General features: G+C 43.7%; 2 protein-coding genes across 9 annotated transcripts in view; both read right to left on the minus strand.

The window, feature by feature from the left end:
• Positions 1 to 10,682: 10,682 nt before the first annotated feature.
• BIN1 (bridging integrator 1) lies at positions 10,683 to 112,747 on the minus strand. 8 transcript variants are annotated; one of them, XM_037397301.1, is made up of 18 exons: positions 112,514 to 112,742; positions 69,446 to 69,526; positions 62,313 to 62,367; positions 61,779 to 61,873; positions 59,829 to 59,924; positions 55,077 to 55,184; positions 52,293 to 52,385; positions 47,069 to 47,154; positions 45,108 to 45,183; positions 43,022 to 43,104; positions 35,374 to 35,524; positions 31,177 to 31,305; positions 28,216 to 28,323; positions 26,375 to 26,398; positions 22,163 to 22,255; positions 21,285 to 21,395; positions 19,782 to 19,883; positions 10,683 to 16,313 (listed from the first exon to the last, which is right to left on the minus strand). In XM_037397301.1, the coding sequence occupies exons 1-18, from the start codon at positions 112,595 to 112,597 to the stop codon at positions 16,206 to 16,208; spliced, it is 1,683 nt and encodes a 560-aa protein (XP_037253198.1). In that variant the 5' UTR covers positions 112,598 to 112,742; the 3' UTR covers positions 10,683 to 16,205. The 8 variants fall into 8 exon arrangements, with proteins under 8 accessions (XP_037253198.1, XP_037253199.1, XP_037253201.1 ...); XM_037397302.1 differs by lacking the exon at positions 26,375 to 26,398 and having other exon boundaries at positions 112,514 to 112,747; XM_037397304.1 differs by lacking the exon at positions 31,177 to 31,305 and having other exon boundaries at positions 112,514 to 112,741.
• A 15,744-nt stretch (positions 112,748 to 128,491) lies between these two features.
• The window catches only part of LOC119153024 (cytochrome P450 27C1), a 23,090-nt gene continuing 7,402 nt past the window's right edge, over positions 128,492 to 144,179 (minus strand). Inside the window, exons 4-9 of the mRNA XM_037398919.1 lie at positions 141,859 to 142,068; positions 139,943 to 140,106; positions 135,558 to 135,724; positions 134,694 to 134,772; positions 133,504 to 133,707; positions 128,492 to 130,795 (exon numbers count right to left, since the gene is read on the minus strand). Coding sequence (XP_037254816.1) covers positions 130,679 to 130,795; positions 133,504 to 133,707; positions 134,694 to 134,772; positions 135,558 to 135,724; positions 139,943 to 140,106; positions 141,859 to 142,068 — 941 coding nt within the window. The 3' untranslated portion in view covers positions 128,492 to 130,678. The remainder of the gene's footprint in view (positions 130,796 to 133,503; positions 133,708 to 134,693; positions 134,773 to 135,557; positions 135,725 to 139,942; positions 140,107 to 141,858; positions 142,069 to 144,179) is intronic.

The raw sequence follows: 144,179 nt of genomic DNA on the forward strand, positions 1-144,179 counted from the left end.
TTCAGCACGGTTATAACCAGTCCTGTGGCTTTCGCTCACCGCAGGGTGTTGTGAATGGACTACTTTGGTCCAGCAGCCTGGGCGCTTTTACACAACCAAAATTTGTATTGTCACAGAGTCCATGAAGGGGAAACGGTGCCAAGCTGCAAAGCAACTCTTTTGTACCCCCTTAAAATCATATAAATCTACCAATCTCATTGCCGGGAGTGACTGCAAACAGGCTGAGGGAGTTTTGTGGAAAGCCAGGGCTATTAAGTGCTACCAACTGGACTTCAAAACACAGGGCTCTGCCAGTTCTTTTAAACTCCATGCTAATGACTAACACACACTCCCCAGCTCCTCATCTCCCTCCTTTTCATTGGAAAAGGTAGCCTTGTCTATTTTTGGCTGAAAAACCTGCCCAGCTGTCATTATCTTCTGCCCTTCTCTAGCTGACGGCTGGCTGGACCACACTCCTGGGTATAATCCAGCCTCAGACAAGAAAACTTTTGTACTCTGAGGAGCAGGCAACACAACTCACTTCCCCATAGTAAGAAAGCAGAAGAGAAATTACAAAGCTGGCAGCTGTAGGGCTTTATCCTAATTACAGAGCTCTTTTCCCCAGCTGAGATAAGGCCTGTTAGCTTCCCTCCATCCCATCCCACGGACCAGTGACACCTGCAAGACAATTTCCAGCCACAGCATGAGGCTGGATGTAGGGAGCATGCCTCTTGCTGGGGCTCCACAGCCTCCCTCCCACTCTGATTTTTTTCCCCCAAAATGCAGAACTAAGATCTGCATGAGGTGTTTCTGCTGAAGGCAGGCAACTGCAACATGATGGCAGCAGCAGGATCATAGCAAAAGCCCCAAACGCTGTAGCAGCAAGTCCTACAAGAGCTGTAAAGGAACCATTTGCAAGCAAGGACTCACCCCTGTCAAAGCCCAACTCCTGAGCCAGCTGCAGCCCTGGTTGTAGCAAGAGAGCAGGAGCCGAATGTCATAAAGAAGAATTAAGTCTGAAAGAAATCAGAGGAGGATGGCATCACTTGTTCTCCATGTCTGACAGCTAAAGATAGCCTGTTACCCTGTGACCTCATATCTGAAGAAGCAAAATCATACAGTGCTGTCTCTGGTAACACTGAAAGACTTTTTATCCCTTCTGCAATGGCATTTACAAGAGACACACGTTTCTTCCAGCCCGTCCCTAAAGGAAGATGAACTCCTAGGAGACACACATCAGCCTAGCTTGATACTGGGCTTTTTGTAACAGGTTTCTTGCTGAGAAAACAAGAAAAGTATTACTGTGAGAGATGAGAAGCCCATCTCATCCCACAGGGAGCCCCTGGCTACTGCCTAATACCAGCCAGCAGAGAGAATAACCATCACCCTCGGCCCACAACAGGCACCCACAGCAGAAGGTGCCAGCATAGGGAACACCACATCCACTTCAATGCAAAACCCCTGAATGCACTGGTGAGAGATGCCACATGCAGCCGCTTCCTACAGAGGGCTGTTGTGCAGACAGGTTGCCTCTGAGGGCAGGTTTTGCACATGAAAACGGCTCCTCGTGCTGCTGCCTGCCCAGTCAGGCTGAGCCCAGGCATGGGGCTGGGCTTCCCCCTGCACACCAGGGCAATGGGGCAGATGTAAAATCTTCTGTAACAGAAAACCATAATTTATCCAAACATCTAGAGATCAACGTGTTAGGAACTCTTAATGGAAACTGGATCCAGTGGCCATCAAAACCTGTTCATGAACTAAATAGGACTTGGGGTGATAGACCTCTAAACCAGCCTCAACAATATGTTCTCAAGAGCCTGGGCCTCCACGACCTCCTGCGATCATGCAGCAAGTCTGGGGCAGGGCAAGGCCCAAAGCCAGCTCTCCTAAAGCCTGCTCCAGCTGAACTTTCTTTCCTGACCCATCTACCCTTCTTTAGAGATGATGTATAATATTTCAAAGGCATCTGATCTGAACCTCTTTTCAATGGCAAGGACATCAAATTATACATTCATCTTGTTTACTCTACCTTGGCACTGGGTGTTATTGTAGCTGCCAGCTCACCACAACACAAGCTATGTTACCAACTTTTCTTCTTAAAAATGGGACTTTCCAGAAGCATCTGGGCAGCTCTGACACCAAAACACCCATGATTACAGTAAGATTTAGGCACAGAGGCATTGTCAATCCCCACAGGCACTTATCTGAATCTTCCAGCACCTAAACATCTTTGAAAATCCAGCCCAAACATTGCACTGTAGCCTCCCACTAGGATGTCTGAATCATTTCATAATCGGTATGAAAACCCAGCAGCCTCTGTGCAATTATCCAGCTGACAGCTGCTTCCGCTACAGCAGTGCTAGCATTTGTATGAATGAGTATCAAAGTGGGACAGCTTTTGTACATCAGCACAGGAATATCTGGCCAGAAGAAGACTAAGCAACCTATCAAAGCTGATGCATGTTACAACACAGATAACAGAAGATGGTTTCCAGGTACAACACAATGTATTCATTCACCCTCTTCCTTTCCATTTTCTTCGCTTTTTTTTTTTTTTTCCTTTTTTCCATTCAAGCAACAGCCTAGTAACTATCTTGCACCTGAAGGCAGGCAAAGCAGAGGTGCTTTAGGGCTGCCATTGCTGTGAGACACCCCATGGCTGTCAGCAGCAGCGGCATGTTGCAGAGGCTTGCCCTGGCTATCTGTCCTGCAGAGAAGAGCTGCTGAAAAATTCCTTTCTTTGCTCCTGTTGTGCCAATGTACCCCTTCACCTTTAGCCATAAAGAGCATAACTTTGTTTTCTGCAGCTCAAGATCTTTCTGCTCAGCAAGTGGGATGGTTGGCACCAGCCCTGACCCTAAAATTTTCCAAGCCCTCAGTTTTAAAAATTAGGCTGAGTCCACTCCTTCCTCTAAAGCTAGCAATAACTTGTTGAAGCATCCACGTCCCTGGTCATACAGACTAAGATGTGAAAACCGCTTGGATGTAAAATCAACCATACTATGCACAGGCCTGGGGAAGGCAGAGGCAGGAATGACTTTAGTGCTGTATCTGTGTGGTATATCACACACACACACAAAGCATTTCAGTTGCTACAGGCTCCATACAGAATGATGCAGTCACGATAGCTAATACTTTAGGAAGTTGTGTCTTCTTCAGGCTATACTCAACCCCTTCAATGGCAACACCATTTATATATCCATGCATTAATAAAGAGGGGGTATTAGAAGAACCATTCCTCTCCTTGTGCAAGTGCTTTGATGGAACCTAAATGAGGCCTTCCAGGTGTTAAAGAGCACCAGAACAGTAGAAAGTTCAAGTGGGAATGAAGAAAAGTCATTACAGATTTATCCAGCTGTGTAAAACCCCCAAAGCTTAGAATTAAAAGCTTTTAAAAAGCCTCAGCTGCACTCACTGAGTCATCAAAATTTAAAGGCAGAATTATTCCAAAGGAGATGTTAACCAGACCTTTAGCTCAATGATGGAGAAGGAAGTGGGGCAGGAGAGGATTTTAAAAAATAAAGAAGAAAAAAATCCCTTCAAAGCCACTAATAGACTTGGGCTGGTCAAGCTACTGATAGCAGTACTTTTAAGCAGCTGTAAATCCCACACTTAATCTGCACTGTGGAGTATGAGGCAAATGCACAACTGGAAATTGTACTGGAATGTGCTGTGAAAATGTGCTAGGTCCCTCACATGGTCCCCTGCCAGGCAGCTCGCTCCTTGAGGGCTTGCACCACTGCGTCTGAGCTAGTGGTCCTGTGAGGTCTTTAATCCAGAGACCAAAGGCAGCAGTGGACGTTCAAGGCTGGGAAGGTCTGCCTGGGATTTGTGCTTCCTATGCTGTACCCAGGGCTGTATCCAGGAGTCACAGCAACCAACAGGACTGGTGCTGGTTGTGACTGAACATTGGCCTTCATCAATTTTTCCCTGCCCTTTCATGCTCTTTAGCCTAAGAAATATAAAGACTATTGCATTTCAGGGCTGAGTACATCCTTCCTGAGATACAGAAACAGAGCTCAGAGAGAAACAGGGGTAACGACAGCCCCAATTTTAACACCTGAAAAGTCTCCGTAGGAAACTGTCTTTGAGGTATCCTGATTCATATGGAAAAGCTTGGGGTTTAGCCCTTACTTTTTCTGGCTATTTTAATATGAACACATCTAATTGAGCAGGCAATGGCACTTTCTTTCCCTTTAGGTTTCCTGAAGCACACCAATCCCTACAGGATTCCCTCCTGCTGATGGGGGTGAAAACCATGCGAGCCTGGGGCTCTTCTCCTGAGTGCTCCTTTCATAAGCCAAAAAAGCTGGCCAGCACTTCTCCAGCTGCATCACCTTATGTCAAAAAATGTTGCTTTAACAGAATCATAAAGTTTTGTAGAACTTCACTAACTTTGCTGAGAATATTTGTCGTAAAGACGTTATGGTCTAGTGTTCTGGGTTTGATAGTACAGTTTTCACTTCCACAACGTCATCATGTAATTAAAATCAGGAAACAGATGTTTATAATAAAATGGAAAAGTTGAAAGAGCAAAATAAGAAAACAGGAATTCTGTCTTTGGCAGAATGATATTTTGCATCAGCTCATTGAAACTGAATTTTAACTTTTCATGTCAATTTGCTTTTAAGGCAAATTTGGAAGTCTCAGGCTAGCCCACAAGTAGCAAATCAAACTTTTGTGTCAGCTCCAATCCACATTCATCATCCAGAATTTACATGATCAAGACAATAATGGCAGAGGAAGACCCCATTTTTGGGTTTTGCCCAAACTTCCAGCATTAACAGGCAATTCCTGTGGATTGAGAAAGCTGCAATTCCTGCAAAGGGGCTTGGAAAATGCAGAGCTCTCTAAGTCCACTTCTGTGGCCTCTTCATGTAGTTCAAGTTCTTTGGATTGCAACTAACCCTGTCGCAGATCCCATGAAAAGCCCACGTAAGGTAATACTGCCTATAAAGGGCTTGAGCATCAAAATGAATCATGACCAAGTAACAGGCCACAGGATCAGCACCTGAAAGGAGGAAGCCAGCAACACAGTCTAGTTTCAGGCAGAGAAGACCTTCCTGGCTGTCTCACACACACATCAGGAAACCATTTCTTTATACATTATTATTATTTATGATAAATGGAGTGTGCTGTAAACCCAAGGCTGGAAGAAGCTGTGCAGCTGGAATAAGATGCTCCTCAGATGGCTGCTCTGGGGAGACTGAAATGTTTTTGCAGAGCTAATTGCCTCATAAATTGGTTTTATTCTCCTGGCTGAGGCTAATGTCTTCTTTTAAAGTTAATAAAAAGAACTCAATTTGCTGATTGTTCTGGACTGGTACTAGCAAAAAGAGCTGCTCAGGGACTCTGGAGGGGCCCAGACAATTCCTCAAAGCCATTGCAGCTTGGATGCTAAGTGGTGACAAGCAAGGTGTTCCCTGCCTGCTGTTTAATCTGCTTTCCAGTGATGCTGTCAGATCGGGTGCCTTGGGTATCCCCATAAATGTCTGAGGGGAAGAGATTACAATTGACAGCCTCCTGTAGCAGGCCCCAGGGCTCAGGGATTGAGAGAACAGAGCACACGTTTATGCCAAAAGAGCATGTTATCAGCAGGCATGATATGAGCTTCAGTGTCACAACAGCGCTCAAAACCCAGCCTAGCCTCACACAGCTTGGTGCACAGTATCACAGCCTCCTCGTATTCAACCATTTCGTGGGTCAGTGCCATCAGCTAACTAACACAGCAGTTAAAAGTGCATCCCTCTGGAGATCAAAGCCTGAGCAATTCTGCAAGGTTTGTCAAATGAGGCCCACAGAGTTACATATAAAACCAATGCTCATTGACAGCCCCATGCACTGGCAAGTATCATGTCCTGTCTCACCAGCCCCAGGCTGTCGCCCACAGCCAGAGCCTGCGAGCAAGTGGAAGAGCACCAGCATGTACTTTTTTGCCCTGGTCAGGCAAGATACGACCTATTCCCAGATGCTGACGCTTACCCCAACATTCAGAGTGAAGTGTGAGACCCTCACAACACAAACTCCCTGGCTTTCCAGCCAGGAAGAAAATAAACTCCTTACCCACCACATACCTGAATGAAACCTCCTCCAGTGAGATGACATGCTCCACATTTAAAACCCCATGAACCTCTTTTTGACTTGTTTTCAGTGTTTCTTCTTTTCTGGTGAAAAAAAACTTGCCTTCACTGCAGGGAAAAAGGTGCCAAAACCCTCTGTCACATCGGTGCTATACGCAGTAGCACAAACTGGCTCAGTGTGAGGTCGTCATCTGAGGGGACACCAGGTCAGTCACTAACACTGCCATGGATTCACAAAGGTTTCACCCAAATGCCAGTGTGGATAGTAATGAAAAGCGACTAACTGTTAAGCAAGATTAACTTAAGGTTAAAGTGGTTAAGACAGTGCATTAACAGCAGGTTAGACTGGTTCAGGGACAGGACAGGTGAGTTTTCAACAGGCATCTATCAGACTCCCAGCACTGCGAACTCTCAGCGCCTTTACCCAGGGCTGCCACACACAGAATCATTTGTATGATGCTAAATTTGCCAGTGACCTGTTAGCAGAATGTCCATGGGGCCAGGCAGACTTGGAGGCAAAGGCAAAAGCAGCAAACCCACCATGTCCTTCTGCTGGAGCGATGACTGGATGCTCCACGCAGTCATTGCAGCACGCTTACACCAGCTGCAGCCACCACGCATAGGGGACCTTTTCAGTAATCTCAGATAATCAGGAAGGTGTCAAAACTACAGCTTCTTACACGGACACAAATTTCTCTAGAGTTAAACCAGGGACTGACTCAGGGAAGAAAACCTTAGCAGATATCCAAGGAGATCACTTAAAACTTGGGCCTCTCAGCCCCTCTGGGCATTGAAAGGACCAAGTCCTCTCCTAGTGCTGAGCACAGGGAATTCAGCTCTGATGCTAAGCTTAATTAAATAGAAATATGAAGTAAGAAAGAAAGGCTAATTAGATAGAAATGCAAAGTTACAGGATGTGAATGCTGATTAACCTAATAATAGACAATAATGCTGTTGAGGGGAGTTAAATGGTTTGTTTAATGGATGGAATGATCTATAGTATATAATATATAAAGTACTTAACAGTAAACATTTAATTACCAACTTGAGTTGCATTTTTCTTCACTGTGTGGAAGAAAAGTGTTTCATAAAAGGCTTACTGGATAGGAGTAATTTACACTCCTGCAAAAACACGTGTATTGTATGGGAAAGAGCAACAATGCTTCACAAACAGTGAGCAATGCTAGGGGCTGCCAGATAGGGGAGGGAAAACCAAGATAAAATACCTGTCCTCCTGATCTGGTACACCACTACCTCCATAAGGCAGGGTGCACAGCCTTCCCTGACGTGCCTGCCTCTGGGAAAGAGGGATTGGGGGGCAGAATATGAGCACGAGACTTCACAAGACAGCTCCAGGAGCAACCTGCTGAGGATTTAGGAGAGTGGGCACTTGTCCCAGAAGACTAAAGCCAGCCTCTGGGTCTGGCAAAAGGTCTTAGAGGGCTGAAAACATCTCTGGTTAATGTGATCTTTCACATGATCAGCAAGAGCAAAGCCATGGCCCAGCCACTAAAGCACCCTGCTTGCTCCCAGCACAGATGCTCTCAATATGAGCTTTCCTCAGAGAGGCCACAAGTCTGGCATACATAAGGTGTTCATCAGACATTCAGGATGTTTTGTGCTGAGGTAAGGCACTCACAGATTTCACGAGTGCCTCCATGTGGCTGGATCTCTGCACACCTAACCACAGCATTGCCTTCAACAGCAGATACAGCACATTCTGCAAAATCAATAGTCAGGCCTCTCCTGGAAGCCTTTAATAGAGATGTACGGTGGCAATCCTGGACATTAGAAAGGGGATGTCGTTCAGGAGGCTTTCACTGGTCTCTGAAATTGGAGATAGAAGTTCCAGTCTGGAGCACAGGGGTTTCCAAACACGCTTGACTTCTGCCACAATAGCCAACACTGCAGCAGTCACAGAAGGTCCCTGAAGGGGATCATGTTCCCCTTCAGGGCACAGGACAACAGGCTTGCACTGCTCCTCTTACTGCCACAGCAGCAGCCCCAGTCCCATCACGTTAACTCCACAGCCTGGGCTGTGTCATGCTGACCAAACAACATGAATGTGCGCAATTTAATTTTAATACCTTGCACTCCCGTTAAAGCTCTTCCTTCTCCTACCTTAATGCAAAGCAGCTAGGACAGAGGCGATGCTCTGCACTTGGTGGAGCTCAGCCCCTGCCTGGCAGAGCCGCCTGTGCAACGGGTCATTTCATCCCACTTAGATTTCAAAAAATCAGCCTTGCTTGCACGTCCTCGTTACTGCACAGCTCTGTCACTCCCTGTGCCTGCTGCAGCGTAGATGGTACCTGAATTTCTACACGTTAATTCATTAGAAAGTGCTGACACACGCACAGTATGTGTGAAGAAGTCACTCAACCTCAGTAAGAGGGAGCACTCCAAATGCAGGAAAGCTGTGGGATAATGCCACTGCTAGGGAAAGAAAAGGTGGCATTAGATTGGGTCCCTGCCAGAGAGTTGGGTACCTGGCTCCAACAACTAGTAAGTCCCCTTACAGATCTACTCCCCCAGCATCTGAAAAAATAATCTCACCAAATACCTATTAGCAGTGCATCATAACAGCTTGCAAATTCTGCCCATCGTTCCTGGTAGAGAGGGCTGCACCTAGCCCAGTGAGAAGTGAGGTCTACTCCATTACCTGCACCACAGGGCCAAGAAGAGCAGGCTGGCCATTAACTGCCTGTGATGAGCTAATTAATCACGGGCACTTGCTGAATTCCTGTTCCCACACTGTTATTAATGGCTCTGTGGATTGAGCTGTGCAGCAGACGGGCAGCAGAGGCTCCTCCACCTGCTGAAGCAGCAATCCTGCTCTGCAAAGGGCACCAGCTTCACCCAGCCAGCACACAGGAGAAATTGCTTAGAGCTGCCCCAGACTTCCACCTTCTCCTCCTCGGGATTGCAGAGTGACCCCCAGCTCCCCAGCTCCACTCTGGAATTCAAACTCCCTGCCATGGTATCTTCCCAGGCAGCATGGGCTGCCACTGAAGGACAGCCCAGACACCAACTTCTGCCTTCATGTGGAGATGCCACAGAGCAACTGACACCAGTCCATGCCAGTCCCCTGCAGCATGTAATATGTAAGACCCTGGCTTCTACCTTGCCCACTGCCAGGCACCCCAGCCTCACCTAGTACTACATGTGCCGCCTCCACCTGTAGAGGCTTCCTTCTCCAGCTGTGTTCCCAGAGCGAAGCCCAACTCTCCCTGCAGCATGCTAAGGGCTCTCGAGGACAGACCCAGGGGCCCATGAGCCTGCTCCTGCTCCAAATACATCGCCAGGGCTCACGTGGCCACAGCCTGCACTCGGCCAGCAAGCCCAAGTGCTGCTTGTTTGGAGCAGGAAGACATCACTGAGAATGAATTATGCAGCTGAGCAGAGGTGGCTGATAATGAATTATGTACACTGCTCGCCCTCGGCTGCCTTCTCCCCTCCCATTTTCTTTATGTTTCTGGGTGATGGAAATAAAACAGCTTGAGGAAGGGCAAACAGAAGGCATGCACAGAGCCTCCATGCCTCAGGGTTTTGCTCCTGCCCTGCAAGCTCCCTGCCCTGGCAGAGCTGCCCCAGCTCAGCCTTGCAGGAGCCATCATGCCAAGCTGAGGCAGAGCCCAAGTCACCAACTGCAGCGATAGTTTCAGGGGCAAGCCTGCCTCTTTCCCTCCCTCTGCTGCAAGATTTGATTCAGGTCCATCCCAGTACCACAGAGGTGAGGCTAAAAGGCACTAAACCCTCCAGGCCATTTGGAAATAAAGGAACCATACAAGCACAGTCTGGCCAGCTCCCCACGCTGACTCTGAGGCTTGCACACCTGCATGCTAAAGCAGAGGACTCTGGCAGTCCATTCATCAGAGCGCTAACTGGCACCAACTTGCATCCGATCGTGTTCCAACCTTTGGCCAGTGCTTGCTATTTACACACCACGTCCCATGTGCAGCTGCACCAAGCCTGTCTGGAATAAGGCATCCAAGGGGGTGGCCCCAAAAGTCAACAAAGTACCATGAATCCCACTAATCCTGTCCCTCATGGGTCCTAAAGCACTGGTTGAAGGGCAGAAACATCCCCTTTCTACAGGTGAAGAAAATTCCCCATTAAAGACCAGACCCAAAAGCCAGCCTGAAAACCAAGAGCTCATGCAGGTGTGCCGACAGGCCAAAGGGAGCTGGGAGATGTTTGGCCAGATGGGGTAGGGTGCCCACGTGGTGTCATGCTGCCATCACCAAAAAAAAAAATTGCCTTAGAGGATGAAGACCACATCACTTTGGGGTCAGTAGCTATTACAAAGCAAAGGTCTCAAATCATTCCACATGTTGCATTCCTTTGGTGTCAGGTCCTTACAACAGAACAGAGATGGCTGCTAGAAGAGTTTATTCTGCAGTTGTACTCATTCAGGAAAGGAGCAGCATCGCCCTCTCCATCCCATGTGTTTGAAAGAACTTCTAGAACTAATAGCACCTAGCTTCCTTGAAGGTACTCACCTCTTTGATGAGAAAAACGTCCTGAATTGTTTCAACTTCTTTATACAAAGGTGGGGGGCAAAAATCGGGGGGATGGGGGGGACAGGGAGGGGGGAAGGGGGAGAGAGAGAGACTGACACAGGAGTTAGGATGACACAAATTATATTTCTGAACATTGCCAAGAAACAAAACGGGACAAATCCATCTAGTACTTGTCACTGGAACTGGGTGTCACAGCTCTGAATACAATGGGGATTGTTTAGCTTTGTTTAAACAAAACAAAAATTAAAATAATTAAAAAACCCAAACATTTCTCAGGTCATTGTGGTAAAACTCAGAGACTGAATTAACAGAAGGAAAAGAGATTGCCAATACATTGCCAAAGTCGTTGCCATTTGATTCAGTTACAGAGAAGCAATAAGCCCAGGACTGCATCTGGCAAGTTCAAGCAGGGACCATCTACATGAAATGCAGACTAGGGACAGGATTAGCAGAATACACTGTAAAAACAGGTGAAGGAATTACAGCCATAAGACACATCAAAGTACAAGTTCATATAGACCAGTCTTCGCAGCTGTAGCTTCTCCATTTAGTTTCATAAACAAAATTCCTGAAACAGTCTTCTAATTCTCAGCCCCCATGCACCAGCTACAGACCCCAAGCTTTGCAAGGGCTGGTGGCACAGTCCAGCTCTGGGCACCACACAGGACCCCTTTCTGACAGGAGTTTGCTACTCCGAAGTGTCTAAGCCAAAGCATGCAAGCAGAGAGGTGTCTGGACCAGCGCCAGGTGTGACAAGGAAGAGCTCCCCTTTGGCAGCCCAGAGAAGAAAAGCTGTTGCTTGTTCTTCTGGTTATCAGCATTGTCAAGCTGCACTGCGTAGCATTTGCTGATGGACATATTTGTGCATCTTCTAGCTTTGCACTTTAGGCACACAGGGAAGTGCTCTATGCTACTGTCATCCTCAAAGAGCATGGGAGAGGCTGCAAACACGAGGACCTGGAGAGCGAGGTCAGATGCTGAAAGACACAGAGGCTACTGAGATCAGAGGCTACTGTGTTAGAAGCACACAGGCCTTGTCTGTGAAAGATCAGTAGCTCCACCTAGAAAGGGCTGAGAGAGACATCCCTGCATTCTCCAGCAAAAGACACATTCGCTGTTTTGCAGTATGGACTGCACAGCATCCAAAACATGTAATAGTGGCAGAGAGCCACTCTCTGTCTGGCGCAGAGGAGGAAAGGGGAAACTCTGAGCTCAGCATCCTTTGCAGGAGACACACACCTGTTACCATATTGACCATTCACATCTAGACCACTCACATTTTGTTCTCAGCCCTAAATAAAGAGGTTCTGGACCTCCCTGTAACTGAGGCAGCCAGCGCATCAACCCCAAATGAAAAAGAAAACATATAATCCCTCCATCCTCCCCCAGCACCTCCTTAGCCTTGGGCCTTTTCCCTTCAAGAGGTCGTTGCAAAATTTAACTGAGCTGACATCCCAATTCCAGGCAGAATATAGAGTCCTCGCATCTGCTCTGGGTCATGAGAGACCCCCTTGACTTGGGGGTGTGTGTGTGCCTGGGCCATGGGCTTTAGATAGTGGGACAGAAAAGGGTTCTGCAACTGTGAACAAGGTTCGTGGCAAACGGATCACAAAGCAGGACTAGCTCTGAGCAGCTGGGACGAAGCCTGCACAACCTTCACAGCCCGGAAACACAAAGGTGGTAAACACAGACAGTTGAGGAATTCCCATGGAACGCAGCACAGAGTATGCAGGACTCTCGCCTGGAACAACGCATTCATCTTTACCCTGGGACCTTTTCCTAATTCTATCTAATATTCCTGACATTGCTAAGACAGAAAAAAGGAGAAAAAGTAATACCTTATTTCTTTCTCATCAATTGGGCAAATGTTAATTCCCACTGAACACTGGGATTAGGCTCAAACTGGAGTAGCATCATAAATCTATAATAATAAATCTGTGACCAAACTAAGACTGATAGAGCAAGAATGTCTTTCTAAGCCAGGCTACAAAACCAGTCAATAGCACGGGATGAGAAATGCTTTTATTGTTCACCCAGTAAAACAAGTGGAAGTTATTAGATGAGGAAACAGCAGCTTTGCTGGACCAGATACCAGGTAATCCCTGCAATGTGTCCAGTGTACCTATCAGTGGGGCAGAACTGGGCAATAGGCTTCTTTGGGTTCTCTTCAGTGGATGATGTATTCACCAACAAAAATGCAGTTTAGGGTTAACTGAAACCAGTCATCAGATTAAGAAAAAAAAAGGCAAAGGCAAAAAGACTATTAACATTAAAAGATTTTCTTTCAGCATTTTCAAAACAGAAGGCTTCACATTTTTGCTTCAAAGCAACTTGTTATAGCCCAAGTCATAAAGTTTTTCAAAAAGTGAAACACAACCATACAAGTGTAGTTCAGTTTAGTTTGAAAGGATATTTTTGTTTGTTTATGTTTTGATTTTTCCTTTTCTTATTTCACTGAGTAAATGAAGGGGGGGGGAAAAATTGTCTCAGGTCACCCTTATGACTTTTTTCCCAGGATTTTCCAGTTCCGCCCGCAAACTGAAAAACCACTGTGGGCACAGCCTACTTGGGAGTTTACTGTCCCTCTTTCTATTTGAATCAGTCCTAAGCCAAAGAAAATGGAAAGTTCATTCCACCAGGTAATACCAACCAGAATCAAGGTATTTAGCAGATGTAAAAATACTGAAAATGGGAGGAGTTGTGGCTGTTTACAATGCGCTGAACATGACCCAAGAGATAAGAGAACTCCTGGCTCCAAAAAACATTGCTATCTGCAAGCTTCCTGCTATGCCATCCTACTCTCCTATAAGGCAATTTATAAACTGTGGGTCTGATCCTGCGTGTTCAGGATCTGACCGAGATGTGCTGACACTACTTATTTGCAAGCAATGCAAGATCTGGGTAACCCACTCTACCTCCTCTAAGCAAGGGGGTTTGGGGGCTGGGATTTTTGGGTTGGGGGTAAGCAAATGGAGAAAGACACAACATCCTCCCCACTAGCAATATTTGAGCATCACTCATGTGACCTGAAAACAACATCCCTTATTTGCAGCGTGTTACCACTTCTGCAGGGACAATACAGTACTGGATAGTTGCTTTGCAAGCTCAATAAAATGAAAAGGCCTTATGAGGATCTTTGTTGGGACAGTCATCTGGTTCAAACACAGCAGAAGACAACAACAACAACAGCAAAAAAACCCACAATAAATTAGGTATCAGCACAGCTTTCTAAATGGTCTAGAACAATTACTTGCAAGACAAAAATCACAGCTCTGGTACTTAGAATCTTGCGGTTTTTTTAAAAAAAAAAACAATAATCCACAGGTTTTGCATAAAAATAAACATTTTAAGCTGACAGCATTATGTTAATTGGATCAACCCGCTTTTCTATATATATATTTCTATGTATATTTAAATGTATATTTTTTTCTATGAATATTCTTTAAAGGAGTAATGGGAGTCACAAATGCATAAAAATAGATATTTTGGAAAAAGAGTAATAACAAAGACAACCCCAGTGAAAAAAGGAAAACAAAAAAGATCAAACAGGGCAGTATTCTAAAGCAACAGCTCACCATACTATAATTTGTGGAGTCCAGTCCTTCTGTGTTGTGAGCAGTTACTCCTAAATACTATGGGGGTTTGTAACAGTGATGTAAAACAAATTCCCGCATGTTTATTGGGGGGGGGGGGTGGGGGGTGGGAAGAGAGAGAGAATTAAGAAGAAAAGAAGGAGAAGGGATTTGGGGTATATAGGACAGATTTTGATGCCTGTTACATTGCTGTAATTAACTAGCACAGATCATCTCCCAAGCTGAAAGCAGAAGGAACTCCAGCAATTCATTGCATTTATAAAAATATACTTTCTAATCAAAATGTGATCTGCCCCTCTGAACTAAAATTTAAAAAAAAAATAAAAAATCCATTTTTGTCCTACCATGTTTTTTTCTGTTGTCCTACAAATAACCCAAAAAGATTGGGAAAAGTGGGGTTTTCAGTAGTGCATGTCAGCATTCTTTGACAAAAGCCAGCTCCTAACAGGTAGGAACATTATTTCAGAGTGATCCTGTCCTTTTACAGCAGGAGGTAACCTCGCTGTTAAAATCCCTTCAAGGCAAAAGGATCATAAAGGTGGGAGGGGGGGAAGCCATAAAAAAAAAAAGGTAACAGCCCGATCTGCTTGCCAGCTGCATCAGTATTCAAGTAAGTTTAAAGTACCTTTGTGGGACTTTAGAGTCTTGGAGGGTCAGACCGGCTTATTTTAACAAGTGTAATATGCACTTTGAAACAGCCTTGTCATCTGCTTGTTTAAACTAAAAAACAAAACTCAAAAACAAACAAGAGCAAAGGAAAGGTATAGGAAAGGTCTTGGCATCAGTATTAGACTGCAGAATATCTTCTTGACACTGACACTCTGATGTTCTTGCCTTCCTTTCTAATGCATTAAAAGACCATGAAGTCATGCAGCCACTTTAAATGAGTATAGTTTTCATAGAGATTAACTCGATCGCCAGCACAGCACTGGAGAAAGCTGATCTAACAATATTTCAATTACAGAACTCTTCAAAAGAAAATAAGAACTACAATTCCACAAATAACAATGCCAATTAAAAACAAAGAAAGTATTTTTTTTTCTCAGTGTCTTTTCTTAGATATTCTTTCAGAAAAAAAATCTTTCTTCCTTTATCTCTTTCTTTAAAAGCAAATTTTCTAACCACCCAGATTTTAGAGCTATCTTCCATCTACATGAATCTAAGCTTTTCTGAAACCGCCTATGGGGTTGGGGGGGGCGAGGATTCCCTCACCTGAATTTCAGAGCAACCTAAATGGCATCTGCTTATTTTGTCTTGTTTCTCCTCTTGAATTTGTCTGTCCCCCTTAGCATTTCACAGGTCAATACTACTGCGAGAATTTAAGTGTCTACATTTGAAAGAACTTTGGACTGAGCACAGCTTCACACATTCCATCTTCTCTATGCCCTTTCCATGTAGTTTCTTCTATCTTTACGTGTACAAAATCACAGTTTGTGTAACATCGTTTTAAAGGAAGAAAATAAAATACACACACGCACACACACATAAGTATTGGTGAACACTATACACTAAATATTTTTTTCAACAGCATAACAGAAAGTTTGGCCTACTGTAGGTTGAACATGTAGGGAAGGCTGATCTTTTATGGTTGCCATGCAAGCCACCTTCAAGACAAAACAGATGAACCCACCCAAGAGCAAATGCAGCTTCTACTCTCAAGCCATTAGACAATTACTGCCTTTCCAGGGATCAGACTGGCATCTCACCAATGCAGTGAATGCAGTATTTAGAGAACCACACCGAGTTACTTCTGCATCAGTCCTCCAAATCCAAACGCTATTAAAACCAAAGGGGAAAAAGGGTATTTGACTTGCCTTATTATTATTAATACTTATATATTTTGATAACACTTTGAATTTCAATTTACTTCTGAAATCTTGCCCTTTGAGAAGAACACATCCTTCAAGTTGACTTTTTTTCAGGCTTCTGTGCCTTTAAAATTCTCTCTTCTTTTCATTTTGCTGTTCTTTTTCAATTATCTACCAGAAAACTTGCTTTCTTGCAGCAGAAATGCAGCTGGTGGGCTTGGGCTTTCACTGCACCCGCTCCGTGAAATTCTCAGGGAAAACCCCTCGGCATTGGTCAAGTTCCTTATGCTGGATCCAGTCAGACTCCTTCACACCCATCAGCCATCCTTCATCCTGGAGGAAAAGAAAAAGATCAGGTGCTGAGAGATAAATGTCAGCAGGGACTTTTCTTACAGACTGCAGGCCAAGGAGGTGTCAAGGCATTACCAAAGCCATGCTCGTATTTGGCTTGGGAGACAATCCAGGAAAAGGGTGGGGGAGAAGGAAAAAATGTTCCGTTTTAAACTGGGAGAAGGCCACACACCCCCAGAATCAGTACCAAAACTCCTACCCGACCCAGAGTGTCTAGAGGCACTGAAATTGTAAATAAGTAGCAAGCGTAATAGAAGTATGTCATAATTTATACCTGCCGAAGCAGGAGACATTCTGCCAAACTTTCTAGAGCTATAGGATGGGAGCAACCACCAATCTCACCTTTCACAACCTAAACACGAGGGGTCTAACATTCTCCATAGTTATAAAAAAAGATGGGCACCTCCACAGTGCCATTCACCCCATTTATCTTGGGCACGGGTCTTTGAAAAGGATGAATCATCCCCTGGAGGTGCTCATCCCCTGCTTCAGTCAGGGCACCCGGATGATTTTAGAGAGGTGGTGTAGGCAAAACGAGTCTTGTTTGCTATGCTGAAATTCTGGTCTAAGAGGATAGGAAGCCAAGGACCTCAACGCATCTTCCCAAAACCCAGCAGTCTGTTGGGCCTAATGTAAGGCGATCTTGGCAAAGCTCCCAAACTTGTGCCACACACTATGTAAGACTCAAGGTCTCTCACAAGAGCCATCCCTAGCCACCAAACCTATACATCTATAAACAGGGGTGAATTTTCACTGAGGCAAACGGAGTTCTGCTTAGTAGAACCTGCTCAGGAGGAGAACAGACTTCCCACCGCTCTGCCTGCAGAGTGTCTAGCATCAACGTTTCTGCTCCATCTGAAGCACATGAGGCAGATGAGATATTCAAGGTGGGAAGGCTGCACTGTTTGCAGCTCTGGTGTGCAACCACCCCATTCTCTGCGCGCCGCGGAGATGCCACCATGGAAGCACTCCTTCAGCACGCAAATATACCCACTTCATGTGAGTCATTTGCAGTGGGGCAGCCTATGGGTTAAGACTGCAGCATGAGGCAAGAGAGCTGCACAGAGGACTGCCGTTTCCAAACTCAACAGCCTGCTCTGCATCCACTCCTCTGGGCAAAGCATGCACCAGGCTCATTTAGACATATGTTATCACACTCAGCTACATAACTTGCCAGGGCAGAAGTGCTCAGGCAACCAGATGCTCTAAGCTGTGGGGAAATGAGGCATGCATATGTGTGGTTCACACAGTTGTTCTGACACTTCTGGTTTCCTGGAACTGGCAGGAGTTACCTAGGTTATTTACCCAAAGCCAAGCAACGGCTCCCTTTGTATTTACAGAATATGTTCTTTAAAAACATGCCCGCACAATGCAGGAGTGATGCAGCGGGCACATATTGCTTTCCACTGCCATTTTGCAGCTTCTGCTCTCTTGTCCTGTTTTCTGCACATTTCATGTGGCAACAGCACAGACCAGCCATTGTATTCCAGTTCCCTGCTCCTTGCAGGCTGTACTGGGTGCCTGTAGACTCAGTTAGCCCTTGCTGCTGCCTTAGATTTGAGCATTCAGGGGATGTCATGGGAACGGCATGAGGCAGGAGCCCATCTGCAGCAGCCAGCTGCAGGGGCTGCAGAAAGACTGACATGCCATAAATCAGGAAGACAAACGACTAGGTAGAAGATGCTGGGCCCAAGTGTCTGGAAGGCAGCTTCCAGCCCACAGCACAGCAAGCACAAAAGCTCATCCATTTGCACATAGCATCTCTGCCATACAGCATGCATCCTGCTGCATCCTGCTATGAAGTGTCTCCTCAGCTGTAGGGATTAGACACAAGGACCCAGATTGACCCCTGCTGATCTTGAACCACATCGCTCCAAGTGCCAGCTTAGAAACATTGCTGCCCTCAACCCTTTCTTCTGTCAAGAAAAATCAATCCAGGCCTGGCTGACAGACCCACAAACAAGCTGCAAGATAAGGACATGGGTCACAGTCTATTACCCTAAACTTCCTCCACTCACGTGCACAGTTCATGCACATGTTAACAGCCAACATCTTGTGGCTGGGTATGGTCAAGGTTAGGAAAATGAGCTGTAGCACAGGATACACTGTAGGAGGGTTAGAGGGCTTCAGTGCAGCTACAGCATCATGTTAGCAACACTCAGAGCTCACCCTCTGCAGCTTGGAGAGTCTCGAGTTCATGGCTGTTGCACCCACATCCAGCTAGAGTGCAAACATAGGGCATTGAGAAACTCTGCTTTCCACATGCTGTCTCCTACCACAGAAACTAGGGAAGCTGCCACTCATTTCCCATCCAGAATGCTTTCTGAGAAAGAAATGTTCACAAATACTCGTGCAGGGCAGTCCCACTCAGTGATGAGTCTTGTCTCTACAAGGAATCACTGCCTTTTCCCCATACAACCCTTCCCCCTAGAGCGCCTAGCTCTGCAGGAACTGCCGGCACGTTATAGCTCCTATTTCACAAGCAGCAGCAAGATCTGCCTCCATAATTCACAAAGCCAACAGCTGAGCCACAAAGAAGATCCGCATCTTCTGTGGCCAGTGAGCTACATCAGCTTCCCTTTACCCCTTGTGGAATCCCGATAGCGTCTGGGCTTGGCCAAACCCAAAGAGCTGATGACTACCTAATCACTTTGAAGAATTCTCTTCCTTTTCCAAACAGAATCCTGGAGACGTGAGCATGAATTTTATAAAATCACCACCTCCCTCAGCCAAAGTAGTAAAACTACTGCAGACTATCAGTTGGAAGCCCTCAAACACAGCAAGTGAGAAGGATTTACTCAAGGCTTCTAGAAACAGCTCAGATTAAAGAAAAACATTGCCAATTAAATTCAGTTGGAGATGGGCAGTAAGACTGTTCTCTGAGGATAAGAAATCTGCTCCAGTCTTTGAGTCTGCTGCCATCTCCTGACCAAACCTGTCTTTTGGAAATTGCCATTGCTACGCTGAAGTGCAAGACATCATCCATGGCGAGCTGCTTTCTCCGAGCTCCAGCACTTCCCAAAAGGGGAGAAAATATTGTCAGAAGCTGTGGGTCACTCCTGCCAATGCCACAGTCCACACTGAAGTGGTCATAAGGAACGTGCATCAAGTTTAGGAGCAGTGAGGAGGTGAAGTATGGGCTCTGTCAGGCTCTCTGATCAAGGAAGTCATTGCACTAGCTCAAATGCCCCGATAGGAACAGGAAGCCACAGCTATTTCACGTGCTTTATACAGGATAATGTCTCCACTTTCCAATAACAAGCAGAGTCCTCCACTCTCTTGCAGGAAGCCAATCTCAAGCTTAAGGACAACCGGCTATCCCGGTCAGCTCCCAGCCACAAACTGATGGCTCTGCATCCAGCCAGCCAACTGTTAGCAGAGGAAGAAGCAGCTCTGGAAATCCCGTTGGCTCCTCCCGGCCCAGGCTCACACCCTGTCTTCCCCACTCACCTGCTCCTCAGGGTTCTCAAACGGAATCACCAGCACCACATCCCCGGCCTTCAGCTGCAGTTCGTCGCTGTCAGTGGCCGTGTAGTCATGCATGGCCTGGACCTACGGGGAGAGAACAGGAGAGCTTGGGTGAGGGCAGCCTTCTCTCACACAGCTCCATAACGGGTGGCAAGGCTTTCCTCTTCACTGATTCACTGGATGATTCAGGTAGGAAGGCACCTTTGGAGGCCATCTGATCCAACCTGCTGCTCAAGGCAGGGCAAGCTTGGGTCACAAATGCCCTCTCTACGGGAATAACCACTTCCCTTAACCTAATGGCTACATGCTTGCTCATACAGCCTGGCATGCAGCTCACCTTCGCCACAGGGCATCTCATTCAACTTGTTATGCATCAGCACCTCCCTGTCCTTCCTTAGGAGAGCTGAATTCCCATGGTACGGGTCTAAAAACCTCACAGGGTAGAAAGCCTGTATTCACCCAAATGGTGCTCTCTATTCTTTTTGCAGCTGGACTGCAAGAGCATTAGAGACTATAGCTTCCTATCTCTGTCACAGAAAGCAAGGAGAGGAAACGCAGGAAAGAGTAGTATCAGTTTAGATCTTTGAGTGATTGTATCCTGCCATGTTCTCTCTCTGGTATTCAGTCTAACTCCTATCATCATATGTGTTACAGCTTTTTTACTTCAAACCACAGCTCTTCGCTTTGAGCACTACAGCCTAAAATTGCTGCCTGCAACCAATCTAAATCTGATGAACCTCCTATTGTTCTTCAGGGGGTTGTCATTCTTCTGCTTTTGGTAGAACTCCCTGAAAAAAAAAAACCAAAATGATGCCTGGACATGACTAAAGCAGAAGAAAAGCATTCCTATTACAGGAGACTGTAATTTCTCACTCTCAGGGTATTATGGATCTGTGCTGTCTTGCTACAGTATTCCATTATGCAGGTTAAATTTGTGGCCTATCGTCACCTAGAATCACTCCTTCCTCCAGCACCTTCAAAACAAGCTGTGAGTGACCTTTGGCATATTCAGAATACCCACCAGACTTCCCTGTCTAATCCTATACTTTTTCATGTTTGGGGGAAATTAGAAAGCCAGGATAAACAGGAACTCCTCTGTCCCTACAGGTGTTTTCAACTCTTCATTTGCCACTTGCATCAAAGTTTAACCTTTCCAGTTTGAAGCACAACTTCTTATCTACTATCCCGCATCTGTGACTGACACTACCACACCACCAGAGATAGAAATAACTGCAGCAGAGAGAAGGAAGAGTTTTGCTATACACCACAGCCAGACATTTAAACACTGATGTGCTTGTATAGCCCTTTGAAGCATCTAGAACCGCATGAAGCTGGGATGGTGGAAAGGTAGGTGTATCTCTTCTTCAGCTTCTTTTCTCCTTTTCAATGCAGCAAAGCCCATCGCCATGCTGAGCAAAAGTAGTTAATTCATTACAAGAAAAAAAATCACCAGGAACTCAGTGCCCCACCACCACACACACTCACCTTGAACAGAAATCCTGGGGGCATGTCAGCTCTTTCAGATGAAGCACCTCCTTCCACAGTGCCATTGATGGTAGCAGGGAAAGTTTCCACAACGACAGCAGGCAGAGAGCTCTGGTAGGGAGCAGCAGCCAAGGAAGAAAAAAAAGCCAATGAGAAAAGAGAATCCAAAATTACAGCCCAAGTTCACCCTGGAGGATCCACATCTCTACCCCATCCATGGCTTCAGCAGGTTTTTCAAACACACCAGTGACAGAAACACCCCAAAGGACGGCAAAGGCAGGAGAGGTGACCACTGTCTTCCTTTGCTAAAGGCTGTGGAAGGGCAGAGGGAATTTAGAGTTTTTCTGGGACCATAATGCCTGGCATTTCTCATTCGCTGCAGTCACAATGCAGTTTGTGTAGAGCCCTCATGGAACCAACAACTCAAATGCAACAGCCTATAGGAACAAAGCAGCCACGAGATGGGATCTACTCCAGTCCCCTAAAAAGGTGGCAGTACCAGGAGAAAAAGAGGAACCCTGGATATTCAGGGGACAGAGGCAAAACCCAGAGGAAAGGTAGGTAAAGCAGAAGGTGAGCAAGGAGGAATCCAGCAGACAACACAAGCTTAGGACGGCACGGGCTGTGGGCTGGCTTCACAACATGGGTGAAGGGACAGGTTTTTTTGTGGATCTTCCATCAGAGCTTCTCCTTAAGCTCTACACAGATAAAATGTGTATGCACAGCTGCAACTGGCCTCTAAGAGCACTATAACTGCTGGGGTGGCACGATGTGTTTTTCCAAGCAGTCACCTCTTTCCCCAGCTCAGCCTCCCACATCTGTTGTATGACAAAGAGATGCGAGGAAAAAAAGGGAATGCTGTCCCTCGAGGTGCTTACCGATCCTGAATCGGCTTCGGTTTTAGATGCTTCAGCTCCAGCTGCTGCTTCTGATCCAGCTGCTTCAGCTCCTGCATGGGCTGCTTCTGCAGGCTGCAATACAAAAGTGATTCAGGTGGGAAGTTATGCTCAGTACAGCTACACAGGAAAGTGCATCTTAGTCTGTCCAAGCGCTCTATGCTGTTGGCTGCTGCCATCTGCCGACAGCCAGGTGAGAAATCTCAGGGTCTTGCTGGGTTTCATCTCCCTCTTTCTCTGCAACCCCGCGAAATCACAGTAAAGCCTGCATTCCGCATTCTCTCGCTCCAGCCACGCAACAGGTAACACTCCAGAGGAAATCGATGAAACACCAAAAATCCTGTGCACCTCTTTTTTCATCTAAAGAACAGACCTCCTTTACACATGCACAGTATCTATCACTACATATAGATTGCCCACTTGTACAGGAATACAAGTCGGCTTGCACATCAAGGGACAAGGATCTCTCAACAAGTTACTTCCAAGGATCAACGATCAAAGAATATTTAAGCCTTTGCATACTGCCAGAAACAGAAGAGCATGGTAATAAGGTGTCCAGATACAGAACTTAGTCTGGACTCAGCATCTACATGACATCAGCACTAAATCAAACCGAACTAAAAACTGTGCTAACTTTCACCCAATTTGATTCTCAATAGGCGCAGAGTCATATGAATTTTAATTCTGTTGTGAATATTTGCTACGAATATTCTGCATGGTGCATGCACACGTTTGTGTTGGTGAAGAGTTTCTAATGCACAAAAACTGCCACCACCAGGGAGAAATATTTAGCATCATCTACAAATCACTGCCTGGAAGAGACTGTTTTGGGAAGCCTTGGGACAGGAATTTCTGTGCAAAACAAAAGACCAACCAAACACCTCTGATACACTTTCTGCAGTTCAAGCTTTTATTCTCCCTTGCCTGAAATCAGGCTAAATTTGTTTGAACACAAAATCAAAAACATTCATTTGCCCCTCCCAGAAACTGCAACAACACGGGAAATAAGTTGGATCTGGCAGCAACAATGCTGCAGATGAGTCCCTTGGGAGACTGGCCAGGCAGCACCTGGGAATACTGACAAGAATCTCACAGGTCTAATTTGCAGCCTGAGTGCCATCATGGCCAGCCTATAGCCATTTGTTCTCTATACCAGAGAGCACATGCACCTCCAGACACCCACTTTATACTTGCACAATAGAGATTGCTACAGGGATTCCGCATTTTTAATACATACGAATAAACTAGCTTTAGTATGCCTACATGCCTCATACATTTGGTAAACACATAGTGTCCTGGTTTTGGCTGGGACAGTTATTTTTCTTCCTAATAGCTGGTATAGTGCTGTGTTTTGGATTTAGGATGAGAATAATGTTAGTAACAGACCGATGTTTTAGTTAGTGTAAGCACTGCTCAGCAGCAAGTCAAGGACTTTTCAGCTTCTCATGCTGCCCTGCCAGCAAGGAGGCTGGTGGCACAAGAATCTGGGAGGGGGGACAGCCAGGACAGCTAACCCAAAGTGGCCAAAGGGATATTCCATACTATGTGAAGTCATGCTCAGTATATAAACTGAAAAGTTGGCCAGGGGCTGCTGCTTGGGAACTGGCAGGGCATTGGTTGGTTGGTGGTGAGCAATTGTTTTTCATTTTGGTTTTTCTTGGGTTTTATTTCTCTCTCTTTTTGTTATTTTCCTCTTCAGTACTGTTATTATTATTGTTATTTCAATTATTAAACTGTTCTTACCTCATCCCACAAGTTTTCTTACATTTACCTTTCCGGTTGTCTCCCCCATCCCGCCAGGGAGGAGCAAGCAGCCAGCTGCACAGTGCTTATTTGTCAGCTGGAGCTAAACCATGACACACGCACCCCTGAATACAACCACGTTCAAAGCAAGGCATTGTCCAGATTTCTTAATGTTGCAATTCTCATAGTCCCAACCCTACAAAAGCCCAGCGTAAAGCAACAATCATAGTAACCCTTAACTCTACACCCACCTGGCTATTAGCCATGCACTGGCACAATCCTCCAAGCAGTTTTCTAACAGCAGCCATAATGATGAAATAAAACCTTAATTTAACAAAAAGTCATGACTTTACCTTCTCCAATGATGCCATGCTTTCCTCTCTTACCACACCTTTCCTCACGTCTCCCCATCACCATGTTCACAGGCCTGTGCTGCCAGAGGACGTTCCATGCAGCAGAGCTATCCCTACCCTGCAGAGGATTCCCACAGCAGCTTTGGTAGCACTAAGGTAAATGTATGCACAGGAAATGCTACAAAGGCTTCTCCTGTCTAAATAGATTCCCTCCCAGGCTGCTTTTTATTTGCATTCAGTGAAACTGGAACTGGGACAGATGCCAGCCCAGCTCTACCTGGCCAAGCATGGGTTTTATGTGGACAAGGAGCACAATGTGAGCTTCTTTTTAAAAAGTGGCTAATTTGCAAAACCAGTATTTAATAACCAGATTAACTACATCTAAATTAATCCCTAAAGGGCATTTTCACGTCAGCTACTTATTTTTCTATTTTATGTACCTGTGGGCATCCCAAGGCCTATAAAAGCATTTACAGTCATGGAAAGACACTATAAGGAGAAGAGGGAGAACTGCTCACTGCTGTTGCCAGGTTTGAAAGCTTTGCCTATTCTAACAGCAGCGTCATACACACCAAATGCAAGTTTCCTTGTCTGCAGAACTACACAAGTTCTGCTGCATCCAAGTTCCTACGCAGCTGTTCACCTGATGACATACAGGACTATGTAACCATGCAACAAGTCTTCTCTCAACAGCTAGGAACTACATTAGAGCAAAAACAGTTCAGAAGACTTGAAGACCAAAAGGAGGATTCCCCAGCTGCAAGGAGCTCTGCTCTTCAACCGTATATGGTATGCGAGGTGAGAACATCTTGTCTAGTAGCAGTCCCCAGTTGATTAAATTGTCCTTTGAGTGAAATTAGTTTCTAGGATGGGAGAAATGGCCCAAAACACTTTTTACACCCCAGACTGTAAGCACAGCTCAATCAGATGCAGTCATACCTCACTCCTACCCATCCGCTTGAAAGACATGAGATCATCCCTCGCAAAAACACAAGCTACTTTTCTTTCTTACCAAGACAGACTGACAATGCTCATACAGGGGAATGACAGATGTTAAACACTAATGGCCCATAAAACACACAATGGAAATCTCTTTCTTGACATGACCCAAGCTCATGTGAAGGAGGGCACTGGCCACTGAGTCCATGGGCCAGGCTTTCAGCAAGGGGTAAGTCATGCCCTCTGAGTACTGACTGTAGGTGGTGATCCTACCTCGAGAATGGTAAGGTTGGCAGGACTCCAGCATAAGCCAAGGACATGTGCCTGAGGACACGCCATAGGATACAGCCAGCTCAAGTAGCAAGCTTGAGTACCGAGACCAAGCGTTTTCTGTCCACACCCCCGGCCATTTGTCTAGAGAGGCTCAAGAGTAGTTGTGCCTGAAATATCTCCCATATTGCTGATCTGCAGCAATCTGAGACCTTCCCAGGCCCAATATATCTAGAGGGCACAAATGAAGGTCTGGTTTTGGTTCAGATGCAGAACACGTGTAGGGTCTTCCTTGTCAGCAAGCTCCAAAGCTGAGGTTGAGGCAGATGCCAGGTAAGACTTGGGCCAGCACTTAACTTCCAGTGCAGACAGAGGCTGATGTGAATCAGCCTTTCTGGAAACAATGGTCAATAAGGAACAAACACCACAGATAATTCCAAACACATGTATATACCCAGTGATACAGGCAGTAAGGACAGGGGGCAGCTGAGCCATTTATGCATCACACACAAGACCAACAGAATGTACAGAGTTTAGGAAATGCTGGGGAGTGGAGGGTGAGGATGATGCCACAGTGGGACTAAGTTTGAGGAGAATGTCACAGCATCATGCCGGAGGAAAGATGAGTAAATTAGCAGGGAAAGACAATGGGGTTGTGCATTGGTGGAGGCATAAGTTTCAGAGTGCCAGACCTGACTTGCAAACATGTGGCTGCCCCTGGGGCTTCACAGAAGGTGCAAAAGTGGGTTCAGCAGCACATGGCACAACTTTGGTTTGGGGTGTGCAGAAATGAAAAGCAATGAGGGAAAGCAGACAGGTATGCACACAGAGATGGCACCGGCACATGCACAGTACATGATGAGAGATGAAAGCCATATGAAGTTCTTACCTCCCATAAATCCCAAGGTAAAGACTAAGCATGTCAAAGAGCAACAAAAATAGAACATGTTTATACATGATTATTTCAGTGAGTACAAACATTACAGATGCTGATCAGACTGAAGCAGACATATACATTCAACAGCACTTATCTCTGCATGTTTTAAAAATACTTTTTGAGTACCTAAATTTATACACCCCTCCCCACTGCATATTCAAATTGAAGTACCAAGGCATTTAAGTAAGTGTTTTTTCTACCTCTGGTATGAAGGGAGACAGCCAAGCCACGTTCAGTTATCAGTGGCAGATCACATAGCCAGAAAAAAAAACCTCATGAGTTTGTAGTCTGTCAGGGTTAAATATGCTCCCATATATCCATACTCAACAGAGTTAGCATGATTTCAGAACAAGACCAACTGTTGTCTTTGGATCAGTAGTGAAATATCTTAACCTCTTTGCCATAGCACCCACCTTATAGGAAATAAATTTGACCGCTTTGACAACTAGCTGGTTTTCACCAGGTTTTGTACTGTGGTTACCATTAGAGAATACTGATTTCAGATTCTTTCTTTTAATGACTTCTGAAACTAATAATAAATACATTAGAACACCAAACATGCTAATTGCTGAGCAGTTTTGAAAAACCCACTCAGTGCAGTATTTGTTGCTTGCTGAAAGGGTAAAAAATTATTCCATTTTAAGACAAACTCATATGCTATGCCAGGGTACCCAATTATCCAAGTTATAATTCATGATTCAGGAAAAAAAATCCCAGTAAATAAATTTAAAAAAAAAGCTTATCCTGACATGCAGCTTGTTCTGTCGGGCAAGCAGATACAAAATGCCAACCTGCCCACTTAAATTTCCAGAAAGCGGTACCTTGCCATATTATCCATGCCATATTATATTATGCCAGTTACCAAACTATGATAACCACTAGTATCTTGTAGTTAGAGTATTCTAATTTAGAAGAATTGGATGCCTAATGTTTGATCTCTCTAATAAAAGCAGTCTTATTACTACAAAAATCTATGCCATACAGGCATACTTGACATGATGATACTAGAGAAATACTGTAAGCATCCCAATTATGTTTATTACAAATTTAGATGGCAACCACAGGGAAAAAATAACCATTTCATACATACAAAATGGAAAGTCCTGGTGAGGACAACAGCCAAATTCAGGAGCCATTTAGACATAAAATGAAATGCAGACCACCTGCCTCTGACAGCAGACAGGACCAGGTACAGTCCAGACCAAAACCAGACATCTTCCTTTTTGATGCTGCACTGCACAGCATTATGCTCAGGGAGGAACCTACTACTTAACTATAAGCAGAGGCTATATTATACCCAGAAAAAGGCAGGCTTCACATCACTGGAATATCCATCTACAGCTATATCCACCTTAAATAACTGCAGATTATCAGTGACTGTTTACTAAAAAAATCCCTTTGAGAGCAATTTATAGCAGGAGCACAGAACCGAGGTTGAATCCCCATCCACAGAAGAACAGTTTAAATCCATATAGCATACAGAGGATGCTAATCCAGGGAGGGGCATATGTTAAATTGAATAAGTTGTCAATCAGTAGATCATCAGAGCAACGCACAAGCACCCCACAAACACTTAGTGCCAGACTGTGATCAGGCTAATTGCCACCTGATTCTCACCGGACTTACACATCCAGCACAGAAGACCAAGGTGCCCATCTGCAAGGCACGGGGCTGATCACCCAGCCCAGCCACCCGCAGCTGAGGTCCACATTATCATTCATGTAGGTGCAGGTCATGCCACACTTGGCAACAAGTCAGTTACGAAGGGAGAAGGATTAGTGATATGAACCAACCTGGGAAGCGGGTGTGGGGGTCTTCCCCACAGTGGCATCTGGTTTAATGGGATCAAAATCCAGATCCAACAGGCTGGCTCCCTCCTGGAAGGGCCCAGGGGCATCAAACTTGGCAGCAGTAAGGAAGAAAAGCAGTACGAGCATTAGACACACACACACAGAGTAAAGGGAGGGTATATGATATCCAGGAGCTAAAGCTGCAAGCGCAGAAGACATGGTGGCAATGCAAACGCCTGATGTGACTCCTGACTCTTGGTGCCTATAATCACGGGTGGTTCACATGGGTGCCACTGTAAACCAAACCTGAGCCTCTTCCACAGGACTCATTCATCTTCCCACCTGGCCAAATGAGCTGACATGGTGTAAGCGCCTGACCTGCTGTGGTCAAAAGGATCACTGCCCATTGATGACTCAGAAGGGCTTCTCTTCTATTTATATCCCCCATAGCTCACCCAGCTGCCTTTGTACTGATGGCCCAGGGCAGACTCCCTCAGCCACATAGAGAAGAGCTTCTACCCACACAACTTATCTCAGGAGCCTGGACGCAGGCAGAAAACCACTCAAACTGCTGGAAGGCAAGTCTGAGAGACCTCAGAGCTACCCTGCAAGCCTGCCAATTCCCTCCTGCTTTATCTGAGACAGAAACACAGAATATGGCAGCTCACCCAGGCTAAAGGGCTTGAATCACTCCCCATTCCAAAAACGCTGTTTTGAATGATTTCCATTTCCGGACATCCCAGAAACATGCACACAACAGAAGTCTTCCAATAAAGCATAAATTTGAGAAGCTTTGCTACTTTCTTCAAAGTCAGCAGAATTTGGCTTTGATTAATGCTCTAGCTAAAGACAATGATGGCATATTCGCTAATTACCATTAATAAAACAGTCACTACAAAGGGCATGAGTCATTAGTATTCAAAACTGAACTATCACTTTTGGTGTTCAAATTTAACCTAACCACTACAAGACACTCTTTTCTACTCAACAGAGTAGTTGCTCTCTCTAGGAAGTCCAGGAAGATTTGCCCCTATTTCCACTGACCTCCCAGCTCACTGGCCCTACTGCTTCAGCTCCCTTTCCAACCACAAAGTGTGGCAGGTTGGTCTCCAGTGTTACATCACAGCCCCACAAAGGAAAACCTCCTGGCAAGCAGCAAGAGACACCATTTAAGAGAAAGTCTTCTGAATACAATCCACATCATTGTTTTGACCCCCTCTAGTGAAACACAACCCTCTCATAGATTTTTCTTTTCCTTATGAGCATCTCTGAGATCCACTGGGATGACAACAAGGAACCAAGCTATAATGTATCACAGTAATAAATGGTGACCAGTATCAAAAACCAACTGGCATACTACCACACTCCTCCAGCACATCCAGGCCACCCATTATCAGAAAGGCTCCAACCCCCATCTTTAATTTTCTTTAGTAGTGAGACATCAAAGGCTCCAGCCATTGAATAATAACCTTACCTGCCGTTCAAGACTTACATGCAAGGGCTAGCACCCCTTGCCTTTACCCAGATCTCCCACAAGACATCTATTGAAGCTAAGACATCAGAGAGGAACAGCCCTGGGCAACACACTGAATGCTAGTGGCGGTTGGGTGCTTCAGAGAAGACTGCTCTGGCAACCACAGTCCTCCCTCAGAACTCCCATCTGACTGAAAGTCACAGCAGATCCCATCCTGGGTCAGAGCACTGATCAGGTGCAGAAGAGTTCACCTGACTAAGAGCTGGCGTTCACATGGAAATACCTGATACAAACCATGGGGCAGACAGAGCTGTCCATTATGATACAGGAGAAGGAAGCACAGAAAATGGCAGAGTTGTTCAGCTGCCTGTAGTTCCCACCTTCCAACACTGCTGGCAAATCATGTCTCTGCTCTGTAAGCTTTATCGACTGCAATGCAAAACCTGACATGGATTTCCTTCCCTCCCCACTCCACCTCTGCTCCTCAGCAGCTGGGTGGAAGGTGGTAAACCAGAGGCAATGGAGCAGAATGATACAAGGAAAAGTTAGGGAGTGAGTCACAGATGAGCACCGATAGAAACATTACTTGTGTTTTAACAAGCTATTTAGGAAAAAAAAATAAATTAAAAATATATATACACATACAGATATATAAAAACTTAGATGCAGGTATATCATGATACAGCCAGAAATCTGGTCAGGCTCCTATATACATAAGGACTGCTATTCTTATATATACATTCATTCCATAAGGACAGAATTCCCCACCCAAGCATCATCTCTTGCAATGATGTAAATCAAAAGAAAACTGAAGAGGAAAAATACATCATCTGAATTTTTTTTTTCCTTTTTCAGGGCTTCAAAAGGTGCCACGAGACAAGAAAGAAATACTCTGATGGGAACCACTTGCTGATAAAGAGTGATAGACTGTGTCAGCAGTCCTGAATTCACAGCAGCCACAGTCCTGCTTATCTAAACTGCAGGCACCTGTTCTCTGCAAAGAGAACTTCATGCAACTCCGGCTGGCCTTTCCTGTGCAGGCTTTAAACCACAAAGCCTATGTGTGAAGGCACAAAACCGCCTTCTCCCAGAACAGACATAGATGCACTTGGGGATATACAAGAGCAGAAAACGCATGCTTCATCTACACCCAGTATCAGTGGGTCTGGAGAGAGCGTATCACGGGATGAGGGGAGCCATAATCCACGTACATTGCTGCTGAACAAATGCAGCGATTACTTTCTGGCATCTTCACCGGCTGCATTTCTCCCATTTCTTCTACGAACGAAAGCTCCCAAAAGGCAATGTGTTAGTCAAAGCTGCCTTCTAGCCACCCTCCCACCTAACTCTTTGCCTTCCAAGGTCCAGTGCTGAGCTTGCCTCCCTCCTTCACCTGACCAGGTTTCATGGCTTGACACCTCCAAAGAGAAGAAAGGTCAAAAGGAAAAGTTCAGAGGTAGACAAATATAAGGCAGGGCATAGCAGCTAACCTGCGAAGGGGTTGTCACACTTATCTCAGGGACAAAATTGTCATCAAACAGACTGATGATGTTCTCCTGCTTGATCTCCTTGGAGGGGGTGACTTTTGGAGGCGGAGGCACCGGAGGCCCTTTCCTCAACTGCATGCAAGTGAGCACACGGCCACAGCACAGACGGCGACACCCAAAAAAACCAGAGACAGGAACCAGGTTAGCCACAAAAACTGAAGATGGGGGAAATCACAACCACAGGCACAGAGCAAGGTCCAGTCAACTCCATCTGAAGAGAGAGGGAGGGAGGGTGAAGGGCTGAACTGAAACAGAACAAAAAAAAAACAACCACACGCCTCCAGAGAAGGTTCAGCATCATTAGTTACACTTCAGCCATGGGCAAGTTTCCTTCTGCAGAGAAGCGTAACACAATTAATATGCATTGACAGGACATGCATACATAATTAAAGCATGTGCAACCTTCAAAAGAACCACTGGGAAGGGAGCAGATCAATTACTGAGAACATGATTCAATAGACCAGGCCAGCACTGCCTCCTTTTCTGTACTTACCATACCTAAAGGAATGAGAGATCAGACTCAGTTTGTCCTATTATGGGTAGGTGACCACGAGGACAGGCTCTGATCCGCTCAGTACTGGTTCCCTGTTGCACTGGTTATCCGTATACTGTAAAAAAGGTCTGGAGGAGCTCTTGATGGCATCTTACCACTTCTCAGCTTTAGGCAAGAACAAGTCAGACTCCTGAGAAGCCATGACTGCTGTGGGCCCAGCTCTGCTCTCAGTTTCACCAATGAGCATTGACGCAATAAAGTCATGTCTCCATTTGAAGACTCCCGAGAACACATAGCAAAGTCTGACCCTGAACTTTAATCCACCATAATACACACACCACCGTGTTACAAGACTCTGCCTGACACAACATCCACAAACCCTGTGGGAAGCTGTGGTAGACCCTTCCTAGGATCAACCCAACCACATCCTTTTCACATTTTCCCGTGCCCAAGTCTCAGTGATCATTTCCAGGTCAAATCTAACTTTGAGGAGCTGCTGCTGCATTGGAACAAAGCAGCCATACAAGTTCCCAGCACCACAGCAACGCTCAGCAATGACAGTATTTTCCACTTACAGTGATGTCTTACAGTTGATCTTCTCATCGTACCCGGGACCCCAAGGCAGTGAGAATCAGAGACCTGACAAAGGGCAACCAGTGCATCAGCGTCAGGCCCAGGTCTGAAATACAGCAATTCAACACTCTTAGTCCTGTGTTCACACCACTCCAGCATATAACTGAAGTCTGCTAGGTGTTTATTTAGGTTGCTGAGGATATGCCCAGTTTTCTACTGGGCTAACCTACTTTAGGTTATGAGTATGCGAACACACATTTTCCCCTGAATAACTGGTTAGGGGAAATAATGAAAGTAGTGTGTTCACTTCCAACTTTTCACTGTTTGCAGAAGGTGTTGCTTCTATATTTCCTGAAAAGAATCCCTTCCCAGAAATCCCCTGCTTGCCAGTTGCAAGAAGGGATGAGAAATTTCAGGGAAAAGCCATTCTCAGAACACAGCCACCATATGCAGAAATGGGAGGCTCCAATTACAAACTCTAAAGTCAAAAAGATTCCAGCTCTTTTGCTATTTATTTCTCTAAAATACTCAGTCTCCTTCCTTCCAATGCATTAGTGCCTTGGAGACCACCACTTACAGCATCCAGCATTACCTCCAACAGCAGCCTAAACTCACATTTCAAAGACAACAGGATTGCATATTGATTTTGGGCCTTACCTGGAAACTCATCAAGCACAAACTTTGCCACCTAGAATAAAACAAACCCACTAAATTTCTTCTGCTGACTTGGATCCCACAGAGCTTTACCTGTCTAAATTCAACATAGTTGCGCTGATTTCAAAAGTATCACTACGGTGTTTCAGTGGTGTAACTGAGAGCAGAAGTCTGACCTCTGAAATTTCATAGACCCTGAAGTCCTGCATCATCATCAGATTACACAGTGCAGAGAGCTAATAGTTGCTTCTTCCAAAAGACGGAAATAAGCTGGTTTTGAGAATTCAAGGACAGTGAGAATAAAAGAGGTAATTTTCTTGGCATAGGGAACAGTTCAAAATTTAGTTAGTATTTATTTGGTCTCTTCTGTATTGCTGTCTTTTCCTCCACAGCCTTTGCTTATGGTTTGCATTAGTATTTCAGGCACCAAGAGGCCAGAGAACTGTACTTGCGCTTGTTGCTTTTTGCTCCATCCTCCCCGGAGGATGAGGCCCCTAGCCTCCCCAGGAGGAACCCTAGAACAAATTACTTACCCATAGGTCAAAAGGAATGACACCTGTGAAGATTTCAGTATAAAGTCAACTGTTGAGAGAGCAGACACTTGTGCTTCCTGCTGGCTGGCAAGCTGACACACAGTTTCTAGACGTTATCCACACAGACACCAGGTTTGGCTCCGAATGTGAAACCCTCCAGAAACCCTCCCTCTGGAGCCAGCTCCATCTCTTAGCGCCTAGTACCAATGTGGAGTGGGGCTCTTGCTCTTCACTGTATCGAGGCCTGGGAGAATGAATTAAAATATAGATTGGGAAACAGCTGCCAGGCGATGGCAGCATTAGCTGCAAACACCATTTCAGTCTTGCCTGTGGCCCAGCTGAGGTTCCAGCCAGGGCTGCGCTGGAATATTCTGCTTACTCGACAAGGGGTGCCTCCAGACCCATTCCTGTGGGCAGGGAGGCAGCAAGTGACTGAGAAAGCACTTGCAGGCTGGCAAAAACAAGGCTTGTGTGTGCTATTTAAAGGAAAAGGCAGAAGCCAAACTCAGGAAGACAAGTCCACAGGCATGGGGAGTGCAGTCTGCAGTGAACAGCTCAATAAATCTGTTCGATTTCTTCTTCCAAATTTCAATCAAGTTATGGTAACCTCTGAAAAAATCAGGCAGGCAATTCTGGATGCAGAGCCCTCTCCCCTGTACACATACCCTGCTCCAAGGTCCTAGCCAGGGTGGTGGAGAAGCCACCCTAGGCTGCGCAATGCTGAGTGGTGTAGAGACCCTGAAGAAGTCCTGAAAGGACGCTGCCAGGCATCCACATGTATCACAGGCCTGGAAAGGACCCTTTTGCCAATGTACAAACATCCCCTTTTTGTCCCTAGATAATCCTGAAAATCAAAAATGCAGTGGAGAGGAAAACATTGCGAGAGGCTATCCAGAAACAGAAGACAGCCTACGCCTATTTGGAATCACACTGCTATGATGGCAAGGAAGTTCTGGGTTGTCCCCATCTCTTTTCAGAAGCAATAGGTTTTCTCTTGTCAGTTCAGCCAGAACCCCTTTCAGCTTTAATTCTTCCTAGAAAAATGTTCCCAGTGTCCCACTTACTGAAATGCAGGGATTGGCACCAGGCACAGATCTGGCCTAGTTACTACTTTGCTCTACTAAGCTTTTCCTCCAACTCAGCAATACAAGGATGGGTAGAGGAAGTAAATATTTTGTTTTCCTTAAATCCCAAAGTAAAACACATCACATGATATGCTGAGTAGCAAGAGCTACACCTGCTCTTTCAAACATGCTGCTGGGTATCTCCTGTGTAAGGAAGAGACTAACAAAAGGCCACGTGGAAGGTATCAGACTCCATGTAGTGGACAATCTTCTTCCTGGTACTCATCCAATTTCTCCATAGCATAGGAATATAATGCCTTTATTTTCACCACAATATTTTATCTTAGGATTAAAGTGAAACATTATGTAAAGTACAGATGTTCTCAGCCTTATCAACATTAAGCTTTTTGCTTTGAACCTTCCTCAGTTATGGAAGTTCTTGAGAAGAAACTGGTCCATTGAATTCCACAAGTTAATTCAAATGTAAAGAACAAATTTCCCCACCTAGCTACAACTCCATCCTCCCTAGATCTTCTTGGCCATCCTACCAGACAGGAAAATATATTACTGGCCTTACTCCTGCAGAGACATTCAGGGACAACATAGTTCTTCCCTATATGATATGGAGATGACCAACGAGCAACTTGTATTTCTCAGGAACCTCTCAGGAACCAGTGAAGGAGAACAACCATCATGTCATATTCTCTGGGCTCAGCAGCAGGAAGAGGTCTAAAAAGGCAACTGATGGATGTCTTTGAATCACGGAGCTTCTGCCATCAGCAGTCATACTGCAGAGACATGATCAATGTCAAGGGGACACTACCTGAGATGGTGACTTTGGGATGCTTGCCCCAGGTGCTTCCAAAGTGGACGGTTCCAGCTCATGGTTGACAGTCTTGGTCTCAGGGCTGGTGATGGGAGATCCATCTGGTGGAGGCGAGGGGCTTTTATTTGCTTTCGCTGGGGTGCTGTCACTGAAGGAAGTAGAGAGAGAAAGGGAGAGAGGGGGAAGGAAAAAGAGAGAGAAGTCTGAGCCAAGTCTAGGAGGAGTTGTGATAACCAGCACAGATCAGTAACCTCCATTATCTCTTTGCTTCGCTGCCGAGACCATGATAAAGACATCTGAAGCCTCTACAAGCCTCTGAGAAGCATCTTTGCTGAGTCACTTGCAGTCCGACACACTGCAGCAGCATTACTGTGCAGCAGACTACTCACTAAATTCCTACTGTCCTCACACAGAAAAACAAAACCACAAAACCAACCATGCATCCTTAATCCTGCTAGATTCTAACATAAGTGCCTGACGTTAAGTCATGGTCTTTTAATAACGGGGAAGCAGACGGGGAAAGGAGTTCCGTGTAGCTCATATAGTTTTAAACTCTACAGATAAGAATTTTTCTGCGTGGCAGTGTACTGACACTTGCATGGGTTATGACTAACAGACTCGTAACATCTGAACTAAAGCTGTAATCACAGGGTATCATATTCCTCTATGAGGTACAAACCGGCTAAGCTGGAAGAGGGGCAAAGTACCCAGAGGTTTCACAGATCGAATGAGACAGCAAAGAAACAGTGAGATTCCAGCTACTAATAAAGACTTCTCTGTTATGGAAAGTCTCCCCAGCCTTGTTTTTGATGATGATGAACCCCTTCTATCCTTGTCTTTCCAGCTGGTCTTTATTCCAGGACTGTTCCTGACACACAGTCAAGAAGGATTCTTCAGGGAATTAAGATGCAAGAAGCGTATGCCAATGGCATTTGTTGGTTCGTAACGTGGCCAGATTTGGACAGATTTTTCAAAGGAATGGCAAGAGCCACATGCCTTTTCCTGGCCAAGTGTCGAGTCTGTGCTTCAAAGTACAGAATCACAACAGATCTAGTGAAAAATTGGTTAACAGAATTTCAACAGGGATAAAGGTAAAACTATTTTCCCAATCTAATTCTCAGGAACAGCTGAATCATCTTGGCTGAAATTCAGCTACCCAAAAAGCAACTAATCAATTTATCTCAAGTCATGCAGAAGCACAGACACTGGTAGGGGATATTTCAGCAGAAGTGGTTACAGTTTGGCAAAACTATACATAGCAGAAAACAGTATTACAGAATATTGCAAAAGGGCTGTGCAATCCCATCTACAGGGAATGATATTTGCCTCCACTTATAAAGTCATGGTTCTTGCAAAGTTAAAGGCCTTGGGAGGAGGCCAAAAGGAACAGATCCTTTCCTACAACTGGAGACAACAAATCCTGGCATAGAGCCAGAACTAGAGCAATGCAGACCTGATTCTGCAGGGACATGAAGTCGATTATTTCTTTGCTCTGTCTCAAGAGAAAGCCCAGGGCTCCAGACGTATACATCCATTCACACCTGGATGCCTGAGGTGTGGTGACCATCGGCTAATGTGCATGACAGCCTCCTTCCTAAACACTCACGAGTAGGGGGACAGCAAGAGGAGGAAGGGACAGCAAGAGGAGGAAGGGACAGCAAGGCATTTCAACAAACCTCCCCCTTCCAAGCAAGCATCTCCCCCTGCTCAGCATTCCAGCTTTCAAGCTCCCCATCCCATTCCCACTTTGACCTCACCCATTGCCCCCACCTCCTCCGCACACGCACATTTTCCCCACAAAGCACTGGTTCTCAGGTCTGCATGCAGGTCAGATGTTTCTGATGACACTGATGCCAGCAGCACACCAACATGATGCAACAAATCCAATGACGTTCTCTGCCAGCAGCTCTCAACCAGGGGCACACACGCCAAGGGAAAAAGAGGGAAAGGAAGAGGGAAAAGGGAAGAGGAGAGACTAAAGAACATGTATGCCAACCCCTGCAGTTCTTCTGTTTGACTGGATATGCCTATAGTGTCCTTCCTGAGAGGTCCCCAGAAATCATTTCAAAACAACATGGGTTGTGTGAAGGATTTGGCAAAATGGACAAGTTTGTGCTACAGATTAAAAGAAGTAACGGCTGGAGGGTGAAGGAGAAGTCCTGTTCTAAACTGGAGTCACCAGGGAACAGCAGGAAATGACAGAAAATGTCCTCTGATGCTAGAGTTGGGGGAAGAAAAGAATACGTTACCTTCCCTAGAGTTCAAAGCACTTTGGAGAAGATGGGGGGGTGGTGGAGTGCAGCGATGTACAGCTAGACTGACAGAGCTCCTCAAATGCCCAGGCTACACTGGGAACATTTGGACTCCTGGCTGTCAGCTGGCCTACCAACACAAGGGCAGGCTTTTCTTCTTGGGACCTGATGAGCCTATTTCTCCCATTGAGAAAGGAATTCAGGCTTATTTTCTGAAGGCCACGCAACAGCTTTTTAGTGACTTATTTCTGGTGCCTGACAGTGACTTAATTTGGAGATATATTGGTAAAAGGCTCCCACATGAGAGGCAGTCCACTTTCTTGCCCTCATCCTACAAGGGCTGAGAGTGCCTCGCACTAAAACCTTCACTAAGTCACTACTATTTACAGCTTGTTTGATGTGTTGGCTGATCCCCCTAGGAAAATGTCAGTGCTAATTTTGGCTGAGCCTTTTCCAGCTCCCCCGAGCGGCATCTTCATTCCTGCACTTGTTGCTTTGTACTCATTTAGCCAGTGCAACCAGCATCAAGCACGCCTGTCGCCAGGATCCACCATCCTTCATTGCTCCCGGGGGAGCACGCGCTGCCCGCACAGAGCAAAGCCCTGTCTCCATACTGACCGCTTGCTCAAGGAAACACAGGAAAAAGCAAGAGTGTGGGGACTGTCCCCACTGACAAAATGTGAGTGCCACAGTAAAAACAAGTCAAAGCAACAAGGTCACTGCTCTCTCTTTTCCCTTCCCATCAGCAATTGGGCAGAGATGCCAAATCCAGGAATATCAGGCAGTTAAGGGAAGGGGGTGTCAATTTTCTTCTGCAAATAGAGAGCTGGGAACAGGGTCCAATGCAGTTAATGCAGCTGAAGGGAAAGCGAAAATCCCCAGCCTCTTTTAGTGCTGCTGAGCTTCCAGACCTCTCATGGGACTGCCTCATCTGTTCTGGAAGAGCAGAGTAACATTTGCAGATGGAGTTCCCGTGTGCTTGTAACAATCCTATACTGGAAAGTGGGTTTCACCCTCTGATATGGTAAAAACAGACCAGTCACCTCTTGCCAAGTTCTCAAGTTAAAAAGAAAAAAAGGTTAGCATCTCAGCTAAGGCTCAGACAGGGCCTTTTAGCCAAAAGCAGTTTATTTTTTAGCACCAAAGCAGACTGGAGAATTATGTATTTAAAAAAAAAAAAAAAAAAAAAAAAAAAAAGGGAGCAAGAGAAAGAAGGAAAAAGCATCTATATACCCAAACATAGGGTAGCATAAATGTACATTCTTGCTACAGATCAAAGAGTGACAGAGTCCCAGACTCTCCTTCCCTGCACCAGGGGTCGCACATTTCTCTGTGACCCCAGCATCTGTTCTGATGGTGGAAACCCCCAACACAGCCCAGGTCAGGCACCTGAAGTGCTGGGCCAGCTGGAGTTTATCAGGACGGAGCAGGAAGATGTTGTGGCTAGAGCTCGTCAAGATGAGATCTACTGGCTCTCCCTCTGCTGTAGCATCCGTCTGTTCTCAGTGACTGGAAATACTGGACTTTCTGCCTCGTGCAGGTACAACACTGGTCCAACCAAGGACCACAGTCAGACATCCAGAGAAGTAGTACTCCTGTGAATCCTTGTTTTCCTACAGTAGAAAACCTCAGAACAGTAACACCACGAGATATTCCCTCACTACTTTTCATTTTAGGATATAAAGTCAAGATTTGCCCTTCAGCTTCCCTGTGAAATTACCATTCTCCACCCTCGGTTACTCACTTTACAAAGAATGTATAGCAAAGAGAAGGGTTGTGTGACTTGCCCTAGTCAGTGGGGAGCCAGGATCAGAAAAGCAAGGATCCCAATCTACCAGCACTTGCTTTTATTGCTGGCAGGACATCATCTTGAGAATATTTTCCCCCACCATAAAGAACCCATGGAGGGAGTACCAACACAAAGACTAAGAAAAACAAAAAGGAAATTTCCATGCTGTTATGCAGGAATTCCCACTTTGCTCCAGAGCATGTCCTTTTCGGAGTCCTTGACCATGACTACGGTAACTCTAGGCACTGTAGCAATTCAGTTATTCAATGCCATCACTGTCTTCAAAGGCAAGATGCTGATTTTAATCTTCAGACAACACAAAAGACTTCCTTTTCCTTCAGCCCTGAACACAATTTTAAATGAATGGAGCAAGACAGTGAGGATCCTCAAGAACAGAGCAAGTAAGGAGCAAAGGTGGAAGTGTCTTTCTGCCACCCCATCATCCTCCCAGCTGCAACAGGTAGACAGCACAGGACTTCTGAGCATAAAAGACCTGCCTTGTGATCCTCCCTGGCCCGGCAGGGAATAAGAATGTAGCATTTCAGTCCTGTTCGAAAGGGCAAGTGCCACTAAGTAAAACTAAAAGTTGTTAATCACCAAAATTGCCCATATTTCCCTTGGAAAACCCACCACCATGGTTTTAGTCACACAAAAACAACTGAACAGACAGTGCCTGAGCTTTCACGTTGCCTTCTTAGGTAGGAAAAGAAGCAAGGATTCAAACCAGGCACACAAGCAGTTAATGGGATTATCCAGACACAGAGAGATCTCAGCAGGACCCAGCAGGCCATGAACACATCATATCATGCAAAGGACCCCTCTCCCATCACAGGGTTAACACGTGCCAGGCTGTTAGAATCCAGCAACAGCCTCTCCAGTTTTAGGAACTAAATCAAACACGTATCGAAATGCTGCTCTCCGTACCGGTACCTGCTCATCTTTTTCCTCAGCCTGGCGAACAGTTTAGTTTTCTTTCTGTTGAGGATGGCATGCAAATCATTTCAGTTACAGGATGGCACAGTCAAACCAGGGAGGAAAAGTTAAGCTTCTGAGCACCCATTCGCTTAGTGCCACAAAGCTCACTATAATCACAATGACAAGATCTCCTCCCTCTCTCTCACACACAGATACACACACACACACAGAGAAACACGTACACACTTCCCTTGGTTCATAGAAAGCTATGGCCTTGTTTGGAGAGGGTAGGAGAAGGCTTTTTGTGCCTGTCAAAGATCTACATGTATGTAAGCAAACTAGTGTTTTCCCTGCTCTTTGGAATATGGGGCCAGGGTGCACATGGAGATGAAAGGAAATAGTACAGACGGGCAGAGAACTGTAAATGTCCTTTTTTCACAGGTAATCTCAGCTCCTCACTCTCCCCTGTAAATATTGATACACAAGAAACAAGCTCCCCATTCTCCTTTACTTACATGATATGTGCCCAGTCTTATGTGTGGAACCTAATCAGCAGCTTTCCTACTGTATCTTTTTCCAGTTTGTCCAATCATAGTAGGGTAATGCTACCAAACTCCTAGGTCTACTAGGCATCTGAGCTCTGAACATTCAAATTCTTTCAGAAACAAATCCCAAACACACGCCTGAGGTTCCCAGAAATACATCAGCTGCTCTGTGCTACTGTGCTACACAGCCAGCATCAGATTCATCCAGCCACGGTAATGTTTCTGTAAGGCCTCACGTAAATGCCATAATGATGTGCACAGATAACTGCCTCTTCTCACACCTCATTCATTTCCTGCCATTGTATCCATCTCCAATCCCCTTCCCAGTAGAGGAGAGTTAGGGAAGCATCTGCTCCTACTGCAGACCACAAAAAGCAATCAGATCATTGAGAGCCATTTCCTGCTGCACACTCTTGCTCCAGCCCTACGCCACCATGAGAGGTCAAATGTGCAGGAGAGACAGAAGTGCCTCACAGCATTTCCTGGTCACTGCATATTTACTGCCTTGGCCAACCTTCGCTACATCCTCCTACACCACTCTGCTCCACTGTGCTCAGGAGGAAGAGAGGTGCTCTGGGGCAGGTCTGGCATCTCAGCCGAGACACAAGAAGTGATGAAACAGCAGCACTCAGACTGCTAGCCACACAGGGGCCTCTGCGTGCACTCGTTCATGGCTTATAGGGCCATGTGGTCTCATCGCCAGCCAAAGGGCACAGAACTGCTGTCAAGAGACCCACTACAGCTCCAGATGAAGCTAGCAGTTTGTGGGGCTGGGAAGCGTGAAGACAGGTAATTTATTCATTGGAAACTTTTTCAGGCCAGAAACCTCATGCCACAACAACAAACGTGTCTGGACCAGGCTGTCACTACAGTCTATAATCACTTCCTTGAGGAAGAAATTAAGAAGAATTAAAGAGCTGGACAAAGCAATGGCTACAACCTTCATCTGTCCCGTTACCTCATCCTCTTCCAAGCACCCTGGAGGATGCTGCTATTAGAAACACAGCACGTGGCAGCAAGAGGATGGGCACCATGGCCTCCTCCCAAGCTTTCGGTCTTGTTGGGTTGTGATGATCAACAGACACCAGAAGCCAACTTGGGAGAAAAATATTATTTTCACAAGAAGCATTCCTATTAGCATCTTGTGTCTAGTGTTAGCAATCCAAAAACTCAGGGGCCAAATTCAACTCCGATGTCATCTTCCTTCAGAGCTGGCAAACACCACACACACTGCTGGAACAAGAGAGGCAAGTCAACCTCCTGCAACAGGAGGTTAAACTGGGAGGAGAGACAAAGGAGCACAGAGGTCTCAACAGCTGATCTAGTCCTTCCAAGTCAATGCACTCAGACTGCAGCTTGCCCTTACTTCATGCTGACTTCACCTCCTCCCAACATCACTACACCAGTTGAGGACTTGGGCTGTGCTCCTGCTCACCCAGCACGTGGGATTAGCAGCAGCTGGAAGTCAGAGCCCGACACTGTTTCATCACTCATGCATTTGGACGGGAGCCAGACAACCCCATCCAGAGCCTGACCTCTCCCTCCCCTCTCAGTGCTAGAGAATGTGCAGACTTGCACTTAACAGGACTGAACCCAGCTGAGGAAAGAAAATTAAAGGCCTGGAGGACACTCAGTCCTTGAAAATGTGCAGATTGGAAGTGCTCTGAGATCAGGATGCCCCAGATTAGTGAGTCTGCAACTACTTCCGCAACGCACACAGAGGAAATACACCTTATCTTAAATACACTTAAATACAGGGGGAGAAACAAGGCTTTGGCAAACAGGTGGTTCCAAGTTTGGAAGAACAAAGAGGAGGCTGGGGAAACAAAGGTCTCTTGGTGCTCAGTCTCACAAGCTGTAGGTACATGGTTGAAGCTTTTGAGGGAAAAGAACAGGACAGGTGCTATGCATGGGATTCAATTTTAAAAACACAGAGCTGAAGTCAGTTGCCTAAGTATCAGCACCTAGTGAAAGTTTAGGCCTCTAGTTGCCATTCAAGAAATGTAAGAGGTATTGCATTGTGTCACCCAGTCCCACGTGCAATCTTGGACACGCTCTAGGGAGTCTCAGGAGGGCACGGGCTGGCTATATGCAGGTAGTCAAATCACTTCCCGATTGACGAGACTATTCCCACAGTTACTGACCTGGGCTGTGCTTTAACGGGGAAGGCATTGCCTGAGTACTGCTTGTCAAGACCCAGCAGGACATCATGAAGGCTTTGGTTCAACTGCAAAATACAAAAACAAAAAAAAGAAGAATGAGAAAGAGAGTCCAAGCGCCATAAGAGAGTTTGGGCTGAACTGCACACAGGCTGACCAAAACCAGGCTTGTGCCCAGACATGTGCACATACTCGACTAGCCCAAGAGAGGACGGCCCGACATCTGTTTCCACTCTTCCATAGGGTATGAAATACTAGAGCGCTCAAACTGTTGAAGAGCTGCTGGTGCCTCGTGGGAACGCTGTCTTCCTTACACATAATCCTCTTTGCTTTGTCACCTGCCCCCACCGGTGTGCTGCCAGGTACCATTGCAGAAGGAGGAGTGTTTACCTAAGGGTCTACGTGCTAGAACTGAAGCTTCACTCTGGATTTGCTGCCAAAGCTGTTCCTCAGACTTGCTTATCAAAGCTTAGGATATGGCCATTTCAGCTGTGGAGCCAAAGGCAACTGGACTTCCAGTCAACAACACACCTTCACTTCACAGGCTGCCTGGGCCATCTACGTTTGGGCAGGACCTTGCAGAAATTTTGCAGGGATCTTTGCAGAAACTCAAAATTAGGGGTTAAACATTCCCTGGCACTGAAGGCTGCAATATTCACTCCAGACACTCCTACTCTGAAACAGCCAATTCATAAACAAGATGAGATGCCAGATTTATCACTGGTAGGAGGAGGGATCCAATGCAATCAATGCTGGAGGCATTGTGCCAGCAACACCAGCAGTTAATTGGATGCTATAGCAATAATAAGAAACAGATGGTTCTTATGGAACAAAGCAAAAGCCCTGCTCTCATACGAAACTCCTCAGGAAAGAGAAATCCAAGACATGATACAAGAAGATAATTCCTGTCTAACGAGCATCTTTCCAATGTTTTGTTGAGTGTAAGGTAATAGCAATGAACTGAAAATTATAACAATGCCCCCTATTCTTAACAATCAGTTCATTACTCAGTGGAGAGGAGCAGGCTATTAATTGGAAAGGTCCCCATGAAATGTCAGAGAGCTCAGAACTGATGCATTACGCCAAGGCAGAGGGCCCCTGACTGCTGGGAATTGAAGGGCTATAACATTTGCTCGTTGCTTAGCGGCTGTCTTGTTGTCAGGATGACACTGGGGAGGGGAGGCAATACAAGAGTTTTCCAGCTGGGCTCTCAGTCACTAATCAAGGATTAGTGCAACATTTACAGAGGGCGTGCAACCCTTAGGAGCAGCATACAGACCTAAGGAATTCAAGACTTCTCTAGCTTTTAAGTGAAAGAGCAAGAACATATTTGTAAATGGAAGCGGCAGTGGGGGGCTTCCCCACAGACTGTTACTGAGGTCCCTGCTGGGTGCTGGCACACAGCACCAGGGTCCAGCCTGCCACCACCAGGTTACAATCCTGCATACTGCTGCGATTCCCAACTCATGGCCAACTGGCAGCCCATGCAAGGGCCATGCTAAGCACGCAAATGCCTTCTTTTGGGTCACAGGGCAGGGAAGAAGCTGAAGCAGAGAGGTACCGTTGGGAAGTGCCTCCTTGTGGGACCGGAGTGAGGCAGGTCTCAGTCTTCAGCTGACTTGTAGGTTGGCAGATTCTGTCCTGTTTCCATCCCCACAGCTAGATGGATGGGGGTTCACGGCAGCTTGCTGCCAGGCAGCAGAGGAGGAAGAAAATAGACACCAGGCTGCGAGTGCCCAGGTTATAGATCCATAATGTAGATAACTATAAAAGGCAGCAAGAGATAGGCCTGAAAGTGGCTTCCTTCCCTCTGCAGATCTGCAAACGAGCCATGCCAAATGACACAAACCCTACTGTTGCATGGCCCTGGGGTCTCAGCTTTTCTCCCAAGTGGCTCAGAAAAAAACTCAGGGTTAACACTTACCTCTGACATAGGGCAAATGCTGTTTTCTCCAGCTGGTTTTTCAGGTGGGTTTTGTTGGTTGGTTGGTTTGCAGGGGAGGTGGGGAGGTGGTTGTTGGGGTTTTTTTAAACAGTGAGGAGAGGGTGTATAAGCTGTTAGTTGCCTTACCTTGCTCATTTCTTTATGGAAGTTCTCTTCTAGGCCTGCTATACTCTGGAATGTGTTGACGTAGAAACCAACACGACTGCCAAATGGAAAATGAGACAGAAGAACTTAATGGACACAATGCTCTCCCAAAAACTTTTTAAAAATTCTGCCCCTTCTCCTACCTCCCACCCACCATTCCCAGTCAAACTCAACTCTGTCAGGTCTGGCACATGCTGGAAGAGAAGGGCAGCAGAAGAGCATGAAGGGGGTGATGGAGCAAAGGTCGGGTGATGGAGCAAAGTTCAGGTGTGGGGCAAACACATCTACAGCGAGGAGAAGGCCAGGTGGGATAGAATCTGAATTTGTGCTCACTAAAGGGAGAGGCTAGCTAAAGGGAAAGGGAGCTGCAGGGATTAAAAAAAAAAAAAAAAAAAAAAGACAAAAGGAAAAAAAAATGACAGTGGTAGGGTGATGGAAAGGAAAAGGATAGAGGCTGTGATGCGGGTGGAGTGTGGGAAAGCTGGGGAAATTGGCCAGAGGACAGGTATTAATTCATTCTGAAGATCCTCAGCATCAGGGGAAGGAAAAAGCATGAACTTTTTGCTTCAGGGGCAGAAGAGTAAGAAAGCACAGGACAGGCACAGAGAGCAGCAGGAAAGCAGAAGGATCAGCTAGATAGCAGCCGCTGTGAACAACCCATGGCATCTCAAAATCCCAGAAGCTGCCTGCTGCCCTCCTCCCTCTAGCCAGCCCGCCAGCTGCCAACAGAGTGCTGTACCAGCACCCAGCTGGAGGGGTAACAGCAGGAGCAAGATTCTCTCCAAGACCAGCAGCATCACTGTTCTGCACATGGAACCACCCAAATGCCTGTATCACTCCCAGCTCCTTCCTCAGCCAGGCTCGCACACTGCTCTGAGCAGAGTTCTGACCCAGGCTGGGAGGAAAGGGCAGTGAAGGCAGACATCAGCACTTTGCTTTCCCGCCCTGCTGCCACCCACTCTCTCATCCCCCACAAACCAGAACTGCCAACCCAGACACAATCACTGCATTTAAAAATAAGAAACTGAGGCACTCCTAGGAGGATTTTGTCTGCTTTCCACTGTGCCCTCCCCATATATCAGCTTCTGCTGCCCTTCAGTTCATCCTTCAAGCTAAATGTTGGTCTGTTTCTTTCTCCTCCCTTTTTGTCACTGTAATCGCTGGTATGGCAAATCAACGGGTCTTTCAAGTCTTCCTGTTTTCTCAGCCCATTTTCCTCTGCCCAGGCTATGTTTTGTTAAACAGAGTACAACAGGACAGTTATAATCACTAGTACCTCACTGGGTCCTGTGTCACATAGCCAGGAGCAAATTTAGGGGCAAGAGAAGGCAGCCATACCAGGATCCTTCCCTCACCTTTGTTCACCCAACTCTCCAAACCTGAGCCTGGTCTCTCATCCCCTCTCTTGTGTTAAACCTGCTGCTTCATCAGGTGCTCATAAGCTTGCAAAGCAAGACACAGTGATCAAGGCATCACCTCCTGGGTTCTCTCCAACCTCAGCAACTGTATAAACCCCTCTGACATCTCATCTTCCCTTAATCAGTCAGCTGACATACCCACTCAGCTGCAGATGTTCCTTCCAACCAGCCAGCTCTGCACCCAAAATCCTAGTGACCCAGCCTGCTCTGTCTGCAGTCCACAGCCGAAGATGGGCTATTGCCCAGGAAAGTTGGGCAGAGTTGGTGGGGCAAAGGGATTAATCAGACAAAGCTTATTAAGAGAAACACAGTTTCTCTCTGTGGTAAAACTGAGTTTTTTCATAAGGATCACGAAGCAAAGCATAGAAAGCTCCGGGTGAGGCTGGCTAGGGGGAATCCTAGACAGAGTCTCTGAGATGATCCAGAAAAAAGCAGGCACCCAGCCCAAGCTAAGGAGAACAGTGGTACAAAACTTTAATCTTTGCTTCCTTCCAACCAGCCCTTGGGAAAACCTCCAGCACTCACCTATTCCATAGTGAAGGCAGCTCCTCCTGCAGATCAACGTTCATCTCTTCAAACACCTTCTGAGCCTTTACTAACTCTTCTTCAGCCTTAATAACAGAGAAGGGAGATTGTCAGCTCCAGTGCAGACAAGTACCCCTGCAGGGCAGGGACAGCTGTGGCACTTTTGGTTTCTTTGGGAGACCAGGCAAAATTCTGGCATGGGGTAACCTCCATGATAAACGAGTCTCCCAGGAACCAGGGTTGCATCACAGGTGACCTGACACACCTTCAGCTTGCATGTGTTACTCTCAGGCTTTCTCTCAATGGATTTCCCTGTTTGGATACTCGAAGTAATTCAGACATCCACTAATGTCTTTTAAGTTCTATAAATTTCCCTGGCTTCAAAAACTGAAAGGAGCTGGTCAGGCAGCTTGGATACAGATGAAGATAATAGTGGCCCCTGCCCCTTGCCAGGTCTCTGAAAAAGTTGAAATCCATCCCACAAGGCATTGAAGAAGAATCCTCCCTCGTGGAGACTCTCTGCTCAGGTAAGGCCATGATGAAGCCCCATCTCTTCTGAGGAAGGGAGGAGGTCTGCATCCTTGGCTGACACAGCTCCTACAAAGCTGGAGAAACAAGGAAGGGTACGCAGAGCATGAGCTGAGCCAGCAGGAGGCTAGGCTGAGTGCTTGAGCAGCAGGTCTTGGTTTCAGTGGTCTCATACAAAAGCAATCCCTGGCTGGCTGCTGGACACCAACACCAAAGGAAATACACCTCATACAGGACCTCCTTCTTCCAGTTGAGAGTTTAAATTTGATCTGTTCTTTTGACCTAGACACTGACAGACCCCAACACTGATACATGTATTCTGTCAGGTTTCAGTGAGGAGAACAATCCTGGTTTCTGTTGCGGACAGCAGACTCCAGCAACAAGCACATTCCCCTTCCTATATTTGTCCCAGGCAATTTTTTCCTCTTTTCAGTGCCCTGACTTAAACCTCAAAGCTTGCTAATAAAAACATTTATATTCTGTAATTTGCAACAGCACAGCATTCTCCCATAACCCTGTACAGTAGCACGCAGGATGGAAAATCCTTGCATGAGCAACTTGATGACAGGTCTGAGCAAGATCAGCACAAGTGCCTACTTATACATGTGACAACAGCAGGAATGTCACAGTGCCACAGGGCTCTGCAAAGAGGCCACAACCCACTGGTGAACTGGATCTCTCTACAAGCCTGCAGTCAGATTCCTACCCCTTCTATGCAATCAAGTTTCATCTTCTTTGTGCCAGCTTACTGCTCCTTAGGGACAGGTACATGCAAAGATAGGATCGATGAAGAAAGGACTTAAAAATATTTTGCTGTTCAGAGTCCTGTTTCTCACAACATCGTGTAAGGATCCTTACACCCTCCATTTCTCTCCTGACCTACAAGAAAACTGCAGAAGCGCCTACTTTCCAGCTACCTCCACCTTTCAGAGCATCATTCATTGCTACTAAGGGCAAGGCTAAGACTTTTGCACTCAAGATCAGAAGAGAAAATTTCCCCCGGAAAAAGACACAACTGGGAGGTATTCAAAAATTAAGCAGACCTTGTGAGGAACAGGTAGGGGGAGAAGGGGCCATGATGCCTCCACCCAGAAACCCCCGTATTCCGCTGCTACACTAACTGAAAACCCCAGCATTTTGAGAGGGTTTGCATAAAACAAACAAAAAGCCCATTTAAGCAAAGACACAGTTTATGCTGGATCAGAGACTATGATCACAAAGACTCATTCTGCCTTAAAATCCCTCTACAAATGAATGTTTCTAATGTAATCGTTTTAAAGAGAGGGGAAAAGAAATCCCACTCTATCCTTTGGCTTTATCTTATTCTCATTTACAAAGTAGACTGGAACCAGAATCAATCCAAGAGATGGGACAGCTAGGAGATGATGCCCAATTGAATGCTGTTAGTTTTTCAGATACGGTGAATATTAATAACAATCTTTCCCTCTCTTGTTTACCTGTTCAGAAGGTCAAAGAGCCTAGAAAGCAACACGTGAATACTGTGACATCCCAAAGCAAAGGCAAAATCAGCAACAGGCAACGTTCACTCTAGAGTAGCTGTAGGAATTAGGGATCCGTCTAGTGACTGTGGCTCAACTAGTGCTCTCATTCCCAGGTACAGCATTGAATTAATTCTTCATTCCTTTGTCAGCCCAGGGATCTCCTCACCAGTGGGATTTATATTTGGTCCTGACACTGGATAGCCCTGACTGTTTCCAGCCAGAGCCAAAGACAGACTCAACTTGGTCATGAGCCCTGCTAGAGGAAAAGCCAGCTCATGCAGTAAGGCGGGCAAAGGAGGAAAGACGTAGGTCTCAGTGCAGACCCCATTGCTACGGTATCTGTGCACTTCCTATTTGAGCTGTCATCCTTGCCAGCCTGATGGAGAACTGAGGCAGAAGGACATAATACCCAGTTCCATGAAATGTGATCTCAGAAAGTTCTTCCTCTCCTCTCCCTGCCTGAAGGTGGGAAGGTTTGTGCAGGAGCTGGACAACACAAACGCTTTCCTGACCGCCCACATAGCCAAGATTCAGAGTGCCAAGCACAACCAGTTCAGTTGCGACATGGGGGCGATTATTCCACATTATGTTTCTTACCATCATGCATTCCAGCACTGTTCAGTAAATAGCTTGGATATCCGAGAGGCAGGGGGTAAGGAGGAAAGCTGGGTGCCTCAGCCTAGGCCCAAGCTCCAACTGGTACCAGCCAGACCTGCCTCTCAGAAGGGCAGCACAGCCCAGGACTCAACTTGCTGGCTTTCTCCTACAGATAGAGATATTGTTCTGTTACCACTGCAGCACCAAGTGTGTTGCTTTTTAGTCTGTATTCAGCATTTCAGAGGAGCTTAGCAAAAAGGCAAGAATTTGCTGTTCTAAGCCATTCTCCCCTTTGTTTCAAAAAGCACAGTCACTAAGATTTGTAACCAGCATGCAATAGCAACCCCCCCAGGAGACTTTACAGAAACCCTCCACTATATTGTTTTTGTTAGCCTCTGCTAAAGGCCTAAAAAGCCAGCAGTTTGTACACTGGAGGGAGGGACTTGGCTTTACAGTAGAAATAATAGGTCTTGCTGACCCCATTTTGCTTGAGGGTTGTAAAATTATCAAGCAAGAAGAGACAGCAACACAGCTGCTGGTAAGAGGAAAGACTTTTTTTTTTTTTTTTTTTTTCTTTTTCCCCAGTCTTAATATTCTGAAGCTCCTCAATAAATGCAGTGTCATCAGCCCTCCTGCTTTTATCAAGAGCTTAATGAGATTTAGAACTGTCATTAACACCTTTGGTCTTGAAGTCATGCAAATACAAAAACTGAAGCCTTTTGTTTTCCTGCCTGCTGCGTTTGTGAAGAAAAGCTGGAAACCCTACAGGTTCAGAATACAAACTAATCTTCACTGAGATATTTTTGTTAGTCCACAATCAAAATAAAAATTAAAAAAAAACAAAACCCACCACATGAATACTTGCACAATTGGAAACAAAAATTAACGTTGGCAATAGTATTACTTAGTTCAAGACTGAAAGAGGAAAAACTTACAGGAGGACTTGATTTGAAATGTTTGGGGTAACTGAATATATTAATGCCACATAGCAGGAGGTTAACACCCACACACACAGTGGGTGGAAGACTACATACCCTCTTCTCACATGCGTTTGGACGAAGCCACCCAGTACAGTGAAATTACCGAATGACTCTCAGCAGCCGAAGACCCGAATGCAATGGATGAGGGAGCACCCGTAGGTACTGCATCTCTAGGCAACCTGTGGGCAGTGGTACTACTCCCAGTCACCCCAGCCAGGCTGAGAAGAGGAAAAACGCCCGTGGGCTGATATATTTATTTATTTGTGGCTCCACAAACTTCCCATACCTGCTTTCCAGCCCTTCAGAAATACCACCAGCAAAACAGACCAGTCCGGAACCACAGCCTGCAGAATGTTCCCAGCACCGCACAGGAAAAGCCCCTGGCAGGCTGCCAAAGGTCCTTCTCCCTTCAATCAAGGAGGAGTACATATTTCCTCCCTTTTTACTATGCATCTTAAGCAGGACTGCTAACAGCTGTTCTTTCCCCAGGCTTTACTGATGTGGTAATCTAGCCTTTTCCCTGATCGGCAGTCACACACTGACTGTGAAAAACCCAGGTGCTTTATAAGGTGAGAGCGATTTAGTGCTTCTCAGCTGCAATTCATTCAAATTCATTCACCAACAAGGAACATAAAAATGTAGGAACATTTGGTTGAGAACAGATGAGCTCACCAGGAACCTGTGAGCAGGTACTCTGGCCACTCCTGTTCTGGGTCATGATTTACTACCCCTTGCCCACTGAAAGCATTTTCCTCTCACAGACCATTTTCTGTCAGCTCCCTTATCCCTGAAGGGGTTCAAGGTAAATACCAAGGGAGATTTCATCAGGAAGCCGCGCTTCTCCTGTGCAAGTGGGATTGAAATTCTTAGTCCCTGCGGTTTCTCCAAGCTGGTCTCACAGCCCTCAAGATGCTATAACCTAAACGTTCAGCCAAGTTCTGCCACAGGACACAACCATGACCTCAGCCTGGAGCTGCTGAATAATATTACGCAGGGTGTAAATTCCCTGGTCCGGGCCCACCTTTTCTGTGCAGACTGAAACTCCGTATATCTGGAAAAGGCTCTCTGAGACAACAAGAGGCAGGACAGTGCCTATTTTGGAAAATTAGTTTTTCCATAGGAGAATGTTGCAACCACCTAACTCGGCAGCCATAGAAATTGCTTCTGAAGCAATGGTTTGAGCGTTCTTGGGCTTTGGCTTTACTCAAGAGCACAAACGCAGAAGCCAATTTTTCAGTGTTTCCTCCTTTTCCTTTTGAAACAGCAACAATAAGAATTGACTGCTTCTCTTAGAAGACAAAGCAAGCAATAATTGGAGGAACCACACTACATCACTCTCCGCCTTGGCATTATTCTGTAGCCTTTCTTCATCCACGTTTTATTTGAGGGGAAAAAAACAATAGTCCAGCATTAACACACCTGATTAGAAATCAATAGGGCTGGCACAGATTTGTTCATTGGTCAGCAACTTCCACATGTCCACTGTAGCTCAGGAGTATCAAGGACACACTTAACAGAGAGGACTAGAGTGAACGTTGCCTAGAGATTAGTCGCATGGTACAATCTAGAGCCCAAAATAGCGCATGCAGGGTTACAGCCAGGTAGATCAGCAGTCACCTGATTTCGGAGCAGATTAGTTTGCGCAACGAGGTGAGCTTGTAGCTTCCCTTGACACCACTGAGGCGCAGCTTTCTCAAGCAGCGAAACAGGCTGGGGGGAGGGAGCATGTTTGAGTGAAAAGAGAAAAAAAAATAAACAGAGAACAAGAGACACAACCATATATCTTTTAGGATAAAAAAATTAAAATCACAACAGTGTATTTAGAGGCTGGGCCAAACCAGTATCACCAAGGCGAGAGAAAAAACAAACATCCCAGGACCAATCAGTTATGAATCCTTTGAAGCATGCCAAGTTTAGCAGTAATTAATGCTCCAGTGTGGGCTGAGATACTGTAGACCAGCCAGGCAGCTGCAAAGAGCAACAGATATAGCTGTTAGTGACCTAGCACACAGAAAACCCTACTCCGAGTCATGGCTGTGAAGTGGGAGCTCCTTAAAGAGAGGTCAGGATTAATTAACCATCATAATTATTTGCATGCAACAGCTGAAATTCCACAGTGCTTTATTTTAATGGCAGGTTGTGAGTTTTGCAATATGTGGCAGGAGTCCTGGGTGGGAAAAGAACATCCATATATTAGAGAAGAAAAAAAAGAGACCATATAGCTCCAAAAAGTATTTGCATTGCTCTTTCTGTTAATATACCATGAAATATCGATCAAGTCAGTTCCCATCTGTATGCTGTGTCACAAACATTATTTCTCTTTCCTAGGGGCCTGTCATCACATTCTGAAGTACCTTACACTGCAACAGCCCTGCTTCAAAAGGTCACACGAGCAAAATCACCGCCACAGAACAGAGGGGTGGACTTCCTACATCAGCCTAGTGCTCACTGAGCCCTGGCTGCTGCCCACAGCCCTGCAGAGCTGCGTGACTGCATGTGTGGAATCGCAGGCTGGGCTGTGAACCCCCCCATCTGGGAAGAGCATACATACATAACTTTCAGGGACTCACTGCTCCCATCTTTACAGGATTAGGACAGTGCATTGTGTCACGTATTATCCCACGCAAGAGCTTATGGCCTGATGATCTGATCCAGTGCACATCCTGGCTAAGAAGAGTCTGATCAAGTACCAAGAGACACTTGCACAGGCTGAATCAGGAACAGAGCACCAACTCCTAAGTCTCAACATTTCACTCGTCAAACTGCACTGTTCTTCACACCTTAACAAAAGCGCACCAAACAAACCCCCTTAATGACATCTTGTGTGAGCATCTGGGAAAACACGAGCGAGTGCAGCAATGATGAAGGCAGCCAGCCTTTTTGGCACACTTCACCAGGTACCAACCCGAATAGATTAATTCCTACAAAAACTATTTCCACTGCAGCAGAAATCCCATAGGCACACACCAATAATAATACCATGCCCCAGGGAAATTCTGCTCTTATCCCCGCACACAGTGAAGTACTGCTTTGAACAGAAGGCACAGCCAGCTGGGCCTCACGCCTTGCACACAGAACCAAGACTTGCTTTGCCACACAAATGATGTAATGACACCCGAGCCATTGATCTCTCCCCCTTTTGTCTGTCAGGGTTAATCACAGTGCATGCACCTGGTGAGCAGATGACTGATGACCTGCAGCTTAAAAACAAAAGTACTGTGGCCACTAAATGCAGATCTTTCATTCAGGGGGAAGATGCACCTTTATTCTTCCATGTCGGAGAAACACTAGCATCTCTCACACAGCCCATATTTCCCCCTACCAGAAATAACCCTAAGCAAAGGATGGCAACCCTTCTCAGCCTGGTTAGAAGATACAGATCCATGCTCACTCTTCCCTGTACTGCTTCTAGCCTGAAGAGTCCTGCTGTGCCATGGCCCACATTCAAGAGAATTAAAGATGTCGCTCCAGCCCTGGACTATCCTGTTGTGTTAAGACCTGTCCTGTGGAGTGGAGCTTGTGGGCTCAGATTCCCTCAGGATACAGGAGTAATCCACAGCTCATTTTGTGGGCAGGTATTCAAACCATGCACCTCCTCCAGAACAAAGTTTGCACTATCACCTTTCTTCAGCTACATTTAAAAGAAAATTAAAATTTTATATTTAATGAAACTTACTTTAATTAAAAATAAAATCCTTCACTTGTTGGGCATGCTCTGCTGTTAACCCTGGATCAGGCTGTTCACAGGCATGAAAGCAACCACATCCTGACAAGAGAAAAGTCTTGGTTTTCTGCTTTTGGCTATATTTATTATCCAGTGATTGTGACCAATAGACAACACAGTCATCAAGTGTGCATAGGGTGCATTTCCACTGATTAATTTTAACTCACACTCCTATGGGTCTCTGTCCTAGAATACCAGGACTTCACAAACACAATCAACCTCAAGCAACACTCAAACCCTTACTCTCGCCACTGCTTTAAGGTGAGGAGACAGAGCCCCAAGGAGACAAACTGGAAAACTTTCCTGGGTCATTGCAAGGTTTTGCTTCCCCCAGAGGCACATGGGTTTTTCTGATGCGGGCTACTGGTCCTGCAGCATCTGAGGAAATGCATGCCTAGGTCTTGGCCACCTACGGATGCAGTGATGATAGCGGGTCTGAACCAACGCAACACGGACCATCCTGCCTTCTAGGAGAACTAAACAGATGAGAAGGAAAGACCTAGCAAAACCTCACCAGTTCACAACACCTCGATGGTCTTACAGGTCCTTTCCAGCTGAAATGATTCTATGAAAACACAGCCAGTGAAGAGGTACAGGTACACTTAAGAACTGCTCAGTAGGCAAATGCAGACCTCCTAAAATGAAAGGATGGCTGCACGTCCTTCTACTCGCTTTACCTTTGCAATTTTGGTTTCATCCTTCTTCTTTGCAGTCTGCAGGGCTTCAAAGTGGTGCCTGGCGCTGTCATAATCCACAAGCTTCCTTCCTCGCTTCGCTATACGAGACTAAGAAAGATAGAGAAAAGGAGTTGTGACAATCTTCCACAGCAGCCAAAACTGCAAAGACTCACAGAAAAAACAAACAAACAAACCAAAACCTCTTCACCCAAATTCCAGAGCCCCTCATTCTCTGTCCACACAAGGACACTCACTGGATACTCCACACAGGCTGCCCAGAGAGGTAGCCCCGGGAGCCACCTGTGACAACCAACCGTTCTAGAGAGAGCTTCTCAGGAGCAGAGCAAACATTGCCAGGGAAAGCAAAGGGATCCAACCAAGAGCAGACCTCACTTCTGGATGACATTAATGTTTTCAGAACCGTAGCTCCAGTGCTTCCTATGCCTCCCCATGTGCCCACATCCTATGGACACCTGCTCCATCATTTCCAGGGCTTCCTGAGGGCTGCAGCCAGACTCTAACCAGCTCACAGCACTAGTTCATGTGGAAAGTTCAACAAAAGAAGGCATTACTGTTGCCAGCACAGCAAAAGCACTCATCCATGTGCTCAGGATATGCTTAGGACAGCATTTTAGACCCTGCAACAGGAGGTCCAGACAGAAGCGACTGCAGCCACAGGCAGTGGTCCATTGTAACTAGATATTAAGCAAAAGAAGTGTGAGGGAAAACCTGTAGTACTGTGTCACTATTAGGCAAGACACACTGAAGCCATAACAAACATACGGAGGAAGCCAACTGTGTACCAGACTTGTGTTCAGGAATGGAGCCTGATAAGTCCATGAGTGAGAATCCGGGACAGACAGTCATGCCTGTGGCCTGATCCTCCATTACCCTTCATCTGAGGTGTGTCAGACTTGTTCCCCCAGCAGAGTTTCACCTCAGCAAGGCTCAGGCCCTTTGGGCTGCCCTGTTTTAAGAACGATCTGTCCCCCTTAGACCCTCGCCTCCCACACTCTCTACAAACACCCCAAACTATCCGGGTTGGAGCACAAGTCTTCCCAGCCTGACCCACCCCCCAGCTCAGAGAGCCTGGTCCAGCATCAGTGATCAGCGGTCTAGAGATAGGCTGGAGAACTGGAGTGAAAAGGCACGGCAAGGAGCTCGGAGGGTTTCTAACCAACCACAGCCCCCAGGAAAATTGAAGGTGCAAGACAAAGAATCAGCATTGGAATTTACTTGCAAAAGCAAATTCCCCCCCTCCACTGCTCTTGGCAGGGACGTGCGGTCTCCTCCCCTTAGGCTCCTGCAGATAAGCTGCACAGCTGCACTCAGGGCTGACCCTTCTGCCAGACCAGCTGGGAGCAGTTCGCGTGTCTCCCACACACACTCCTCTGCACTCAGCAAACACTGGTGCAGCTCTGAGTCACAGTGCATCTGCAGGATCTCAGCCACACGCACACCCAAACTGATTTCAAAGCACTCAGGTCACTCCAAGACAAGAACCATGAAGAAGCTGAGCCACCCCACAGTCGAGATCACTAGAAGGCACCTCCCAGACATCATGCTGCCAGCCAGGCACAGAAACAGGATGTCGGAGGGGGCTTCCAGCAGCATGACGATCTCTGAGATGCTAATTAATGCATTTTACACACACACAGAGATAAAACACATGACCAAATCTGGGATTTAAGAGACAGAATTCTTCCCCTAGGTCAGACTGGTAGAGATAGCTGGAGTTTTGCCCCCCTCTGACATGGCAAACAGCCACTTCAAGATTTCCTGCCCTCTTCCAGGGACTTTGATTCCACGTCATCCCATCTCACCAACAAGGTCACTCCTGCCCTTTTTAGCTGCTTCGTCTTCTACGCCCCACTCTCACATTTCTACTAGAGTGCATGGAAGTGCTGCAAGGTACAGATACACTGCGTCCCAGTCCTCCTGGAGTCCTCATCTGTCTGCAGGGTCCTGGGTTTGAGTGATGTCCTGTGAGCTTTCCTTCCCCCACAGTCCACTGGCCACAGGGCTGCCTGTGATGGCAGTAATGGGACTTAGCCCGGTCCTGGGAGGCTGCAGGGTAGCTTCCTTGTATGACTCCAGGATAGCTGCAGCTACCCACTGCTATCTGAAGGCAAAACCTGAACTCCAACAGAGTTTACAGCTTTGCAACAAATCCATCTTAATTTAAGCCTCCTTTAAAAAAAAACCAAAAAACCCAAAAAAACCCCAACAAACACCACCAAACAAAAAAATGCCAGAACACAACATATTCCCTCCCCCCCCCCCCTTTTACTGATATTTGGTTTTAAACCCTAGTACGAACAGGGCACTAGTTTCAATGCAAGGCACAAAATCACCAATTCCACAGCTATTCAGAACCTTGGTTATGATTTATCTTCTCTAGGCTTACTGCAGAGACCTGTGCTCTCATTGCGTACTCTGCAACGTCAACCAAAAACTCTCAGAAATATTACAAGATTATGCAAGACTCCTACTCCAAGAAGGACTGACCTGATACTGACCTGCAAAGAAAGGATAAAGTACTTCTTGCATTCCCGTTTTTCAAGTTAGAAAAGATAGAAAGGGCTTTGTTCACCCCTCCCCACCCAACATTTAACATTCACTCACTCTTTTAACTAATAAAAGTTCCTCACTAAAGGAATGCTATGTTTTCACATTACTGCCATGGATCCTGTTGCAAGTCCAAAAAATTCAAGGGAATTTTTCCAGGCCCTCAAATGAAGGATTCAGAATATGTCAGAATTTAACAAAAAATAATGAATGCGTGATCTAACTCATCACACATCTGAACTTCTGGGTTGTTAACAAAAAGCAGGTCTTGACACAACTAAATTAAAACCATCTTCTCTCCATAAATCATCTTTCATTATCACAGTAATGCCAGAGTTCCAGGAATATCAGAAAAAGCGTTTTTACAGAAAAGAAAAAAACCACACAGAAAACTATTACCACAACCACAAAAAACAACTCAAATATTCTGTAAATTACGTAAGACATTGGGTTTTTTTGCCTGCCAACCTCAAGAACTGTAATTCGTTATGTGAAGCTACACTTCTTTACAACTGTAGCAACCTTCAACAATAGCAGTCCAAGGAGTTTCTACCAGTTGAAGAAAACATACTTGATTTGAGCACTTCTCGTTGCTTTGGGGTAAGAAGGATGATCCATCCAACTGAATTACCAGTAAAAACATAACAAACTATTTTAATTCATACCAGTGAAAGTGAATTTTTTAAAAAAATAGCCAAGTCTTGTGAAATATAACCATATTTTATCGTAGGAACCAACAGAATGCCAAATTCTCACTCATTATAGGAAGGGAAGCAAAGGCAAGTAGAGATCTCTTCAAAATGTTACTTAAATTCTGCATTAAATTGCTTTGGCTTCCCATTTTCTAGAGCATCATCTGAAGACTGAGAAAGGAACATTAGTAATAAACACCTCAGTGGCCCATTCAGAAGCCAAAAAGGATCCATGGGAGCTCAGTGCCTAACGCCTTGAGTTTTGGTGGAATTTGTGTGGTCCCGGTCTTGTACTCCTTTTAAAACGTCACCACAAAACCTCAGCAGAACCCCAGCAGAGTTAAGAAACCCCAAAGATACTCAGCATGGAAACCAGTAACACCCTGAGGTGACCCAGCGCACAGCCAACAAGGCTGGTAAAATGCGATTTGGCTGGAAGCAGTGCAGAAGTCTGTGTCTGCAGCAAGCCCAAAATTAAGCCTTCAGCTTGGGAACCAGGACATGAGCCTCTGCACTGCTAGTTGAGGCGCGTGGCATCACACCACAGCGAGCTACCAGCTCTACAGCCTCGAATGGCTGGAAAGCAGTAGCAAGCCTCTTTGTACTTCCCTACTTCAGACTTCCAGGGACAGAAAAGGATGGAAAAATGAAGCAAAAACAAGAAGCCCAGGAGGCAAGGCCATTGCTGTTCAGGGCTCATTTTACAAGCCTGTGACCTGCCCCCCTCTGATACAGCACGATCCTCCTGAAGCAACAAATATTGACAAACGTTTTAAGAGACATGTGGTGGGAAAGGGTTGTTTTCACTGGGAAGCAGCCAAGCTGATACTTCCCATATGGTGATATCATTACTAGTGCTTCCATATGGTGAAGACATTTCCTGCATAACCTTCTCAGAACTAATAGAGAGGAGAGCACTGTGGGGGAAGGGAAGCTCACAGGCCCTCAGATACAATCTCTCCCAAAAAGACACCTATCCAGCATCCCCCGTCCCCACCCCACCCCCCATTCCCTGTAAAAAGCTGGTTAAATACACAACAGGACTTCAGGGAACACACAGAAATCCGCCTTTCACACCAACCTCTACTTACAAAGCACATTTGCCACTAACTGTTTCCTCAATGCTTTGTGCTTACAAGGAAGTTAAAAAAACAGAGCACCAAAAAGACAAGAGAGTTTGAGTTATTGCTGACACTGCCCTCCCGCACTCCGATACAATAGGGAATTTTAAGGATCCTCCTCTTTCACACTTATGCTTTCCCTTCAGCATCTTTCCACTGGATTCTTCACTCTCGTTTTAAGCCCAAATGGAGAACGTAACATTTCACACAACAGAGCTGCAAAGATCTTGGCTGCTCAGAAAGGAGAGCTTGCAAGCAGCACAGCACAGCACACACATCCCCCTAAAGAAGATGAGGATACACAAAGCTGATTCTTATGAGGTTTCATCTGCTGTGACTCTCTAGATCAAAAGGTTTTAAAATAATCTTACTTTAATATCTGGAAATTGGCCAAGGTATGTATCCATGGTCAGAAGTGCCTGATCCACCAGCTTCTGATGGAAATCCGTCCAGAGGAGATCATTGTTCTGAAAAACAAAAGTAATGCACTATTAAGAACAGAGCCCTACGTTTCTTTTTTTCCTCCATGAGTGCTCCAGAAAACAGTTTCAGTCCCCCAGAGCTCTTAAAAAAAAAAATAGTAATTTATTTGGAAAAACTAAGGAGCAGAGAAATTAGTTGAAAACTAATTTCTGTCATGCCAGAAACAGAGAAGTCTGATGCTGTTAATTCAGGTGACCTCTCCAGCACCCTTCATGGACCTTCCTTTGAAGGCCTGTCCTTTCCCCTGCAGTGCTCAAGTCCATACAGTGGAAGGGAAGATGAACATCAGGCTGGCTTTACCTTCTTCTCCCAGCAGCCACAAAAATGGGACACCTGACGCTACTTGGCACCATTTTCTGCTTTTCCTTTACATCACAGCTTTCTGGAGGATAATGAACAATAGCAGAAAGCTATTCCAGCAGTCTTCAGCTCTCACACCACAGCCTGATGGAGGTCACATCCAAGGCTTGCACTCTAACCTGTGCACATTTTATCCTTGATCTTATCTCAGGCACAGTAACTTCCCATCAACACCTTGCATTAAGTGGAAATTACCCCCTCTCCTGTTTTTCCACTTGAGCAAACAATTTTGGCTAAAATATTCGGGACAAATTCCCGTTTTATGTGGGAATTCCTCCCCCCCCCCCCAGGAATAACACTTTTCTCCTACTTGTCTTTTATTGAGAAAAATACAAAGGCATTAAAAGGGGGAGGTGGAGGGCTGAAAATATTCCTGCAGACCCTCAGAGCAGCTACAGTTAGTTCTTGGGATTCATGCTCCCTTTGACACCTCTGGCTCAAACCCTCTGGAGGGACAGTCTCCCAGGACACACCACAGTGGCTCAGGAAGAAACAAGGCCAACAGAGAATACGAAGCCCAACCAGCTGATCTACAATTCCATTACTTACTGCAACATTACTTCCTAATGGAAAGTTTCCATGTTAATGAAGGAACTGACCTGGAAATGTTCAGATTTTTTTTATTATTATTTATCTGCTTTGAAGTCAGTATTTCCTGGGTAAGATGCAGATGTTATTTCAGGTGAGATTTTCTGCAGGGGAAAGCAGGGGAAGGAAAAATCCTGCTCTCCCTTTCCCCACTGCTCCAACACCACCAACAGCTGCAGATAAGCCCAGTCCTGCAGCCTCACGGTGGATGGATCCACAGTACTGAACTGCCACAGCTGCTGCTCAGCAGAACAGCTGAGCAAGAGAGCAGAGGGTGCCTGCATCCAGCTGGACCCACCACACACACATGCCATGGGGCATCCCAGCTGTCAAGAGACAGGCTGTGCCCTAAGCTCCACAGAAAACATCTGGGCAAGTTGGGCAGGTATTACCTCACCCAGGGATGAGAAGAAAAGCAGGCTGGGGTGACACATGGCTCAGCAAAACAAGTTGGCAATTAAAATAAGGCAGCTGGTGGTACCGCTGTGAAGTTGTTGCAGCTACACAGCGGCTGCTCTGACCATGCTTTGGCCATAGATTTAGCTTGCCCTTTCTCTTGCACAGAGCATAAGCAATACATCCAGTTGACCCTACTAACTCTCTTTTGGCATCTTCCACCCTTGTTTAGCCACTGTTGGGGGAACAAATCTGTTGTGGGCATAAGCATATGGGCTCTGTGTAGCAGTCAAGCATCTGGGGACCATATCCCACACAGACAAAAATGCAGGACACATCCTGTCAGCTTTCCCTTCTTCCCAATGCTGAGTTTGTCTTTCCAATTATTCTGTAAAGTCATATGCCTAAAGAAATGTGGTGCACTGACACAGCTTCCAAAGCTCATTTCCACCGACAGACCAAGTCTGGTGACCCCACATTCTGGACAGCCTTACCTCTGCTATTTTATTTGTGTCATCTCTCCCAGGCCAATCCGGCTCATAAACTTCCTGCAAACACTCCGTCAGCTTCTTGGAGGCCTCATGCATGGCTAGGAAAGAAGAGAGAACCATGTCAGAAAGAATGAAATAGTGTGTCCCTCATAGTTTAACTCTCATCCTGAGGAATGGAGACACAGAAGGGTTATAACAAATGCTAAGTTGCTCCTTACAGAATGCCTGACCCTTGATAACAGAGATCACCAAGGTCACCAGAGGGAGAAAGGAACCAAGGATGCAGTCGCATCAAACCCTTTGTGTTCATCCTCTCCTAGCAGAACATGCAAGAGCCTACATGCTAAAACAGTACCACTCATTTGGCATACAAGCACAACCCCTTTCCGTCCCAGCTGGACCTGAAGGATTCCAAAAGATCACCCACCCAGACGAGGCCGACCTTTCCTACAACTTACACCTGCAGAAACACAGGAAGGGGATGGCTGCAGAAACCTCACAGCATGGGAAACGATCCCCTGCTCATGCAGACCTTACCTTTTACAGAAGCCAAGTAAGTTCGGAGGTCCTTCTGTAGCCTTGTGCCTTCAGACTGTGAACACAGGGAGAAGACCATCAGTTATTCTCTCATATAAAGAGAATGTAAGAAGGAGTCATCAAGCATTTCTAAATAAAGAAAAAGGGTCCTGCAGATGAGCTACACACCAGACCTATGGCCACATGAAACAAATATTAACAGGGAGACCACACAGCCCTGACTTGGTAAGCCCACAGCCAGACACCTGCAGGCATGTTTGGCCAACAATACCACCAAAGTACCAAGTAACTCCATGTGGGTAAAACTGATCTGCTCTTCCCAGAGACCAGATACCCCAGACCCAGCTAGAGAGGATCTTAAGGGCAACAGTTAGTTTATAAACCATGGGCAAGTGGGTCTATGCAACAAGTGTAACTAAAGGGAGTCTGTAGGATATAGAAGATAGAAGCAATTGCTTTATTTTGTACTGGTTTAACTCACCAGTTTCTCCTGCTACACTGCAAACCAAAACCCCAGTGCAAAGCAGGTACAAAGGACCTCTGACCTGCCCAAACATGGCTTGCAAATACAGAGTTAGTCATCTTTTTCTTTAGCTTCACCGTGGAGGTGGCCTGACAGCAGCAGATCTCACTCACTAGGAAACAAAGACTTAAAACCAGAAGATGGGTGGAATCTTGCCAATTTGAGCCTTCATATGACCCAGCTGAGCACAATACAAAAACCTAGATTAGAAAGGGTTGTGGAGATTTTTACAGCAAGGTTGGTCCAGACATTCACACATACATGCACTCCCCAAATGACCGGTCTCCTGCACTAGAATAAGCATACTCAGGCACACCTCCCCTCTACCATACCATATATCATCGACAGTGGAGCGAAGCTGACAGGGAAATACTCCCAAACCCAGGCAGTGACATTATACAAACAAAAATGAAATTAAGAGAAAAGCAAGGCTTGAGAAGCTGACCAGCACCATCGCAAAGCATATCAAAGCAAGGGAAGGAGCTAACGTTGAGGGTGTCTGTGCAGATAACCTCTGGAGTATGCAAGTACAGAAAGAAGTTGAGAGACAAAGACCTCTGTTATAAGAGGGTTTCTCTTACTCTGTAGAATCTCACTGGATCCTCACTACCCCCCAAATTAGCTGTAAAACAAGAACACAGGAAAGCAACAACTACACCTCACACCTTCCTCACAGCCTGCTGCCTCCTCCTCTTTCCCAGTTTGAGTCCCATTGGGGGTGGGGGGCCAGCATAATGAATTTTGACAGCTGAAGACAACTCCAGAGACAAGGAGCTCGCAGGACATCTCTGACAGCTGTCTCAGAGCTACTAGCTTCAAAAGCAGATGCTTCCCATCAGCCCTCCCCAGCACCTCTTTCCCCAACTGGGCTCACACTGTGATCCTTTGTGCTTTCAGTGCAGCTGCGCTCTCTAAGCAGAGGCTAAATCTGCCCAGCTGTTGAAGTGGCAGCGCTAGCACAGCTTTGTGGAGAAATACATCTGCTTCCAATACTATGGCCCAATTTGTTTCCCTTGCCTCGAAAGTTCTGGATAAGTTCACACTTGTTCTTTTCCTGCCATCAACAAAGGAAACAAGGGAAAGAGCTGGCTACTTTTATAAAAGAAAAGCAGACTCCTAGTCTGGAGAAACATTGGGAACTGATCCAAAGCGAGTACAAGAAGGAAGAAATAATGACCACATCAGCTGCAAAAGTCCTAGGAGTTCTTAAAACACAGAGCAAACAAATGTAGAGCTTTTTGTTGACTTAAGGTGAATGTGGAAACCTGGGCAGATCAGACTTTCCTAACAGCGCAATCAAAAACCACCAGGGAAGAGGTACAAGAGTAATCAAAGAGCGCGCACACACACACAGAGGACCATCAGGGAGGCAGAGCTGAAAAGCAGCAGTTCAGTCAAGATGTAACATATCTTTGCTCATGCCCAATGCAGAAAGCAAGAAAGTCTTAGAGGAAAGCAGTGCTGTCTGCCTAGAATTGGTCTGTGCTAGAAATCACAGATTGGAACAGGCAAGATGAGATGTCAGAACACAAGAGAAAATGGTACAGAAGACAATACCATGCAAAATCCCTCCGATGAATACATTGTCACTCTGCAGCTGTAGTCATTCTTAAAAACAATAAATTTGAACACAACTTCCAGGTTATCAGAAACTAATCAGCAGGGAAGGTCCTCTGCAGAACCTGCCCCACCACACACTGGGGCACTGCTATATCTAGAATGGTAACTCTGAAATTTATAGCACCTAAAAATCAGAAACCACCTATTAAATTGTGCCTATACTTGCCTGAGTCCTGCCAAAGCAGCCCATGACAACCCGGACACATGAACCCTTCAAGTCTTGATATGCAGTCCCAAAGTCATGGGGACAAAAGTATCCTCAAAGCTACACCAGCATTGCAATTAAACATCAAAACAAGACTTTTAGATAGACCACCTGAAAAACCTGCAAGTCAGGGCCTGAGTACTGAAGCGTGCAACTGCAGCAATGCACAATCAACCTCAACACCTCTCCCTCTGCAACGTGTGGTCAGCCGACGTGAAGCGCTGCATCCTGCAGCTGGAGTGGTCTCTCTCAGTCACATCTTTCTGATGTTTAAAGTCAGAGTTACAGCTGATCTCTACGACTATGGGACTACCCAAGTCTCTTAAAAGTACCGAGCCTGCCAGGGAGAGTGAATCGACTTTACAGCCTGCAAGATCTCCAGGCAGAAAGATTTTCAAAGACAGGCCCATGTGCACAGTTTTGCCATGAATCCCATTTCCTCAGCTCCCCTGGGCACCTAGGCTTCCCATCCAAGTCCTTCTTTGCCATTTCCATTGCTTTATTTCTTGTCCACTAGTGAAGCAGCTCCCTCACTTGCTACAAGCATTTCTTTTTATTATTTTAAGCATTAATGCTTTCCCAAGAAACTCTGGCAACTGCCTTCTCTCTGTGCCTGCAGCACCTGCTTTCTTCAAGCAGGCTACAGCAAGCTGTCAAGCACAGCCACAATTCTGTATAAACACCTCTCACAATGCAGTCAGACGCTGTCAAACACTATACAAAACAGAAGCTTTCAACACCCTTGAGTGCACATTTAAGACATGCTTCCTGAACTCAAAGGTAAAAAAGGTAAGGAAGAGAGTTAAACTGGAATCTGGAAAATTAATCCACTTCCCAGTTATTGAAGAGTTTAAGGGTGTGCAGAGGGAAGTTATAGAGGTATGGTTGAATCTAAAGATGTTAAAAAAAAAACCCTAATAACACAGTAATTTTTAAATTGCAAGAACATAAAGAAGAAATTGTGTGTGTGTGTGTATATATATATACACACACAAAAAAAAAAAACCTCCACAGAAGGAAAGTAAAACTAGGACAAAAATGAAAGATCAGTGCCAGTTCTGAAGCCCACATGCATTTCTCATCCCTGCACTAACAAACTGAATGAAAACCTTTGCACAGGGACAATGGCACTGTGTCCTAATATAGAAGTGACCACAATAAGTTGTTCTACTCAAACACACAAGCGTCATCTTGTTTGAACAGATATTGCCATACTTGCAATCACAGTGTAATTCAACCCTGTGAGCCTATAACATAAGCAGGGGTAATACGAAGGACACTATGCACAGGAAGATGCACCTTTAAAAATAGATGTGCTGTGCTTGGGAGGGTGGAAGAGCTCTCCTTCAGAAGACCTAAAGAACCACCTATTACTTATAGTTCTGTGACAGAAAAACACAAGAGTGCTTTTGTATCTTTTTTTGTACTTTCTTGTTTTGTTGGGGGGTTGTTATTTACAATACCTTTCACCGAGCCCTAGCTAAGTATGTGACTTTCCATAGAGCCGTTTCTTGGTAGCAAACAGGTTTCCCAAAACATTTTTTCCCCCCAGTCTACAAGAAAAATTATTTTATCCTAATATTAGACTGCAATCCCTTCTTTACATAACCTCCCTGGTTTTGGAGTTCTGATGGGAAGGATTTTTAATATCAGGAAGGATGTTCTGCACCTGAGAGGGGCAGGTAATGTCCTGCTCCATATTAGATTAATATAAGGCTGGAAGAGCAGACTGTGGAATTAGCAGGTTGAGGGGGCCAGAACTGAAACATCAGCTCCAGGTAAGCCCCCTACTCAGAAAAACTTCAGAGCTATTAAGACACAAACCATGAACTGGTGAGAAGCTCTCACCCCAGGGTACCAGGCAAGCTGTTCAACTTGTTTTGCTACGTTGGGCTGCAATGGGAACTGCTGGGCATGAAGGGTTCTTGTCTAGAAAGGAAGTCTCTCTCTGAGCTACTGACTGTAATGGTCCACAGCCAAACCGACACCACAAGAGCAAAGATTAAGTCCACGCTGCCTGCCCTGCAGGCTGAGGCTGTGCTGAACACCATGGGGTACGGGCAGAGAAGGATGCAGCCTGTGCCAGCAGCAGCTTGCCTCTCATGTGTTTGGTGTGAAACACTTTAAACCAACCCAGAACTTCCACATGAGTGACAGCTCATGAAGGGTATTCAAAACCCAGCCACTCTGCCAGGCAGAAACACAACGTTGTGCCAGGTGTAAAGGCTGCCACCAGCCTACCACTCTCTGTCTCACCAGTGAGTATTTCAGATGCAGGGGAAGAGATGCCAAAGCCTGGCATGCCTCAGGCAGGGGCTGTGTTGCACCTTTGCAGCAGACCTCTTGCTCCCTGGTCTGTGAGGACAATTTCGAAGACAAGACCCTTGTGCTGGTGCCTGAACACAAGCGACACCAGGAAAGGGAAGGAGCGGGGAGCCTTCAAATGAACTTTTTGGGAGGTTAATTACCAAAGATAATCTGTCATGAGGGAGTCTGAGGTCCAGTTGTGCTGCTTGTTCAACCTTCAAGGGACACAGGTGAGCCCTGTAGCCCTGCAGAAGCATGGCTGCGTCCAGCTCATTTGTCACACAGCAAATCCATCTGTTTGAGATAAAAAGCTCCTACCATTCAGAGACCTCAGTAGTGCTCGTAAATGAACCTGAATGGGCAGAGAGCTGGCAAGTGCAACGCTTTCCCTTATGCCCACTCAACCACCGTCTGAAAGAACCACAAGATGCCATGGCTGAAAATAAGTGAGTTTTAGACTTGCTCTCCACTCACTGACAGCCCACACGCAGCTGACACGTGTGTCAAAGCTGCCCAACAGAGTCTTTAAGAGCCAGAGGAACCTCTGATCAAGCAGCAAACAAGGCTGCTGCCTGGTCACAGCCCAGCCAGTTCCACAGGAGAACTGTTCTGTCACAAGCCTGCAGCAAAAGATCAGCTTTCCTCCAGACTTACATTTCCCACTGGAGCAAATTTTTTAAGGAAAGGCCACAGAAATCTCATACATAGCTATCATACACGCAGATATCACACATATATATACACACTTACATATATTTATAAGTATATGTATACGCACCTATAGCTGACATTTTTTCCCTAGTCTGCTTGGCACAACAACTCCTCAGCCCTGGATACCCTAACAATCCAGCTAACTCATATTTATGGTTAACCCTAAATAACATATTATGTTATTAACCCTAAATAACATAAATGGTTAACCCTGGTAAAACAGCCATTTCTTGCATTTATTTTAGTAATACAGACACTGAGGGCCAAAGCAAAACCAACAGCCCTCAAGCAACCAATGCAGAGCAGCCTCCAGCTCCTTTGACAAATTACTTGGAGAATTTAGTTCATGGCCTGCCCCTGCAACACAGGAAAAGAAATTCAGTTTTAGGGGTACAGAGGCAGTGCTTCTTTAACAGGCTTCTTGGTGCACCACTGGAACTTGTGGCTTTGGAAATTGAAAAGCCATCCCAGACAACCAGACCAAGAAGTCTAGATTTCAGTTTTTCAGTATTTCTCCTTTAAAAAGGTTATTCCCTGACTGCTGATACTTAAAAATGATACAGAAAAATCACATCTGGTAACATCACATTGTCAGAAAGCAGCCAAACTGTATTCCTTTGTACAAGACAGTATCATTGGTGGACGTGCTATAGAGATGTTGCATGAACTTCTAGAGTAACAGCTACTATTGCTGCCAAAAGAATGAGTGTTAGTCTCCAGGAATCTGCAGTCAGCTCCAGTGAGACATAAGTCAAAGTCAGACTGAAAGATTTTCATTATATTCAGCTGTAGCGAATCCCTTCTCAGCTGGTTTTGCAACACATACCCTCATCTGCTGAGTCTTAACAGCCACAATGCAGCTGCCGCTAACAGCTCCAGAAAAACTTCCTAAATATGTCAGGGCACAAAGTGGGTAAAAGATCTCTTCAGCACTACTTGAGCGTGGCATGCATTCCCTGCCACAAAACTAGCGAGACTTCCCCCAACACCAAGCACCGGGGTGCAAATCCCCTGAGGCAACTGATGTTTTCCCCTCCCCTGGGTGGCTGAAAGCTCCAGGTCTAAAAAAACACAAACAAACAATAAAAACAATCACCAACAAAAATAAACCCACCACACACCCAATTCAAAACATAAACCTAGTGCTGTCTAAGTAGGAGGGTGGGGAAAAATTGCTACACTGTTAAAATATTTTTGTGCGCTAAAAATACAGGGATGAAGCAGACGCAAGGAATACTAATGACTGAGGCCTGACACCGTGATTGTGCAAGGATGGGGAGGACATCAGATTTAGATCTTAGCCAGATGTTCTCTTATCACCATTTGCCTTCTCTGTCTTTTGCCCTCCACTGCGCTTAGGAAACGGAAACTGCCTTTTTTCCATTTTATTTTTGATTTCTAACCCGTTTCCCATCCTATCTATTCTTTCAGAGACACAATGTTGCTCTATCTCTGCTTCCAGCCCAGCAGGAAAAACTACATTACGAAGCAGCTGCTAACTAAAGAAAGTGTCTGGTTGAGCCATTCTTTTTCCTAAACTTGGGTCGAGAACAAGTATTATTTTCCAGCATACACTCTCACCGACTCCATGACAGGGACACTGGAAGACGCAGCGTAATTTCTCATAAGTGAACAAGTTGTGGGTCACTTCAACAGGCCTACAGCATCATTTAATTTAACGGGCTTCAATTGCATACTGTAGCAGATGACTGGAAGCTAATACTGAAACCCAGGGTGTAATTAATTACGTATCGTCAGTTATCTTACCAGCTGTTTGTTGAAGTTCTGCACGCACTGCTCAAACTGCTCATCTTTTGTTTCATCTGCTTTCCCAAGCTTCTGAAGGACCTGCAGAAAAAAGAAGAAAAGAAATTGGAGACTTCAAACACAGATGCAGCAAAGCAGAGAGAGAAACTTTTTCAAGTTTTTGCCCATGAGGCTGAAAGGAGAGTTGAAAATTCTCCCTTGTTCTTGCGATCAGAATATCTGGCATATTTCTCCACACACTCGTAATTTGAAAAAGGACTTAAGGACAAATCAGGATGAACTCATACCTCTTACGCTTTACTGTACCAAAGAGCATGACTGAGGTTTGTCCTTCACTGGTCTAATGCTTCTTGCAGACAAGGCAGTAGCAACCTAGTTGTTTATTCTCCTGGGCCAGCAAGAAACAAACCACATCCCTAATATGCCCGAGTTACGCTTATCCCGATTTAACAGTAGTCTCTGGTCTAGACAGGGTGAGGGGTTTTGCTCCCAGAATAGCTAGTGTCCTCAAACACAGAAGGCCATGCAAAGACCTTCTTAGAGGGAGAAGGTAGAGCAGCTGGAGTCCCACCTTCCTTTCACCTTTTCTGACTATGCACATGCTGGGCAGGAGCTGGCTGTTGACAGCAGTTGAGGACCTTACACCATGAATCTATGTGACACTCAGTCTAAGCGTCACATCTGAGAGTGTCAGCAGCCAGTCCTGTTCCTCTCACCACCTCCCTGCACAGCACAGCTCCGCACAGCCTGGGGGGGGGGGGGGGGGGGGGGGGGGGGCGGCGGGGAATCCTTATCAGACTACTTCCCTTATCACCCTTCTCTCTTAATGACCATGCAGCTAAATGGATCACTCCCAGGCTCTGAACAAAGCAGCATTTCATCTCCTGGGTGGGAAGGCAGGTCCCTCACAAGAAGGGTGGGCAAACTGCAGCTGTGGAGGAGGGCAGCAGTTACTTGTCAGGCCCCAAGCAACTCCAGCATGGATAGAACAGTGTAAACTGTAGCTGGTTAAGCTCAATTACAACATCTTTTGTTAATCAAAAAGAAAACCTGACCATGCCAAAAAAAGCCTCATCTTGCAGGTCCAATAAAGAGGAAAGCCCACCCGGTCCTCAGTCAGAGAAAGTTCTGGGGAACACGGGGTGAGCTAGAAAGGATGCTGAGGGAGCCCCCTAAGAAGCAAGGCAGCTCTAGCTGGCAAGGGTATGACTGCCCAAGAGGCAGAAAGCACTGGAAAGCTGAAGTCTCTCATGCTCTTCTGAGCACAGCAGTCCTTTAGCCACAGATGTCAGCCATCCTGGTCAGCCCCTCCTGGGGGGAAGATGGCCAAGATGGAAAAGCAGGTGCATGCTGCTGCCATCAGGTCTAGAGGAAGGCCACTATTAAGTGTACCCACACCAGCCACTCTGAAAGATTGCGGGTTAGCCGGAACAGCCACCCAAACCAGCTTCCTCTGCTTCCCACGGACCTTCCCAGAGGATGTAAAGAGGACTTTTCCCCTGTAGGGCAGGGATCAGACTATCATGTCTGGTCCCCAAAATGGCATTGAAAAGGTCCATGCAACATAATGCAGAACAGAGTATTTTCCGTTGGAAGTCACCTACAACGCTCATCTAGTCCAACTCCCAATGCACCTACTGGCCCACTTATCCTTTACACTGCCAAGGTGGAGGACATTTGTGTTATGTCTATTTGGATACTCTCAGTTCCCCTCTCCCACACAAACACAGATATTCCCAGCTCACCCCGACCACAATAACTGACTCCGGCACTAGACATGATATCAGTGCAGTCATTCAGCACCCGGCTAGTAAGTCCCCTTATTTAGGCTAGGATTGAATGCCTAGGAGGGAATCACTGGTTTTCAACATCCCTCTGTTCCAACAGCCTCTCTTCACCTCCAGGAATCGCCGAGGTATTCAAGTGTCAGCAAAAGGAGGGGAAAGGACACATACAGATGAAGAATGCCTTCTTTGTGACAAAGGACGGAACCAAAAACCTCCAGAGTTAGAAGCACAACTTTCTGCAACTCAAGTGACACAACAGCAACAAACACTGCAGCTACAAGCACCTAACATGCTGGGTAAACCTGTCTACACAGCAGGATATAGCACAAATAGTCCCTTCTTCCTCTCAAACCTTTGGTACGTAACAGCTTGCAGGAGAGCAGAAGCAGCAATAATGTTCGGACAGGCAGAGTCCTGTATGCCAGCCACCGGTGCCTCCTTTGCTCATCTGCCGCAGTGAAGGGGAGCACATGCCACAGCAACACTGCTGCTGGGGCTACACATCCCTCTGCCACACCAGCCGGAGAGGGGGATTCAGTATGGTCTCATCTTTCTCATCAGGTGGTATGGTGAACCTCTCCCAGAAGGACACTGCTCAAAGTCCTGGTGTTCAGCTGTACTCCCCTAGGCTACCAGATTCATGGAGCATGGTTTTCCCACCTGCTGGGTAACTTCCTAGATGCCCAAAGAGCCATCACACCAGTAGCACCCATCACCAATAACAATAAAGTACACAAGCTGCAGATTCCAAAACAGAATGATGTTCCCAGTGTGCAGATTAATAGAATAATTGGGGATATAAAGGAGCTTTTTATGGCTAGTCAGGAGACTTGATGCTTTCAAGCCTGGAGGGGAGGGAAGGAGACCATTTAACTCTGAAGAATCCAGAATATGTCGCCAGGGTCAAAGGTTTAGAACAGCCTCAGTAGTCACAGTGCTTCCTGGTGTAAAACACTGAGCAGCACCCACAGACTGCTCATTGTGGGAAGCAGGTGCGTGGCTGCCACATGTCCAAGAACTTAATCTGCAGTTCCACTGCTCCTTGAGGCACATGAACTCTGAATCTGGGATCATCCGGCCAGCTGGGAACATTCACTTACTGAGGTGCTCTGTACAAGTCCTGCAAAATGCTGGGCACTGGAAGGGGCTCCAGCTCTCAGCCTATCTCTCAGGAAAAAACTCCTGCTGCAATAGTGATGCTGAGCTGAGGAGCAGCTCTGAATGGGGGGGGAGGGTGCAGGAAGAAACCCTACATTTTTCCACAGTGGTGACATGGGGTGCGCGAAACAGAGGATTTGGGGATGCCAGCAGTGGAACAAGGCAAGGAAAACAAAACCAGTTACAAGACAGAGGCTGTGAGAAGTGAATCCTTGGCTACATTAAAAAAACCTGCTCTTGCTTCCTATACTGTTCCCCAATGTGGTAGGTGAAGGCACGTGCCCCACACCTGCTGGCCCTGTAGGCGAGTCCCAGCCACACAGCCCTCTCTGATCCCTTTATTACTTGCTATGACAGTGGAGAGACAACAGCCCTTGGCTGCAGCAGGGCAGGGGACAACTTCTCATACAGCTTTCACTCCAAAACACATCTGCCCCACACAAACAGCCCAGAGGTCAAACCCTAAACCACTTGAGCAGCATAAAAACGACGGCTCCACAAGGCTGGCCCTCGAGCCGGCTCCCAGCTCTCCATCAAAGACCTGTACAGGCATGTTGTGCTACCACATCCCTCTGGACCCCCTAAACCAGCCAGGGACGGAGCAGATGGCCCTGGGTGTGCTGCTGACTGCAGGCACGTCTGTGCTCACTGCTAATAACCCATGAGCTCACAGGACAACTCCCCTCCCCAGGCTGGTATGTGCCGTCATAGGTCAGGCTATTCCGAGTGAGCCATGGCTGCTCCCTCCCTTCCCTTGCAATGGTCTTTAATCCCCCAGCTCACTGCAAAGCCAGATAAAGTTCGGATGGAAACTTCAGGCTCTTTGATAGCTATTAATGGAGCAGATTTACCAGGGTAGGAGTCAGGACCTTGCTGCAGCTCCCAAATCTCAGGCGGATCAGAGATGGTGTGATCTGTCAGCTGCTGTCTGGAGGCAAACCACACCAGGCATGGATATGGCATTTAAAAGATTAAGAAGCAACCATGGCTAGGATCCTTGGACTGCCCTTGACCTGAGACGTCCTGGCTCTGCGTAAAGATAGGGACCATTTCAAGATAGTGCAAGCAAGGGTGAAGCGGGTAATACTTTGTATGAATCCCACAAAACACTTTGTGGGATGGATTTCAGAGGGACCTCCAGCACTGCTGTGGGTTCCAGTCTTGGCTTGCTATGGACTCACCGTGGCAGGGTGAGGGTATGATCCTAGCCAATGTTTTTTGGCCTCAGGCACTGGACATCATTTTCCAGTGTCGCTCAGAAAGCAAGTCTCTTTCAACAATTAGCTAGATATTCAGGTGCTCTGTGTTTATTATGAACTAGGACCACAAGCAAGTGACCAGCTACTGCAGCATCTCCAGACACAGCCAAATTCTACTCACGGAGCCTCAGTTTTCCCTGTATTTGAATTAAAGCAGCAAGGAACAAGGAGATTTAGAGTTTGACTGAAGTTTTAAAAGCACTTTAAGATCCTATGAGGCAAGATGCTATTAACAAACAAGTAAATTACCACATTCCTCTCATGTCATTGATGTATTTGTAATCTGCTGTTGCAGGCAGAACCATCTGCAGTCAGCTTTGAATTGCTATACTTTAAGAAGTGAGATAACACAGAAGTAACAGAAAAATCCAGAAATCCTCTGTACCAGAGACCCGCCATTCTGCTAGCAATGGTCAGAAGTAAAGGCATGAAACAGCCTTTAAAAAACAGCAACTTTTCCCAGCAAAATGGAATGTTTACTTAAGGAAATCCAAGCTGCAGATTTTTCTCAGAGGCAAGACCATAAGATTCACAGGGTGAGTGGGCATTACCTAAATACCACAGCTTTGTAGGACTCAAAAGGAAGCACCGTATCTGGCTGCAGTTTACCTTCTTTTTTTTTTCCAGGTGTACTGGAGGAAGCATTCCTGGAAAGGCAAACCTCACACACTGCTTAGCTTAGTGTCTCTCTCTAGTGCTCTGCTTTGAGCACCGGATGTTAAGGAAATTGAGATCAGTCCTGTGACCACCAAACTGACATAGAACAGCAGTCACCATCAAGGACAAATACTTGTCAGCAGTGCAGCAGCAGCTAGCATCAAGAAGCAGTATCAGACAAGTAGCAGTTCTGCTTTGCTCTAAAAAGCAACTGTAACAGATTCACATTTATGCTTTGTAATATGAGAAATACAGGCCAGTTGCTTAATGCATCCACAGTTATCGCTCAACACCTTCCCTTACTCTCTTCTGAAATTTAAGTGCCACAACAAAAGCCCTAAAACCCCAAATATTCTCAGCAAACCCCATATAGACCCATTATGTGAACCAGTAACCTAATAAAACTCTGCTTTTCACAGAATATGGGTCACCCAGGCCAACAACCAGTGTATAGAACATAAGTGATAAGTAGGAAGGCAAAAAATGAATGCAGCTTGTGGATCCCAAACAGGAGCTAAATCTGCGTTAGAAACATCTGAAGGTAGGGTGGTCCAGCCCTGAAGAGGGAGTCATTAAGCCCACAGCCAGAGAAGCTGAGCCCTGCAGGTCTACATCTTACTGCCCCCTGTACTGGAGAAGGGGCTGTGGTTACATCTTACTGATACGAGCCCAATACTCCTAAATCACTCCATCTCCTGACCTCTCCACCCCTCGTAAACGACGCCTCTGACTTCTGCTTTGTCTGCCAGCTCTGCATAATCTCCAACTACCAACTGGGCACAGAGCCAGTAAATACTGTGACTAATTTTGAATTGCAACAAATTGGCATGTGCCAATGGGTCAACTAGCAACAGAACAAATAAACCTTTGATCTCAGGCTTCTGCCTGTTCTTCCACGGGAGACGTTGTACTCTGAAGAGGGGCAGAAGAAAACAGTGTCCAAGTCTGATAGAAAGCACAAAGCCACCTGACTTACAAAGGAAGTTTCATAAGCTTTTTTATCTTATTAAGCCTGGTTTCTTCTCTGCTCAAATGAACTGTGACTTGTTTAACAAAGTAGATTTATGCTCATGGAGTAATTTGGGTTTTGCACTCAGGCTTGGGGAGAAAAGCAAGAGTGGCAGTGAGAGCCCTGCTTCCTTCCTGACATTCTCTGGGAGCAGGGCACATCCTCCTGCCCTCCATGCCTGCCTTTCAGCTGGTTTTGGGGGCAGCCTGGCTTTCCTCATGCAAGCCTGGCACAATTAAGTCTTTCTTTGAAAGAATTGGACAAAGGAGGATGGGGGTGGAGAGGAAGAAACTCCAAACATATTAACGCTTCATTTTAAACTGAGGAAATTATTCCTGTGGCTGAGCAATCAGCAAGACCCTCAGATCACTGGAAGATGGGAAAAGCAATGTCACACTTGGCGCAGAGCAGTTCTTGTTTGCTTCTTACTTGCTAACAAGGTTCAATAGATCCTGCAAAGACAGGACGTTGCCTCCATCACTGGGCAATCAGGGTTCAATACAGCATTTTGTTAGAGACTTCCTGAATGACCTAGAAAAGCCATGTCCAATGTCACATCCATCCAGCTGTAAAGAGGAGTGTTTGTTCAGCATGTCACAGAGTTAACAAATTTATCCCTGGCACCTCCAGCTAGCAACAGTGAAAGCAGTACAGAGATGAGATGACAAATTTTGAGTGCTCAGCTCAAGACACATTAAATTTGATTTTCACAGGTGTTCCTCTAATTGAAGTATGTGAGATGTGCATGCTTAGCCATATTCTAAAACCCAACCTGAAAAGGAAAAAAACCCCAAACACCTAAAAATATAATTTTCTGGTCACATTGGGGTGTTGAAGTCTCATAACATCCCCAAAAAATATGCTGGTAGTGAAGAATTTACATCATCACAATAGATTGCATGGAGATCCCTTGCTAATGAAAGACTTTAAAAAGTTAAGACAAGCATTTCAGGTGTAATTTAAGCCAGACTGATCCTAGTCCACATTTCAAAGCTATTCTTCTCAGATCCTGAAGAGGACAGCAACAGGAGGTCAACTACTTTGTCTGTGAATAAACATCCTCCTCAAAAAGACCTCACTCCTTCCTCCATACCACAGTCAAAGTGTAATATACATTGAAGCATGACTGGGTAATAACAGCATGTATAGCCTATGGTCAAAGAAACATGTGCCACTGCCACTTTCCCTAAATGGCACTATATTGCAAAGTTTCTGTCAGAGCAAAAGTCACACTGCATTGCCTTGAAGGTTCAACTCAAACAGCTGATTCTGACAGCTACTAAAAAGCAGCCTCACCCTGATCTGCACCTTCAGGACACACCTCTTGAGTTTAACATTACTCACACTGGGTTGCCTTACAAGGTTCGTCTTTCTCCCTCATTCTATAGTCAAGGGGGGGGGGGGGGGGGGCAGGGTAGAAAGGAGCTTCACTTTCTTATCCTGGATTATTTCCTGGAGAAACCTGCTTCCCCATAATAGGCTCAGAGAAAGTTCATGGCAACAAGTGTCACCACACTGAAGTCAGCATCTTAAGAATACACCCCTATTTCTGATCATGCCAGGTGCAGGACAAGATGTAGAAATTAGTACAGCAGGTGCAGGACTTGATTTCAAGTCTGGTGGCTTGGAACAATGGTCAGTTTATCCATAAGGCTAAATCACCAGTAATAAGTAATATCCCCAAGAAGGGAGTACACAAAGGACCTGTCCCATTTTCGAAGCTGCATGTTGCACCCCTTTTTCTACAAAGCATAAAAAGAGGATTGTTTGGCTGCAGCAGTTGCCAACCCCGTTCTGAACTCAGAGACCTTCCTCGAAGCAACTACAGCATACAAGCCCGTAGCAATGGCCCTATGGGGACAAGCTATGCCTAACTGCGCTGTGTGCTTCACCCAAGACCTCAAGCAAATCTAAGTTATCATGTTCAGTTTCTCTCCATGGGGCAAGGCAGCTAGTATCCACCATAAATGGATGCAAAGACTCAGCTAGCTGCTGCACTAAAACATCTCAAAAACAAAAACATGTAGAAACATGTTAATCAGTACTATGACATGGAGGACATAATTTTTGTATTTGCGTTCCCTGTTCCGTAAAGGTACTTACATTACTTAATGATATTCACTATGAAGACTAATCAGAGCAAGCTTGCGAAATCTTCTACTCATAAGATGCTTCCTCCTGTGCTTGGCTTCCTTTGAGGATGCTTTTCTCAAGTTACAGGTTGTCGAACAAGGGATTCACGTCACTCATAGTACTGGTTATCAAACACTACATCATTATACACAGTATATCATTATCAAGTGCCCTAAGAGCATAGGTAAATGAAATGAGAAGAATTGGGTCTAACCTTCATACTTGTTCAGCCCAGGACAGCCAACAAGTGGAGAGAGAGAAGGCTCTGGGTATTTTAACTCTGCACACTGGTCAGTCTCCCGTGTCCACCCCACAGCCTAAAGATAAGGAATGGTGTTGAGGCACAACACAGAGGCAGCAAAATTGCAAGGAGTGGCCAAGGTCCAGAGACTCACATTCCTCTCATACTACTCCACAAGTCTAGCAAATCTTGGGCTGCACCTGAAGCTCAAGAAACTCTATCCTAGGCTGTTGTTAAAGAACTGCTGTCTTGCTTTGCAAGTCAAAATTCCTGTGTCCATGAGTAAAGCCTTGTGCCCAAGATAAAGAGCCCTCCTAGATATGGGGCCAGAATCCCTACAGAATCTTCTACACCAGGAAAAAGGCTAGGATGGTTTTCACTACCCTGCTTACTTCTTCCTCTGTTTCTACTGCTCTCAGCATCTGCAATATATCTGCTGAACTCACTCCCTGTCTCAGCAAGACCAGCATCTGAGGACCAGCATAAAGAGCCTCTGTTTCTGGAGTAGAGCCTGCAGCAGATTCCCCCTGTCCATTCCCACCCTTCTGACGTACTCAATTTTTACTGAGGGAGGTACCAAGTACTTTGCTTTCCATTTCCACCCTGTGATCAAATCACTTTTCTAAATTGGGCTTTGACATTTCTCTGCCTTAATGCCACTCAGTCAGGGAAGCCTTCACTACCAGGATCTGCTAACACTGTCTCTAACTATAGTATATTGTCAATAAGAAAACTGAAGTAAGCAGAAGGAGGAAAGAAAAGGAGTAGCACAATGGGACAGGCTAAAAGCTCCACACCTGGCTGGCACAAACTTCTTTGCAAAACCCCTCCCTCTTAGAGGAAGGAGTCTGTTGAGGACTACCACCTCCTGAGCAGAGCATTTTCCTCCGAAAGCTGAAATTTCCTTATTCAGAAATCAAGTATGACCACTTCAGAGGATTGAGAGAATAATTTTGCCAGCCTTATTCTGTTTCCTGCTCCCCTGAGTCAGGAAAGTAATTCCAGAAAGCTTGTTCTTGAATACCTACCCAGGTTGGAGGTTTCTCCTTCACCACCAAAATTCACGACATACTGCCTACACAGCCTTTCCACCTGTTGCATACAGGACAGGCAGCACCTTTGTGCAAGTTCAAGTCATGTTCTTCAAGCAGTTAAATCTAACTGCTTCAAACAAAGATAGGAGCTGACGTTCTGTATGTAGGCACTCTCATCCCCTTTAAGGCAAAATCCTATATGCTATGACAGTCACTGAGCAGGTACCCACATTACTCAAGTTTTCTAAACTTGCATATATTCACACATGTATATTTCTGTACGACTCACCCAGACTTCAGGACCCCAACCAACCTGAACCACTGCAGGTGGCTGCTAACAAAAGACACTGGAGAAGGGACAGTCCAGAGACCTGTAGTAACGCACTTGTGCACAGACTATCATTGAGTTTCATCTGTCCACAGACTATACCAGCTGCACTGAAGGTTTGTCGGCATTTATTAACATTGGTGAGTCCATGAAAAACCTTTCATGGGTTCCTCAATGTTAATAAGCACTGACTGTTATGGAAGGCAAAGCCGTAATATTCCGGCACATTATACAGAATAATACCAACAACATCCAAAGTGTTTCTACTTATTTTATGCAGTCAGTCTTCAGAACTTATCCAGCCAGTTTTCAGAAAGACAGATCCTCCAAATAAAGGCAGAACCAGGCAAATCCTCATGATCTAGAAATAAGTGGTCATATAGTGAAAACAGTAAGTTAAAAACCCACTGAGAGCCCTGAAGTCTCCAGTCTCCAAGTGTATTCAGTTTTCTCCCTCCCCCCCCCCCCCCCCCTTTTGCATGTAACTCTGGACTACTTATGGGGAAGCCTGGGAGCAGGTCTGAACACTAGAATGAACTGTCCAAAGCTTGTGCATTTAAAAATAAAAAACAAGACACAGCTGCAACTTGCATTTTAGCTAATACCCACTAGACAACTGGGGTTTTGTTAGGAATTGGGGTGGTTCTGACTGATTTCCATGATCCTCTTCTCTTCTGAGTGAAGGTCCGAGTACTCCTTTGCTTCTTTAATCACCACGCTGCCTGAAGCACTCCAAGAGCAACAAGCCAACACCTTCTATCTCACTTTTCTCTGAAAACTTCATACTTGCAGCAGGAGTAACTCTCAGGTTACTATAAGACAGTCAGTCCTTTTCATCCTCCCAACCTGACTATACAAGTACTTCATATCCAATGCTGTTTGACTAGCATTAGACAAGTAGGAAGGAGACCACAGTTAAACCTATCACCTAGCCGTCCTGCCTCCAGAAGCCATCTACTCCCTGCAACACCCCAGCAGCTTCCTGCTACTACCGTATGAACAGTCTTGCATTATAGATTAGAAGGATCTGAACTGTGAAACGATCCAAAGACTTCTGAAATTTGCCTGTATTTCAATACATATGGGTTAAAGGAGCAGTGTAGTGTTGGTATTTTGGGAGCATTTTTTTTGCTTTGATGCAGAAAGGTCATCTAGTGACCCAGTCCTCTTCAGTATTTTCTCCAAATTCCCAGGATATCACCAGGAAACTGAACAGATTGTTTATTTCTATACCTCTTATATAGGACTCATAGCATGATGGCATCCAGATAGTTTAATGAGTGCTATACAGATATCCAGCCAGTAGAGATGCTTTTAAAAACATTCATAGTCCTTAACCTTGTTCCAAAGGCTCACCACTACTTCCTCCATGCAATAATATCTAAAACTCAGCAAGTTTCAGGGGTTGATTCTTGGCTTTCCACAAAACAGCAGTGGAATTGTTCTGCAAATCAGAGTTTTTAAACCAAAAGGCACAGGAAGTACGGTGCAGCTGATCTGCTAATTCCAGCCTCATACAGACTCATTAAGGAAAGAGATACAGATGATATTCAAGTGTACACTAAGCCCAGGGGCTCAGTCAATTTTTTGTGGCACCAGCTTTGGCAAAAAGTCTATAAATAACAAGATCTTTGAAGAAACAGGCGAGCTCTATATGCATACCCTTGCTTTTATTTCAGATAATACTTTAAGTGAAAACAATTGTTCATAGTACTTTTGAATGGATCCAGCTGAGTTTTAAAGAAAATAAATAAAATCAAACAAACAGAAAAACAATACAAAACCAAAACCGCCCAAACCACAAACTCAGGTCTTCCCAATATCCCTGGGATATATTTAAAAGTTACACTCACAAGCACATTGTTCCACCTAAAATGTTACATAAAGCTTTTTGGTTTATTTTTCAGGGGCTTTTTTAGGAAGGAAAAAAAAAAGTCACAAACAGAATTGCTCCCCTGTTATTATGTTATTTGTTATCCTCTGTAGTTTTTTATTTTTTATTAGCTGTCCCAGGAAAAGTCCAAAATATGCTTGCAGGGATTGTTAAAATGGGCAATATGGAAGCCTTCTTTCATGAGACCCTACAGTAGCACCCTCTCAAAGGTCAACATTGAAAAGACTGAACAAATCAGCAGTTTTTTAAGTCATATGACCAGTCCCCAGATTTTCTTCAGAGTCTAAGAACAGGCTGCCAAGCACAAGCCTTGTCCTTCCAACAGCTACTGTGAACACACCCGCATCAGGCAGGTTTGCTCTATTAGCTACCAGCAAGATGGACACTGAACTTGGAGATCTTTAGGGGGAAGATACCATGGAAAAACTAAGCCAAGACCACCTGGTTGGCCTGGCAGCATCACTCCAAAGGTGAGACCAAAAATGCTTCACTCTCTTCTCACAAAAGCACAAATCAAAGGTGAAGGGCACAAGGACCCCCAACATACCTGTATCAGGTACACTACAAATGACACATTGCCTGGTATCACCATTTGTGGAAGGGCCCTTCCACACTTCACTGTCCTGCCTGCATTAGGCAGGAATTTACCAGCAGTGTGAAAGGGGATGCCACCCCCATGTTACCAGTCATGTATGTGTTCCCACAGGAGGCAATGACATGAGTTCAGCTGCCCCCATCTTCCCAGCTGATCACAACCGCGTCCTCTACACAAGGCAGTGCAGACTTCTCAAGTGTCTTCTTCTTAAGCTGCAGAAGATGTAAAGGCCAGCAGAGAGCCCAGCTAGGCTGACGTTACCGCAGGGCAGAGGGTGCTGTGCTGCAGCTCTGCCACACTTGCACCAGACAACAGGGATTGATTGCTGTGCGCCTGTGTTGCCTTGCATCTGTATATCATTTGGCACATGAAGCTGGAGAGTACAAGAGGCATCTCAGGGTGCTTTGCCTTTTTTTTTTTTTTTTTTAAAAAAAAAAAAAAGAGGCAGGGGGAACACAAAAGAGAGGGCTCCTTTGTATGCTACAGCCGCAGCTTTTGTTGTTGTTTGCTAAATCCTTAAACACAGCACTTCAACGAAGCAATTTTTCATGTTCTTCCTCTCCTCTCAAACCTTCATATCAAGATCTCCTAGCCAAGGCAAAGCATTAAGTGCTCCTAATCATCAATTCAGTCACTTCTGTCCTTCATGCAGTTTCCAGTTCTCAGATAACCAGATCTGATTCAAGCTCAGCAGGTTTTATTTTTGACAGCAGCCTCCAAGCTCAGTTACCAGCCTTGGACAAGATGGCTCTCTGCTCAAGCTCCAGGCTGGAAGGGTGTCGACAGATGCTGAATATATTACAAACAAGTGGACATGAGCTGTCACTTGCAAAGGAGAAGGGAAAAGGCACACTGAGGAAACTTTGTAAATCAATTGGAAGGGGATCTGTTAAAAGATCTTCAGACTTCTTTTATTCTTGCTATGCTCCATACATTCATCAGCATTAAAAACAGGTCCAGGAAACAAGACAGGGGTGATTGTTTAAAACGTGCTGAAAAAGACTTCAAGGAGAACATTAGGCAGCTACTGTGAAATGGCTCAAAACACCTCTTTTATCTGATGGGGTATGGAAACAAAAAAGCTTCCTGTTCCATCTTCCTCCAAGAAAGGCAGTACAAATCTACCACTCATATCTTTATAGCAGTTGCATGGAATACTTTGGGATTTTACTACTATCCCATAAGTAGCTACTGAAATAAGATTCATCAGATTAGCAGAGCTTGGCACCTTTCATTCACAGGAGTCCTGATAAACCTACTCCTCCCTCTCACCTGCACCTGTACACCATGTCCTAGAAAATCCCAAATCCAGGCAACCAGGATTGCCAACTACTGCACCAGTGCAGCTGCAAACTTGGTCTGCTTTGCACCATCACTCATTTTATGCAGCTTCAAGGTAAGTGTCCTTTCTTGTTCCAGGTCTGTTTGATTACAGGATCCCAATCCTGGGGTTTTGTCCTTCAGAACTGCTGTAGTATTAATGTGTTATCACACTAACAAGATTGACTCTGGACCACGTGTCCAGCATAGCAAAGGGCAGAAGGGCTGCAAAGTACATGGAACTGAAAATCCCCAAGTCTCCTGCAGACAAAAGACACAGCTCACTCAACAAATATCAAGTGACAGTGTAAAACACTGCTAGCACAGTTTATGTAAGTGTAGTTATGCAAACTTGAAGGGCAGGGAGTGAGGGAAGTAGAAACAGAAAGGCAAAGGAATGGTAAAAGAAAAGCCTTCCTAGCAAATCTTTTTCCACCCATCCATCACAGGTAGCCAATTGTTCCTGACAAGGAACTCAGAAACAAGGTAAGGTAGATGCAAAGACATGTGGACTGCTGACGTGATGGAGCAGTTCTGAAGGGGCTGATGTAATCAAGTCCCTCTGCCTTCATATTGTACATTTGCACCTCCATTTTAGATGAAGAAGGAGCCAGCCCCAGGAGCTCTCCTTCCCTATAATGGATAGCTAAACCCACTTTCTAAACACCAGTGCTGCTCTGAAATGGGTTCATCTTGTTCATACAGATTGCCTCTCTGGACACTGCTTTTGCCATCAGACCTTTCTGCCTGAGTAATTGTTAGCACTGTCTGAAGTCAAATGTTAACTCTCCAGAAAGACATGGCCAAGAAGTTTTTCATGATGTTCACAAAGCGTTGAGTTCACCAGCTTTCATAGTCCATTTTTCATGGTAATGCCAGGGGAACACAGGTGCAATTCCTTCATACATCTAGTGGAGGATACAAGTGTCTAGCCCTCAGGGCCAAGTCTAAAAGGCAGCTGTTTCTATTTAGGTTATATGACCTGCTGCCAGACCTCAGAGAAGACAGTATCAGAAGAAAGTCATGTTCCTGAAAGCATGAAGGCTTACCAAAGGTCTGTAATGGGAAACAAAACCATTCCCCTTTAGGTCATTCATCTGAAGTAGGCTTCTAAGTGATAGTGACCAAAAGCTCTTCCCACTCAACTGCCATTTAACAGCATGAAGTTATGCATAAGCTCAGGACACCTCTGGTTCAGCCATCACTGGACAACAATCTGCTCTGTCACTCCACCGTGCTTCAGCACTACTTGCCTGAAGATCAAATGGGGCAGGCTTCCCTGACTGCTCATCCTTCACGGCAGTGCTGAGAAGCACGCTGCCAGCTCTGTTCTCCCAGGCTTGTCTGCTGTGGGAGGGAGGAGGATTTTTCTCTTGCGAGGGGTTTCATTAACAGGAAAAGCTTTTGAAAGAGTAACACAGATGCATGGCAAGAGATGAAGTCAGAGCAGTTAACATCACATGCTGTTTCCAGATGGCTTATGAACATACACCCACAATACTTGTCATTAGCTGTGCACAGGTGGGGCTACGGCTACCAAAGGCTACCAGCCAATTCCAACTGCAGCTTGCCCCAAAACAACCAAAAGCACCCCATCAAACAGACCATGTTATGAATATTTACTGCATATTTCATGAGAACAAAACTAAAGTGCCAAAAGTAGATAGCAACCCTTCCACACTTGGATATTTGAACAAAGATCCACAGCAACCAGTCCATGCATGTTTAATGCCTTCCTCCTTCACATCCAGCTGTGGTTCAAAATTCCCATTCCATTTCAATTTGCAGAAGCCCTCTTCTGCTTTCTTATCTTATTGAGCACACACATGCAGTCAAACACAAAATCACCATCTAAACTTAGACCAGATAAGTTAACTCTGCTGTAAATGTCACCAGGTTTAAGCCATGGCTGGGAGGAGAGCAAGTTTGTGTTACTGTCAGTCAAGAGAGACATATTGCTGTATCAAACACCATTGTCAGCTGTCTCCTCTAAAGCAAACGCAGCGTCTATTCTCAGAACCTGCAAGCCTTTGCTCTGACCATTAATAACCGGGGAAACTGTCAGCAATCTGCAGCTCTCCCAAGGCCCTGCTCCACACACCACAACTTGATGTTACAGCCTCGTTCAGAAAGGCTTGAAATTATAAGCGGACCTGCATAACTCATGGAAGACAAAAATGTTTTATCTATGAATCAATGTGCCTGCTTCTGGTCAGCAGAACAGCAGACATAGACCGAGCTGAGCCAGTGCTCAGCTTACCTGCATCATCGCTCAGGTGTGTGCCACAAAGGACAACATTTGCTTTTCGACAACCTGTCCCCCCAGTTGCATCTTATTACAGAGTGAGAGGGAGGCAGCCTTGCACCTGCAGTCTTTCAACATCTCTCCCTGAGAATGTAAGATTTATTGGGAAACAGGTGGATTTGGTGATCTGGGAGCGACCCCATTGCTGCTGGATGAATGATTCCAAGTTTTGGCAGTGCTGTGGACAAAACCCAGCCCACTCACTTCTGTTTGCACCGCAGACATGAAAGGATGTAGAAAAGGGGAGGTCATTATACACCATGGACATAAATTTCCAGTAAAGGGGAGGTCGTTATACACCATGGACATAAAATTCCAGTACAGACCTTTTTAAGGCGAAGCAGAAACAGCCCCTCCAGAAAAAGCAGGGTAACTGAAAAGGAGGTGTGATTTTTAGCTTCCTACATGGAGCAAATCTGGGTAGTACCTAAAGGAGGGGAAGTATATCCCACACCCTGGTCCCTAGGCATGTGTATCACTGGAACTACAGCCAGCAACACCTGAGCACTCCCTGCCCACCACATTAGTCATTATCCTTCTGTTTAGCCAGCACCCAACGATCATCCATTAAAAAGCACTTGCATGTCTATAGACATCATAGTAATTCCTTCAATCCTTCTCTGTCATCATAAGACCAATACAAGTATCAGCCAGAACCATCAATGTTGCTAAGATACCCATGTGCTCAAGTGGTGCCACCCAAGCTTCTCTCTCCTGGCTTCCCTCTTGCTCTGTGATCTTCATCCATCCTCGCACACTTTTACTATACAACTGGTACACGAAAGTAGTGCCACAGTTATAAGTGGTTCCAGCTCCTACATAAAAGAGTCAAGCCCACAGTTCTCACCCTTCCTGCACAGCTGACCTCGCTTTTAGCACTTTTCCAGAGGTGGTCAAGGGGCCTCTTGGAAATTCAGGGATCAGAGTCTGGGCTTCTCTGTTCCCTCCTGCAAAAGCTCTGCAAATCTAAGTCCTCTTTAAACATCTTGAGCTGTTATAATGAAGAACCATAAACTTATCAGTCAGATAATAAACAAGAGGGGAGAGACAAAGTTACAAGGAGGATAAGTTACCTTGTAGAAATTATTAACTCTAGTCACATTTTCATTAACAAGCCAGGATCTCCACTTTTAAAATACAACCTCCTTTCCCACTCCATCACACAAGTACTTAAGAAGCTAAAGCCGCCTGGCATTTACATAGGTTAATATTTCTCATTAAAAAAAATAAAAAATAAAAAGCATTAGTTTCCCTTCAACATATGGAAAACTCCAGAACATTTATAAGGTGACATATAAACTAACATTTGCAGGGTTGCTTCGACTTTATTCCTTTGACTGTGCCAGTTGTATTGTTTACTGGAAGCCTGAAATGCAGACAAATTAAAGGTATTCTAGTCTGAACCCTAGCCCACTCCTACAATAGGAGCAAACTCCGTTGTGCCCTGTGTACTTGTGGCATAAAGGCCAGCCATGATCACAGAAGCAGTTAAGAGAAAGAGCAATGTCTGTGCTGTAACACACGCTATTTAGCATATATTTAATTTAATTATGTAGATTCACATACTTATTAATACTATGAACACTAAGTCCTCATACAGGAGGAACTGCTAGCAGCTTGCAACCTGTAGATACAAATAGCGAAATATATGTATATGTAGATAAAAAGAGTGAAAGCAGCCCAGGAGTCAGAAAGGAACTTGGCTTCCAGAAGAAAATCTGGTATAACTTGTAGTTTCAGCTGTGATGTCCATTGCCCCCTCAATCAGGAAGTTCAGGACCACCTCTGGGTTCACCACAGAGCTAAGGAGAAAGCATCGCTTTCTCTCCCACAAAAAACTTCAACAAAATCCTTTTCATGGGTCTTCTGTGGGAATTTTCAGCTTTTTGTTTAAAAAAAATAATGTAAACAAAAAATAAAAATACCCTTTCAATGTTCAGTTTCAATTGATTTGAGAGTTCCTACAGAAAACACTTGTCATTGAAGACCTGATTTTGTCAAAGTTCTCAGCTACATTCTGTCAGGATAACGAAAATGCCTTCATAATAAACCAGTCACAGAAGGTTAAAGACAACCTGACTCGTTCTTAGAGTCATTTGGTGTTAATCTTGTTATACAGACCAACAATAAAATCAGATGTCTGTCCAGAGCCTAAAGGCTTTGCTAACCTTCTGTGGTTAAAGCACATTTATTTTATAGCTAGCAGCACTCATGGGAAAAGAAGGCCAGAACTGCATCTAGCTGCTTTCATCTCCTCTTGCCCAAGAGTTTGTTTGCAAAGGGTTACCAGGAAGCAGTGGAGACAAAGTCCAGGTAAAACTCAAGATCAGTCTCTGGGTCACAGCAAGACTCTTGAACCACATCGCTGCTGTTTAGTGGATGTCATGCCCATTCGCTGCTGCCCACCCTTGGTTGTATCACCACCACCTGCACAGCTGGGTGAAGTCCCCCCCTGTTACTCAACACAGGCTGTGAGAGCACCACCAGAAAGGTATCTATATCCAGTGACTAAATCAGTCTTTGATGCCAAGATTTCAGTATTTCATGAACAACTTCTAGATTCCCTTTGCAGCCCCAAGAGCCCCAAGAGCCAGTGCCTTGAAATTCCACTTTACACAGCTTAAGTCACATAGGTTTTAGTTTGGCATGTGTTTACTAGGGCAAATCATAGATTCAAGGTGGATCTGAATGCTTCTATCCAACTATCTGAGGTTACACAGGCTGTAAATCATCTTTGCTCTGCATTACAAGCAAAGAGGGTGTTTTCACAACTACAGACCTTCATGATTTACCATGTCAAATGGATCGCCATACATTATTTGGCCCAATGGCTGCTAGAACACTGTCTCAATGCTGATGAACCGACTTGTCCGACTATCTGGGAGCTGGTGTATGAGCATGCCTCCTGCCTAGGACACAAACCACAGCAGCTGCCAGCCATAAAACTCCACCCAAAATTCTCAAACATAGAAACCGTGCTTGAACCAGAAAAGCTCCTCCCCATATCTAAAGAGCATTCACAGCCTCTCACCTTTCATTTCATATTCAACATGTTAAAACTGACATGCAATAGACAACCCTGCACTACACTGGATGACCAAGGAGGATTCAAGTATGCAATCTACTGAAGTCAGACCAAGGAAACCGCTGATATATTTTTAGTCCCAGACTCTGCAGCGATATAGACACTGATGTCCCAGCCACCCACAGAGCCTTGCAGCAAGCTAGCCCTAAGAGAAGGTGGCCAGACTTCATTTCAGTCTGGCGCTGGCTGTGCAGTGCTGCTGCGAGACATGACGGCACTGTAGGGCAAAGAAAGATCTGATCACATACATTGGAACAAGAGCAAAAGGTGTAGTATACTTTCTATCTCATATCTGATACGTTGCCACCGCGTTCACTAACCAGTCAGGCTGTGCTCAGAGACCAGCTCATCTTCTGTACTGAAAAAGAAAAGCCAGTTCACCATCACAGTGACAAAAGCACCAAGCTGTGACCTTGAGGCATATTCACCAGTGGAATGATTAAATTCCAGCACTCCATTCAACTCACTCTGCTGCACCATCATCGTCACAAAGTTTAATGTGAAAGCCAGACAGCAAGAAAGGAACAGATAAGCTTTTGTGCTTTTATCTAACAGAATTCGTGTAAATGCTGTTACAACTAACAGGGCAAGTTATCCATTTTAAAACCTGCATCACTTAAACATTAACTGTCTCCAGACAGTCATGTCTCTGGGTAATAATCAGTCTCCCAAATAGCTTCTTTAAAAGCTTCTGCCTCTGGAACAGGGAGTACCAAATTGAATCTTTATAGTAAAGTCAACTTTTTAAGAACTTTTATTCCAGATTATTACATGTAAGTCAGTTTGTCCTCCCTTGTCGCACACATCCCACTCCATGCCTGCCTTCACCCTGATCCCTGGCTGACTTAGCACCCATGGCTCCATCAGGATAGCACCTCTGAAGCACCCTTTCCCAGGGACCAGGCTATTCTGCAGAGCTATTGCTGCCAAGGGTTCAAGCCATGCCAAGCTCTGTATCCCAAAACCTCCTTCCAATGAGAGGCCAGCAGAGCTGGTACTTCCATTGCGCTCTCCTTCCTTTTTACCTGAACCAGGAGGGAAGAATTTAGGGAAAAGAAGGGAAGAGATATCTCCAAGGGGGAAAATAAATTGGCAGTGGAAGCAGCAGTGGAAAGACAGGCAGTCTGTCCTTCAGATCCCCCTGCATAATGAGTAACCAGACACAGTATGTGCTGCAGAAGCCATCAATCCCTGCTGCTCCCAGCACGGTAACTTTCAAAAGAATCACCTGTAACACTGACCAAAGGGAGGTAAGCTACTGCTTCCACCAAGTCCTAATCACAAGGTGACAGGCCACCCGAAACAAAGGGAGGTGGGAGAGGAGCAAGGTGAAACAAAGGAAAAGCTCATATTTACCAGCCAGCTTGCGTGAATTGGAAGAACAGCTTCGTGTACAGAGAGATGAACTCAAGATCCAGGCTCAGAGTAGGGAGGGGAAGAGAGCTCAAGTGGACACACACAGAATCAGCGCCACATGCACAGTCTTCAGCTTTGAAATTAAATTCCTTTTCAAAAGGGAGAAGCTGAAAACTCTCTGCTCAGAGAAGCTGGCTGAGGACAACTCAAGTACATGTGGAAGGACTATAGGTGCCTGCCTGAGTATTACTCACTGCTTAGAACCTCAAAGCATAAACAGCACAGGGAGTTAGACAGCAAGGGCAGAAGATACTGGGTTGAAATTACAGATCTGGCAATAAACAGAACATTGTGTGATTTTCAGCATATGGTCTGCAGACTTCAAGGCCCATGAAGAACAACCATGGAAAGCAAGCTGTATATTTGGCATATACAGAGAAGGCCAAACCCCTGGAAAAGAAAATTAAGGCCCTGTGACTCAAGAAAGGATTTCAAGCCCTACTCTAGTTCATCCAGAGCCTGAATAAGACTTTTTTTCATGAGGTATAATCCTCATGGCTTTAAGGGACCTTCCTTCAATCCCACCAACACATTCCCAGACCATGCACCTACGGGGATGGAAGAAACAACTGTACCTTCAACACAACTCAGTCTGTCAGGTCTAGCCCCTCCAACAGGAGCCAGTACCTGCTGTGTCTGACAAAACAACAAGCAGCTCATTAGACTAACACAAGACAATCTACGCCAGTCATGAATAAAGACTTAAACCTGGAGTGACTGGGGTAAAAACCAAAAGAACTATAGTGATGAGTTTTCTTTACAAAAACCTTATAAAGGTTTCTCCGTTTTCTGTAATTCCCAGGCAGAGTTGGGGAAACAGAGCAACATCCCTTTCCTGATCCCTAAACACAGAGCCACACCAGGTCTGCTAATACAGCTGTGCAAACACGGCGCATTCCATGTTATACACCCAGTAAGGCTCCCAACCCACCACGAACCCTCACATTCAGCAACACATGTGTTTCGACTGCAGGGAACTGCTGGGAGCCGGCAGAGACATACCTCCCTCTGTGGTACAGAAGGCGTCAGTGTGACGCGTACCAACCCACACAGATGTCTTCCCAGTACAGTCACATCAGCCTCCTGGGCAGCTCCTATGTACTAATTTTGGCTTGGCATGATTTTAATAAAAATGAATCATGACAGCAACCAGCAAGTGTTCCACGGCTGCTGCTATCCACACTAATAGCTCAGGAAAATGAACATGGTATGTGAACACTGCTCTGTGCCTTCATTCCCATGAGGCAAGTGCCACCACCTAAATAATTCTGCTATCACCTGTGATAACGAGGTGTAGGCATGGAGGCTGCCATCAACAGTTGCTGTAGCCGCTGCCCAGTTCCCCACCACATGGGACGATGCTGCGGATACCTGCTGGGCATGAGACAGTGTTTCAAAGTTTAAACATGAGCTTTTGAGATCTCTTTGGCAAGAGACATGCTCTGACACCTCCCTTTCCCACCAGTCATGGGCACAGAATAAAACCTCCCTGCTAGATCCTATCCTGCCACAAGTTACACTTCCCCCTGCTTCAACAGCTCGGTGACCATACTGAAGCAAGGACAGGAACTGGAGTGCTCCCATCGAGAGGAAACAAACCTGAGAAAGGAGAACTTCTTGTACCAGTTGGGTGTTCCCCATCGCATGCCTCCGATCCCAGCCTGCTCCTCCAACTCCTCCCCCCAGCAACCATGGCACTCCAGTATTACTGATGTGCAGCCGGCAGAGCTTTGAAAGTATTAAGTGCTCGTACTGCCTGCACAAAGCCAGGCTGGGGCAGGGGGGAGACCCATACAGCTGAGATTTAGCTGCATAAAGTGTCTTTAAGAGGAAGGTAGAAGAGAACAGGGAACAAAGTCTACTTGTCCCTGTTGGTTCACTGTTTGTTATCCGCATCTGGCTATAAAGGGTCATGTTCACCCAGCATTTAGCTTCCTCTTGTGCAAACCGCAACCGTTACTTTACTCACGCCTTTTCTCTCCTCACTCTCCCAGAATTTAACAACAGGAAACACTCCCCGGCCAGTGCAGCGACACCAAGCTGAGGGACACGTATCCCAGGAGGCAGTAAAAACTCTGCATGATACCCCAGGAAGAGGCAAGTGCCGAGAAGCACGTCCATGCGCCTGGCTGCAGCTCCCAACAAAAGCAGCCTTTGTCCCCTGGTGGCTTTCAGCACGGCTATGCCAGAATCAACAGGGATTGATTCCAGCAATGCTAGGAAACAGGACAGGATGGGAAAGAACAGGCTGGGCTGCTCCTACCTTCTGTGCACCTCTGACTTGCACCGAGGGGGGCTGCATGTCAAAGGGACCCCAGCTCTTAAGAAAGGTACCATCCTAAAAACCTTCAGGCACTGGCTAGGGGATGTGGAAGCCAAACTCTGTAGACAACTTATACATACACAAAGCATTCAAGAGTTCTGCCACCTAATCACTTCCAGGTGAGAGATCTGATGGTCAGTTTCCAGGGTGAAAGCTCTGCTCTATCCAATTCATCTCCTGCAAGAAACAACAGGACCTTCCTTAGAAGTACATTCTCCAGCACAGAGGGATAGAGCATCTTCTCCATGCTCATTTCCAGAATGGAACTATTCTGCTCAGGAGATGAAAAGAAAATTTGGAGAATTTGACAAAACACAGAGAAGTCTTTGGAGAGGCCACAGTTTCATGATGGTTAAAGCTTTCCCAACAAGGCCACTGAAAAAGTCTCATTTCCTACTCTTTCTTGTTTCTACATCACTGTTTCCCCTTGTGCTAACCCAAGAATTTGAGAGGCCATACGCTTAACAGGATTAAGAAACAAACCTCAATTTAAAAGATTGGTTTAAACTAACCAGTGGTTCCTGATGTCGCAGCCTGGCTCACAAGGGGTGGAACTGATTTTCTCAGCAGCAGTGCCTACTTATGCCCCATTACAAAGCCTTTGGTCATTGTTTTCACTAAGTCATATGGCTGTGAGGGTGGATCCTTGGCTAATGAACCACATTCAGTGGCTGGGCAGTTTAAACAGAATGTGTCCCATTTCTATCCACAAAGTCCCTGGAAAACACCAAGGTTTTAGACTTGCCAAACTTATATTTCAACAGAACTAAAAATTCAGTCCCGTTTCTAAAGAGGAAGACTCACAGCCAAGCCTTTTTCTATTTCGAGATAAACTGGTAAATTCTGGTCTTGTAAATTCAAATTTGTTTCAACTCTTAATTATAAAGGAAGATGCAGATACATCAGCCACATTTTCAGACAAACTTATTCAAAGTGTTTTAGGAGCTAGTTTATTTACTGAAAACTTTGGCCTCACTCACCAAGAGTAATTTCCAAACCTTGCTTTTGCACACTTTCTATAGTGCTTCAACAAGATTCAGGGGGGGGGGGGGGTGTAGAAACTCCTGTTCTAAGCCACATACAGTACAACCCAAAATTACAGAGACAAATCTGTAATGGCAAAATTTCAAGCCACTTCTGTGTGCCCAGCTTCTACCTAGCCACTCCACAGAAACATCGTCCAGCTCTGGGGCAGCCAAAACTGGTTGGATTGTGTACCAGAATGCATCAAATGCTCCCAGGAAAATTGACAGGAAGGCAAAACTCAGAACCCAGAAGTTTCATGGGTATCATGAACTCAGTGTCATATCTACCTCCTGCCTTTCATTTAGGTACAGCAAGTACTGGGAGTAACTGGTATTACTGAGCAGGAAATTCACTCCTGAGTATCCAGGGTCCCTAATTCCATACAACCACTCCAGAGCACAGAGACTACTGTATATTCCCCAAATCTTTAACTAAACTTTTGGATGAGAGAAGAGCCACTGCACGTTGATATGTGATTTCCTCAGTAACAACCACAGCTCTATTATTAAATGCAGGCTAGGAACAAAGGGGCAGGTTCGTCTGCGTCCTGGTATGATCACACAGCTGCCACAGACAAATGTTAAAGACATGAAGAGAAAGAAAAATTACAGCAAGAAGATCTAGAACAATGAATAAACAGATGTTTTTGTGGAGTAACACGGATCTTGAGAAGTAAGTCTTAGCCTGGAAGAGGAAAGGTTGCCTGTGTTTTCACCGCTCTAGAATTAGAGGACAGAAAATACAAAAACTAAGTTGTTTGAATACAGCCAAAGCAAGGGTGCCTTGTCCTACAAGAGAAATGAACTAGGAGCGAAGCAACTTGACTAGGCTGCTAGGGCTTCCCTGGGATCTCACTGGGAAAGCCCTTCTGAGGAGGGCATCCAGGCCGCTAAGAACCTGGCTTCTTGCCAGGTACAGTGATGGCTGGAGATTACTGTGCGGGATTGAAAAGAAGATGAGTTGGAAGGAGGAACTTTTAACAATGTGCAGCTGATGCTATCCAGAAGTTAGGTGCTTTGCTAAGCAGATGACAGGAGAGAAATGCACACAATCAGAGCGGATCACCAATATCTTGTGAAGCACAAGTATCCAGCTGCACCTATTTTTCCACATGCACCTGCTGGCGTGTGTGAAATGACAGGGCATCTTCCTCCAAAACACAGAACCTTTTTCTGTATCAAAAGACACAGGTGCATCACACAACAGCACTGGTACGGCCCCAGTGCACTGCAAGCACAAAACAAAACACTTGCTTTCTCATTTCAGACTCCAGAGTGGGGACATAAATAAGCCAAAAACGCTGGCTGAAAGCAGGCAGTCGGTCTTTGCCAATCTTCAAGCAGTGCAGACAATGTAAGCCTAATAAATTTCTGCTACAGAGAGCAGGGCAGTCTCACCCACATTATAACAGCACTGTCAGGAGGAGAGCAGGCTATGCGCAATGGTTTGTTGCACGTATGCATGTATTCAAGGATTATTGTTTTCACCCCAACACAGAATCACTTTCTCTTTTATCATGTGCAGATGTCAGAATGAGACCTCTAGAGAACAACTTGCCTGTGGCTGTACAAGGAGTCTGCAATAGCGGTAAAAGCAACCCTAAATTACATGTAGGTCAATACTAAACATTAACCTTTATTACCGAAGGAATGGCGAAACTGTCACAGTTCCCTTCAAACCCATGAAAAACTGCACTGAAAAATTGCCTTTATCACAAATTTTGTGTTTGGTTTTGTACAAATCATCATGCCTTTCCATATCATTACCTTTACTTTCTATTGTAGTGGGGCTAGTATTCTCACATGGCCCACAAGAGGCAATAAATATCAAGTGCATGATTTCCCAACTCCTGAACATTGTTCCTTACCATTGTGTTATCAGCACACACTTGCAAAATTTCTGACACATAGGCAAGCCCAGTTATTGCTGGAGGAGATAAAAATGTTGATTGTGTTCCTGGCTCTCTTTCAGCCTTCCAGGTTTCAAGAACTGGGTAATAGCGAAGGTGGGATGAAAAACTCTTTGCTTTTGCAACCCTGAGTCAGCTTTGCACAGGCTGAATCTGAGCTACGCAGTGTCTTTTCCTTCTGAAAAGCAAGGACACCAACTGCACAGTGAAAGCTAGTCTAGAGGGTTCAAAAGAACATTCCCACACGTGAATTTTTTTCAGAAAAAGTGGAATTTACTGCTTAAGAGAGACAGGATTGAAGCATCCAGGATGCACAGATATTAGTCCCAAGATACACTAACACAGATAAATACACAAAAGTTTCTCCAAGCCTCTCATTTTTTTGTCATCCATGTATTACTAGCTAGAACTAGTTCTGAAGCCCAGAGAAATCAGTCCAGCATGCCTCATGGGCAAAGCACAAGGACAGGGGAACTGACTGACCTCACATCATCTCCTCCTCCTCTTCCCCCAGCTGCAAGACTCTCCCAGAGCATCCACAGCTGACTTCAGCAAAGGATATCCCGAACTGCACCTTTTTTTTTTCCCTTTACACGAATGGCAAAATCAATCCAAGCCATTCCTGACTGACAGCTAGAAGAAACACTAGCGAGAATGACAGCAAATGAACAGAAAGCAGATCAAGGGATTTTAGTAAGGAAGCAGAAGAGCCAGACAGCAAAGGCAGCAGAAAGCATTATACATGAATTTTCATCTCTCAGCCTGTCACCATGAAAACAGACTCTGTTTTCATACACCTTCCTCAAGTTTACAGCCATTCGTTAACATCTCTGTTTATCCTGGCCACAGCTTCAGGATAACATGCTAAAAATCTATCCAGGTGGGTACATGTATATGGGGTTAGTAGAAGAGCTACCGTTACCACTGGGGACAATGTCCTATGATAAAAAATATTGCCAGAGGGTTACTAGTCAGAAAATTAAGGAAGGTGGCAGCAGGGGAAAGAAATGAAGGAAGGATTTGTTCTCTCACTACATACACCCTTTTCCATATTTTTACCTTCATCCCCCAGAGATTCTTCACAGGTGAGTGCTTAAGCGTGTCACAAGAGCATACACACCTTTCAGACCCCAAGTTTCTCCAGCCTGCATCTTCCCCAGCTGCTTTACCACAGAAAAGATCTTATCTTACAGGGGGGAGGCAGGGAGCAGGGAGGGAACAGGAAAAGCTCAGATAAATGCTTACAGCCCAGCGCTGATAAGCAACTGAACAATAACAAACCAGAGCAACTGAAAATGGACTCTGCCTGAGCAGGGTTCCCCAGTTCTTGTTCGTTTGGTTTTGGTCGGTTTTTGTTTTTTTTTAGTAAAGAGAAAAGGACATTAGTCAAGTCTTTCATTTTACAGTGTGCAAGGGAACTGAGGTTTACATTAAAAAGACAAGTCTTAGGGCCCCAGATCCACTAACAGCTCAAGGGGGAACAGAGAAGGAAGCTCTGAAGGCAGAAGATCCAGAGCATGAGAAATTCACTTCCAAAAACAAGCACTTGTTTCATCTGACGAGGGAAAAGAGTGCTTTGCTTTCTGTTCTTCACTCCATGAAACAAGGAATTAGTCATCCCTTGAAGGGGACACCTGGTTCCTCAGCATCAGGAGACTGGAAACACAAGACTAGCCAATTATTATTTTTTTTTCTGGCCCCTTCAACCCTTGCCCCTACTCATTCTGGCTAAAAATATCCATCGATGTTTTTGATACCCTTCCACATCTGCAACATGACTGGCTTCAGACTCATGCCATCCTGGGCTTGAAGAGCGTGCTGCAGGGTGTCTGCCTCAGAGCCATCAGCTGTTCCTTTGCCCCGTGCTGCCCATCACCGGAGGCTGGCAGACAGGTACTGCAGGCTCTCAAGAAGGACCTCATTTCCAAAGCCTGCCACTCCACTGTCCCGTCCTAGTTTTCATTCACAGCCCCATTCATAATGGTGAAACTTTAACTCACACAGGAAACCAACTTGTGTTACGCTGCTTCGCTGGACCAGGGAGCACTCGTATCTGTGTCTCCAGCGCTTTGGGGACAGACACGGTTAGTGCTGCACATGCAGCCCCTGCCAAGGTCAGCAGTAGTGTTAAGAGCCTGCCCAAGGGCAGGACTCAGTCCCTACAAATACAATCTCCAGAAAGACAAGGCAGACCATCACTCTCTAGGGATTTATTTGACAATCCCTTTCTTTCCTGTCCTTCCTTAACTAAAAAAGTCACATTTTTCAGGTAAGAACTGGCACTAGTGTTACTTCCCCTGCAGAAAGTCTTGTTTCCTCCTCTGGAAGCCCCACTCCAGCCCTCACTCTTTCTCTTTCTTCATTATCCCTACTGCAGTTGGATCCTGTTCCTGTCCAGCTCCCTAAAACACATTTATTCCTTCTACGTGATCAGATCTTCTCCTGTGACCCGGAGAACATTTCCATTCCCTCCCTCATCAGTTTGTACAACTCCTGACACACTGCTGTTATCAGACACTGAACGTCAAAAGGTTTCTGATGTTCAAGCCGTTCCTTCATTCCCTGCCACCACGTGGCCACCTCTATCCTCCACAGAGACAGGCAGCTCCTCACCAACCCTGACCACTCATGGCTGGTACAGAGATCAGGCTGCTGTGCAACATCTAACTGCCTCCCATTTGTGATCCCAGTGTCCCACCAGGCAGGACCCCACTCCTCTTACACCATGGCAGAGGGCTGGAGCTAGAAGACAGATTTTAGAGCAATTCTGATTTAGCTGGCAAGAACAGGCAGGACAGAAGGATCTTTTATTTTTTCCACATTTTTTTCCAGAAGACTTTATGGAGCACCTCAAACACCACCACAACTCACTAGTAACAATTTTAATAACCCAGTTTCCCACACCAGCACTTTGCTATCTGCCTCTTCAAGCTCTTCAAGGCCGGACAGTTCCCCCAGACCTGTTTCTTGGGTTTACTTTTTCACAAGCAGACTGCACTGTTCTGCGTAACTAGTCTGCCAACTCTAATTCACCTCCAGAGCACCTCTCCCTTCCTCCAATTATCCATCAACTCCCATTAATCTGTCCTCCTGGATAATCAGAGTAATGCTCTTTAAGCACGTAACTATGACAGGGCAAAGCCACTCTCTGGCTGCGAGCTGCATTAGAGGGCACAGTGACCCTGCAGGTAATGTAATCGGGAGTATTACGCGCCAGAGCTTCCAAATAGTCCATTTAAGGAGTCAGTTCCCTAGAACAGGACATGAGCACTGCAGAAAGGGCATTTTTACTGAAATATTTCCTGGCATATCTGGGGATACCTGGCTGGATAGCAGCTTACTGCAGTCCTGAATCTAAGTGTTCCCTCCCCCAACACCCTGGCACCTTCTCACCTAATTTAAGAGTGATTTTGGATGAATCATTTATTCCTGTGTGCAAGAAAGTCATCTTGAGAAGTGCTAGCAGCATCATTTTCTCCTCCTTCCCTGGTAAATTGTTCAGGTCATTGGCATCCATACTGTACTGCAGTTGTCAAAGATACATTGGGACACTGAAGAAGTCACTCAGACTCTTTCCATCACAACAGACTGCCTTTCTGAACATTAACCACTCCCTGGTAGCACTCACCTTTGAGCAAGAGCTGAAGAAGATGCTTTGGCACCCACTGCAAGAGAAATCACACTGGTGCAACATGACCCAGCAGAAAAGGAAAGCTACTGTTAGCATCCATCAAATACCATGGAATTAAATTAAGGTGGCAAGGAACTGCAGTATCAGTTTGCTTTCTTTTTTTCCCCAGAAAAAGAATCAGTTAGACTTCATTAATCTGTGCAGCGGAAGCCTCACTCCTCATTCCTCTTTACGTGCAGTAAGTCACAGTCAGCTTACCATGCACATGAGCAGGCTGGGAGGGGGTAAGGGAGAAGATTTTTCATGCCTGCCTGTCAGCCTGAGCTCTGAGATTCACCATAAATTCAACCAGGAAGCAAGGGTAAAGAAAGTTTTTTCATTTGACAGTAACAACTGATTTTTGCTGCCTCTTATGTTAAAACCAAAACAAAATGAAATGGGGATGATGGGAGAGCCTTACCTGTTAAGACAGGACACTAAGGATGTGCTTACTTAAATACAGATAAAAATCCCTCAAATGGCTTTCAGAAATGACCTGAGATGTAGCATGAACCTCTCTGAAACTGCTCTCACTGCAATGAAAAGGCTAGTGCAAGTGGGAGACTGGCCCAACACCACAGCAACAAAAAGCTGGACGTGAAAATAAGTGAATGTGGGAGACTGGCCCAACACCACAGCAACAAAAAGCTGGACGTGAAAATAAGTGAATATTAGTTGTTTGATCTAAACTGAAATCTGAGCAAAAGCAAAGATCGAACTTAAAAATCTGTATTCATTGTTGCGAAAGAAAATTAACGCACCTCCCATACTTCTAACATCCGTCTTTAGAAGGACTGCTTTCCAAAAGAAAACAGCCATACTGGCAGTTTAGGAAAATACACAGTTCATCTCCAGGATGCAAGAGCTATTTTCCTCAAGGCAATTCTACAGCATGTTTACCAGAACACACAAATAAATCCTCAGTTCTCCGGATGTTTTGCAAGCATTATCTCTCACCACCTTTGCACATGGCAAATCAGTTAAGCAGAAAGATTCTCTTATATAAGGAATCACAGGCTCCAAACCAACCATCTCCTTTCCCACAGAAAGGCACTTAGAAGAGGGACATGACAGGAGCTGGTGAAGTGGCTGAGGTCCCCAGTGTGCATACAGCACTGACCCAAATCCTGACATTCCAGGACTTTTTTTTACATGAAGATCCTAGCCCCTTGACTATTCTCAACATTTTAGGTTTTTTCTCCCTCCCTCTCCACCCACAGTTTTTGCAGTTTAGATTCTAGCATCATTCAAGTCTAAATTAAGTCACAACACAGCAGCATTAGTGCTGTGACAGACGGTACAGAAAAGCAATTTCTTTTCTCACTGACACTTCATAGCTTGGTCTCTGCAGTCACTGTGCTACGCTCATATGCTTGCACGTCACTGTCTGCCTACCCTAGGCTAGCCAAGCACCTTCAAAACCAGGTTCCTTTTAAAGGCTCCTGCTACACTAGCTGATTTAGTCCTGCTACGTTACTCCTCTCTGTCCCTCTCTCTCCCCGCCCCCCCCCCCCTCTTCTTTAGGTAGTTTTGCATTACGCCTGCCCTGTCGAACAGCTATAGCCCGTGCACTAAGCTTGTACCCTAGCACAAATTCAAGGGTTGGTTCTCACCTATAACCAACAGTATACAACAAGAACTACTTCTTGCTTTGTTCTTCCCTAGATATATCTATGGTCCTGCCCCCTCACCCATCCCCAAACATTCAACTTTCCAGGTCTAACTCACTGCGTTCTTACGTGGACTTTTTTTTTCCCCTTCTATAAACACATGAGTTTACCTTGGTTTACAGAAGTTTATTAGGATGACATACTTGTTTTTATGTATCTCTTCCTTTGCATGAAAGATTTTAGCAGTTAAGAATAAAGTATAGATATCTCCCTCTCCTACCCTTTACTCTTGAGCCTATATATATAATCTATATAATAAAATTATATTGTTACTATGTTAAGAAGAAGATGGAAATATTCTGCTTTTTCACCACCCAAGGTTCTGAGAACAAAAGCAAACCCTGGTAAATACCATTTAGACTTCACTTTCAATTTTTATCTCATCTGCTTTATATCCTTCAGTTGGGAGTTTCAGGGAGTCAGAATACAAAGGAAAGAGAACACAAGATTAAGAAGTTGAGTGCTATAGGCCTAGTCGAGCTGAGCTGGGGAAGAGGTCAATGCCCCAGGTCAGGCACCACACCAGTGCCCCACAGTCCTGCCAATTCAGCCATACTTGCACCAGGTCAAACTTGGGCTTACTCCCACTTTACCCTTACCTTGGGGCAGATCTGCTCTTGAGCGGCCTGGATTGCTAGTCCTTCCCCTGTCCCTGTACTTGTTGCTGCCCCTCTAGTCCCCCATCCAGAACTTACTGTGAGATGTACTTATGTGTGAGGAGAGGCTTGGAAAACAGGTAAAGCAGCACAACCAGCAGGGTGGTAAGAGGGCAGCAGCATGTAGAAAGGAAGGGGAAAGAAGCAGCTGGAGATGACACATCTCAGTAGTAGGTGTGGTTTAAGAGTGATGTGAAACTGCTGCCCCCGTGGGAGTAGCTGGGTCAGTTGAAAGTGCTGGCCTATAGGTTTTACCTACAGGCAAGTAGACACGAGACTCACACCAAGTGCTCCAGCAGCTGGTGTGCCAAGCGGGAACAAGGCAGTGGGATAACCATTCAAAGTGGTGGCTTCTTCCACCAGAACAAACCCAAAGCCAAAGCAGGCACCTACCTTGAGAAGTGTGAGAGATTAAGAAACTGAAGAGCTTCAGCTAGAGTTTTCAAACTTCAGATGCTTCAACCCTGACACCTTAAGCAGGTGGCCTGATACCGGAGGTGCTGGAAGCTCACAGCTTCACCAGAAGACACACAGGCTGTTAGGGTCATCTTGGTCATTCAGCCTTGGTTTGTCAAGTCTGGGGTACATGAGCTGCACGTCTCCCACCCAACCACATAACTGCCCAAGAATCAGACCACTGAACACACAGCTGTCAAGTGTGCTTGTGCAACCAAGCCATCTTGGCCATATGCGGTTGTATGCCTAACTCATAACTTCCTGAGCAATATTTTTCCCTACTTGGTTTGCTCTTATTCAAAGCAGGCAAACACTGTATTCCCCAGAGTTGCTGCTTTCCAGCAAACTAGAGACTGGGGAGAATACTCAGCTATCAATACCCTGAAAACGAAGAAGCAGAACGTAAAAAACAGTCTGCAAGAAAACAGGTAAATTTCCACCCTACCTTCTGCCTGCCCCAGCCTTAAGCAGCACCAAATCAGAGACCAAAAAAGAGTGGCCACAACTGTGGAGCTGGAGAGTAGCTACATTGCAGCTCTGTAGTTAATAAGGCCAAAAGGCATCACTTAATTTAGCTGGCATCAATCTGACATTCCAGGCAACAGGACTTCAGCAACATCAACATCTATTACTTGGATAAGCATTTAACATAGCTTAATTAAACTCTATCTATAGCCAACAGTAATACTAGTAAGAGGAATAGATAGCATGAATAGTACTGTTTGCACAAATCCCCCTTCTCAAGTCCTCCACCTCCTCCTCTGCAACACTAATTTTAAATGTTTATACATTTACAAGAAGTATTTTTATTTTTACGCAGGACCTAATGCAAAATGAAGCAACCAAACACAAAAGGCATTTGGGGCCATGCCTCAGCTGGAGAAAGAGATAAAGGAGCAGGTGTGTGCTGGGAGGGAGAGGGGCAGAGGAGCTCTTATAAGGCAGAACGATGCGAGAGAGGGACTCTTGAAGGGACAGGCTGGCTGCAGAGCCCTTAAGAGGCTAGGAAAGCTCCTGTATGGGTTCATGACCACCTTGCTGAACAGGGACGGGAGTTTCTCAAATGCAGGATGGATCTGGATCACGTAACAGGCATGATGGAGTAAAGGGAAAAGACACAGACATTTGGATCAGTTGTTGGGAATCCCTGGGCCAGAGGGCAACAGCTGCAAGGGATCAGACATGGTGAGATTTAGGGACAGTGCCCTCCACAGCCAGTTTGGGTTACAGTGTGGCTTGTCCCATCGCAATGGGAATGTATGTAGCAACACAGATTATCAGCTCTTACTGAGTCTTCCCAAGCAGCTTTTGAAAACAGCTCTTCCTTCTTTCCACCCGACCGAGAGGACTGCTTCTACTTCAAAAGAGATGGAAGGATGAGTAACAGCAGGTTTTAGGACTGGGCTTGATGGGCCAAGTTCTGCTGTGAACGGGTGTAAGCCCACCAACCTCTTTGCCAGAGTACTTGCAGAGAATCTGGACCACATTGCCTCACACTGGTGAGGAAAAGCTCTACAGTGTGGTCCCCAAAGAGCCTCCTCTCAGCTGGACCCTTGAGACTGACAGCTTAAGAGATGATCCAGATAAAACCATCGCAGCTCTAAGTCAAATCACCTTCATCCAGCACAGCGACACAGCTCTTTTCACCTATTATACCCACAGCCTCATCGCAAGGTATCCGACCCTGATAATGCACACTCCCTCCCTGAACTGTTTATGTTCACCAAGGGAACACCTCACGGAGTAAGGACAGCAAGCGGCTTCAGCTTGGCAAAAAGTTCCAGACTAGCAACTCACTCTTGATACCCATTCACAGGCAAGTCCCAAACCATGAGCAGTTAGATGTAGCATACCATTACAGGGCTCTGCGATCAACTGATTGCATCACCTCTCTGATCCCTCCCATCACACTACAGTCAGTCTCCAAACTCTCCTCTCCCAGCCCTGCACATACAACTACTCTTCCTCCCCAAAGAAAGCCAACCTCTTTTTCCAATTTCTTCAGCTTATGTACTTTCATTAAAATTTCACTGTTCAAAAATACCCCTGCACCTTTGCCTACAAAACCATCCCTACCAAACCTCTGCAAAAACATCTCCAAACGCTTTTAAGTCTTCTGGAATAGAGAATTTTACTGAAACAAACCAGAATTATCTTAATTAACTGAGACTGTCCAATATTTATATTAGAATTGTTTCATGATAGGGAATTATTTTTCTGGTAATATATAATACAATCACACTGCAGATATTGACAAGTAATGATGCTGCCTGTATGCATGACGAGGGAAATGTTATCAGAGTAGGTATGTTCCTTCAGCAGCTCAAGTTTACTAACACACAGCTAGGCCTGGAGTATTGCACTGGCTGTTCAGTCTGAACAGAAAAGACAAAAATCTCTAGTATTCTCCTACTGTAGAAAGTTCAATACACAGAAGAATTGCTGTTTCACTCCACTGCCTAGGAACCTATACTTTAAGGAGTGTTTGACGCAGAATCCAAGTACATTTCTCCATCTGGATGCATTTAAACTTTTCCTGAGCACAGTTTTACTCATAGAGCCTGCCATTCCTCTTACCAGAATTTCTCCAAAATATATTTCCAAAGCATCCTTTGGAACATGCTGCCTCCTGCCACAAAAACTGAATCCCCTTTTTGGTCTCTCGTGTTAGAATCAACATTAAGACCAGAGGGACCATGTTGTACCCACAGAGGGGGAAGAAAGTATCTCCCCAAGACACTGGGCTCAACTGCTTGAAAATTCAAAATTAACAAGATTAACATTCAAATTCCAGGAAAGAAATTGCCTGTAGTTTTTAAATACACTATTTTTTCCCCTACAATGGCTGAGGAAGTAGGAATGGAAATCAGGCTGGTCCCTCCACACTCAAGACTCCTGGAGCTGCTAGGATCAAAAGACTTACTATAACTTAGAGGAATGGGTAATACTACCTACAAGAGTACTAGACAGCTACAGAACCAGCATTTCTGTTATAGTAAAAGAGGCAGAGATCTCAGTTTTCTTCAAACATCAGTCTTTATACCTTATTTGGTAGATGTTCACGTCTGTCGCTGGCACCATTCCAAATAAATTCAATGGGATAGAATTGCTAATTCACTCTGCAAGTACCTTCAAACTCAGCTCTGGGTTGGTTAAAGTGTGCATTATTGTTTCTGGCCTGATAAAATGTGCAATCAAGCCACGTAGCATAAAGAAAAAAAAAAAAAGTGTAAACACTTTTAGCTGTGTTTTCAAACACTGTAGTTACTGTACCATTGAAGTTCCCTTTCCGTCCCTGTTGGCAAACAAGCATTGCAGTTATGTCTAATACAGTTTCAAAGCAGAGTATTAGCAATTGTCCAGTGAGAAACATTTGTACTTCAGCTCTATAATCTCCCTCCTGAAAAGGCAACTTCGAAAAAAACCGAGTAACTACTGTAGCTCTTAAAGCAAGTTTAACAAAAAGTTCTAAACCACTTAAAATAAACAACCCAAACGTGATCAATGAAGAATTAAAAAAAAAATAAATAATTTCAGACAGGTTACCAGCTTACTGAATCTGCATGTCAAATCCTTGCAGAGACCAGTACTTCAGACTTTGATATCTGTGTATCATCAAGAGACTTAATGCAGCCTGTGGTTTCCACAGAGGGGTTAGTTGTTCTTCCTTATTGGTAAAGTTTGCACTCTCCATCCTGCCTGGCAGCCTTTACTAAGAACAAACTGCCACCCAGACTTTTTTATTCTAAAGAAAGAGACAAAAAGAAAGGCGACACTGTCTGGTTTTTATGACTCTCCTAACTGCACCCCCTGGAAATGCTGACTTTCCAAAACTTCAACCTGCCAGCCACAGGTCTCAGCAAAGTTTACTCCAGCACAGCCTAAATGGTAGAAAAAGTGTATTTGCAGAGGTCTGAGCAAACACAGTACCTATTCCTCATTTTCATAAAGCTGCTTCATAGTGATTCTGTGGGACTTCTCTCTAGGTCTGTGTAATGCCCCAAGCTCTGGCTTCCAAGTCTTCCTCAAAATACAACCAACATCCAAACCCTTCCTGAATGCAAGCTCCCAACATAATGAAGGAGAAACTTAGGGGAGGAGAGGGGGGAAAGGGGAGGGGGGGGAGCAGAAAAAGGAAAAAAGTTAATTAAACAACTGTACAACCCACTGGTTGGACAGTTTCTATTTATGCTCCTTCAGACCACAGAACTACAAATCTAAAGATGTACTTACTTTCCGAGTAGCAGCTAAGAAACAAAACTATGCAAGCAAGTTAGCATAATGAAAGTGTAGCCTAAAACAAAAGATTCATTAATCCTATTCTCTGCTAATAACAGTATTTCCAATGTTTCTCCAGAAATGTGGAACAAGACCTGCCCTGCAGCACTTGCCAGCTTGGTGAAGATCAAGCAGCTTCAGAGGCTAGTAAATAACAGCCAGGAGATGTTCCAAGGGAAACCTGAACTGTCTGAGGTCCATCACTCACTTGCACGCACCTGCTGAAAAAACACCTGCCAGGATTTATTCATCCCTTGCATCACTGCCAACAGTTCAGGCAGATCTGCAGAAGTTCCTCACTCCTGTTCTGACAGTATTAAATAGTCAACTAATACCACATTTTAAACTGATTTTAACTATCAAGACAACATAAATTACTTTCTCTTTCAACCCCTTTCTGTGAGAGATGACCCCTTTTAACTCAGCAGTATGAATGTCAGGTTTGCTGACACTCACACACTCCATATTGCAGTTGTTGGAGAAAAGCAAATATAGTGTCCCCCAAGAGAATGCTAAACCACAAGCTCATGTCAAAATGAGCCTTGATGCACCATTCCACCTGCCAGCAGCTCTCCAAGGAGGCTTTATTAATATTTTAATGTTTGTTCCCATCTCATTGCTCTGAGGTGGAGAATGCACAGTCTCCTGGTCAACATTACTAGAGTCTTACCCCACAACAGAACAGCTGGTCTGCAGACCCTGAATTTCCCAGCCGACTGAGGGAGTTGAGCTGTGGCCAGGTGAAGAAGACAGAACTACAAGTCTGTTCCGCTTGGGCACACTGAGTCTATTTTCACACTAATGTCAAGTTGCCAGTACAGCACTTCTGGAAAGACAGTCTGATCCCTGCATATACAGGTAGGCCACTGGGACTGTAAAACGATCCTTGCAAAGCTGCAGAACTCGCACAGTGGGCAGCTCAGGTGTCTGGTCACCATCAGAACAGTGGAAAAAAATAGCCAGTCTAATACCTGTTAACCTAAGCTACCCTCTTGGCACTCCAAAAGGTCCCAAAACCAGAGTTTTACGACACACTGGGACCCAAGCAACAGGGTCTCGTCTCTCTGTCCAAAGGGTGCAGAACAAAGGAAAACTTGCATTATACCTAAAGACCCCAGCGCAGCTATATGCTGAACACCTCGGGCTGCCCACAGCTTTCCTCAACGGCTTGGCCAGACCTGCCGTTTGCTAGTCACATACCAAAAGCATTTGCGATGCTGCAAAAACATTTGTGCCTGGAAACACAAAACCTTGCTTAACAGCATGCATGATGGAGGGAGAGGGCAGACAAGTTTGATGGCATCCCCTGGCAGATGAGTTCTGTAACACTAACTCTATCCTGCCTAGAGCCTCATCAAAAGTCTTTTCACTGAAAGAGAGACCTTCCAGATCCTGCTTTATGAACCTGATCTCACAAGAACTGCACTGAAGAGGTGCTGGCTGTAACACTAGAACTTACAGGCAAGATAAAGTGACCAAGAACAGGGCTGGGCCTTTTCCAATCAGAAAATTCACCCTTGTGTGAGATTCTGCTTCTTAAAAGAAATCTGTTGCCAACTCCCAGACAGAGGAGCACCTTCAGCAGGGCCCTCTAAGCCCCCTGCCAAACATCCCCCGGGCAAGGAAACATGTGGAGCCTGGTTTCCTATTTCACCTCCTCCCTGCCCCATGCAGATTATCTGACACCCAGTAATACAGTCTGAGTTCATACTGGAATCATCTGTACATTAGGGGCATTAATTCAGATCTCTCTCCTCTAACCAGTGCCTGTTTTTCAGCAACCTTGAGGCACAAAGTACCTTTGAGACTCTGCCCATCACCTAAGCCCTGCAGTCTTGAGAAAGCAAGCTAACAGGTATAAAGTAAGAAGCCCTTTCCTTGTCAGCTGGGGAGTCCTCCAGGAAAAAAAATGAAGTTTCACGCCAGATCAGCAAGAGAACTCTTGTAGCTCTTCAGGCAATTTGTACGTCACTGGCACAAGACAGATTGCATAGGGTAGGATGGTTTGGTGGCAAAGCCAAGTAAAAAACACACAAGCTTGGAAGAGACAGAAGGATTCTGAAGGAAAACCAGTAAGGAACCTCTCCCAAGTAGGTAGATGCAATACTTCTCAGGAAAAGAGCTTTCTGCATCCACCATTTTTTGAGTAAAGCCACTCCCCCCATCAGCAGAGGTTCTACAGATCAGGCAGCCTCTGACAGCTGAATCCTGCAGACAGCTGCTATTTAAATTTGGTTTAAGGTTCTTAGGTGCTGCTCACTGGTACAGACTCCCAGCTGCTTCAACAGAGCTGAGACTTCATTCTAGGTGTTCTTGCCTGACATGTGTGGACCATGTCTTATGAGGGGGAAAAAAAAAAACCCCAACAGTCTTATCAGGGCAAACTCAAAACCCAAGCCATGCCTTCTGCAAACCCTGTTCCACCTAAATCACAGCTTCATGTCCAGCAAGGGATTACAAGGGGAAAGACACAAAGCCTAAGGTTCTAGGAAACAAAAAGATACTTTCTGGACACAGTCTGTGCTACTACAACTGTTACACGAGAAAAATTAATTGTAAAATGCACCGGGACTGCAGGACACTGGCCTGCCAAAAGCAGTCCTGCACCTTCCTTTTCAGGGGCAGTGTCCTCAGTTATTTCTCCTTGCTGGACTGCAAATTCTTTAGTGAAGCCTCCAGTTTACTGGCACGTACATCTTCTTTTGCACTGTAGCAGGCAGGGAATAAGCACCAGCAAACCCAGCTACTAACAGCTACAGTCACACTAGCCCTGTGAAACCAGGACTACAGCCCAGCCTCCTTGGGCTGTACAGCCAGAGGAAAACAGAACTGTGCTCCGACAGAAGATTTCACCAGGGAGACTTTGCAAGCATGTATGTGGGTAACACATCGGTGGGATAAAGTAAGCCAAGAACAGAAAGCAGAAGCGACATCTCACAGCAACACAGCAAGCCAGTAGCAGAGTCTACAACCGAAATGATATCCCCCAACACAAGGGAGTTTGGCAAACTAAACTTTGCCAGGCCCTGGAACAAAGCCTTCCCCTTTGGTTAGGGACAGAGAGGGAGAAAAAGGGATACCTTGGTTTGTTGGTACATCAGAGTAAAACTATGAAAAAATATGACAGCCTGTTCACGTCACAGAACAGACTCCTCATTTTGGCCAGCTTTGTAATGAAAGGAAAGCAAGACACCACCACTCCTACAGAACAGCATCTTCCCACACTCAGACTGAGTCTAGAAAGGGGAGTTCATCCCTTTCTACTCCTCTCCACACAAAAAAGCTCCCAAGGAAAAACGTCACTATCCAATGTCAACTTTACAATTCATCTCATGCGCCTATTAATCTGTACGCAATTTAAATGGTCAATCAGTGCCCGCATAGCCAATAACACTTTTCCACTCTGAATCTCTGCCTAATGTGCCGGAGGAAAGCAAAGCGCTTGATTCTCTGACAAGGACCCTCACTGCCAGCCAAATAACAAAAATCTATTTGCTCCCCTTGCTCCCCAAGATCAACCTCATCCTGCAGCTTTGCAGAGGAGTTACCCTCACGTCAGGATTCCATCAAGTCACCAAGACACTGTCTCAATTTGTTTAAAGCAGAAATGTTTGTGCATGTGCAGGCTGACACATCCAGAAACAGGGCACTCTTTGAGAGAAATGGGAACTGTGGAAATCGGGGAGGTTTTTTAAAAATGTCAAATATAAGATAAAAAGTGATCACATAGCAGAAACATAAACTTTAACCAAAATGACGGATTACAGACATAGAGGAAAAAAACCAACAACTTCAAATCATTACTGGCAAAGTTTGAAAGAGCTTGCAAACATTAGGGTCTCTCCAAGACATCATGACACTGCAGGCATTACAATTTTCCTCTATTTTAAGAAGTTTAGAATTATGAAAGGCTCAGACCTCAACATCTTGGTCTGAAAATCCTTCAGCTAACTACAGGATTAACAAAGCGTGATTTCCAGACTGAATCTCCTAATTGTTAGTTGCAAAGGGTAATATATTAGTCAGCAATAGTTGCATGGGTTCCTTCTGTGAGGTGGGTTCCGCTGGACAGAGCCATCAACTAATTGATACATTTCACCAGACAATGGGCAAATTATTGCCAAGTATTGTACTTGAGGCTACCGCTGGATAGAGCGAGAGGTTATAAGGGTGCAGAGCCCATTTGCAAACAGCATAGTCAACCATTCCGCCCCATGTTTCCTGTAGAATTCAGAAAGTGTCTTCCAAAAATAGCCAGCAGTTTTGCTGAAAGGCTCAAAACAAACAGTACTTCTGAAGGAATATCTTGCATACTTTACATAATAGCCATCTCAGAAGGGGAAAAAAGGATGTGTACAGTGTTTCAGTGTGAATTCTGCATTGAACAAAAAGACATCATTCTTTGCTTAACACAAGGCTTAAATTCACCATGAAGGAAACTGCTGAAGTCAAAGCCTCAGGGCTCAAGTTGGGAGGGAGATACCACTCTGAAGGGAAGAATTTTTATCCTAGATTCAAATCAAAAGAAGATACGTAAAAGGAACACTGTCAGCTTGTTTAAGCCTCAAAAAGGAAAGCTGAACCTCAGTCAGCATCCCTTCACAAAAACCTCATACATTTTTAAAGTGCCTGGTCTGTTATGTATGCAGATCTACCTCTGCACGCTTTTGCTTATGTTTTTGTTTATTTTTTTAAATACCTGATCTTTATCTTGTGGTTTACTCTTCCTACTAAAGGTAGTATCACAGTTTAAAACTAAATACCACAAGACCAGTATATATACACAACAGTGTAATGCCATGACGACTGGTGCCTCCCTTGTCACTTTCTATTGAGCTGTATCTTTCCTCACCAGCTGAAAGTTACCGCAAGTTTGCCTCAGTGAAAGTCTGTCCCTTAGACACACAGGTGAAACAGCTAACACTCCACAACAGAGGACTTGCTGGAGATAACGCTGTAGCAGTATGAAGGGGCAAGTCAGAAGATGAAGCAAGCAATGCCATTTTTTTCTTTTTTAGAGGCCAGAGAGCAAAGCTGTTTTGTTTGCGCTAGGATAACAATGGCCGAAGGAGCTAGAACTGTGTTATTAAGCAAGTGCTTTGGGGTTTGTTTTCCTTCGCTCCTTAGAGGGAAAGGAGCTCTGCTAAGAGACAAACCACTGATTTCAGATTGTGCAAATCACCTGCAAAACACGGCTAAACTCTTGATGATTAATGTTGTCATAGTTCCCATATCCCCAGTCACCACCAGGGAATAAGCAAGGAAGTGAACTGGATCTCCAGTTGAGAGGAATTTGTGGAAAACTCTCCCTAGGAAAAGAACCTGCGTGCGTTCCGATAAGAAGCCAGGGAAGGGCCTGGCAGGCCACACTTGGCTCCAGGCTGCACCGATAAATACAATAACTCCATTAGCCGGCCAAGGAGCTCAGCCTTCACCACCTACCTTCATATTAACTAAAAATATGGTTGCCATCTGGTGGTTAAGGCAGAATGGATTTAGCATCTGTGACGAGTTCAGGGTGAACTAGATACCAGGAGACAGCTTCCCTGTCCTGTCCCCCCCTGGAACTGCAGGAAGGGGGAAAACCACGGACGCAGCCACGCTCCCTCTGGCACGGGGAGCGAGGCCAGGACCTCGGTGCTGCAGCCAGCTCCATACTACGTCGGCTATTCACTTGTGGGTTGTTGGTTTTTTCCTCAAGCAGTCAGGCAAGTTCAAATCATGCTCCCAGTCCAGTAAATGAGCTTAAATTAGTGGAAGCAGCATGTGCAATGCTGGGCCCAACAGGTTGGGGCTGCCATTCTGACCCAGCAGCATTCTGCAACAGCGTCGGTGATTGGTACAAGGCTCAGGCCAGCGCTGCATCCAATCCCAAACCTCCCAGATTAAATCTATCTGCTAAAGATAACTTCCACGGCATGAGAACAGCAGTGGGCAGATCTGTTCACCCTCCCTCCCTCGAAGATGCACCAGTCCTTATTCAGTCAATGTCATCTCACAGCAAATCACTGAAAACCAAGATGAGCGTGTCTGGGATAAAAGCAGCTGATCGATGTCCCTTCGTAAAATGTCTGATAATCCCTACGCAGAGCAGGCATCTGGCATCAGATGGAGCATGCCAGAGAGATGAACACAGAAAGTATCCATTGCATATTCCTGGCACCTTTTGCTGGCACAGGGGTGGGTGGAGAGCCGCGAACGGGCTCCCGGGATTCAGAAACCACCCCTCCCTCAGCAGACAGGGGCACGATCTTTAAAGACCGTATGGCTTTTGCTTCGCCATCGTTCCAAAACCTGGAGCTCAAGGTCAGTAAAACAAGCAGCAACTGCCATGCTGTGCTGTCAGAAGATAAGGAAGCAACATCTCCTTTTCCTCACCCTCTTCCAGGTTACGCATTTAGCGCTACCGCAAAACACAGCGCTGCTCGCGGAACTGCCGCATAAAGCGCAACCTTAACCACCCCAGCAAGAAGGTTCTCCTCCTGCCGAAACAACGCAGCATCTCCCCGTTTAAAACAAACGTGCGGCGCCCTGTCCTCCCTCCCCTCTCCCAGCCGAACGCGATGCCATGTTCCTGCTGATCCCGAGCGTGCAGGCGGATGGCAAACCCCCACAGCTGGGGCATCCTCGGGATGCCGAGGGGCTCCCAAATCCTCCGGCGGAGACAGCAGCTGCCAGCCCCTGAAGAGAGGAGGGTATGGGGGGGTGGTGTGCAGGGACGCCGCTGCTAGGCGCATCCCTGCTTCGGGAAGGGGTACCAGCCCCGGGACCCGCATCCCTGCTTCGGGGAGGGGTACCAGCCCCGGGACCCGCATCCCGGGGAGGCGGTGGCCGTGCCCCCCCTCCATTTCTCCCCTACCTTCTCCTGCGCCCGGGTCAGCTTCTTCTGGACGTTACTAGCGATCTTCCCGGCGGTGACCCCCTTGCTGCCCAGCTCGGCCATCTTGCCTCCTCTTTTTAACGGGCGGCTGCGAACGCCGAGCCGGCAGGAAGGGGGGGAAAACCCGGCGGGCAGGCGATAGCCCCGGCCGCCACCGCCTCCCGCCCGCCGCCTTTTAAAGGGACAGTGCGCCCCGCGCCGCCTTAAAGGGGCCGCGCATCGCGGCGCCCCGGGAGGGGGCAGCAGCAGCACGGCGGGGCATCGCGTCTGCTGGGGGAAGAGGGTTTTTGCCAGGGGGGGTAGGGGGTGTTTGCCAGGTTTTCCCCACCCTGCCTGCCTCCTCTGGGCCAGGCTGCGCAGGATGGGGAAAGCCGGGAAGCATCGCAAGGAGGGAGGTGGGATGCAGGGAGAGATGCCGAGGGGCCTCCCACACCGAAGCAGTGAGCCACTAACACTTCAAACCAGCTAAGCTGGGAGGAAAGTCACCTGGAGATGCTGGCTAATGGCTCTATCAGTCTTTAGTAGTAGTCACAATTACACACAGTAACGAGTGATTGATCTCGGGTGACGGTATGGATTTGCGGTTGTCTTTCACGCCGCAGCAAAATAGCATTCTTCCCGCTTTTAAGAGATTTGTACCCCTACTTGTCATCTCTGACTGTCCCTACTCCTAAATGTATACACCGAAGGTACTTTTCAAATTATTCCTGGATCTTTACAAACACAAAGCAAGAAATTTACATTGTGGAGGGGAGGGTATCTGTAAGTGAAGCAAAACCCTAATTCTTCAACAGCAAGCTGAAATTACAGAAGATTCCACGCTTTAACCTACCAGCCTGTTATGGGACCCAGGTAGATGCCATCACCTCAGCACTGTCTCTTTGAAAACTGGAATCATCAATTGACCAGCTTGTCTCACAGGAACATTAGGATGGCTAATTAGTTAATACTTGTACAGAACTTTAAATGTGTTGCGGTAGCAGCTTTTTAGATGATTTTGGATTTGCACAAGAATTTGGATTTGGCATGGCTGCACACAGCTGTTCCAGTTAGGGAGCGATGGTGACAGTGGAGTGAGGCACTTTGTGCAGCTCCACTGCAGAAAACATTGCAGTGATGGGGCATTTACCAGAAGAAAACTAACCATGACTGCACAGAGCACTTTATATGCTTAACTTCCCCCGAATTCCTGCTACCTTAGCCTGTATGGCATTATTCTTCAGCTGTGACTCAACTGCTTTTTCAGCGTTGTTGCTCCTGGCCGAAATATGCACCCTGCCCCATCCCACTTCAGTGACCCTGGCCTTCCTGACTGCGTACACTGCAGTTATGCCACCGCTTCCATCCCACCAGGGCTTTGGTTGCGTTTTGCTAGACCTACTGTGCAAATATCTTTCATGAAACTCTATTCCTTTACAAGATTGGACAGAATTCTGCTTCCTGGAATACAGGAAGCCACCTCAGTGCAGTTATTCATATCCTAATACTTGGCCCCAAAGCTTCCGTCAGTTCCACACAGTGGGGCTCGGTCTGGTGGTGGGGAAGCTTCCTTCCTAGCCTGCTTCTGCACACTCACTTCTTCTTTGTGGAAGCTTGCATCTGCTCTGTGCACACTGTACCCAGTATGGTATCGACCAAACTGACACTCTGCAGACAATTCAGGTATTTCAGAAACTTGCATTTGCCTTTAAGATGGAGATTTGCATCTCTTACACCTATTTTAATTGAAAGAGGGTACCTACCTGCATCCCAAGATGATTTCACACAGTCTTTGTTTTGCCAGATTAAGAATGTTATCTCCAGAGTTTGCACACATAGGGAGTAGTATAGCACTCATTATTGCAATCTAAAGCAATAGAAAAACATTCAAGGTGATTTCTTGAGAGAGCTAGGCCAGGTTTTTCATCTTATATTTCATTTATTGTTTCCCATTTCTGCTTCACTACTATTTCTGTTCATTCAGAACTTGGAATAAAAACAATTGTCTTGCCAGAGCCCTGAGAAACTGTGGGCAGCGAACCTGTCAACACCTCTTTGTGGGGCTTTGTGAGATAGTGCCTCTGCATTTCTTGCTGTTATGGCAATGGCTTTATTATTTTTTTTTAATGACAAAAGCCCTCATTCAGAAACCGGTTTAAATCCGTGCTAGATTTCAATTATGTTAGTAGACACACTATTCCTATTTAATAAAATACTTAGGCATAGGCTTCAGTTGTATATGAGAAAATTGCAGTGATATAAGACATATTCAGACTCAAGCATATGTGTACCTGTGGTGCCACACTGTATCGCAAACTGCAATTGTATTCAATTCCTTTCTGGCTTCGCATTTAGTACTCATATTTCTGTGTGTCTTTCTGTATATACGCAGCTGTGTATTTGTCCCAAATGCATCTCGTTTTGCCTGTAATTTCAGCCTTACTAGGTATTTTTGTATTACTTTTCTGTTCCAGTATCATCCATAATTTTGCAGCATCTCACGGCTCAGTACCATCTGGAAACATAATTAATATCCCATTTTCTTTGTCTCTTACTCCCCATCCCTTCCTCCTTAGCTGAGCTTTTCAGCGTGAAAGATGCACATGTGGTTAAACATTTGTAACATCACATTTAAAAGAGCAGATGTTTCAGGGTCAGAACACATTCCTCTCCATCCTACCTCATATATTTGCTTCTCCTGCTTAGGTCTTTCCTTCAGTGAAACTGGTTTTGCAGGGATTTTTGTCTGATTACATTCTTTCAAGTGAAAAGCGAATGACTGCGGCACATGAGCTGAAAAAAGAATCCATGGCAAACATTGGACAATTGTGAAAGAAACGTGGCCAGACACACACATTCACCACAATGAAAAATGATGACAAAGTGTGTAAGTTTTAAAAGCTGGGATTAACAGCAAGCACCCACCTCCCAGCATGAGTAATTTCCCAGTTATTTCTATGCTTGATTGGATCAGCACCAAAGCTGCAAAGGTTTTGCAGGGCTCCAGGTGTGTCACAAAAAGTATTCACCTAGCATGACCCGGTAAACACCATATACTATGAGTGGCTATGCATTTGACTGAACATATAAGTCATTTTAGGCAGGTGATATATGCAGCATTCTGTTGCTTTGTGGACAGGAGAGGCTTCAGACTCACATCTATCTAACCATGTTCTGTTCTCAAGCTTACAGTAAATGCAACGTTGTTACATCTCTCTTTTTTATGATTTTTCATTATTATTCCTGGTTTGCTAAGTTTGTCTATCTGGGAGCAGGGTGTTTTCTTCATGATTCCTAATTTAAATTGGTATAAAATTTTATTTTTTAAAGAGTGATTTCAGCAATGTGTTCATTAACATATCTTTATTTTTTCTGACTTGAACCTCTTTTAATTGTAGCTTACGTGTTTAGAGCTACAAGCTATGAAATCAAAATGTATCTGCTTCCCTGCTACTGGTGGCAAAATCTTTCATGTATAAACCAATTCATTTAAATACAATAATTTTAAGATTACAATAGTAGTGGTCTCTACCATTCCTGGAACTGCAAGTATATACTCTCTCTTCCAGCTGCAGAGGAAATGAAAACCCAGTAAAACTGATTTTTGTTTCTTTTCAGCAAGGAGTTCTGATTTTGGGTTTATAATTATTGTTTTAAAATATTTAGTAGAGCTCGGTTAATTAAAAATGTTCATGGTAAATATAAATACATCATTATTGAATTCTTAAAATGTTTATATTCATACTAAATAATATTATTTGCAATAAATTATCCCCTAAACTCTAAAGCCCTTCTCCCTGAGTACTAATGTAACACAAAATGGGTCTATTTCAATCATGATTTCTTGTTTGTATTCAGAGTTGAAGTTCACATTTTAAAGAGCCCAAAGCCTCTGGTTGTTTGGATCCATAGGCTTGTTCCCGCGCTAACACTGGCTGTTAACGTTGAGAGTCAGTTGGCCTCACTCATTGCCAGCACCTCTCCCTTGCTTTAGTGATGTCAGTTGAAGGATTAATTTAAGAGAGTAAATCCACCACCTTGAAAACAACAAAATACACAAAATACATTATGTTGCAAAATCTAATCGAGTACTGACTCCAACCTTGCTTGCCTTAAACAGCCTGCTCACTTTTTTTCTTTCCATTGGACCATGCATTCTTCAGGGACAACATTCAGGAAGAGCTTGCAAAGGTGACTTCTAGCTTTCTTTTTAACCTGTTGACATTATCAGGGGTAATTCAGACATCAATTTCAGCATTATCTAGTTTGCCTTCACATTCCTTCTGACTGACTGTATTCTTACGCAAACTCTCCCTTTGTTCTCCCACAGAAAGGTACTGAGAAGGATTAGGAAGTTTCTACCATAGAAATAGTAGATAAACCCTTGCTGATTAAGTGTTCTGTCCTTAAAACAAAAGCATTATGAAACAACTTAGATTTAAAAATAGCATCCAGAAGGTGGTGTCTCCCACATCCCTCAAACTCACGACTTCTGCTTAAACTCTTCGCTACGAGTGAAAAGATTTTTTATGAGAAAAAGAAGACGATACCTAAGTGACTCTTCTCATGTCCCAAACATAAAAGAAGACCTAATACCATTGTGCAGGGAAGGCTCCAAAGCTGAGAGCTTTGCCGGTCAGTTCAGAAAAAATCACCTGAACAGAAAGGGGGAGAGATGGGAAATCAAATTATATTAAATGTTGTCTCATATCTCACTGAAGACTGTCCCTTGATTGCAAACTTGCTTGGATTCTTGAGAATTATGTGGTGTTCAGGATATAGTTTACTGGGACCTCAAAACTTTGGCAGATTTTTCAGTTTCAAAATTCAGATCAAATTTCTTTTCCATCCACAAGCCATTTGGGATGCTTGATTCAGCTGCATGTAGCTATTTTCTGTTTTCTGCCTGCACGGATTTGGCCGCCACAAAGTCATCTTAGGCCCTGAATTTGCAACAGATTAACTACTTTTCACTAATAAATGAAGTGAGTAAAGAATGGGAATGGTCCATAGGTTTTGCACAAATACACCTCCAAGAAGCTTACCAAAATTTCTGTGTGCCCCACCATGCAGGAAGAGAAGGGATTAGCCACATGTAAAACAAACTTTTTTAGTTTTTCATTAACATCAATCACCAAGGGAGCAGCTGAGTGAATCATGTGTTTGCTTTGGAAATTATTCTGAGAATCCAGGAAGCCTTCTACTATTTATTACAATATTTTAAAACTTGACATTAATTATATACTGTAATAGATGGGCATGTTTATCCCTTTCTATAGCTATGGCAGAGCACATGGCCCATCTACTGGGATCCCACAAAGGAAATTATCACCAGGATACCATATCAACTGCACAAAAACATCAGTGAAATGCAGAAAATCTTTTCTATAAAACATGCCTCCACAAGATTTCACAAAGGTGATTATCATACCAGGTAATTTTATGTAGTGGTAACAGTTGCCCCAGTGGCAATGTCTTCCTCCTTGCTTCTCTTTCCCAATAGTTTCATTTCATTTCCTACAAATCATTTACAAGAGCTATCTCACCTTGGTTTACTGTGAGCTCACTATCACTTGAGATTTGTTCAGTTTTCAAAATTATTCAGCTCTGCTTTTGGTGTTTGGGATTTGATTTTTCAGAAAATGAGGTTGGTAACTTTCTGGTTTCAGCAAGTGCTGTTTTCTGCACATATTCAATAATCAATTCAATCATTACTGTACAAGCTATTCTAATTAATAATTAGTGACATTTATAATAGTGTTTTCCCAGTCCTGGACCGGGACTGAACTGCAAAAAATACAACACAGATAAATATAAAAAAAGATATTCTTACCTTTAATGACTCAGCCATTTCCACCAGCTGGCTTTATCAACTCTGTTAAAGACTGTCATAAAGATTCAGTGAAAAACAGTGAAGACCTCAAAAGAATTAAAAGTCCACAGTAAGCAATTTCAAAGTTAACTGTACATCATTACAAAAAACACTCTCAGAGTCACTACTGTTTATTAAAGGTTAATCAATATAAATGCTTACATTTCTAGTAAAAAAATCCGATACAGAAAAACAATTCTTCTGGGTATTATAGGGACTTCAAGAAATTTTTTAAACTGTGCATGTGCTTTATTCTTGATACCATTATTTGGTGCATACCAAAGAGTTAATTTCCAGTGGAAAGAAAAAAACAGGGTCAAAAGAGTTCAAGTAGGTGTTCACTGTAGGTAAGCCTTCATGCATTGGAATCATTTATGTTATCTAGATGCCAGCTGCATCACTCAAATATTCCACCTTAAAAATAATGTGGGTCCATGCACTGTGATAGTACACGCTTAGAAAACCAAGAATGATGCATAAGCCATTCTGAAAGAAAACAGTAGATGATTCCATCAAAATGGTTTTTAATGTGAACAGGTCTTTGCCATTGCAATCTGGATTCTTACCTAAATTCTAAATACTGTACTCAGTTGCTGCAGACACTTGCCTGTTTCCGACTTTGGTAAATTACCAGTTTTCTTTTATTCATAGACAAGTATTTGATCCATGATTGACAATGGAAAAACTATAGAGACTTAGAATGGAGGGTCATCTAGTTAGAAATGATATATTTCTCTTCACAGAGTATGTGACACTTTTAAATGTTATTCAATGCTCTGACATCTTGAGATGTCCCTGCCAAATTTAGTAGAAAACATTTACAGAGTCTTAAAGTAAACGCCCTCAATAGTTTAATGAGTAAGAGCACTGTGTATACAGATATCAGGGTTAGCAGGATGCTAGAAGGAATAAACATAAATGCCAAGGTAAATTTCTGTTTTGTTTCCAAACTCTATTTTGAAATAAGGCAACTCTATCAGATAAACAAGCCAAACATCTTAAATTGCAAAACTTTTTTGTAACATGTCACTGTACAAGTGACGGAAATGCATGCTATTTCTACTACTTTACTCTGAAGGCCAAAGAACAAGCCTGGAAATGTTGCAGCATCTCAAGATCTTTACTAGGAATTTTGCAATACAGGATGTTCCCTCAAAACCCCACCTTTTAGAACCACACAAATAGGTTTCCAGACAGGAAGAAAACATCAAAATCTGAATCCTGACAGCTCAAAAGCAAAGAAGGGCAGGGAGAATCAAGCTATCACTTCAACATTTTTGTTTAAGGCACTTCTGATAATTTCTTTCCCTGGCATACTTCGATGATAGTGACATTGAGTCATAAGCTAAGGGAAGACATGAGACGTGACACTTGTCTCTTGGATACGAAGGCAAAGATAAATTTAGTTTCTATATTATAAAATGTGCTGCTTGGAAAACAACCAGAAAGCCTTTTCCTCTTCCCCCCACTGCCCCTAATGTGTTGAATATGAGTGGTAAGGTCCTTCCCTTGCACATCTTAGACACTGGTCCCTTTACTGTGTGAAATCCTCAAATGCTTTGTTGTCCCCATTTATATCCCTTTGTGGAGACTTCTTATAGCTATTGCAGGTACAGCCCCGACAGTTTAAGAATGAGGATCTCTTTCCTGCCTGAGAGTTACAAGGGAATATGGTCACAATCAGCATCACCTGGTTTGATATTTGGCAAAAACTTCATAAAGAAAGGGTACAGCTATGAGAAAGCCAAGAAAGAGCAGCACAAAATGAGGAAGCTTTCTTATATCTCCACATCTAGGTAGACATTTCACAGAACTGAAGTTATCTGGTCCAAAACAAGTGCATGCTGTCAGACTAACCTTATTTAACCGGCTAGCTGATAAACCAGATCAAACCTCTTATGCACAAACCTGAGCCGAATGTGTGAACTAAACCTGGATGTGTCTATGCTAGAAGCTTGAGCCTCAAACACTTTAGCCAAAGGGAGAGAGTTTGACTAGTTATAAGTTTGCTGAGCTTCCCAAAGACCAGTCCCTATAAAGGAAGAAAGTTTCATGGATTGCAATGCTCAGATATATGTTTCAATCTAAATAATAAACTGAAAATAACAGGAAATACCTAGAGAGAGGAACTCCACATTTTGTGAAAGATATTTCCATTCCCTGTCACTATCTGATACGTCTGAGGAAACAAAAGAACCTGCGTGAGAATATGTCAAATAAATTCTTGCTTGAAACAGGACCTGAAACTGTGAAAACAAGCTATAATTTCCAGCTACTGCTAATATTTCCCTCCTCTTTCTCAAAAGGATATTTTGCCACCCAATAATTAGTAATTCCATCTTATATGCAAAGGGAGGAATGAAAAAGAAACTGCTTATTGTAAATATTTTATTTCAAATAAGCATCCAAAAGTCTGTCATTAAAAAAAAAAACAAACCAAAGTCATAAACACCTAATTTCTCCTACTCTGTCTGTACGGCTTCTGCATTTACACATTTTTTTTCCTCCTGATATCATTTACACCAGTGTGTGATTTTAGAATTTTTTAATATCTTATTACAAAAAGAAAAAAAAAAGACTTAATATCTCAGTTCTGATCTGATCTTTTCAAATCCAAAGGTTACAGTAGTACTATATTCTAGCTCTGGAGATTTGGAAGAGACTGTTCTTCGTCTACTGCTTCACTGAGGTTATTAGCTTGCTTATAGCTCTAATCCTGTTGTCACACTACTGTGAGCAATAGTAGACTTCATACACACAAAAAGATGAGAAAATAAGCCACTGCACAGTGTAGCTACTCATATTTAGCTTCCAGAAACTAGTGGCAAACAGAAACCCAAAACACAGCTATTATAAGAGAACAGTATTTTTGGTCTGTATTACACTAGTGAGCTCCACAAAAGCAAGACAAAGCAAACTGGCTGCCTGGATAAGAATAATCTTGGAACAGCTTTATCCTCTGAATACATGTATGATTCTGAGATTCTAGATTTAAAAAAAAATTTAACAAAAATCTAAAATTCCTTTCTAGCATATCAGCATGCTCCAGGTTTACCAAGACTTCCATGGTAAACATTTAGCAAAGCAAGCAATCCTACTTTCCCTAGACAGAGCAACAAATATGTACAAGTCAGTTGCAAATCCTACCAGTACTACAACTACTTATAGCCTCACAGAGGTATGATAATCCTAGAAATCACACATTTCTTTCCTACTGAAATTACATACTTCTATTCTATATAGGAAGCTTTTTTTAAGGGGGGGGAGAATAAGAAAGTTTGACCTTGCCATTAATTGTTTCATGGAGATATTTAATTATTCTATCCCCAAAACTCAGAGCAAACAAGTCTTCGTCAGAAAAGAGATATATATATAAACACACGCAATTTTTATTTTTATAACATATGGGATGGAACTGTGCCCTAGACGTGTTTTGATAAAGCTAATCAGATCAACTATGCTCTTTTTTTTTTTAAAAAAAATGTTATAAGCTTCTGCTCATTGATATGGATGGGTAGAGACAGTTCTTTGGACAAAACAAGTACTGGACCACCATCATCTTGCACTTAGAGGTTCCTATCCACCCCATAGGAACATCCAGCTGATCACAAAGCATATACTAAATTATTGCTGTCTGTGATATTGTGTTTCTTTTGGCCTCCTGGTTACAAAAAGACTAGTCACTAAAAACGCCAATCAGAATCACAAAAAACAACCAAGGAAAGTCTCTTCCAGGCGGCAGTTCTTAACCTTTTTTGATCTGCCATCCTTTTAAAAAATACTCCATAAAAACATTAAACCATGACACAATAGGATTCCTTGTTCTAGTCCTTCTTTACAAATCCCTGAGAAAGAAATAATGAATTCTTACTGTTCCCTGGTCCTAAGGCTGAACTTTGCTCTTACAGTCAAATTGTCCAACATCAGACTTCCAAACTTTAGATGCCAAGTACATGTTGATAACTAATAAAGAACTGGAGGGTGCTTCTATTTGTTATATTATCTTAAAGGCTTCTAAAAATAATGAACTCTTTTCTCCTAACTTTTTTCTAACATGATGCTGTTGAAATACTAGTCATAAAAGTGATGCAAAAGCCTGGGAAAGATTTTTCTCCACTGAGAAGTAGCCAATACAGTCAAAAAGCCTTAGGATCCTGCCCTAACCCGTCATCATCTGGGACACATAAAATTATTCCCCATCCACCATACATTTTTCTGTAATTTAATTCATTTAAATTTTACCTGAAACGAACAACTGGTATTTTATCGCTTCCTGTGGCAGAAACTCATTAATAAACCACTATTTTCTGGGACAGTAGAATGAGGACAGTGTGCTATCTGTAATTTTTTTCTAACAACATAATTGCATACATTTAATTTGCTCTCTCCTCCATAGTATTAAGTGGTGAGATGTCAACATCAAAAATTAATTATAAATGTACATAATAGAAAATTACACATCAACATAATTGCAGTAATTACAAGTACTACTCTTGCATTCCAATGTGGCCCGGTGTCATGACAGATTAAAACGTTAATCTCTACTACACGTTAGTCAATAATGCCTTATCAATCAAGATGACCCAACATCAGAAGATGCAGAAAGGGGAATTCAACATACTGAAATTGTTCACTGTGGGGCTAAAATCTACAGTCTTGCAAACATACAAACGTTAGAGGCAGTTGCTTTGGTAAAGTAGCATGGCTGAGTTACATCTTTCCTGAGTCAACCTAATCTCACATGGCCAGTGATGGATAAATATAGCTACTCCCTGCAGTCTCAGCTGGTGAGAATGTGATTGATCAACTACACCATGATAAGAATTAGAAAGCTTTGCCAGCTGAGATTAATGTCTCACGAATCTGTAAAGTTGGGATTTTTTTGTAGCCACCTTTAAAATACCTTGAAAATGAAATGCAAAATAGAAGTGAGACAAATGGCTGCCCACACTTTCTGGTGCTGATATCTATTTGTATCAGAAAAGTAAGCTGACTAGCAACTAGTAAATGATTATTTCTTGGATGAACTTGGTGCCTTTATTCTGTGTGAGAAGAATTATATGTTATTTCATACAACTTCATGTGAAAATAACTGGTATTTGATAGGGTTATCAAAATTACTATGCATTTATTATCTATGAATTTGTGACAATAACATAAAAAAATATCTATACATGGGACAGTGAAATACTGATTGCCTTTTAAGTGGAATCTTTGGTGAAGATTATTAACTAAGCCTTTCCAGATACGTGTAAATAATTCCCCACATACGTTTTTGATTCTCTGATCATCTAGAAATAGTGCTTCCTTCTGCCATCTGGGATGAGGCTCTTCTGCAGTATTTGGGAATCTTCAGGCAAATTCAAGTGGTTACTCCCATCTGCATAAAGGAGACAAAGATCTTCACGTGCTGAGCTACTGGGAGTAAGAAACTTGTCTAAATGTTTTTTAATCTTCCCTTCATCTACACCTGCAATTGTAAACCAAGGTAAGCACTAATTCAGTTAGAAAAACAACAACACAGTAGCTGGTAACCACAAAAGGAACCTAGCTGCTGCTGAAAATATGGCTAAAATCTTATGATATTACCTAAGAACTTTTTTGAGGAGAGTTTTTAAGCATCCCTTCTTATCAGCTTCCCTTAGACCTAGGTCAAAGATTTCTCTTCCATCATAAATCAGCATCTTTAATGTACATTATAGATGTTTTACTTACTGCATGCCCTAGATTTTCCATGTTACAATTTCTTTCATCCTAAATAAACTGATTTTTTGTTTAAGACTAGACTGACATAATTGTAGATGTGCTGACACATCCACAGTTCCATCAACAACAACCACAATCCATCAACAGATCCTTTAGCATGTTAGTCATGTTCTCTGTCTACAGTTCTTTGACATTTCCAATGAACACTTTAAAAAAAAAATGGCCTTCATATGTTGGCATGCTTTCTAGTTTTAAAAACATCAACACTTACTATTGGGAAAGATACCACATGACGCTATTTTTCAGACCACTTATAACAGTAACTGACTTCTGTATGGGAATTTTTTCTTATGTAGATCTTATATGAAATAACTTTCATATGGGCATTGTTTCATCTTATATTATTATAACTTTTCCAGTTTGTGTCCCAGCATGCACGTTAAACTGCACAAATCTTCCATAAATGCTAATATTCAGACAAATTATTAAGACAATGCATATCAGGTCGGTTTGGTAATTGCCTGCATTCATACTCCTGGCTCACAACAATACAACTTTGCTTAAACATGCTTTATTGCAGGTTACTTATATTATTTTCTATCAGTCAGGAGCAAAGAACCCCCACAAACTTTCTGCAGTTTAGCTGACAAATGGCAACCCAAATGCAAATCCTTATTTACATTTGGCAGACAAAGAAATTTAGCCTACTTTAAATGTATCCCAAAGAACTACTATTGCTTACTGGTTTCCTGAAGTTGCCTGAGCAACTTGCTTTCTGAAAAGATAATGGTTAACTTGAGCAAAGTTGGACAATTTCATACCTCATGTCCTGCACAGAAGAAAGAAACAACTTTTTGGCTGTAAGAAAAATGTTTCCTTCATACTTAGACATTTCTACATTTTTTTTCTCTCTCAAAAATAGAGAAGCAGTGCAATCTGAACAATATCTGCTCACACCTTTCAGCTTCTGGTTTAGACACCAATTCTACATTTGCCTGATCTGAAACAATAAAATAGTAAAAGTAGCAAAAGTAGCTCTTATCCTGAAACTCAACTGCAATGGCAAATAGTCTCTTGCAGTTTTTTATCCCTTAGACACTTCCTTTGGAAATACCTGAGTTTGATCTTTCTTTTGTCTGAGTAAAGTGGGCTGCTTCAGTGAGTTTACACTTCAATTTATCTGTTTTCCAACTAGATAAACACTTGGCAGCAAACAGATTGTTTCAAACATTGCCAAGACCGGTACAATACCTTTTAAATGGAGTCGGAAGATCTGCTGTTTGCTGCAATGCAGGACTGAAATTTACAATAGTGCCTGAAACAGGCAAAACATCCCCCTCAATTATTTCCTGTCTTCTTTATTCTTATCTCACCTAGAACGTAATCTCTTCAGAATAGGAACTGTATTTATTTTGAATCTTGCATGATAACAGGAAGTGTCAAAGCTTAACAATTGACAGACTCTGTTAAAGCCAAAGCTCAGCAGAAGGCACACAGGACTGCAAAGGCTGGATTTGCTCTAAGGAGGCCTACGTGAAACTTTGGTCATACTGTAATATTTGTTACAAGCAAATTCCTATTTTAAGCAAGCAGATACAAAAGAAGAACGCAAATTGAGCACATTTACACGTACAAGGGCTAAGAGTCCTGTCCTTGTAAAACAAGTATAGCAAAGCTCCTCTATATTTAAGATGCTAGAGTAAGTACATTCTTTTAGCTATAATTTTTTGTTTCATAGATCCATCATAATGGCCTTCTCCTAAGGAATACTATAAAGGCAGCACCACCTAGTGGTACCACATCCGCAGTGTAGTATCTCCAGTGGGTGCCGCGATCAAAGTACTTGGAAACCACAGGGGAAATTCTCAGATGTAATTATTCAAAAATACCCATATGACATTTACTTTTTTTATTATTATTATTCAGCATGAACATGAATAAATAACATTTTCAAGCTCTGGGTATACACTTACTTATTTTCTGTGTTAATGCCTTTTGAAAGGAAAAAAGGTATGCAAATGTGTGTATTAATCACAGAGTATAAAATATTTTTCTTTTTTTTTGTACATAGATATATATAAAAATATATTTTTTAAATAATCAGATATTAAAATAGTTACTACTCACACCTTCCCATTAACTTTATTATTACTACTGCCAGTGTAAAATTTAGATGAAAAACTATATATGAATAATAAGTATCCAGCAACTTAGAACCTCGTCCCTAACATTTTCCAACACACATTCCAGTGAACTGTAGTTTATCTTGCTTCAATACATACAGTGCATGACACAGATAAGCACCTTGCAAAAATCAGAAGGATCCAATGTGTAAGACCAGTTGGACTTGTCTTACATAGTGATTGTATTGACATACGTATTTACATCTGTCCTAAGTAGCTGTGCAGCACTGCAGCTATAACTGCGCAGCGTTTTGAATCATCTTAGCATCTGCTTTTCACATGACCCTGTAAATCCTCTATTGATGCTTCAGGAGGTGAAAAAGCCTCCAACACATCTGCCTCCACGGAGCCTGCCGGTGCAAGCTACCGTTGTTCTGGAACACCAAGAATTAGTGATTTGTTATATCCCTTCAGTCCTTCTCTGGGCATGCACAGGGTAAGTTTGGCATTACCAAAGACATAAATGTTTTGTAATTATGCAACAGCACTTTTTAAAGTTATGAACATTGTGTGACAACATAACGTAGGAAGGAAAAACCTCAATGATCAAAAGCAATAGTGGCCTTTTTTTTTTTTTTTTTAAATTTGGTATGTGGTGCAAACAGCATACATATCAGGTGCCCAAACTGCTCTTGCCTTATCCCGTTTCTCTCATCCTCACCCATCCTACGTGCAGTCCACAGCTCACCTCCCCAGTTCCTTATCTCTCATGTGTGCTTCCATGGATTATTGCACATTGCCCAAAGCCCCCACTGTGTGGCTCTGCTATTCCCCTTCCCCAGTCCTGCGCATGACAGCAGAACTCTTCTGTTTCTAGCTCTGAACACCCCCCCAGTGCCTACTTCTTTTATGTTCACAGCTGCCAGGCATGTTACTCTCTATCTTCACAGCACATCAGTGTTGAGGTATTTAAAGAGCTCATAAGTTTCATTCAGCAAAATTGTATGCCAGTTCTGGAGTTGACTACTTCACCATTGACCTCATAGATTCCTTCCATGCCTGTGTACCTACAACAGAGTAACAAAAACAGAGAACAGACTGACTGAATACAGTGATTCTAGTTAAACAACCACTTACAGAATTCTTTTCACCATGCTTCAGCATGTCATGGCTGCTTGGAGATTTTTTAAAAAATTGCTTTTTTCCTCACCATTTCTGACAGCAAATTTATTCTAAACTCTCTCCTTATGGCTCAAAACTTTCTGCACCAGTTTATTCATTGCTAGCTGGTGATGAAGGTGTTTGAAAAGAACATTTATCTCCTCTCAATATTCACTTTTCTAAACTAACTACATGAATATTTTTGAGGATACGTTCAGTCTCTTGCAGACATCCGTGTTTCTACTACCTGCTATCTAATCCAACTGGAAGGAGCATAATCAAGTCAGCACAGTTCTGTGTCCAAAGAAACAAGTTCTCCTCAGCCCATGGTTACATAGCTTCCAGATGTGCAAGGGCTTGATCTGCAAGCTTGTGATCTGCTTAAAAACACAGGGAGGCAGAGCAAAAAGCATTGCAGTATAACCCTTTCTCCACTCACAGAAACTTTAATAACCTGATAACCTTAGGAGTTGTCTTACCTGTTCAAATCAAACCCCACCTTTCTTGAACACCTAACCACACTGTACCTAGCACTTCAGATGCAGTCTCACCTATTATTCCTCAGTCTCTATCGGAGATACTTCATCTCATACATTCTAGGCTGTATTTTTCATTATTCCAACAGACTTGCAATTTCTAGTCATCTGTGATACCTCTATACATTTCATTTTCAGCTGATTAGCTCCTCAAGTAAACTCTTTTTATTCCCCACGTACATGTCTTTTGCTATTAAATTCCATCCCATCTCTATTACATTCTGGGTTGTGTTGGGATTTTTTATTATTATTTTTTTAACCTTTATGCCTTCACTCTTCATATCATTAATACTCTTCCATATATTAAGCAATTATCATTAATCAAAACATTACATTAGAGTCAGTCCTAGGGTATTTCTTGGGTAACTTTGCACTCATAATACAGTGTTACCACACCTTCAGCCAGGTCATTACACACCTTAAATTCTTGTATGAATCCCCATCTTTTCTAGCTGAACTATTAATTTCCCATGTAGCAGTGTATCTTCCAGTTCTATCCAACAAGTTAAAGACTTTAAGACAATGAAGAAAAATGCAATTATAAATAGCAATTAAAATAAGAACCAGGACTTGTAAATTCTGTATAAATATTTTATTATGTATCAAAGACAACTTAACATGGATAGATGCTGTATTAAAACAGATCACAGACTTTTGGTTTCCATGAAAAGATTCAAATGCTTTAAAGAGCATTTTAGAATGCCTCTTCCCTCTTCTACAGTGGTGTATTGCTTGGGACTGATACCAAGAAGCAAATGTACTGCAACATAGCAGAGGCTGGTGTTTCTAGCGATGCTATGGCAATGCAAAAAGAGGGCACCATACAGAATCCAAATTTGGATTCAAGGCTTGGGCCTCTTGGTCCCCAAGTCAACAAAAACAGGCAGAGTTGTGGAGTCAAATACTCAACCCGCAGACTTTTAGACAGACCTTTGCAAAACACCTCCTTTGGGATGTCAGCTGGCTCTGGCACATACAGCTCTCTTCATTCTATTTAAGATAGGGACAACTGGAAATAATAATGGGAAAGGAAAAAAAGGGAATAATGTGAAGCCCTGGAAAACAGCATCAGAAAGCAAGCTCATTCAAGGAAAAAACCCTCCACAGATATACCTGTTTTTCTTATAGTACCTATATATGCTCGATACAGATTAACATTTTAAAGTCATCACGTTAGCATTTAATCTTCTCACAGATGAGACCAATTTTGTTTATTGTTACTATTTTATATACAAGATCCATACAAAGGAGATTGCTTTGGTTGTCTTTTGTCCAGACCTTGAAAAGGCACTACAAAAAGTAACCAAAATACAACAATGTGACTGTAGTAGTTAGATATGTGGAATTTCATGTACACTAGTATAACTACAGTGTGTTATTTAATTTGACTTCTTACAGATAGATGAGCTTAGAAAAATGTTCTCTTTTTAAAAACTGTGTTGCACAACTTTTTTCTAACTCTGCATGTTGGCTGAAAAGTTTATGATTATCAGTAGGTAAACTACCTCACAAACAGTCAGAGCTTGACATGTAAACAGTTAACTATACATAACTACATAGTTAATTTCATATTAGAATATGCAGGTTTGAGCATTGTTCAAGGCATAACATACACCCAAGGCACAAGGTTTCTCTCAAAAATGAGAACGTAAGGATAATGCAGTGATACTAAAGTTATCTAAAGTATCATGCAAGAGAGACCTTTCTGTTAGTTGTCATAGGAAAAATACAATAATAATTAAAAAATCCACCTTTCAGGTGTCCATTCTTTGTATTAGACACTAGATAGTAAAAAAATCTCCAAATACTTCAGCAGTCACATTTCCATCCTACAGAAGGCAGCTGTGCATCTGCCTATGGGTTCAGCATGTTAACAAAGGGAAGTTTCCAGTTCTTACTGTTGAACTGTGAAGATAGTTAATAGCAGTATTTTAATTAAATGATAAAAATGCAACAACTACTTCATTTTTATTATTTGCATTTGGGTTTGGCATCGTATTAGCTAGAACAGTGAAAGTGGCTTGTGCTATTCCACTCAGCTTATGCTTTGGTGATGAGGACATTGTCTTGGGTTCCTAACTCTACAATGTGACATTTCAATGTTTATTTATAAGATTATTTTTTTTAAAAAAATATATACAAACATTTTATGGAGATTATGTTTTGATAAATTTTTAGTTGTTCTGTATTTTGAGTGTATTTTTTCTCTTTACTTGTCACATTAATGTATTGCTTTTTTAATACATGTGGGGTAAATTTTTACAGACAAGACAGAAACGACCTCATAGTTTCAATGTAGGTGGGAACTTTTAAAAAACACTGGAGGACAAGAAACAGAAAGACACAAAATCATAAATGCAGCTAATTTTCACATATGATACAGTAATCCTCTTGCTCTCAAACAGACTCACTGAGTAGTTGACTTTTATGAGAAAGCAGTGTAACAAAACCACCGAATGATACCAGTATGTCTGAATTTAATTTGGGGGTTTTTTTCAATGCACGTGTTGCTATTACTAGAAATCTTTCCAGGTGAAAGGAGATTCCCAGTGCAAGAAGGAGTTTTTTTCAGTATATTTTTTCATATGTGTAATTATCTATTAAAGGAGAGGTAATTTCTCTTATGTACTGCTAGAACTAAGGCAGAACAAAATATTTGATTGTTTTGTGAAATACCTACAAACCAAGAACAAGCATAATTAAACATCCATGAGATGCAAGTCTGTTCCCATGAAAATCAAACAAGTATTTCCAAAACATTTGAGTCTCACTTTCTGTCAGAAAATCTCACATTGATGGAGTTTCCAGGAGTCAAAAGTCCATGTGTTTTGGCATGAACTGGTTCAGTTTTGGGAGAAATGTTGATCTCAAAATTCTGAAGCAACTGTGAAGAGAAGCAGGACAAGTATTAGAAAAGCTGCAAAATTACATATGAAAATTAGACTTTGGAAAAGAGAGCAAAATAGACTGTCACAAACAAAATTTTTGTTGCTAGTTCTGTGGAGTCTAAGTGCTAGGATTCCCATACAGGAAAGAAAAAATAGTTGTTACAAGGTGAAGATTATAGTCAAAAATCTTCCTTCTCTGATGGAGGGAGGACTGAACTTTTTGAAGAATTTCCACACAACTAGATTAAACAGTCTGAGCTTTCAAAGAAACAAAAGTCTCTTTCAAACCTCATGAGCTTCCTCTCTCTGTGTTTTTTATTTCACTTTAATATACATCAATATGTGCAATTATAAACCAAAGCAATAAAAAAAAGTCCCAATCTCATTGAACATACTTCTCTTTCTGGGTAGAAGAAAACAAAACAAACATGAGACAGCAACTGTCCAGTGCACCATGAAGTGAAACAATCATGATTCAAAGAGTCAAATAGTAGAACCTCTCCAGAACAGAATCATTATAATTCAATCACACAGGTTTTCTGTACATGAAACTTCTATTTCCATACACTTAATGAACTGAAAGAATCAGCTGCAAATACAAAGCACAGAAGCTGTGGGCTAAACAAACTTCAAGAGATTTATGTCACCTGTTTTGAAGCTGAATATAGAATACCTCAGCTATTTATTTTTAAAATTTCAAGAAGAAAATACTGCAACATTCTCAACTTTTCCTAATATTAACTCTCAAACAGTTTCCTATAAACTAAGCAACCTTCTCTTACCCTTCTCCTAGTAAGCATGATGAACAATGTGTTATTATCCTACACATAACTACCTTTTCAGTGTTAGATGTTTGACCAAATCCATCTCATTCTTCTCTTTTTCAGACCTCACATTCTTGTTATTCTCTCTGCCTTCTGAATTTCCTCCAGTTTGACTATATCTTAACATGCAGCGCACAGGGTCAGTTGCGTATCATTGTCTAGCTGAGGATTCATCAGTGTTTGGTAAGATTACATAATTTAGCTACTCTTTCTGACATACAACATGCTTGTTAATACTGTTAATATGCCCAAGAATTGCATTGCCTTGTCAGAATTAGCATAATTATTCTTGACCAATTTTTCCTATATACTTCCAGTCGGTTTCTATGGTACTAATTACCCAGCCAGTTGGCCAGCAATTTGTATTTAAGCACTTGATTTCTTCTCAAGAGTAGTAACTTGCAACCATCCCTAGTGAAAAAATTTGTGTTGATTTTGGAACATTTACCCATTTTTTTGTAGTTCTATATTCACATCCTGTGATTTTAACTTAATTCATGTCAGCTTGGTATCCTATGCAAACTCTAAAAGTATTCTCTAATCCATCATTTACACCGTTAATGAAAATACCAACCTAAATCAAATGCAGGACAGACTCTTACAGAATTTTAATTAAAGGCTTTCCCAGTTCAACAGCAAATATTTGACAGCTACTGCCTCCAGCTATTTCTTTTTTCCAACCAGTTGTGCATGCATTTTATAGGTACTTCCATCTGGAACAAATTTTATTAATTTAATTGTGAGAACAATGTATAGGACATGTGAAAATACTTCCTGAAGTCGGAATATATAATTTACTTTATATCCACCATGTTAGGTAAATGATCAAGTCAAAGAAAGAAATCAGACTGGTCTGAAACAATTTTTCTTTGATAAGCCTCATGCTACATGTGTTTCTATTTTTAAATCACTTAAATTTCATCTTGATACTTGTAAATAGATTGCGTTATTTTGTTCTAATTTCTTTCCAGTAAACAAAAGCAAGCTCTCTATTACTTCCTTGATCCTCCTATTCAAAAAGATGCAAGTATGTTTGTTTTATCCAGCTCCTCGAGAGCTATCTCAGTCTGGCTTCTGAAAGACACACGTAATTGTCCAGAGATTGTTCTATGAGTTTACTTAAGGAAATTCTAAGGCAAATTCAATCAAGCTTTGCTTTGAATACATATAACGGGTCTAAATATTTTTTACAGTTAAGTAACTATAAATAGTTTCCAAATCTTTGAGGTTTGGTTGCACAATCTGATCTCAGTATTTGAGTTAAAAGTTGTCTTGTAAATAACAAAAAATGTAGCAGCTGTTGGGAAAGCTTTCTTTATGAAATAAAGCAATGGAAAATTATATATATCAATAGGTACTAACTACTCATATAAGTTATGTATATCTAGAATGATAAAGGTAGAAGAAAGAACAAGAAGGGACAAAAAACCACAGAACATAGAAAAATTCTACTATTTGTCGTAGCGGTGTGGTCAATACAAGGATATAAAAACTATTTTATGTCTTTGTAAGCACCAAATTCTTCATAACTAAAATACTGAAACTGAGCAGGTAACCTTTCTAATATACATTAAGAAAGACTTCTAATTTGTTTACAAAAACCTTCTGTACCAAATCCATGTATTTCCTTACAAATCTTACCTTTAGTTTTACTTTATTTGTATTATAAAGATTTTTTTTCTTCTGCAATGTAGTTTAACTAATATGCTACGTATCAAGCATGATTATTTTCAATTTTTTAAGCCTTTGCAGGATGACTATGCAAGACAACACTCCAAAACAAAGGTTTTGATCCCTGTAAGATACCCAGAAATGGTATACATAGAAAAGAATCATACCAATATATTTTTCTTCTTGTAATGCTGTCACATAGTTCTAACCTGAATTAATGCAAGATGAATTTCCAGCTCTGCAATTCTTTTTCCTATACAACTTCGAATGCCATAACCAAAGGGGATGGAACCAAAATTGTCTACTCTGTCCAAATTATCTCTCCTCAGCCAGCGCTCAGGTCGAAACTCATTTGCCATTGAGAAATTTTCTTCGCTGTATGAAGTGGTATAATGACAGAGTGCCAGCTGCGTCTGAGAAAATAAATGATATTTAGCTAGCTCAAATACACATAACAAATAAAAAAGCATTTGTAATTACTGTAATTTATGCAACATGAGGTGATAAAAATTAAGTATCTTTAAGTATTTCTAGAAAAAAAAAGGATACTTAGAAAATCAGATACCTTTCTCAACTGGACAAATGAAATAATCTTCAAATTGTTTTATATGTTGCTAGATATATTAGAGAAGATGCAATGGGGAAGGAGATGGGAACAAAACTCACAAGTATTGGGAACTGTCTCAGAAAGATAGTATGAGAGAAAGGGAGAAGAGAGATACAAGGCAATGGAAAAGGTAAAAACCGAGGATGAGAAGGAAAAGAAACGACACCACCTCAGGAAAAAAACCAGCAATAATTGATGCGATGATGTTTCCGAATAAATCTGCAGTAGGGGTGCATGTGGAATGATATTTAAATAAGTACATTAAGAATTAAGAGTCCTGACTGTCTTAAGGCTATGTTGCTTTAACACAGTAATGCTGTCATTTTAATTAGAGCCATACAGTTATACAATGATCTCTATGTAATCTCTGAATAGTAGGAAAGATTCATAATTGAAAAAGGAAATCAAATTCTTTCTACAAAGGGAATTAACAGGCAAAGACTTAGAAAATTGCAAGAATAATGAAATTCATACATTTTTAATGAAATAGTAACATTGCACAGAGATGTTTATTAATAGCCTCCACCCTCAAGAATATTAAGGACAAGTCATGATGGTAAATTTGATTATACGGTGAGGACCCAAATCTAAAAAAACCAGCAGCAACAAGTCAATTATAAAATCAGGTTTTTGTCATATAAATGGGTATTATTGAAATACTTCCTTCTTAATGCTGTAGCTTGGTGAGTTCTTTTGAAATCAAAGAAGTGTATATATGTATACGTTGTGACAGATCACATTGCGTTCACAAAAATTAAACTGTTCTCTGCAGATGACTGCAATAGAACCTACCCCTTTAGGTATCAGGTATCCTCCAACGACCAAGTCTTTTTGGGTGACTCTTCCATTTCCTGGCAATACTGGATATAACCTAGAGACAAGTATTTATGAGAAGTTCAACAGCAATAATTAAAACAAATTTAAAACTTTAGATTCCAATATGCATTCACAAATATGCACTATGAACACAATATGCATTCACAGCAAAAAGGTTTTTCAAAAGTACAGAACTACTTAGAGATCCAAAGACCTTGAATGATCTGGAGAAAACGGTTATAACTGAGGAAAGTTATTTACTAGTAACTGGAGGTTGAGCTATTTGGTCTGTGTATTTATTTGCTTTACACAGGTACAAACATGCAATCAGTTTGTTAGTCTGGACACGTTTTAGAACTACTGGGAGCTGAAAAAGCCTTGTTGATGCCTTCTCTAAAATCCTTTTAGTCTCTTCACCTCACATGAACATTTGGTATAAACATACAAAAAAAGCGTGTCATATGCTTTCAATTTAATTCAAGAAGCTTAAAATGATTGTAGTGGTGCTGCAAAGTACCAGTGTGAGGGCAGAGGCTGTTACAGTGCATCACACAGGCTAATACTTAAAAGGCAAAAATCAAGCTTTCAATGACTTACCTTAACAGGTATGTTCTACATATGTGATACTAGTTCTACCGTACTTAAAAACATTAAACATTATATAATCCATCATATTTCATTGCTTAGGCATCATTGGACACAATACTGCTACAATAAATAAAAGAAGCAGCAGAGAGCGATAACAACAACTAAATACTAACATTAGCATGGACTCAAAATCCATTACAACTACATGTAACTAAATTGTTACATTAATGATTGCAGTTGTCTGCTACCTACCTCAAGGTTTCTTTCAGCACTGCTCTAATTAAAGGTAATTTTGGGACATCATGAGCAACAGCCACTTGGTCCTTCCCCAGCTTATTGACTATTTCTTCATAAACACGTTGTTGAACCTCAGGATTCTTTGCCAACAGGTACGTTGCCCAGGACAAAGTAAAAGAAGTCTAAGGAAGAAACCACAACCATCATCATCAAGTCCAACAAGATTAGATTAAAAACCATTTCAAGCCAGGAAAACCAATCAGTTTTCCACTATGCGTTTTATTTATTTAAAGTATAGTAATTAATATTGATAACAAAGGATTCAATGGGATGTTGTCAGACTTCACCATCGCCTCCTTCATCCCTTTTTTCCATCTAAAAATCCCCATGTATCAAAACAATCTGTGTAATGTTTTCCCAGTGAAATATGACAAATAACAGAAAAAATAAACAAAACCACATAAACAGTACTGAAACATAATCCATTGCTGTTTAGTTTTTAACTGTTACTTTTGAATGTGTTTATCTTCCCAACAAAAACATTTCAGAGGAAACAAGCGAATACTACTCAGAGCATTACCAACCCCTTTTAAGCCTATGGTGGTCTCCTCAGAGCATCTACACAACAGAATTGATGCTATCGCTGCTAAGATTATGCTTGATCCTTTGGTAAGCAATGCTAGACCACAACTGGCACTTTCTACCTCTTGAAAATTCCCACTTGACTGAAATTCAGCATGCTATTGAAACTTTCTTAAGGAAGCTTGAAGATGAGCTTACACATTTAAAGTGGTCCTAAATGTTAAAACATATTCCTTCCCATAATTAATGATTCTAATAATCATCAAGGCTCCAGAAAAGAGGTATTGTGTGAAAGATAATTTTAAAATATTTTGTATGAAGGAAGAAACAGAATACAAGGCAGGAGGCAGTTCAGCTTTGAGCACAAGATGATTTCAAGGAACCCATAATATAATCCTCTTTCACCTTAGCTGGAAAAATTGCACTTCGATGCACATTTGTGGTTTAGGACACTCTCTGAGAGAATGAACTCACTCCATCTGTACTAACATGGAACTAAACAGAGTATTTCAATCCTAAGTTTTTGTGACCCAGTATTTATCATTCGTTTCACCATGAGCCCCTATGTTTAAGCTGTCTGGGTTTCAGGGACGATCCTATTCAAATACTAGACAGACTCAGGACATTTTGCTTCTACTGTCAGCTGCACCCAAGACGTTAAGGTCAAGCAAATGGCCTTTAGTCCATTTCCCTCACAACCATCGCTGAAGACAAAAAGTTTACCATGAAAAACGTCCCCCGAGCCTTCTGTTCTCCAGGCTGAACAACCCCAACTCTCTCAGCCTGTCTTCATAGGAGAGGAGCCCTCTGATCACCTTCACGGTCCTCCTCTGGACTCGCTCAAGCAGGTCCATGTCCTTCTTATGCTGGAAGCCCCCAAGCTGAATGCAGTACTCCAGGTGGGGTCTCACAGGAGCAGAGAAGAGGGGGAGAATCACCTCCCTCAACCTGCTGGTCACAATTCTTCTGTTGCAACCCGGGATTTGGTTGGCTTTCTGGGCTGCAGGCTCACATTGCCAGCTCATGTTCGGCTCCTTGTCCACCAACACCCCCAAGTCCTTCTCCCCAGGGCTGCTCTCAATCCATTCTCTGCCCAGCCTGTATTTGTGCTTGGGATTGCCATGACCCATGTGCAGGATCTTGCACTTGGCCTTGTTGATCTTCATGAGGCTCACACAGGCCCACCTCTCAAGCCTGTCAAGGTCTCTCTAGATGGCATCCCTTCCCTCCAGCGTGTCAACTGCACCATCCAGCTTGGTGTCATCAGCAAACTTGCTGAGGGTCCACTCAATCCCACTGTCCATGTCACCAACAAAGATGCTGAAGAGCACCGGTCCCAATACTGACCCCTGAGGAATGGCGACTCATCACTGGTCTCCACTTGGACATCGAGCTGTTGACCACAACTCTCTGAGTGAGACTATCGGCCAATTCCTTATCCACCAGGTAGTCCATCCATCAAATCCACGTGTCTCCAGTTTAGAGACAAGGATGTTGTGCAGGGTGGTGTCAAATGCTTTGCACAAGTCCAGGTAGATGACATCAGTTTCCCTTTCCTCATCCACCAACGCTGTAACCCCATCATAGAAGGCCACCAAATTTTTCAGGCACGATTTTCTCTTGGTGAAGCCATGTTGGCTGTCACCAATCACCTCCTTATTTTCTGTGTGCCTTAGCACAGTTTCCAGGAGAATCTCCTCCACCATTTTGCAGCATTTAAGAGAGAAAAATTCTAACCTTTAACCTAATCTTCTTGATTTATTTTTAATTCTTTTTTTCAACTTGTATAATGAAGACAGACAACCAGTCTCACTCTCTATGCAGCAAACATTTTTCTTTTCAGCTTCTCACTCATTAGAACAATAAAGCTTAAGGGTATAAACAACGTATGGGTAAAAAGCCCAACTTCTGGAAATGTCTTATTTGGGGCTTACATTTAAGATCAAGTTAGAATGAAAATTCATCATGATGGTCACCTTTTATGTCTTGTCTTCAAATTGGGGTAAAATGCTGTTAAGTATCATACTAGAACCTTTCTTTTTTCATTCTTGTGATACCGAGTGGCTATCCCTTGCTAAAATGCAATCCTGTTCCATTACTCTCAGAGCTCAGAGCAGCTGGCAATTGTGTCGGCTGTATACAGAATTTTGGACATAAACATTGTTTCTTCCCAGGTCCCCAGCTCCTTCATAACCTCTTAAAAATTAGCACTGTTCCAGGGACAGTAAAAAATTGACTTACAATTTTGTTGAAAACTTTTATAAACCTCTAAACCTCTTTCAGCGTCTATGATAAAATGAGATCTGAAGAGAGAGCAGCAGGGGAAAAAAAGATTCCCTCAGTTTCTGTCTTGTACTCGGAAATGAGGAAATCAGAGGTACCATCCTCTCACAAAAAGATTGTTGCCAGCTGAGAAAGCTAGCTGAGTCAAATGGAAAGAGAAACTTTTGTTGGCAGGAACTTGAACATTGTCCTTTTAGTTTAATGAAAACTGTCACACACTAAAAATGGAAAATTAATGGTCTGAAAGACTAGAAAATGAATGGGATAAATAACTGTGCTTTACTTAAGAACCAAACATCAAAAAGCTCTCCAAACTCATAAACCCTTGGGATATTTAACCAATGGAATAACCTTCAGCACATAAATGGTCTTTACATATGCTCTTTATTATGGAATTCAAAAGTGTTACTGTTGGGGTTTTTTTTGTTTTCTTTAGAAATCTTACAAACATTCTTAAATCAAAAAAATCTGAAGTCACTTATCCAGAGAGGTTTTTTTTACTTTAAAGCTGCATTACTTTTTTACTTATTTTAATCCTTTCTACTGCAAGACTATTAAACAATCATACATAGCACTTTCTTTAGCAAATTCATATAGCTTTCTTTTAAAAAACTGTTCAGTTACAATCATTTACAATAGTAGTGTGCACTGATATTCTAAATAACTCCATATACATTGTATATAAAATAGCTAATTTTTATCTTTGCTTATTGTCATGCCGCAGTCAATACTAAGGAATGCTGGTTTCATATGATAGGAATAAGAGGAGGTAAAGATATATACATGACCTTAATGTTTCTTCAAATACTCTAGATGATAAATCAGAAGAATTGGGAAAGATGGCCACTTAAAACACTTCACCAGGTGTTAACACACCGCATATGCTAGCCTCACTAATACTGAGCCCCGTTACCACAGCTCTTTGCCTCACAGTGGCTGCATGCTGCCAGCACAAGCCTGGGTAGAGTGAACCTTAGTAGGTGTTCGTACATACACTAAGTAGCCTTACCCACATCAGTGCGGGCCTAACACCCCCTTTCTAATGGACCTCAGCAGAAACCAGGTATCTGATCCATAATGGGTGTCCCAGTTGATGTGATTAGCCATACATCAAAATCCTTTACCAAATTCTACATGAGTTTATTAATCAATTTTTTTCACGCTAACTTTCAACAGCCTTTTCTATTGTGGTCTACCTAAAGAAGCACAAATACCAACCTGATATTCAAACTAGTAAAAGAAAATGTATGAAACCCAAGCTGAATGTAAAGACAATTGCTATTTTATCTGTTTAATAAACTGGAACCAACTCCCAAACATTGGGTTCCTGTAAACCACAGCTAGTACAGAACACTGACTTCATTCCAGTAGAGAGGTTACACAGTGCTGTAAGTATTTTCTATTGCTTTAAAGATGTCATGGCTTAAATGTGTCAGAAATTACATCTGTGTAAACAACATAACCCTTCTGAAGATAGCTGCAAATGGTACTGGTTTACGAGAACAACTGCACAAGAAAAATTGTAACAAGCTTACTGTGTCCACTCCTGCCAGAAGCATTTCAGTCATATTGGCATAGATCTCTTCCAAATTAAGTTCCTTACTCACTAGGAGGTATGTAAGTAGCCCACCATTCACTTCTTCTCCTTGATCCAGCTGGGACTGAATAGCCTTCAATTTGTTGTCGACATGGATTCGACCTTTGGGATTAAAAAAAATTGTTAAGCCTCCATTTTTAATTTTTTGCTGGTTCCACTCAGTACTGACATTTTTTTCCTTATGCTACACTGCATAGCCAAAAAAAAAGAAACATAAAAAGAATAAACTGAATTTGAATCTATTTTTTCAAGGAAAAGATAATAGAGTGGTAGTGGATGTTCTTGGGTACTCATGGTAAGTAAAGACTGAGCTGACAGGAACCTTCATAACTCACAGAACAAGAACGCTGAGCACAAAGAAAGGGCACGAGACTGCAGTTTAACAGGGAGCAAAGAAAGCACAAGGTCAAGTTTTTTACGCCCACCTGGCTTGGTTTTGGGTGACTCTGCAAGAAGTAGTGAACTCTGCAGAGCATGCTGCAACTCAGCGCACAGCGGCTGCTACAAGATTTTAGCAGCAACTAGAAGGTCGAAGCCACAGAACTGAATTACACTGAAGACAAAGATGAGGAGCATCAAGGAATAATAAAAATTTAAAAACTTCAGCAAATGAAATTTTGAGCAATTTTACCCACAGACCCATTTCCAAAACAAAGGGCATCTTCTGTGAAACAAGGGCTTTAAAAAGAAGAAAACCCCTCAGAAAGTTAATGCCTTATAGAATGAGCTTTAAAAAAAATGAACGAGAATCAACACGTTCCTTTATGAAGCCTACACAAATAGACACATCACACACAGTGATTTTCACCATTTAATTCCTTTTTCGCAAAGGAATTAAACAAAGAAACAGCATGACAAGAAGTTTCAAATGGAACAAAATTCCTTAAGAACAGTTTCTCAGCGGCTTTTAGAGTAAAGATGACGTCTTTTTTTAGTTGGTTTTAATGCAGAAAAGGGAACAAGAGTATTTTATCATAGGAAAGAATTTAAAAGTGGCAGTGTAAATAGGTATGTGTTCCACAGAAAACACACCTGTGTCAGCATTAAATGGATTCCCTAACGCCTACTGTAGATAGAGATCAATACACATTTAAAATTAAGCATATTAGGCAAATTAAAAGTTAAGAAACTAAAGAACCTACCCTCAAGAAGTTGTACACAGACCTACCTAGACAAATAGTGCTAATAAAATACATTTAAAAATGCATGAGGCTTTCTAACATTAGAGAAGGTAAGAGGGTTCAGGTATTTTTAACACTCCAGAATATTAAAAAAAATATATATTGCAAAGACAATTCCTTCTTCTTGCTTACATGAAAGCTGATTCAAAAGTAGCTTGGAATGCTTTATTTACAAAAAAACATACTGTAGTACTGCAGTGTACTTCTGTGTCAACTTGTATGTATATATATGAACTTCACAAAGAGTTTAATTAATTGCTGGTGTCTAATTTTTTTAACTTTATAGTCAGTTTTAGTGCTGATTATTTGTCAGAGTGCCTGACTGAAAACTTGCTGAAGTCAACAAAAGTACCCTCATTAAAAACTGAGTGGCTTAAGATAAAGCCTTGGCAAAGAACTTGGACCTGGAGTGAGGGCTGGGTGCTGAAACAGATGAAGGCAAATAAAGAAACAGCAGTATAAAACAGAGGAATGTTCAAAGTGTACTGGTAAAATTCTTTTTCAATAGAGTATTTTTTTAAACTGTTCCCTTGGCCAAGTCTGCATTTAATATGAAACTTACTTCTGCTACAATGTCTTCTTATAGTTTTAGAAGAGAAATACAGCAAGTCCTGCTCAAACACACAGAGAATCTGCAGAAATACAGCTGAACTTTTCTGCTACTAAATCTTACTAAATTTGAAGAGTCCATCCCAGGATCTGCAGAACTCTCTCCAGGGTTTTGGAATAAGCGGACGAAGCCATTTGGGAATAGCACCTGCATACATAGTGGTCTTAAACATACTAAACATCAACTCCAGAGCCTCAATATATTCAACAGTCTGCTGTGGGACGTTGTTTTCCAGGCAGCCCAACCGGCATTCATACAGAATAGTTGCCACACCTGCACATATGAAATCAGAGAATTTGCTATACATTTGCATATATACATATTAATACTTCAAGGTATTAAAATACTAACCTAATGGAACTACCTTCCAAAAACCTTTAGTTATTGTGACTGCAGTTGGGAACAGGTAAAATAAAAATTTAAAACACAGTAAAAAAAATCCTAGCTAACCATTGTAGCGAGACAATGGTTACTATGTCAGGAACACCCAACCTGAGAAGTCAGCTGGGAATTCCATCAAGAGCAGAGCAGCCCTCCCGCTTACTCACTGTGTTCTGCATTGCACCGCAAACCCTGCGCCTGCAGCGCTGCCCTCTGAACACACAGGGACGTACAAGACCAAAGACATTTCTGATAGAAGCGCAGGAGTTTCTAGCAGTGGCTCTGCTCTTCTTCGTCATAAGTTGGTAGTAAATGAATAATGAGTATGCACAAATGGATAAAGAGCTTGCACTCTAGACAGTGATTTTACTGCACACAATGTACTCCATGCGGCCCTGAAAACTAGCAAGTGTGTGACACTGTTACAATAATAATATTGACTCCTCTCTCATTCCTGACTTGCTGTAATTCCTCACGTGTTTTTCCACAGTGTTGTAGTGATCCCTACTAGAAATACCATTTCTCCCGCCAAAGAACAGTACTTATATACAAAGTGTATATATATAAAGTATATATAAAGTATTTTATAAAATTTGTATTCTTCTCAACTCTGGACCATTTCTTCCACTTATCAAGTTAATTCTTACCTGTCCATTAGTGTTCCTGCAATTTCTCAGCTCAGTTTTTATAAACATAATCAAATTATTAAATACTAGGCAGAACTCAGCCAGAAACTGCCCTACTGGAGTTAGCCAAAATGTTCTTTCAGTTTGACAGCAAACTATTTTTTAATTACTTCCTGAACACCAGTTTCTAGCAATTTTGCCTCCCAATTTGAAATATCTAGATCATATTACCCGAGTTATTTATGAAAATACCACATGTTACAGTATAAAAAGCATTCCTATTATCAAAATAATCTTATTTAATGGTTTTTTCTAAAATCCAGTGGGGCATGGGGCAATTAGGCAATTTGAAAAGGCATTTAGGTAATTTCTCAAAGCCATTTAATTTTGTGCTTTAAAATTCATTAGTTAATAGTTTGCCCACATCTTTCCAGGAAATGGTAGAATAACTGTTAACTAGATAATTACAGTAACTGGTCTATTAACACTCTAGTCTCTTTTTCTCTCTGGTTTTCCTATGAAAAGCAGGTACCATAGCTAATGACAATTAACCTTGATCTTGCCTTCCATCAAACTCTCCATAAATTCTCTAGTGTGCGTGCATATATATGTGTGTGGTATGTGTCTGTGATTTAAGAAACTTTTCTTTTTCCCTGTTTTTGCTTTGTATTTCTTCTTGACTGACAAAATAATTTTCAAACCTGGCTATTTTCAGCTCCCTCTTCCTTCCCTATTTTCCTCCCTGGGAAGATATTTCTCTATGCCTTTTAATTCTCTTGTGCCTCTTTCAGCAACTGCTAGTTCTTATGTGTTCTTTTGCTCTTTACATGGTCCTTTAAAAAAAGCTTGCACATTGGTTCCCTGAACAGTTGACAGTGTAAGTTAATTAAAACTGCAATTCAAATAGGAAATAAGTGCGTACCAGGCACAAGTTATAAATGAAAAGCTAAAAGAATGTGAAGAATTTAAACTAACCCATCAGTGAGAGTGAATCTGTAAGCTCAGGGTGTAAAATTCCATAAAATTGGTAACTCTTAGTTGAATGCCGTTTTTAGACACTATTAATGTAGGACAGACTCAGGTTAGTTTACCAAACCTGAGTGGCAGCCAGCAGTGCGATACAGCATCTTCATAGATTAGTGATTTGGAGGTTCTTGCAAATCTCAAATTATTCAGCTGCCTGTCAGCAAAGAGTACCAATGTTTTTAAAAGGCACTGCATATAAGATCAGGTTGTATGCAGTCAGTCAGAGGAATGCATGAAACATGAATCACCATTCAATCTCTGCAAGAACACAGGAAATGCCATACTAGCTCAGGCTGCAGTTCCATTTAGCGTTCCATCGTTAGTGGTAGGCCAGTGGCAGATGATTTTAAG

This window comes from Falco rusticolus, chromosome 8, assembly GCF_015220075.1.
Source record: "Falco rusticolus isolate bFalRus1 chromosome 8, bFalRus1.pri, whole genome shotgun sequence".
Lineage (NCBI taxonomy): Eukaryota > Metazoa > Chordata > Aves > Falconiformes > Falconidae > Falco > Falco rusticolus.

Bases quoted from the DNA above. Each gene is read 5' to 3' on its own strand.
- BIN1 (XM_037397301.1), bottom strand. From the start codon at position 112,597: ATGGCCGAGCTGGGCAGCAAGGGGGTCACCGCCGGGAAGATCGCTAGT. The intron at 31,306-35,373 runs GTAGTGTCCCCT...ACTTGCATGCAG, and splicing joins TCCCAAAGTCACCATCTCAG to TTGAGGAAAGGGCCTCCGGT. The intron at 22,256-26,374 runs GTAAGAACTTCA...TTTGTATTGCAG, and splicing joins TACCTTGGGATTTATGGGAG to CCTGCAGAAGCAGCCCATGC.